We start from the raw sequence: 144,179 nt of genomic DNA, 5'->3' as shown, positions 1-144,179 counted from the left end.
GAAGAAGAGACAGACAACAGGCCCGCAGAGCCGGGCAAACGCAGCAGAGCTGTGATTATGTCCCACTGTGTCATAACTATTCTTCATATCATCAGCTGACGCAAATCAACATCACTTCATTGCTGTAAACGCAGCCGCATTCCTTTTAATGCCGATGGAGTCTCCTGCGTTTTATAACCAACTCTACTGTTAAGAAACAGGAGGTTCATTAGTCCAGTCCTTAATGAGATCGTCTGGAGAAAGTGTTGTGTGCGAACACTAAAAAATAAATGAGAGGTGGAGGAAACAATGAGAAATCAGACATGTCTAGAAAAGAGGGTGGCAGGAGAAATAATACGGTGGGAGACAAATTGAGAAAAATGAGAATAAAAGAGCTCCCACTTACTAATGTGTCTCTTGTGTTTAGTTTCTTCTAATGAACAAGCAATGACTGAGGAATTAAAACACCGAGGGGAGGCAGGCTGACGACAGAACTCTTTTGTCTTCCTGCTATTCAACCTGTCCTAGATAAACTTGGTGGCCCCAAATGATGATTCCTATACGTGCATAAACTGGTGATCTCAGTGCTCTTCTGGGGGATAGTCACAGTACTGACACAAGACAGGTCTCTCCATTTGGTGAGTTCAATCACCTCCTTCAATGGCGCCTCGGCAAGTCCAGAAAGAACCAACCAGCCTAGACATGATGGTTATATGCTACATCCAGGATTAGAGGCAGTATGCTTCAGTATACCAATTCCTGGGGAAAATGAGTGGGAAGGTGTTATTGCACTCATGTCCTACTTATGGATTTCCCACAGGCAGCTGGTGGGTCACTGTGGGAACTGAATGATGGGCTAGATGGATCCATGGTCCGATCCAGCATGGCTCTTATTTCCAAAACACAAAGTTCTTACTGGTCTTGTTAAGATGCACATTGGGGACAGGTGGTTAGGCTAACTGTGGTGCATGGTGGTTATTGCTAACCACTGCAAGGTCTACTGCCACATGTGTAGGTAACCATGTTCCACAACGTGGTTAGACTAACCATTCTCTAGCTACCTTCCCTCCCGTGGGAACCCACAGTTCTCTGGATGGGTGGCCATGCATCCCAGAGGACTTTGCACTGTTTGCCATTTTGGTACTTGGTGCTGCCTGCCATTTTGGTGCTCAGTGGCTACTACTTTTTTTTACCACTTCTTTGACAGCTGTATGGCAGCTGTTCTTCTTTGACCACAGAGGCTGTTCAGACATCACACTAAGCCATGGAAGAGCCCACTAACCATCTTGCAGCAAGTGGTTAGTGAATGTGGTTAGTCTGTGGTTAATAAACCACAATGTTTGGGACAGCCACATGTTCAGATATCACACTAAGCCAACATCGTTAGCTCAAAACTCCTAACCATCATGGCTTAGTGATATGCGAACACTCGCTATGCTAACTTAGCATAGCGAGTGTTAAGTTTGATATGAGCAAAGCTAAAATTAGTTTGTGGGTGAGGAGAGAACAGATTTTGCTCACAAGCAGGGTGAGGGAGTGACATGCAGCAGAAGGCTCACCATTCGAAGCAGGCCGGTGGGTCTTTTCTTCTTTTTTTCTGTACTCACCATTTTCTTCTCCCTAGATTGCACCAGATCCTGAATACAAAATTGTTCAGGGGAAAGCATGTACAGTGACAGTCTCCCCAAGGCTACCTGAAATGACATGGGGCTGCCACACCCTAAAATGGTAGTCCCATGTCAGCTTTTCAACCATTCTCCATAACTTTTAGGAATATTCATTTGAATTGTTTCTCCAACACCACCCCTAACCCATCAATGAAATGGAGCAGATGAGGAAATGCACAAGATGTGGATGACTCACCATGGAGAAGGGCACCTAAATGATATGGGAAGAAGGAGAACTTGACATAGAGCCGTCATTTTCAGTGGCAACCCTGTGTTGAGCTTAACATGTCACTTCACCCAGGAACGTCCTGTCCAATAGTAAGAGGACACTACATTTCCACACTGTATCACAAACTCAAGACCCTAGCAGAATCTCTCCTCAGTATTAAGCAGAATGATACAGATGGCCAGTTTACCAAGTGGTTTAGTGCACAGTGAGGCTTGCTCCTGGTGGTGGACCTATGGCCCGATTGGAGTCCACCAGGAGAAGAACCTTCAGTGTGGTGGCCCCCTTTCTTTGAATCTTTGGAACTCCCTACCCCTGGAGGTGAGGCAGGCACCAACACTGTGTTGTTTCCAGTGCCTCCTGAAAACAGCACTGTTCCAGGAGGCATTCCTTAATTGACCAGTCACGGTTTCTATTAGCATTCTGTTTTAATAGTGGTGTTTTAATCCTTTTATTCTTTTACTGTTTTATCTTTTGTGTTCATGGCTCCAAAATCTGTTTTGGATATGGAGTAGTATACACATATTGTAACTGACTGACTGACTGACGGACTGACTAACTAACTAAAACTAAATGTGGTCCCTTCAAGCTAGTTTTCACATGCAGCATCAAGGGGCCAGATAAGTATGTGAATGCAGTTTCAGGAGCCCTTGGGGGATCTACCTCTTCTTTAATCTCCCAGCTGTGCACCCTGATGCACTGTAAGCTAGCATGGCAGAGTGACCAAGAAAGATGGAGGACCGAGACAAACCTCCTCTCTCTCCTCTCTCTGTGTTCTAGCCACCTCTGTTCCAGTTGCCTCCACTTGAAAAGGGTAAGTGAAAGTTTTTTAAAAAGGGAGGTCAGTGGAAAGGGTAAGTGAAAGTTCCTCCAGGGAAAATTGGGGGGCATAAAGGGTAGATGGGGCATTTTTTCAAGCCCTTGGATTGGCTTTAAAAATATCAGATCCCCATCCCCACCTACACCCATCGCTGTTTGCCAAAGAGAAAAACTTAGGAGAATTCAGATTATTTCCGAGTTAATCCAAGGGAAGCTTCATGGAGTTCAACCATCTCTAAAGACCACCAGAAGCCCTAAATAAGCAGCACTGAAACTGTTACAAGAAAAAGGCTGGTTTAAGCATGATGGCACACAAATGAGAAACAGCATATTTGTCCATGCATGATTCATTTGTGGGGAGCAAATGGAAGGCAAGTGTCCCTCAGTACTGAAAGGATGGGGGAGTTGTGCTCATGCATGCCACAGAGTCTGTGCATCATCTCTTGCCAAATGTCGAGCCCATTGCTTCTGTGCAGCCTCTTGACTCCACCTCCAGCTAGAAGGGGAATCGTGGCCATGCACTACTCTGTTGCACCACAGATATTCTTTGACAGTGTGAGAGTCCCATGACCTTGTCACTTGGGGGGGGGGCGGGAGGAGGAGGTACAAGTCATCCAAAACCATATATATATATATATATATATATATATATATATATATATTGCAATCTCTACATGAGTAGAGACCTTTTTCTAGCCTTCCCCCTCCCCATTTAGGCTTGTCGACACATGAACAACTTACTTTGAAAAAATAGATTAAAAATATAGGCAAATGGATAATCTCTAGCCTAGAGTGGATGTGAGGTGTAGTGTTTCAGCACCAGCACAACAAGTAAGGGTTGAGTGTAGAAAGAGGAGTAGTTCCAGGATCACCAGCTTAGTTAGAAGTTGTGAATTGTGTTAATGATTGACGTGCATTATGGCTGAAGAACCTGGGTTTCATTCACAGCTAAATAAGTCCTAAAACGGTCAGGATGATGGGTAGTGGCTTATCAATAATGGAAAAGAAAAGGCTTTGAGATGTCCCATTATCTAAATAATTGATGTTGCACTTGGGCTTTGTAATTCCTTAATAAAACTGACTGATTGATTTGGCTAATTAATTCCTCCTTTGACAGGCTTATTGCTTCCTTTAGAGATGAGCATGGGGTGGGGAGGGGGAGTGACGAACATGGAGCTGGAAAGAGCAGGAGTGAAATGAAGATAATTCAAAACTGGGGGGAAAGATTCAAAATCTTCATAATGTTTAACCCACCAGAGACATTTTGAAACATATGCAACTGTTAAGTCTGAATTAGAGGCTCTGCCTTTCTGCCCTCTGGTTAATCATAAAAACAGTCTGACAACTGCAGATAAAAAAAAAAAAAATCCCTCAGAAAAACAACAACAACCCCGGTTCTTCTATTCTTAAAAAACAACAAAAAACAACCATCCACCACAATCTGTATCCCAAAGCACCTGATCAAACATTATGATAAACCATAAAGCATCCTCTCCAACCACACCAGTAGTAAACTCACTTGAGCCTTAAATATTTCTGCATAACTTGAGCCGAGTCAAATGTTTAAAGCCCCTCTTCAGCTAAGCAGCCATAATTACTTAGCAAGTTGCACACAAAGGAAACTCACACTTCATCAGAAAGGAAAGGCTTCCTCAAGCTCTAGCATTTACCAGAGGGGAAATAATTTGGGTGATGGATTGACATCAGTAACTTGTATCAACTTGTTTTCCATCATTGCTACTCAGTTTATTTCAGAGCAAGGGGGAAAGAAAGAGTGGGGGGGAGGGAGGTATCTAGGAAAATGGAAAGAGGTAAAGAGAGTTCCTCTTTGTAGAATGACAAAATGGAAGTAAAATAATAATTACCTACTCTGTTGCCCTACTCAAAGGCACCAATAGAGTTGCCACTCAAGTCAAAACTCAACTTTTGAAGTGAATTTGGTGGTTCCTCTTCATGGGAAGGCAAAAGAGTTTTGAGAAGGCCAGTAACATTCCCAGGCAGTGAGACAAAGTTCTAAGAATCAATATGTCATCACTAATATGTTTTAATCTGAAATTGGAAGCAAAATAGGAGAATGAAATCTCAGGAATTTATAGGGGAGCAAAGAGAGTCTTGAGAAGATGCACAGCATCCAAGATGTTTCTGCTGTCTTTAGATTGTCATCAGGTGTTGTGTAAAATGAAGCCAAACATGAATTTAGAGATTTCCACTCAAGCAGAACATTTGAAGAATCTCTAGAGATGCCAAAAAAAAGTTTCACCAAGACAAGTAAACATTATCAGAGAGCGCCCCCCCATGCCTAGAAGTTATGATCCATTCATCAAGTCCCACCATGTCAGCCTAAATCAACAAAGCCACACTGTGCTACAAGCAGACATTGGATGCACTGTAGAAGAACCTATGTGAATGAAAACTATGGATGTGCACAAACAAACCCCCTGAAAATATTGATCTTCTTCTCCAAGCTTATCTTGGCTTCCCTTGAAATTCCTGAAACTTTTCTGGTGGTGACTCTCCAAATAAGCCTTAGGCCAAATTCACACATACAGGCAGATTAATGGGAACAACTCTGGCTATTTCCCACCATACTCAAGTAATGCATGGAGGGAAGAGGAACCATGGATGGGGCAGGTCGGGGTGGGGTGCACCAAGCAATTGTCAAGGGCCATGTTAGTGTGCTTGCATGTGTAGCACTTCTGTGGTTCTTCCTACATGAATTTTCTCCTCTTCCATGTGATTCTATAAGAGGGAAGACAGAAGAAGTCACAGGGAACCATCTCCCCATGACACAGTATTCATGATCAACCACAGAGTTTCAGCAATGGTTCTAAAGGAGATATTAACCCTTCAAAGGTTTGGGAGGAAACTGAAAGATTATATCTGGGGTATACGTCTTTCAACCAATTGAAAGACGTACCCCAGATTATATCTGGGGTATACATCTTTCAAACGTCTTTCAACCAGAGGGCCAAATTCATTATCAAATAATGAGAATGGGAATCTTGGAGGACGCATTCTAGTGGTGGGTGGGGCTGAAAGCAAAATGATTGGTGGTGAGGGAAAAGTGAGTATGTCCACCTGGGGAATCACAGAGGGCTGGATTGAGACCGCAGGCAGGCCAGAATTGTCCCATGGTCCTGATACATGCTATCAGCTACCTCTCTTCCTGGTTCAGCAGTTGCAGCTGGGGGCTGGGCCTGCTTCCTCATGTTGCAGCTGAGTCTTTTCCCTCCATCTCTGTAGACCCCTCCTCCTGAGTAGACCCCAGGTGAATGGGTCTTCTTGCAACCAGGCAGGTGCTTTGATGAGGACTCTGAGTCTCCCACCTGATCCATGATGCCAGTGCTCTGGAGTGCTATGGGATGAAGGATGACATTCGGGAACTAGGGCAGATCTCAAAATGGCATTGAAGAAGTTCTTGGGGGCCCAAGTGAGACATCCCTGTGAAAGGACTCCTCAGGTTGCTCCATGTTGTCTGTAGGAGGAGGGTTGGTATGGATTCATTCATAGTTGATGGATTCATTTCAGTTGGGCTTCAGGCCTGGGCATGGGACAGAAACGGCCTTGGTGGATGATATGTGGAGGGCTCTGGATAGGGGTGAATGCTCCTTCCTTGTTGTCTGTGACCTCTCAGCAGCTTTTGATACTGTTGACCATGGTATCCTCCTGGACCGCCTCAAGGGGTTGGGCATTGGAGACACCATATTGCAGTGGTTCTGGTCCTTCCTCTCTGGCAGGTTCCAGAGGGTAGCACTGGGAGAGGAGGTTTCAGACCCTTGGCCGCTCACTTGTGGGGTGCCACAGGGTTCCATCCTCTCCCTGATGCTATTTAACATCTATGTGAAGCTGCTAGGGGCTATCATCAGGAGGTTTGGGGTGCAGTGTCATCAATATGCAGATGACACACAGATCTGCTTCTCGTTCAAATCCTCACCAAGGTTGGCCATAGAATCCCTGTCCAAATGTCTGGAGACAGTGAGTGGCTGGATGGGGAGGAAATAAGCTGAACCCTGACAAGACTGAGGTATTTTTGGTAGGAGACAAGAGGAGGTTGGGGGATGTTGACCTGGGGTACGGCTACCCTTGAAAGACCAAGTCTGCAGCCTGGGGGTCATTTTAGACTCCCAGCTGTCCATGGAGGTTCAGGTGTCAGCTGTGAGCCTGACAGCGCTGTACCAACTCTGTCTCATATGGCGGCAGCACCCCTACCTTCCCGACCATCTGCTCCCATCGGTAGTATATGCCCTGGTCTCCTCTTGTTTAGACTACTGTAATGTGCTCTACGTGGGGTTACCCTTGAAGACGGTTCAGAAGCTACAGCTGGTACAGAACACAGTGGTTTGCCTGATTAAAGGCAGCTGCTAGTGAGATCACATCACTCTGGTGCTAAAGGAGTTGCACTGGTTACCAGTTGTTTTCCAGGCCAAATTCAAGGTGTTGGTTTTGACCTTTAAAACCCTATACAGTTCCGGCCCAGCCTACCTCAAGGAGCACCTCCAGCAACACCAGATAGGCCACTCAACAAGATCAGCCTCGGATGGCCTTCTCTCTGTCCCATCAGCCAGGACAGCTAGGCTGGTGAGGACGAGGGAGAGGGCCTTCTTTGTGGTGGCCCCCACTCTGTGGAACTCCCTCCCTGGGGAACTCCGCCATGCCCCCTCTTTAATGAGCTTCCGTCGTGCATTAAAAACGTGGTTGTTCAGGCAGGCATTTGGGGTGGGTGAGGGTATTTTTAGAAATATGTTTTTAATGTAGTATTTTATTGTTTTAAACTGTTCTTTTGTTGTATATCACCCAGAGTGGCTGGGTGACCAGCCAGATGGGTGATTAATAACTTAAATAAATAAATACATACATACGTACATAAATAGTTATCCTCCTTTAAGAAGAGGTTTCCTCTGAGTTCAGGTCAGTCAGGGGCCTGAGCTGGTAACTGTGAACTGGGCTTCTGATATGCTTTCTACTGGATGAGACTGCTGGCCCATCTAGAAGAGAGCCTTCTCTTCTGTGGTGGTGGAATGCCCTCCCCTTGGAGGCCTGATTGGTGCAGACATTGGTTTCACTTCTGTGCCAAGTAAAAAACATGGCTTTTTTTTTTTTTTTTACCAAAGCCTTTGAAGGCTAAATTCATTCCCTAAAGTACCATGCCATTTTAACCGTTTTATTGTTTTAGATTTTAACTGGTATTAGTTTATTTATTTATTTAAACTATTTCTGGGCTGCCTTTCAGGGCAGAAGCCCTCCCAAGGCGGCTCACAGCAATAAAATACATAAAAACAGTTAAAAAATTAAAAGTGATAAAACCATAAGAATAAAAACAACAATGAAAGCCAGCAATAAAACCAGCGACAATGTTAACAGCAGTAACAGCAACAATAGCAGTCTTATCAAGAGAAGGCCAAGGCAGAATAATATGTTTCAAGTTTCAGCTCAAGGCCTTCTTAAAGTCTGCGATGATGGAGCATGGCAGACCTCTGATGGCAGCTTGTTCCAAAGGTGTGGGACCACTGCAGAGAAGGCCCTCTCATGTGTGGTCAGCCATCTGACTGCTTTCATGGGTGGGCAGATGAGAAAGGCCTCTTTTTCTGATCTTAAAGTATGGGCAGGCTGATATGGGTGAAGGCGGTCCTTCAAGTAACTGGGTCCCAAACCATTTAAGGCTTTAAACATCAAAACCAGCACTTTGAATTGGACTAAGAAACGCACTGGTAACCAGCACAGCTGGCGTACTATAGGCATTATGTGATCGAAATGCCTCGCCCCCTCCAGGCGTGGCTGCATTCTGCACAAGGTAGAGTTTCTGAACTCCACTTAAACCATTAAACTCAGCTTAATTGTGTTATTTATTTATTTATTTATTTCATTTCTATACCGCCCAATAGCCGAAGCTCTCTGTAGTATGTTTTAGCTGTTTAATTTATGTTAGTTTTATGGTGTTTAAATTGATTTTATCTGTACACTGCCCTTAGATCTTAATGATATCATGTGGGATACAAATGTTTTAAATAAACACACACACACACACACACACACACACAAAGTAATAGACCAGCAGTGCCCACCCTATTTGACACTGGCCCTTTGTTGTCTTGAAGTCTATCCTTGTATTGCGTTCTAGGACTCTGTAAGCAGAATCACCAAGGATTATACCTGGGAGTTTTGGCCTGATGATGAGAAGCTTCTGTTCTCCTGCTGCACTGTGACCACTCCTGATGAGCTGTACTGGATATCATGGCCAGAAGTCAGGGGGCAAAGACCTAGGATGGTGGTGCTATGTGAGTGCTATTAATCCAGTGCTGCTGGTCATTGCAGTCCCCCACCAGATCAGTGATTGCCTGCTTTGACCTCTTTCTTTAGTGACGCTTCTTCCTGGTCCACTTCACATCACCTTTAGCAACTACACCTGCACAGAATGTTTGCTTTTGGCTCAAAATATGGAGGGTTATTATGGGAATAGACATGATTAGGCCTTTCAATGAGTTATTGCACTCGAACATACAGAAAGGATGTGCATGTGTGTACGTGTGTGATAATGGAACAGAGGTAACTAAACAAAAGTGGGAAAGATAATTTAATATAACAATCTCAGAGGAGCAATGGAATTCTGTCTGTTCAAAAATGTGTAGGAATGTGCTAGATGTGACTTCTAGAGAAGACTTTAATAAAATAATATATTTGCAGTATTATACAACAGCCAGGATCTCTAGGATGTCCCAGCAGTAACAGATAGGTGTTTGAGGTGTAATGGTAAAGGAATGTTTGCTCATATATGGTGGCACTGTAATCCTGTTAAAGAATATGGGAAGAAGATAATAAACAGCACCACAGAAATTACAGGCTATGAGTTGCAGTCAGCCCCAACAACTATACTCCTAGGTGATATTAAAGATCAGATCCCTAGAGATTCATTGGTGACGGTGAGCTATATGTCAATACCTGCAAGGATTCACTTAGCAAATGCTTGGCAATCGACATACATGCCGTCTCTGGTATTGTGGAAAAAGAAGATTTGGACTGTGATACACCACCCCACTGACATCAGAGCCACTATCCTCCACTGAGCCAGAATCAATGCAGATTGTTCATCTTGCATGGAAAGCTCCACCCTGTTTTGAATACTTGAATAGGGCTTATGTGAAGACACTATGTGATGATATAGCATCATTCTGAAGGGATGTCTCTGAAGGAAATGGTGGCCATCAGCTGACAAGGGAAGTGTTGCTGTCACTAAAGTCAAGAAAACAGGAGGTGAGCATCCAAAGTAGATCACAAAGAAGAGAAACAGGTTCTCAGGATGCAAGATAGAATTTATTATAAGAAGCCCAACATGTTTTGGCCTCCCCCTCCATTTTGGGCCTTCTTCAGGGGGCTGTAACATAAATTACAATATGATTTACAAATAACACAACACATAGTTAAAACACTACTGCAATACAAAGTGCCACAGAGGCTAATACATGCATAACATTATTTTAAAGATCATGTAAAACCTACTTTATTCCTAAAAATAACATATAAATACATACTAACTAAAGAAAAAAGTCTGCAGAATTTTTCCAGCAAAATATTGTCTCCTGTGTCAATCTATTGGTGGCTGGGAAAAAAAAAATAAAAATCGTGACTCTTATCTTATACTCTTTTTGTTCATTTTTTTCTTCTTACTCTGTCAGGTGTTGCCCCATTGATGAAATCTGGCCAAGGTCTCAAAGCGGCACTGTGCTGTAATAGCTAGGGAGCATATGTAAATCATCCACAGGTCATAAGAGTGGTAAACATTCAAGATCTTCTTCCCATCCCAGAAAAATATTTCCCAGACATTGTTTCCAATCCATATCCAGCAGCGACATCTTCCCCCTCTGCCATTTTTACTCTAGAGTAGGTATAGAGGCCCTAATCTGGATTGAGACTCTAGAATGGGGGTTGCGGGGGCTTTCAAGATCGGGATCAGCCCCCACCGCGGATATAAGTACAAATTTTAAAAAAGAAAAGAAGACATCACTGCTATTTGCAGAGGAGAAGGGGACGGCAGAGGATGAGATGGCTAGATAGCATCACTGATGCAATGAATAAGGACTTGAGCACGCTCCGGGAGAGAGCGCAGAACAGGAAGGCCTGGCGTGCTATGGTCCATGGGGTCACGAAGAGTCGGACATGACTGAACGACTGAACAACAACTTCAACAAAAAGCTATTTGCAGATTTAGAATGATGGCAGTTTTGGCTCTGTGAATGAGCCAATGAAATGCGAGGGGGCACATTTTGTCTCAGACTTAGATAAGCCCTGTTCAGACATTCACTTGTGTGCATGTGGGCTTAAAGTGTGTACTGGCAGTGCATGGTAGTAGCACCCGCTATGCTTCCAGGCACCTGTCCCCACCCCTCTCACTTCAGACCTTGCTTTGTTAAAAGAGAGTTCTTGTCACATTCACTTGAACCCGAGTAGAACTCTCAGCACAATTGGAGCTCTGATAAAATAGGTCACACCCGGCGATATAGTGGACAGGGTCTGTGTGCATATGGCCCCATCCCAGGGTGCACTTTAAGTCCTCATGAGTTCAAGTGAATGCCTGAATTGGACTATTGTCTATCTAACTATCTCCCAGTCCCCAACATTCTACCCCATTCTCCCAGCATTCTGTCACACTCTAGCATGACCAAGACTCAGGACTCTGGATGCAGCTATGCAGATAAAGGGGTGGGGCTATGCAAATAGGAGGAGGCTTGACTGTCCATCATGGGAGTCACCAGGCGCAGGTCCTTGGGGGCACATCTTTGTTTTCTCCTACATAAATTAATGTCTGCTCTTTGTTCCGAACTTCTGATACAAAGGAATTTATTTTGGTATATGTCACAGTGGAGGCGAAATCTGTTTTCTAATTATTGGAGGCACAACTGTGCCTCCAACAGATAAGGCGATCAGTCAAAAAACGATTCCACCATGTTAAATGAAAATCAGGGTGGGGTTATTCTAACCTTAATCAAATTGAAAGGGTTTTACCAATCTTCCTGAAAACAGCACAAGCCAGACAGAAATGTCCATTGTACATGACCTGAAAATTTTAGGAAGATTGGTTAAAGACTGAGGGAGAAAGGGAAGTTAACAGAAAAAAAATAAATTAATACACTGTCATGCAGTTTTGGCACTGAAAACATGTGTTGGCAGCCATTTCTGTCCATCACTTGCCAAAAAGTTGGAGGTTGTATATGAAAACAATATGTTTTCCTATTCCCTTTCTATTGTAGTTGGTGTGATGGAATTTCTTTTTTTCTTTTTAAATTCTATTTACTTATGGGGGGTATAATGAATCCCTATGAGATTTCATAAGGCAGCCCTTGGAATTTTTTTTTTGGGGGGATAACTGTTGTGCAGAGAAAAAGCAGCAGCAGCAGCTAACTGAGTTTCTTGGTCCTCTGTGTGTGTGTACGCATGGGCACGTCCTGCCGATCGACTTTTTTTTTTTTTTTTTTAAGACATGGCGATCAGCAGGGAGGAGGTGAATGGATCTGGTGGGCAGGAGGGAACGTAAGTTGCCCCCAAGCCAGTTCCCCCTCCCCCGGAATCCTTGCGGAGTGGAGCCGCTCCGGAGGATTCTGGGGGGTAGAGAAATGGATCCCCCACACACAGATTCCCCAACAGAACAGACGATGGGGAATCCATACACCCCTATCATGGAGGGAGCTCAAGCGGAACACAATGGGGTAATTTGATAGCTCATTATCTGCGATCTATTTAAAAATGGAACAAAGGGCATTTAGTACAAGAGACGGCATAGAGGTTCATAGCGTCATGTAAAGAGCCCACAAACGTCCATGAGGGAGCTATCTCAATCGCCGTATAAAAGCTCCCTGTGAAGAAAGCGTGAATCTTGACAGTGCATGGCGTGGTAGTATCCAACAGCTCCAACATAAGAGTCCTGCAGGGCCTCCTTGAAGTGGATCATGCCCATCACATAATGGCAGGTATTGTGCTAGTGTAGGTACAGGAGTTTATAGGAACCTTTATTAAAGGTGTGTGTGTGTGTGTGTGTGTGTGTGTATGTATGTGTGTGTTTTAAAGGATTGTATTCGGCATAAGCTCAATGGCTTGCTTTTCAAAAGAGGTGAAAGGGCAGAATTTACAGTCTAAGCCCCAAATTTATAATCAAATTAACACTACTTGAACTTTGTTCATGTCACTTGCTTCATTTATTTTAAATTCTAAATTGAGCAGAAATAACAGTGCCTCTGCCTGTTCAGTCTCTTCCCCCCCCCCCCCGAGTTCAAGAAATATGGCTGGTTCAGAACAAACAAACAAACAAACCACATTTTCATCCCATTGTTTGTTTTGTAGTTATCATGCGTACTATTTCCTGATTTCCTGCTTTTCCTGATTTCCTTCAAAGGACACACCATGCCTGCAGCATGCAATTTATATTGTCACATACTCTGCCATCATGCTACATGAGTAGGAAATATGCTTAGAAAGTAGTTTAGCTATACATAGGGATGTCAGAGAATTCCGCGACGGATCTTGGTGAGGCCGAATGCCAGTGCATTCGGCCCCCCGAAATCCATCGTGGAATGGCCTGCCACCCCCCCCCGCCCCCTGCGGATCCCCCCCGGGATGAGACTTACCTGCGGCGGAAGTTCCGGACGGCGGCAGCGCCTTCGGCAGTGGTGGTGGCGGCTGGTCTTCCAACCGGCTGCCACCGCCGCCATTTGCAGTCTGGTCTTTTTCTCCCCCCCCCATAGACGTAATAGGCTACGTAAAGACTTACGTAACCTATCATGTCTGGGTTAAAAAAAAAAAACGCATACGCAAATGGCTACGGCCACCACCATTTGCGTTCCTTATTTTTCGCTGTCTTAGTCTACGTCAATATTTACGTAGACTAAGATGAAGAAAAGAAAGGGGAATGCAAATAGCGCCCACTACACTATTTGCATTCCCCTTTCTTTTCTTCATTTAGTCTGCGTAAATTTTGACGTAGACTAAGACGGCGAAAAATAAAGAACGCAAATGGTGGCAGCCATAGCCGCCGCCATTTGCGTACGCAGTTTTTTGTTTGTTTGTTACCCAGAGCCTTCCACGGCCGGAAATCCGGCTGCGGATGGCCCTGGCCTGGGCCTGGCCAGCTGCTCCGTGGAGCTGCCACGGAGCACAGCCGGCTGTCGAGGATTCCGGGGGGGAGGACCGGATTGCTTCCCCCCTGTCGAGGATTCCGGGGGGAGGGATGGAATGCCTCCCCCCCCCATGAACAGAATCTGCAAAAAGGTAAGTGACTTTCGTACATCCCTACCTATACAGCACACCACAGAGTACAATCTGATGATATGCAAGAGCTTCGCAATTGTGATCTACCACTGTTCTTTTTAACAGCTGAGCCAAAACTCAGTGTTTAACTCTACAACCTTGTTGTCTAGGGATGCTTGAGAAATCCATTTCAGTTCATTTTTGATCAGCATTTATCCAGTTCTCACCTTCCGGACTTGAATGCAATCTGTACTCAAAGTCCAAGTCCAAAGTCCAAGCATTTCCAAGCTTGCAATGTGACTTATAGATCAAGAAAATGTGTCTGACAACATGCATACATTAAAAAAAAAAGCTCATGAAAAATGCGTACTTTTGAAAAATGTGTTCAGATACACTTAAATAAATGGAAGACGAATGTGTACATTTCAAATATACACAAAACTGATGCATACATTGGGGGGGTGAAGCATGAAAATACACACAAATTTTCATGAGAAAACAAAATGAACAAACAAAGCTCACAATCTGATATGGACATGAGACAGAATGAGCTTCAAGGTGAAATTTGGAGAACTTCAATGAGCTCATGTTTTGATTGTCTTCACATCTGTATTCTCTAGCTGCAAACTCACAACCTCCATTTTGGTTCATTTTGGGAGGGGACATAATCCATTTTGTTGTCCCAGACCAGCTCTTCTTTATATTAAAGTTGGTTTCTCCACTGGGCTGTTCACAGCCATGATGAGCCCCTCTTTAAAAATAAAAATCCTAGCACTAGAAGGCAGGAAAGAGGAATGAAACATTTCAGGGAAATGGGTGGTGGGGAGTTTGTGGGAAATTTTACACCACACCAACTTCCAATTTCTCCAGTCCACCAAAAGATCCGCTCATAAGAACATAAGAGCCATGGTGGATCAGACCAAGGGTCGATCTAGTCCAGCATTCTGTTTACACTATGGGCAACTAGTTGCCTGTAGGAAATGCACAAGTAGAACATAAGTCCAACAGCACTCTCCTGGTCATGATCTCCAGCAACTCACGTACATAGGTATACTTCCTCTAATACTCGTTGTTATTCGCCATCAGGACTGGTAGTCATCAATAGACTTATCCTCCATTAATTTCTCCAATCCTAAAGCCATCCCAGTTGATGACCATCATTGCATCTTGTGGTAGTGAATTCCATAGTATCTATGGTCTATGTACTGTGTACCTTTGATCTGTCCAAATCTCCCACTAGTGATGTTGCGAGCATCTGGTTGGGGCTCAAAGCCCGGTGAGAAGCTACTGGCTTGGCCCCCCGGATGCCAGTTGGAGGACCTCAGCTCTTGTCCGACTCTTGGTGCACCGAGTCAGGCAAGAGCTCGGGTACCTGCTCCCTCAGCAAGGAGAGGGGAAGAAGGCAGTGCTTCTCCTTCTTCCCCCATCCTTGCTACAGCTGCAGTGGCACGGGAAAGGCTGGTCATTTTCTGCAAGTTTTCCTGGCCTTACGAAAAACAACCAGCTTGTCCCCAGCTGCCGCTGCTGTAGCAGGTGTGGACAGAGGGAAGAAGGAGGCATCTATCCTCTGCCCCACCCCTGCCACTGGAGGCCAGGGTGAGAGGCTGGGGATGGCTGTGCTGAGGCCCTCCTTCCCCTCACTGGCCTTTGACAGCAGGCGCACAGAAGAGGGGCAGCTCACAGGCAGGTGGGGCGAGCAGGGAAGCTCGGGGGCAAGCTGCGAGGGGGCAGTTCATCCAGCTCCCCGATCCCAGATGGAGATGGGCTTGTCCATTCTTATCTCCCACCATTGAGAGTCATTTAGTTTAGTCTTAGGGTTTTTTTTTGTTTTTAATGTTCAAAAAAAGTCTTGCACACACACACGCAAGTACCTGTATGTTTTCAGTACCTGTATGTTTTCATTCAGTACCAGTATGTTTTCTGCTAAGGTTCAAACAGCAGCTTTTAGCAAAAGAGGAATTTATATAAGGGAAAGTGTGGAGGGGGAAAGGCTTAAACACCACTGCCCATGTACTGTCGCAGCTGCTTTTAAGTTTTAAAAAATTAATAGCAAACTTGAACATTCATTTCCTGCATCAAGCCTAGAGTGATTCTGAGTATACAAGCACAAATGCCCTTCTTGTGTCAGGTAAGAGCATTCAAGTAAATCTGTGATTTAAATGCATGCTTTTAATTCAATGTGTTAAGATACTGCTATTTTACTGCTGGTGTTTTTACTCTATCCAATTTTTATTGTTTATCCAAATTTTTCCCTGCATTGCTGTAGTTCTTTTACATGGCTTAGTTTAGCATGTAGTTTATGCTTTTATATTTATAGTTTATTTGTAAAATGCATTGGTTTTGTTTATTTTTCTTTCTTTCTTTCTTTCCTTTTTTTTGGTGAAGCAGAGTAAAAATCCATTACATGAAATCAAATAACATAAATAAAACCCTTAATAGTAGTGGTGGAGCTGAGAGCAGTTGAAGAGGCACAGGAAATTCACTGTTTTGCTGAGAACACAACATGATGGGCATTGTTTTATCATCATCGTTATCATCATCTTCCCTATACTGCCCGATAGCCAAAACTCTCTGGGTGGTTCACAAAAATAGCAAACCACAGATACAAGACAATAAAACATACTTTGTTTTTAAATAACATTCAGCATTTAAAACAATTAAACAGCTAAAAGTATTGCCAGAACTAGGGCCATGAGTCACTTACCCTGAACTTGGAGGGTTAATATGTACCTGAGCAAGATGGGAGGGGATCTCTGGGAGTCATTATGACTTTCTGCTTATGTCCTCCCTCTACCTTTCACATTCTTCTTCCTGCCTCCTCCTCCCAGGGATGCTGACCATGGGGCTGACCTCAGCCAACTTACCTTGAGATGTAAGTTTGTTTGTTATATCTCCAGTAAAAGTCTGTTCTTAACCCACCACCTGAGTGTGTTTTGTCTACACCCATGGCTACTCAGCTGATTTGGACTTCCAAAACAAGTTCAATAAGATACCAGAACTGTTAAAGACAGCTGACATACAAGTCCCATCATATTCCATTAAACTGTAGTCCTTGCAGGGTTCCCTGAAACATGGAATGGGGAGACATGCCAGTCTCATCTAACCTTCTGAATGTTGTTTGTTGAGCCAAACATTCCTCAACCCCTAAAATCCCATATTTTGCCTCCAAATATTCCTGGACCTGCGCAGCCCCTAATCCTGGCCACTTCTCTCTTCTAACAATGATTCGCAATGTAAGGCTACAGATTATACCCACATCAACATACCCCTGGGGAATGGTGCAACAAACCAAAGAGATTAGGGAATTTCTAGTGTTTAAGCAGTAAACTGGTAGTAGCAGGAACACAAGAGCCCATCTAGCCCGGTATTGACAACATAGACTGGCAGTGACTCTCCAGGGTTTCAGGCAGAATGTTTTTATTTTGTTTTTCTTGCCCTACCTGGAGATGCTGGGGATCAAACCTGTGACCTTCTTCATGCAAAGCAGGTGCTCTGCCACCGAGCAAAGGCTAGGGCTATGGATGTCTGAACAGAAATCCAGACGCAGAGTGACTGTGCACTCTCGAATGAAGTCTCTGCTATCAACTCAAAGAGCAGAAATGGAGCATTTCTAAGTGATGGGGAACTGCAAGGCAGACATTACTGCTCTGTTGATCAAGCGGGGCCTTATGGCCAGGTTCCTGGTATTTATACCAGGCCTGGCCAATCCCCAGGCTTCATACTATCTGCCAATCACAAGATGGATGATGCAAATCCTTACTCCTTTCTTCTCCTGAATGGAGTTCTGAGGTCTAAGCACATACAGGCCTAGGTAGCTCACTAAGCTAGATCACAGTCCTCTGGGACCTGAGGTGTTTGGTTAAAGCCCCAGAGTCTTTTAGAAAATGTAATATGATAATGCCAAGTATGGATTTTGGTGCAGATTCTCTATTAAAGAAAACAGCCTGCATAATCATCTTTTAAGGAGCAAATCGACATGGCTTTCAGTGTATATTCACAATCAGTTATTCAAATCTTGTGCATGCGCCAAGTTTCTGAATCTCAAATGACACATTAAATTGGATGTGCCGGTTGAGGGAGGTAATTAGCATACGAAATGACTTTCCTGAGACTCGTGATGGGGTTGCTGAGCTTATCATGGAGGAGATTTTGACACAATCATGACAACCAGCTCTCAGCAGTTCTTCAGCTTTCCTGTCTACAACTACTAGTCTCTGCCATCTGAGGCATACAAATTGTAGCATCTTTTGCTGCAATATCGGTGGTACTGTTGTTGCTTATGGCTGGATACTGCATCTTAGATTCCTCTGGCTAGACTGGTGCGTGTGCGCATGCACGCGCACACACACACACAGACACACACGATTGCTTCTACAAGGTTTAAGCATGTTGCTTCTCCCTTTCCATTTCTAAAATGGTGGTCCTAAGTGAGAACTGAATGGATTCGGCTATTAGTGAATAGATAGGCCATATGACCCCTTCATGGATCACTGCCTTGTTGTGGTGAAGGGGCTTGCGTAACTCAGTGAAGCCATAAGCTATGCCGTGCAGGGCCACCCAAGACAGACAGGTCATGGCAGAGAGTTCTGACAAAATGTGGTCCACTGGAGAAGGAAATGGCAACCCACTCCAGGATTCTTGCCAAGAAAACCCCATGGAATGTATCACAAGGCTTAAACAGATGATGCCAGAAGATGAGCCCCTCAGGTCGGAAGGTATCCAATATACTACTGGGGAAGAGCAGAGGGTCTTTCCAAGTAGCGCCAGAAAGAGTGAAGCGGCTGGGCCAAAGCCGAAAGGACACTCAGCTGTGGATGTGTCTGGTGGTGAACAGAAAATCCGATGCTGTAAAGAACAATATTGTTTAGGAACCTGGAATGTCAGATCAATGAATCAAGGTAAGCTGGAGGTGGTCAAACAGGAGATGGCAAGATTGAACATCGACATTTTGGGAATCAGCGAACTCAAATGGACAGGCATGGGCGGATTTAATTCAGGTGACCATTATATCTACTACTGTGGGCAAGAATCCCTTAGAAGAAATGGAGTAGCACTCATAGTCAACAAAAGGGTGGGAAAAGCAGTACTGGGGTACAATCTTAAAAATGATAGAATGATCTCAGTACAAATCTGAGGCAAGGCAAACCATTCAACATCACAGTAATTCAAGTCTATGCCCCAACCACTGATGCCGAAGAAGCTGAGGTTGATCGGTTCTATGAAGACCTACAACACCTTCTAGAACTAACACCAAAAAAAGATGTCCTCTTCATCATAGGGGATTAGAATGCTAAAGTAGGAAGTCAAGAAATCACCATGATAACAGGCAGGCAGGGCCTTGGTGTACAAAATGAAGCAGGACAAAAGCTAATAGAGTTTTGCCAAGAGAACATGTTGATCATGGCAAACACTCTTTTCCACCAGCATAAGAGACGATTCTACACATGGACATCACCAGATGGTCAATATCGAAATCAGATTGATTATGTCCTTTGCAACCAAAGATGGAGAAGCTCCATACAGTCAGTAAAAACAAGACCTGGAGCTGACTGTGGCTCAGATCATGAGCTTCTTGTTGCAAAATTTTGGCTTAAATTGAAGAACGTAGGGAAAGCCACTAAACCATTCAGGTACAACCTAAATCATATCCCTTATGAATATACAGTGGAGGTGAGGAATAGATTTAAGAGCTTAGACCTGATAGACAGCGTGCCTGAGGAACTATGGACAGAGGTCCGTAACATTGTTCAGGAGGCAGCAACTCAATCCATCCCAAAGAAAAAGAAATGCAAGAAAGCCAAGTGGCTGTCTGAGTAGGGGTGGACGAAAGTCACTTACCTGTCCTCGAAGGACGTTCGCGGTGGAGGGGAGGCGCTTCGCTGCTCCCCCCGCGATGTTCACGGGTGACTTTAAAAGAAAAAAAAAAGCGCGTACGCGAATGGCGGCCACCATAGGAAGCCGGCATTCGCGTTCCTTATTTAGTCGCTGTAGTCTACGTAAATATTTACGTAGACTACGGCGAAAATAAGGGCAACACAAATAGCGTTGCCTAGGAGTGGACGAAAGTCACTTACCTTTTCTCGCAGCTTGTTCGCGGTGGGGGGGAGCGCTTCGCTGCTCCCCCCGCGATGTTCAGGCCGGGGGGGGAGGCTTCCCGCCTCGCCCGGCCGAAATTCAGGCCGGGGGGGAGGCGTAACGCCTCGCCCGGCCGAAATTCAGGCCGGGGGGGAGGCTTGCCGCCTCGCCCGGCCGCGAACGCGAAAGTTAAAAAAAAAAAAAAACTCCCCCTGATAGGCTACGTGACGATTCATGTAGCCTATCATGGCTAGATCTGCAAAGTCAGCCATGATAGGCTACGTGAATCGTCACATAGCCTATCACAGGTGACTAAAAAAAAAGCGCGTATGCGAATGGCGGCCCCCAAAGGGAGCCGCCATTCGCGTTCCTTATTTAGTTGCTGTAGTCTACGTAAATGTTTACGTAAACTACGGCGAAAATAAGGGCAACGCAAATAGCATTGCCCTTATTTTCGCCGTAGTCTACGTAAACATTTACGTAGACTACAGCGACCAAATAAGGAACGGGTATGGCAGCTCCCTATGGGGGCCGCCATTATCCGTACACACTTTTTTTTTTTTTTAAATCACCCGTGATAGGCTACGTGACGATTCACGTAGCCTATCACGGCTGACTTTGCAAATCTAGCCGTGATAGGCTACGTGAATCGTCACGTAGCCTATCAGTGGGCGTTTTTTTTTTTTCTTTCATTGCAATGGCGGCGGCGGCAGCCGGTCGAAAAACTGGCTGACGCTCCCGCCCCGCTCGAACACCCACCGAACCGCCGGCCGGACCAGCCACCAGGAGGGACATTCGGTGAAGGTAAGTCCCGTCCCGGGGGGGTGCGGGGTGTGTGTGGGGGGTTAGGAGGATTTCTCCCCGAAACTTGTTCGGGGGGCCGAACACGTTGGCGCTCGCCCCCCGAAGTTTCGGGGAGAAATTCTCCGCCAACCCTAGGATGAGGCTTTACAAGTAGCTGAGGAAAGAAGGGAAGTGAAAAGCAAGGGAGAAAGGGGAAGATATATCCAACTGAATGCAGAGTTCCAGAGAATAGCAAGGAGAAACAAGAAGGCCTTCTTAAATGAACAATGCAAAGAAATCGAGGAAAACAACAGAATGGGAAAGACTAGAGATCTCTTCAAGAAAATTGGAGATCTCAAGGGAATGTTTTGTGCAAAGACAGGCATGATAATGGACAAAGAAGGCAGGGACGTAACAGAAGCAGATGAGATTAAGAAGAGGTGGAAAGAATACACAGAAGAAATATACAGGAAAGATCTTACTGTCCCCGATAGCCATGATAGTGCGCTCACTGAACTTGAGCCGGACATCCTTGAGAGTGAAGTCAAGTGGGCCTTAGGAAGCATTAGTAACAACAAAGCTAGTGGAGATGACAGTATTCCAGCTGAGCTATTTAAAATCCTAAAAGATGATGCTGTTAAAGTGCTGCATTCAATATGCCAACACATTTGGAACACTCAACAGTGGCCGCAAGACTGGAAAAGGTCAGTTTACATTCCAATTCCAAAGAAGGGCAATGCCAAAGAGTGTTCAAACTACTGTACAATTGCGCTCATTTCTCATGCCAGCAAGGTGATGCTCAAAATCCTACAAGCTAGGCTTCAGCAGTATGCGAACCGAGAACTACCAGAAGTACAAGCTGGGTTTCAAAGAGGCAGAGGAACTAGAGATCAAATCACCAACATTCGCTGCATCATGGAGAAAGCAAGAGAATTCCAGAAAAACATCTATTTCTGCTTCATTGACTATGCTAAAGCCTTTGATTGTGTGGATCACAACAAACTGTGGCAAATTCTTAAAGTGATGGGAGTACCAGACCACCTTACCTGTCTCCTGAGAAAGCTGTACGAGGGTCAAGAAGCAACAGTCAGAACCAGACATGGAACAACCGAGTGGTTCAAAATTGGGAAAGGAGTACGACAAGGCTGCATATTGTCACCCTGCTTATTTAACTTATATGCAGAGTACATCATGAGAAATGCTGGGTTGGATGAATCAGAGGTCGGAATTAAGAATGCTGGGAGAATTATCAACAACCTCTGATATGCAGATGATACCACCCTAATGGCAGAAAGTGAAAAGGATCTAAAGAGCCTCTTGTTGAGGGTGAAAGAGGAGAGTGCAAAAGCTGGTTTGAAACTCACCATTAAAAAAACTAAGATTATGGCATCTGGCCCATCACTCCCTGGCATATAGAAGGGGAAGAAATGGAAACAGTGACAGATTTTACTTTCTTGGGCTTCAAGATCACCGCAGACAGTGACTGTAGCCATGAAATTAAAAGACGCTTGCTCCTTGGGAGGAAAGCTATGGCAAACCTAGACAGCATAGTAAGAAGCAGAGACATCACCTTGCTGACAAAGGTCCGTCTAATCAAAGCTATGGTTTTCCCAGTAGTAATGTGTGGCTGTGAGAGCTGGACTATAAGGAAGGCTGAGCGCCGAAGAATTGATGCTTTCGAACTGTGGTTCTGGAGAAGACTCTTATGAGTCCCCTGGACTGCAAGGAGGTCAAATCAGTCCATCCTAAAGGAAATCAACCCTGAGTGCTCATTGGAAGGACAGATACTGAAGCTGAAGCTCCAATATTTTGGCCACCTAATGCGAAGAGAAAACTCTCTGGAAAAGACCCTGATGCTGGGAAAGACTGAAGGCAAAAGGAGAAGGGGACGGCAGAGGATGAGATGGCTAGATAGCATCACCAATGCAATGAATATGAACTTGAGCATGCTCCGGGAGAGAGCGCAGGACAGGAAGGCCTGGCATGCTATGGTCCATGGGGTCACGAAGAGTCGGACACAACTGAACGACTGAACAACAACAAGGCCATATGAATCCCTTTCTCATTAGACATTTTGCTCTTACTTAAATCCTCTTTTCCTTCAGAGTTCCTACAGATATTTTGACCTTTCATGGCTTCGCTCAAAAGGTGTGGCATTTTCTATCCAAATGATACCTTCAGTCCAATGGAAAGTCCAATGACCTACAGTTTAAATAGAAGAAATTCCAATGACTCATAAATAGTGTGATCTTCGTTGCTCCCCCGTGGAAGCATATGAGTGAAAAAGACACACAATATTTCAACATGATCATTAAATTCAGGAATTTAGAAACATTTTTTGGAGAAAAAACAATAACGCTGTCTATGTCCATATTCGGGATTGCAAACTGGACATGTTCACATGATTTGCAAACAGAAACAAAATTATCATACATTTCTAATCTCGGCTGCTCTATGAACTAAACGGAGTGTGAGAAGGACTAGTTGATGCCAGTCAAATGATGTGAGCTTTATGTTGAACCATATACACTTTTGACACTTCACACACACACATCAGTGGTATAGGAACTGCTTCCCCGGGGAGTGAGCTCATACACATTGGTGTGTGTGTGTGTGTGTGTGTGTGTGTGAGAGAGAGAAAGAGAGAAAGAGAGAAAGAGAGAAAGAGAGAGAGAGAATAGCACAAATACATGGACTGGGCCCATCATTCAAGTCTTTCCCATGTCGGCACTACCAGTGTTGGCAAATGGCTTTGTTGTTTGTATTATTCTAACCCATAAGGAATGTAGAAGCAGTTAGAATGCATGGAATGGTTGCTGGGAGGAGACAACGAATGTTACCCATGTGCTTCACAACTGAAGTGTGCTAGTAGCTTTCCTTCAGTAGGCTGTATCAATATTTCATTGGCCTTCCTGGGAAATTACCCCTATATTTGTATTTTAACTGCCCATATAGGGCACTAAATGCAGTTCATGGAGGTTAAGGGATGGTATAGTGCCCAACTTAGGGTGAACAGACATTATCCAGTTGGATGCCAGAAGGTATAGGATCTAGTTCACTTTCTTCTGGAAAGCCCATTGTATCTAGATTTGTGGAGTCAGAACCTTGATCCACTTACCACTGGCATTAGAGGTAATTTCTCTTTAAACAAGATCTTATTTTATTGGCTGGGGCAGATTATTTTGTGACATAAATTTGTTACATTCGCTGTAGGGAAGAGGATTTTTTCTTTAATCTTGACAGATGATATTATAGGCTATTGAGCCATTTTAGGTAACTTATTTTTTTTTTATTAAAATATTAGCTGTTGATGGTTTGTTAAAATATTATTTTCCTGTTATCATATCTAGCCTGATTTTTTGTATGCTGACACTCTGTGTCTGTCTTGCTTTGTTTTTAGTCTGATGCATATGCAAAAGTCTGGTTGGCTATCAAGTAATAAACTGACGTGAATTCAACACAACTGAAATAATACAACATAGCCATCGAAAGGCTATCTATTTCTTGAATTAATTGGAGCAGCTTATTTCCGTTGTGGATGATGATGATGACGATGATGAGTTTTTAGTTGTGTTTTTAAAATTATTTTTGTGTTATATTTCAATTAATATTTTGGTTTTAACCCCAATTTTATTGTAAGCTGCCTTGAGTGCTATTTGGGGAGGGGGCAGGGGAGCAGAAAGGCAGGTTATAGATTAAATACATACATATAAACATGTGAAATATCCCCCGCCCCCGGGCCATAAGATCATTAAGTCCAGTACCTAAAATTACCGAACTGCATCACTGTCTCTGGAGGAAGTTCTCAAAACTCAGAAATGATTGATAGAAGGGAGGGATGGTAGCTCAGTGGAAGAGCACATTGTTTGAAAGTCAAAGGACCCAAGTGCAATCCCTGGCATCTCCAGTCAATGGGATCTCTGAGCAGGTGATTGGATAAACTTTCACCTGAAATCCTGGAGATCTATACCCAGTTAGTATTGGGCCAGGTGAACAAATATCCTGACCTGTTGTAAGTAAGGATGATTGAGAAATTCATTGTTTGTGAATTCCAGTATAGGGATGGCACAAGAGTCTGAGGAGGGGGTGGAGTCTGGTGAAATCCTCCCTGCCAGATAACCCAGACCCTGCTTGCCAGGCCGTGGGGGACTCGTTTGTCCCCTCGGTGACCGGCGGGGAAGTGCTGTGAGGTTGACCGTTGCCTTATCGAGCTGCCATTGTATGCAGACTTTGTGGCTCGGTTACTTCTAATGTTGGCTCTATGGCTGCCTTAAAGGGGTGATGATTCAACATTTCAGGGATAAGGCCAGGGTCCCTTTACTCCTGTAATGTTGAGCCATTGCCCCATTAAGGCAGCCATAGACATAACATTAGATATGCAGAAGTAACTGAGCTGCAATTTCTGCACACAATGGCAGCTTGGTAAGGCGATGGACAGACTCACGGTGCTTCCCGGGTGGACACCAAGCCATCCTGTAGCTCCCACATCTAGGGATTGACAGACTCATCTCTGTTCAGGGCACAGGGGAGCTCAACTACGCCCCCACTCCCGTGGCCTGGATCTACTCGGCAAGCCTCCCTGCTCGCCCCGCCCGTGCTGCCCCTCCTTTCCTTGCCAAAGACTGTGGCAGTCAAGGCCTTGTACTTTATGCTCACAGGGATTTCACTGACGAGCCCTCAGCACAGCTAGTGTCAGGAGCACCCTAGCTGCCTCTTGCAGTCCCCTCCAATAGCCAACTCAGGAAACAGACGACGAGGAATTATTTCCAAGACTTTATTCCTTTATTACTTTATGACTCTTTCAGAATATTAGTAGCTAGTGACTAAGCAAGGAACAGCACTGGGGAAAGATAGCTGAGTAGCCTAAGCTCCAGTTAAGGCAGTTGGTCCCCATTTGAAGGAGAACCACAGGAAGACCCTGAACTTATGGGCTAGGGGAGATCCTCCCTCTTTCCCTTGGGTCCCCGGGATGCGACTGTTGTTTGCATGCCAAACTGGCGCTATGCCTCCTTTCCCCGCCCTCCATCTGTCGTCGCTCCCTGCGTCTGCACCGAGTGTCCAGCAAGCCCCCCTCCAGCATTCTCTCACTGCCAGGGTCACTATCTATCCCAGGAATGCTGGCAGGAGGAATCTCTGCCAGCTGCTGTGCTTGCGAGAGATGAGCAAGCTCCTCTCCCACAGATTGCTGTTCCTCCTCAGAATCAGAACTGCTCTGGGGCTCTATGGGCTCAGTTTCCACCCTGACAGCTAGCCCCTAGTGCTCTTGCCCTGGAGAGAGCACTGGGCTGCCTCCCAAGGCCCTTCCTCCCCACGCTGGTTGTCAAGGGCTTCTTTGACAGCTGGTGGAGGCAGGACAGGTCCCAGTGCAGCCAGGCCCCAGCGGTCTCACCTTGGCCTCCTCTCGAGGAGGCCAGGGTGGGAGAACTGGGATGCTGTGGCACTCCCAGCCACTTGTTGAGCTGCAGGGTGGTCGGTCGGTGGTTGGGTCTATCAGTGCCCCAGGGGTCTGTGAGCAGGCCCTCTTTGTAGACCTCCATGCCATCCCTACCCACAGCTCAGGTCATGTGGGCAGGCAGAGATAGAGGCTCGTCGATCTCCCGAAGGGACAGGACAGAGGTGAATCCATCCATCCCAGTTCTGATATGAACTGATGTGGTACACACTTCCTGGACTCATGTGTGGGTGGATCAAATGTAGTTATCTTTCATGTTTCACACTGCTGCCCATTTTGTGAAACAGTTCCTGGCTCAAGAACATATCAAGATGTATTTAAAAATGGAGATAGATACATAGATAGACAGATAGATGATAGATAGATAGATAGATAGATAGATAGATAGATAGATAGATAGATAGATAGATAGTATCAGGAGCACCCTAGCTGCCTCTTGCAGTCCCTTCCAATAGTCAACTCAGGACACAGATGACGAGGATTCTTTTCAAGGCTTTATTCATTTATTACTTTATGACTCTTTCAGATACTAATCACTAGCGAGTAAGCAAGGAACGGCATTGGGGAAAGATAGAAGAGTAGCCTAAGCTCCAGGTAAAGCAGTTGGTCCCCGTTTGAAGGGGAACCACGGGAAGACCCCGAACTTATGGGCTAGGGAGAGATTCTCCTTCTTTCCCTTGTGTCCTCGGGATGCAACCATTGTCTGAGCGCCAAACAAGAGGAACGCCTCTTTTTCGCACCCTCTATCTGCCGTCGCTCCCTGTGTCTGCGCTGAGCATCCAGCAAGCCCCCCTCCAGTGCCTTCTCACTCCCAGGGTCACTCTCTGTCCCAGGAATGCTGGCAGGAGGAATCTCTGCCAGCTGCTGTGCTTGTGAGAGATGAGCGAGCTCCTCTCCCATGGATTGCTGTTCCTCCTCAGAATCAGAACTGCTCTGGGGCTCTATGGTCTCAGTTTCCACCCTGACAGATAGATGATAGATAGATAGATAGATAGATAGATAGATAGATAGATAGAGCTGGAACACATTTAGTAATATGTATTTTGAGAGAAAATACAGACAAAATCAATACTGATGGTCTTTAAATGTGACCATTTGTGTGAATTTTTTGTTTGTTTGTTTGTTTGTTTGTTTAAGTGCAGATTGATGTGGAAATGGGACAGAATGGGCATCTGAATGAACACCGGCATGACTGCAGCAGACCAGAAATAGAGTGATCCCTTCCTCCTTAGTCCCAAGGCAGCTAGCTATTAAAAATTAGGGCTGTGCATGGACCTCCTGACCTGACTTGGAAGCTCTGAGGTGGCCCTGATTCAGCTCAGGCTGATTTGGGGGGAGCCCACCCAACTCGGCCCCAAAACCAAAGCAGGATTTGGATAGCTGAATCCTGCTTCAGGTCCCCACGGACGGCCCTGTGCAAACCCCCAGCTCCTCACCTGGGCCTCCCCTTCCCCCTCCTCCACCACCACCATTTCTGCCACCACAGCCATGACTGCTATCCCCACCGCTGTCATTGCCGCCACCAGCTCCTGAGCCCCGGATATGTCAGGGTGGACACTGAGCCCATAGAACCTCAGAGCAGTTCTGATTCTGAGGAGGAACAGCCGTCCGTGGGAGAGGAGTGCGCTCTTCCCTCCCAGGCCCTGCAGCTGGCAGAGATTCCTCCTACCGGCATTCCAGACATAGATAGCAGTCCTGGGAGTGACAGAGCGTGGGAGGAGGACTGGCTGGATGCTCGACGCAGATGCAGAGAGCGACAAGCTATGCAGGGCACTGAAAAGAGGCATAGCGCCCGTTTGGCGTGCAAGCAACGGTCGCATCCAGAGGACCCAAGGGAAAAGGGGAGGGACTCTCCCTAGCCCATAAGTTCAGGGTCTGCAAGTGATTCTCGTTCAAACAGGGACCAACTGTTTCCAACCCGGGGTATAGATTACTCTGCTGTTCATAGCCTAGTCTATACCCCTCATACCTTTTCAGTTCTGAGCTGATCCTTTTACATCCCAACCCGAGGAGACCTTTTGTAGTGCAAACTGATGCCTCTGACTTTGCAGTGGGGGCAGTGCTTCTTCAACCAGATTGGGCGGGTGGCGGGTTGCAACCCTGCGCCTACCACTCCAGGAAGCTGAACATGTCTGAGAGGAATTATACCATCTAGGAGAAGGAACTGTCGGACATCAAGTCAGCTTTGGAGACCTGGCGTCATCTTCTAGAGGGGGCACAGCAGTGACAGCACCCAGTCGAAGTTAGAACTGACCATTGCAACCTCGAACATGTTCAGTCAGCCCGTGCCTTAAACCAGAGGCAGATTAGGTGGTCGCTTTTTTTTCCCTGGTTCCACCTTAAGATTTGCCATGTGAAGGCCTCTGACAACCTACAAGCAGATGCTCTTTCTCGTAAGCCGGACCTCCAGCCAGGGGGTGAGGGAAATCCCCCCCCTTCTCTGATTCTTCCCCTCCAGATCCTGGCGGCAGCTGCGGTGCCTCGGTCTTGGGAGGAGCTCCTTCACTCTTCACAGGCTCAGGATGATTTTGTTCGCACAGAAGTGGAGGAATTGGGGCTAGTCTCTGTCCCCACCCCACCCCTTTCTCTTTGCAAGGTGGCCTGCTTTACCATTCCAGCTGGGTTTATGTGCCTTCTAGACCCCTCTGCAAGAAGGTCCTCCATCAGTGCCACAACTCCCCCACAGCTGGGCATTGTGGCATCGCCAAGACCCTGCACGGAGTGACGCGGGATTTTTGTTGGCCTCGTGTGTGTCGGGACGTCAAGTCCTATGTCACCTCCTGCCCAACCTGCCAGCGGGCAAAGGCCCCCTCAGGAAGGCCCACAGGCTTGCTTTACCCCCTGCCTACCCCCTCAGGACCTTGGAAACTGCTCTCCCTTGACTTCATCACTGACTTGCCTCCCTGACACGGTAAGACCACCATTCTGGTGGTGGTGGATTTGTTTTCTAAGATGGCCCATTTAATCCCCTGCTCTGGGTTGCCCACAGCCAGGGAGACAGCAGAGCTGTTTTTGGCACATGTTTTCCGACTCCACGGTTGGCCTGAGGGTCTCATTTTGGATAGGGGGGCCCAATTCACTGCCCATTTCTGGAGGGAGCTACTTGGGCTTCTACATGTGATGCTCCGTCTTTCCTCCACCCACGGTCCACAGACAGACAGTCAGACCGAGCACACCAATGCGATTCTGGAGCAATATTTGCGCTGTTATGTCAATTACCAGCAAGATGACTGGTTTTCCTTGCTGCCTCTCATGGAATTTGCTTATAACAACACCTGCCATGCTTCCACCCGCCAAATTCAATTTTTTGCCAATTTTGGTTATCTCCCCAAGGCTTTCCTGTCCACCCTAGCTCCCTCCTCGGTGCCGGCTGTCTTTTTAGAGGAGTTGCGAGCGGTACACCATCTCTTACGGGACTCCCTCGAGCAAGCCAAGACAGCCTACAAGGCCTCTGCAGACTGACGGCGCCAGCCAGGTCCGTCTCTGCAACCAGGGGATTGGGTTTGGTTGTCCACTCACTACGTCCCCTCTCACTTGCCCGCAAGGAAGCTCACGCCTCACCGCACGAGGCCTTTCCAGATTACTGCCCAGATTAACCCTGTTGCTTTTGGCCTGGGTCTCCCTCCCTCCATGAAGATCCATCCTGTTTTTCATTGGTCCTTGCTGTCCCTCCTGGTTTCTGGCAACCCTCATCGCTTGACCAGCTCCCCCCCACCTGCCGCCAGTGCTGGTGGAGGGGGAGGAGGAGTTTGAGGTCATGGAGATTCTGGATTCCCGCCTTTCTAATGGATGCCTGCAATATCTGGTGGACTGGAAGGGGTACGGGCCAGATGAGCAATCCTGGGAACCCACGGAATATGTACATGCTCCGTTGATGCTGAGGCATTTCCACCAGCTGTACCCCCACAAGCCCGGGGGGGGGCTCATGGGAGCGGGGATGATGTCAGGGTGGACACTGAGCCCATAGAACCTCAGAGCAGTTCTGATTCTGAGGAGGAACAGCCGTCCGTGGGAGAGGAGAGCGCTGTTCCCTCCCAGGCCCTGCAGCTAGCAGAGATTCCTCCTACTGGCATTCCAGACAGAGATAGCAATCCTTGGAGTGAAAGAGCATGGGACGAGGACTAGCTGGATGCTCGACGCAGACGCAGAGGGCGACGAGCTATGGAGGGTGCAGAAAGGAGGCGTAGCGCCTGTTTGGTGCACAAGCAATGGTTGCGTCCAGAGGACCCAAGGGAAAAGGGGAAGGACTCTCCCTAGCCTATAAGTTCAGGGTCTGCTAGTGATTCTCGTTCAAACGGGGACCAACTGTTTCCAACCCGGGGCATAGATTACTCTGCTGTTCATAGCTTAGTCGCTGGCGATAGAGTTATTAAGTTGTAAAAGGAATAAAGCCTTGAAAAGAATCCTTTGTCTGTGTCTGGAGTTGGCTACTGGAGTACACTGAAAGAGGCCGGCTAGGGCCTCCTGACAGGATGCACGCCGGCTCCTGCTGCAGGGAGTCGCTGTGTTTAAAATGGCAGCTTCCACGACTGCCAGTGAGGAGAGGCAGAGGCGGCGGTGATGGTGATGGAGGTGGCGACAGAGGCAGTGGCAGTGATGGCAGCAGTGGTGGAGGGGGAGGCGGCAGCAATGGAGGCAGCAGCGATCACTGTGGCAGCTCAGATAAGGAGCAGGAGGTGCCAGAGCAGCTGGGCCGGGCTGCTGAAGCTCCTGAGTGCCCCGAAGTTCTCCATAGAGCCCCTGCCCTGCTCCTGGTTGCTTCATGCCCCCTCCACTTCACCTCGGAAGGAGCCCGAGGAGGCCCAAAGTGGCATGCTCTGGCTCAGGCTTTGGGTCTTGGGCCAAAGCAGCACTTGTTGTTGTTGTTCAGTCGTTCAGTCGTGTCCGACTCTTCGTGACCCCATGGACCATAGCACGCCAGGCCTTCCTGTCCTGCGCTCTCTCCCGGAGCGTGCTCAAGTCCATATTCATTGCATCGGTGATGCTATCTGGCCATCTCATCCTCCGCCGTCCCCTTCTCCTTTTGCCTTCAGTCTTTCCCAGCATCAGGGTCTTTCCAGGGAGTTTTCTCTTCGCACTAGGTGGCCAAAATATTTGAGCTTCAGCTTCGGTATCTGTCCTTCCAATGAGCACTCAGGGTTGATTTCCTTTAGGATGGACTGATCTGAACTCCTTGCAGTCCAGGGCACTCGTAAGAGTCTTCTCCGAAGCAGCACACAGTCCCATTAAAAATGGGTTTATGTGTCATTACTTCAAGATTAATAGAATGAGTAGTCAGACTCCAAGGGAGCAATCCCATCAGGATAGGCAGCCCCCTCTGAACAGAGGGGATCTTCTTCTCCGCACTCCAGACACCCTGCATTACCAGCTAGATGGCCAAATTTGACTGTCTAGCCAGAGTGGTTCGGGGGGTGGGGATGGCTGGACGATGCATAGGAAGCATCATAATGGTGCTTCTGCATTCCCCGCCCCACTTGGGAATGCCTCCTTTCCTCCCACTCCGCACTGCTCTTCTCTAAGCCCAGAATAGGGATGTACGAAAGTCACTTACCTTTTCGCAGCTTGGCTTCACGGTGGGGGGGAGGCGCTTCGCTTCCCCCCCCCGAAGTTCAGGTGAAGGGGGGGAGGCTTCCCGCCTCGCCCGGCCGAAATTCAGGCTGGGGGGGAGGCTTCCCGCCTCGCCCGGCCGAAATTCAGGCCGGGGAGAAGCGCCCCGTCTCCCCGGCCGCGAAACAAAAAGTTAAAAAAAAAAGACCCCATGATAGGCTACGTGACGATTTACGTAGCTTATCATGGCTAGATTTCCAAAGTTAGCCGTGATAGGCTACGGAAATCGTCACGTAGCCTATCATGGGTGACTTTGAAAGAAAACAAAAGTGCGTACGCAAATGGCGATGGCCCATGGGCGCCGCCATTTGCGTTCCTTATTTTGGCACATCTAGTCTACGTAAAGATTTACGTAGACTACAGCAAAAATAAGGGCAACGCAAATAGCGTGCCCTTATTTTCGCTGTAGTCTACGTAAATCTTTATGAAGACTAGACGTGCCAAAATAAGGAACGCAAATGGCGGCGCCCATGGGCCGCCGCCATTTGTGTACACTTTTTTTTTTTTCAAGGTCACCCATGATAGGCTACGTGATGATTTACGTAGCCTATCACGGCTGGCTTTGGAAATCTAGCCGTGATAGGCTACCTAAATCATCACGTAGCCTATCACGGGGTTGTTTTTATTTTTTACTTTAGTTTGGGTTTTCTTGCAATGGCAGCGGCAGCCGGTCAGGAGACCGGCTGCCGCCCCCGCCTGCGCCGAACCGCCGCCGAACCGCCGCTGGGACCCGCCGCCGGGAGGGACATTCGCCAAAGGTAAGTCCCGTCCCAGGGGGTGGCGGGGTGGTGGTGGAGAATTTCACCGCCAATTTCAGGGGGCCAAATGTGTTGGTGCTCGGCCCCCCAAAGATTCGGGGAGAAATTCTCCGCCATCCCTAGCCCAGAGCCCAGGATGATCCGCGCCTCCTACGAGACAGGGGAGGGGGCGGTAAGGCGGTTTTCTGGGAACCAAAAAATCCTATGGCTGTCTGGTCACTGTCTAACAGCCATAGGATTGCTCCCTAAGTTTAAGTTTAGATTGGGATCATGATGGGTAAAGAGGAAGTAATTTAGAAAACATGATTCATTTATTCACTCCTTCCACAATTTTCCCTGCAAGGGGTAAACAACTTTTAATACAAAGTTTTAGGGGAAATATAGAACTAAAACAGTTCATTCTCAGGAAGAACCAACACCTTTATGCTTTTCAGTTAAGGTAGGGAGAGAACTCTCCAATCTCATCAATAATGAATTGATGACAACCCCTCCCCCCCCCAATTATTGCTTCCTTGGGAAAATAATAATTCAGCAACACTTGAGATTTTTTTCTGGGTACCATGTACAGAACTAATGTTTGCCTAATTGTTTCTGGCATCTAAACACAAGATGAGGTTGACAAGATCAGACATACTACAAGGTGGAGAGGAAACTTCTTCTGGAAGAAGAGCAATACGTTTCTGGCATTCTTACAGAAGAAGAAAGCAGTTGGGGAAGCTAGAGCATGCAACTCTTCTATTAAAGTAATTTTCATTAGATTCCAACAACTTATTTTTCCTTCCTGTATACTGTCATCTAAGGGCCAAAACACACATTACTTTAAATGTGTGTCTAGCAGCTACATAGTTTTCATTTCACTTTTACTCTATAGTAGGAACACAGCCCCTGCTATGGATTGGGACACTAGCATGGGGGGGTGAGATTTGGGTTGGGGGCCCAGCTCCTACATTAGTGTAAAAATGAATGAAGAAGACATAGCTGCTACACTCACACATTTAAAATAATGTTTGGCCCTAACCATTGGAAGCCTTGCTTGACCAGGGAAAGGGAGTTTTTTGCTGGAGCAAACAAGGAGTTAAAGAGATCAACACAGCATTTGAGCAGGAAGGTGACAGGGAGAGGTCATAGTTGTGTGTACTTGAATGGATCTGGAAGGATTGTTCATTAGACCAGGGGCCCTGAGGACAGTTGATGAAGCTGAATATAGGAGCTTAATTTGCAGGGCACAGGTGAAACCAAGGTTGATATAGAGTTTCCAGTCCTTAAAGATGAAGGCCCTGTTGATAGGTGGCTCATGTGACCAGGGGATTGATGCCAGCTTTTTTTCTGATGGGGTTGCCCTCCCCATTAAAGACCTGACACACAGTCAGAGGATCAAGGAGCTTCTATGGTACAAAACACAATGCTAGCTCTCCCCCCACCCCCCGAAACACCCTTGTTGTTGATCGTGGGAAGGCTCAGCACTGTTGCCTACTGACGAGGTCACAAATGGATGCTGCATGTTCTGCATGCTGTAGAAATGGGATCTTCAGCCAATTGGGAGAAAGGGGGTGGAGTCAGAGGGTGAGACCAGGTTATTGAAATGGCCTGTGGAAGATGGAAAGGCAGTGAAGAAGAGGCAGCGAACAAGGGCAGAGAAGCAGTGGTGAAAGGAGGAGTAGAGAAAGAAGAAGTGGAAGCAACAGCTAGAAGAAAGGGAGAGGGTCAGATATGGGATAGAGAAGGAGCCAGAACAAGCTGGAGGGAAGATTTGAGAGACCTAGGGCGAGGAAGGGTCAGGGAGGTGGGTCCACAGCAAAATGGCATCAGCCTCAAAGAGGAGAGTAGTTGCAGGGAAAGAGTCATGAGACAGAGCAGCAGGACTAAGGAAGCTGTCCCACTACCACACAAGGGACCAGGAGGCTATAGGGAGAGCAGAAACTTTGAGGCTAATCTCCTGGGGAGAACTCCATTCTTAGATTTATTTTTTTTCAGTTCCTGCAAGTTGGAGCCACTACTTCAGAACTCCCAGGTGTGCCTCTGCCTTGCCAGCATTGGCCCACTGGGAGAGGGAGCACCGGAAGATCCCGTGAAGTCCCAGGAACACCCAGAGAAGCCTGACCAGGAACTAGGGATGTCAGAGAATTTCTCCATGAATCTTGGGGAGGCCGAATGTCCCCCCCACCCCACCCCAGGACAGGACTTACCTTGTGCGAATGTCCCAGGCGGCGGCGGCTCCGGCAGCAGTTCGGTGGCGGTTCGGCCGCGGCTGCAGCGGCTCGTCTTCCGACCGGCTGCCGCCGCCACCATTTCCAAGTTAAAAACAAACAAACAAACAAACGTGATAGGCTATGTAAAGATTTATGTAGCCTATCACGGCTAGATTTTTAAAAAACACTGTGATAGGCTACGTAAATGTTTACGTAGCCTATCAAGGCTGAGTGAAAAAAAAACCCAAAAAAATGCACATACGCAAATGGTGGCGCCCATGGCGCCGCCATTTGTGTTCCTTATTTTGGCACGTGTAGTCTACGTAAACATTTACGTAGACTACGGCGAAAATAAGGCTATTTGCATTCCCCTTATTTTCGCCGTAGTCTATGTAAAAGTTTACGTAGACTACACATGCCAAAATAAGGAACACAAATGGTGGCTCCCATGGGCGCTGCCATTTGCGTATGTGTGGTTTTTTGTTTTGTTTTTTCACTCAGCCGTGATAGGCTACATAAACATTTACGTAGCCTATCACGGCTGACTGCAGGGATGCAAACGGCGGCGGCTACGGCTGCCGCCATTTGCGTCCCGGAAGGACAGGAGTATTTGTGGCCGGAGGGATGGGGCGCCTCCCCCCCGGCCAGAATTTCAGGGGGGAGGGACGGAGCGCCTCCCCCCCACCGCGTATCAAGCTTCGGGTTCAGGTAAGGGACTTTCGTACATCCCTACCAGGAACCAGACAAAGAAGCTCCGTATATGACCACCTTGACTTCCAGAAGACTTACATATTCCCTTACTGAAGACCCCAGCAAAGTAACTAGAAATCCCATAAACTTTAATGAGCACTTCCCTGATTTGTTTTGCTTCCAAACATGACAAAGGAGGTTCGGCATGCCCCTCCCCATAGCAGTAGTATCAAGGGGTTCCACATCATTTTCATGTTCTGTAATGTCGGGCTTTTTATCTGAAAAAAAATCATCTTGGCCTTGGTCTGGCTCAGGTGTGGCAGGTTTTTTTTGTTTGTTTTGGAGTTAAGACCCTACTCCTGCCTCCTCCTTAGGTTCCTGGATGGGTTTGTTTTCTTTTAGTCCCATCAATTTGCCTTCTGGAGAATGACTGTTTTGTGCCTGGCAATGCCCACCATGGCCACCATTTTGTGAATGGGCAAGCCCTTGATGGCAGACATGTTGTGAGAGTGCCCATGATACTCTCTCAAAAACCCTAATGTGCCCACCAATCTAAAATATTTGGGGACTCCTGGTCTAAACCAAACAAATGTCCCATAAACTTCTAATAAATCCCAAATAATGGTAGTTTGGGTCAGCTCCAAGAAACTCTGTAAACCCATATCCATGCCTTGATTAATCTCTTACTTTAAAGACTGAGAGAACATGGCTTGAATCATGCTCCTTTGTTAGCTAAGTAGGCTCCGGGATTCCCAGCAGGTATTCTTGGGGGCCTAATATCTTTCTCCCATTATGGCTCTTTTATGTTATTGCATCTCTTTCTCTAATTATCCTCCTAAATCTGTTCTTGTTTTACTTCTTGGGAAGTCTTCTCCTGTTGCTGTGTATTAGTTTGTTGTTGTTGTTTTAAAGACCTTTCTTCATCCCCGGTCTCAGTTTTACTCCATCTAATGCTTTTTGCCTCTGACTTGGTGAACGCCTTAGCAGCAGATGAGCAAAGGAAGTGTCATGTTAAATGATGCTAGTGCAGCCTCTAAGGGGAGAGGGAAGCGAAACACAACCCTGTGACAGCCCATCTGAGAAACAGCCAAGATCCCCAGGGAAGGTCTACTGCTGAGGATTATGGAGTGTCCATGTATTGATCGTCCTCCGCAATGTTATTCAACGGCTGTCTTCAGTAAATCACAGAATGGGTATTAATGTTCAGGGACAAGACATGGGTTATGCTTTAAATTTCCTAAAATGCTGGAGGTAGCTCAAATCCTCACATAGTTCTTGCTGACTTTAAGCTTACAGAACAGCAACAATAACAGATGTCCCTATACAGATGTCATTTTAGGCTTTGGCTGCAATAGCCCATATTCATGTGTTTTGTGAGAAACAACTTAGTGTTGTTCAGTTGTTACTCAGGACACACGTACATATAAGCAGCAGCAGGATTGTGCCCACAGGCCCCAGCCTTTCTCTCTGTGTGTGTTCAGCATAATGTCTGAAAGGGCTTAAAATGGTACATAGAATCTGTTTCATGCCATCAGGGATAGGGATGGACGAAAGGGAGCTTTCATCCCGCAGCTTGCTTCGCGGTGGGGGGGGAGGCATTTCGCTTCTCCCCCTGAAGTTCAGGCGAGGGGGGGGAGGCGCCCCGTCTCACCCGACTGAAATTCAGGCCGGGGGGGAGGCACCCCATCCCTCGCCATCAAAATTCAGGCCGGGTAGGAGCATCCTGTCTACCCGGCCGCGAAAAAAAAGTAAACACACACACACACACACACACACACACACCCGTGATAGGCTACATAACGATTTACGTAGCCTATCACGGCTAGATTCCCAAAGTCAGCCGTGACAGGCTATGTAAATTGTCACGTAGCCTATCACGGGTGACTTTGAAAAAAAAAGCGCGTACGCAAATTGCGGCTCCCATGGGGACCGCCATTTGCGTTCCTTATTTTGGCACGTCTAGTCTACATAAAGATTTACGTAGACTACGGCGAAAATAAGGGCAACGCAAATAGCGTTCCCTTATTTTCACCGTAGTCTACGTAAATGCTTATGTAGACTACACGTGCCAAAATAAGGAACGCAAATGGCGGCGCCCCATGGGAGCCGCCATTTGCGTACGCACTTTTTTTTTCCTTCAAAGTCACCCGTGATAGGCTACGTGACGATTTACGTAGCCTATAACGGCTAACTTTGGAAATCTAGCCGTGATAGGCTACGTAAATCGTTACGTAGTCTATCACGGGTGTGTGTTTGTTTTTTACTTTACTTTTTTTTTTTGCAATGGCGGTGGCGGCAGCTGGTCAGGAGACCGGCCGCCACCCCCGCCCCTGCCGAAACGCCGCCGAAACGCCGCCGGGACCCGCTGCCGAGAGGGACTTTCGCCGAAGGTAAGTCCCATCCCGGCGGATAATTTCCCCAACACTTTCGGGGGGCCGAATGCGTTGGCACTCGGCCTCCCGAAGATTCATGGAGAAATTCTCTGCCAACCCTAATCAGGGAACCTGTCTATTCAAGAGTTAACTCATGACCATGTATACACAGTAGCCATGTGCAAATCAAGCTCACGTTAATTCAGATTTTCATTTTTTCCATTTCTAGGTTTGTTTTGTCCCAGTTCGGCATCAGATGATGAGCCTCCCGCACCCATTCCACAGAGAAATTCATTTGCATTGGTGTGTGTGTGTGTGTGTGTGTATGTGTGAAATGTGTGCATTTTTGTGTGCATTTTTTTCAAATGCATGCATTTTTGTTGGCACATATCCATTGACATATGGATATGACAAAGACATGCGACTTTGCATGCATTTTTGGAATGCATGCATTTCCCCCCCCAAAAAAAATGTTTTTGAATGCATTAAAAAAACAACAAAACCCAAATGGATCACAAGCTCAGAAATGTACAGATTCCCAACCATAAATTAGCATTTGTGTCCATGTTCAGTTCTGGGAGGTTCAAATCAGGTAACTGCATTAAAATGCATTTCTCATCCATTCCTAATACAAAGCATATGTGCATACACTGCACACCTATAAGTCCTTTCAAGCATGATGCTGAATGTGCACAGCATTGTGTGTGAGGCCAGCAGGTGCAAACAGACATGATCTAACTCTGCCTTCTACACACATTTGGAGCCATGTCTGAACATTCCTATAATGCTAATAGCTTGTAGAGCCCACATATAATATTCTATAACATATTCAATCTGATTCACACTTTAATATATTTATTTACGCATATATAGATACAATTTAAAGGCCATCCTGTATCCAGAGTTCTCTGGGTGGCTTATAGGAATAAACATGGAACATTAAAATTATAATGAAACAACAAAATATAGCCAGTACAGCATCAATACAAAATCAAGAAATCACTTTAAACCAGAGGGTAGAGGGAAAGAGACTTTGTAGCACTAATGTATCCTATACACGTCTACTCAAAAGTAAACCCAATTGAATTCACTGGGACACACTCTGACATAGGTTAGTTTAGGATGAGTTATTTATATCCTGCTCTTGCTCAGAAAAGCTCAAGGTGGCTAACAACAAAGATAAAACCATGAGTTAACAGTTTAAAACATCACGTATAATATAGCACTAAAACTTCAGCAAGAAATAATAGAATGCAACAGCAATAAAAATTATACAAAAATCCTAACCGTTAAAATCAGTTCAATAAAACAACCATTTACAACTCAAATGCCTTCCTAAAAAGGAATGTTTTCACTAAGTTACAAAAGGCTCACAGAGCTAAAACAGTAGAAAACCATAACATGGTTTAAAACGCTTGGGCTTTAAAGGTCAAAACCAGAATTTGGTATTGGGCTTGGAAGCAGATCAGGAGCCAGTGAAGATATCAGAGTACTGGCATAATATTCTCATAATGTCCAGTCCTAGTTAGTATTCATGAAGCTGTATTCTGCAACATCTGATTTCTGGACCATTTTCAAAGACAGCCCCACATGCAATGCATTGCAGTAATCCAACCGGGATGTTACCAGGGCCATGGCTAACTGAATCCAGGCTGTCTCTGTCCAGGTAGAGTAATTAGGAATGAAAGAGAATTTCATTCCTGTTAGCAAATCATGTGAACATGGGAATGTGAGCAGGAATGCAATCCTCTGGATTTTTTTCACAATTTCCCAAATATGAGTTTGAATTTGAAAATACGCACTTGTGCAAGTCTGCACTTGCACAATGTGCATCCCCCACCTCCCCAAATCTGTATTTTCATGTTTTAGCCTACAGTGTGAAATCCACATTTTCGATGCAAAAAAAAGTGATTTCTTCTTGGTGTGTGGGGGGGGAATGCTTATGTTCAGGAACACAAATGAGGTGAATCGAGCACTGAGGAGGAGTTTGGAGGACATTGACCAGCACGAATATCACATGTTCACCCACCCCTATTCTATCACACCAGCCTAAACTGATGGAAGGTGCTCTGCCACACTGATACACTTTTGCCTCTAATGTCAAAGATGGATCAATGAGCAGCAATACCAAATGATGAACTTAGGATGATATCCAATGTTGCTCATGTGGACGTCTGCTCATTCAACAGAACTTCACCTTCCTCTCCTTCCCCCATAAAGCCCTGAGGTTCCCCTAAATCTGCTACAGAGGATCACCATTCCCTCTGGAGCAGATTTGGGGGGAGTGCAGGGGACTGCACCGCTCTCTTGGGCATATGAACCACCTACTAGCAGCAATTCTAAACATTAGCATGTTTCAATTAGTGCCTAATGAACAAGACACTAACCTTACCTGGGCTATGGGCAACTGTACTCCAACCCTGGATGTCCCTTGTGGACTTTCCCTCTGGACTTCAGCAGGCAGAAGGAAATATTGTGTTGTCCAGGAAAAGACAGAAGGACAGTTTGGCTCCAACCAGTGCAAATACCAGGCTTGGCCAGTCCAGAAGCTTCATAATGTCTGCTGCCAATTGCAGGGGCTGTAGTTGCATTTGTGCATGGCTGAAGAGGGCTCTAGGGTCATTCCATGCTTAGTCTCACTTAGCTCACTGAATTAGCTCAGTCTCCATCCATGAGATTTCCCGATAGGAGCATCCCTGATGACAAAGCCTTGTTGAGATATTCTTCTATGTACAATGAAAACAAGCAAGCTCTTCCCCAACCAAGACACATTCATTAGAGCATCAGGCAGGTTCCTGATCACATGAAGAGAGCTCTCCGCAACTACAGCTATATGCACAGAGGCACCCTACAGGTATGATACATAAGAACATAACAACAGCTGTGCTGGATCAGACGAAAAGCCTACCTAGTCCACCATTCTGTTTCCACAGTGACATACCAGATCCCTATGGGAAACCCATGGACAGGACATGAGTGCAATACAGCACAGGCTTTGGGATTTCGAGGGCCCTTGGACAACAAACCCTCAATGGGGCCCCTCCCTCAGTAAGCCTGCCTTCTCACCACCACTGTCACTCGCTGTTATTGCGCCTCATCCTCTTTCTCATCATTGCTGCCACATGCTTGCCTGACAGGCAGAGAACCAATGAGCATGGAGACAGTATCATCAACTGACATCAACCTATGTCAGGGTTGCCACTGAGTGCAGTGATTGGCAGAGTAGCTCAGTAGGGATGTTAGAGAATTCCGCCACGGATCCCAGGGGGGCTGAATTCCAGTGAATTCGGCCCCCCAGAATCCATGGTGGAAAGGAGAAACCTGCCCCACCACCCTGCGAAAGCCCCCCAGGTGGTTGCTCCGGCTGCGGCTTCAGCTCCGGTGGTGGCTCCAGTGGTGGCAGCGGTGGCAGCTCCAGCTGCTGCCAAGCTGCTGTGGACACAAATGGCATCCTGAGTAGGGGACGCCATTTGCATCCCTATGGTAGCCCATGATAGGCTACATAAATATTTACGTAGACTATCACGGCTAAAGCAGGGACGCAAATGGCGTCCCCTACGCAATTTGCATTCCCGCTTTAGCCGTGATAGGCTACGTAAATATTTACGTAGCCTATCACTATTACGTAGCCTGGCCGCAGAGTGGAGCAGAGCTGGCTGGGCAGGATTCTGGGGGGAGGAACAGATCGCCTCCCCCTCATCGAGGATTTTGGGGGGAGATGGAGTGCCTCCCCCCCATCACGGATGTCCCTGGACGAAACCAGGTAAGTGTTTCCTACATCCCTATAGCTCAGTGTCTGAAGAGGAACCACAAAACGTGGGGGAGGAAGTTTCCCAGGCCTGGACAGAGATGGCTAGGCAAACTTCTCAGGCTCCATTGTGTGGGCCAGAGCAAGAGGCAGACCAACAAGCAGGTTGCAATGATGAAAAGGAGAAGCGGGTCCAGGGGGCTCTTGTCAGTGGGCCCCTGATGGGGTGTAGGCCCTAGGCAGGTGCCCAACCATGGTGACCCCTGACACCAGCCCTGGCACAGTAGCACTCCTGCTGTTGTTTCCCAGCAAGATGTCCTCCTTGTGTGCTTCCCACAAACATTTATTTTAGCCACTATGGGAGACGAGGCGATGGACTAGTTTAGCCTTTGGTAGGGATGGGGGAGAATTTCTCCCCGAAACTTCGGGGGGCCGAGTGCCAACGTGTTCGGCCCCCCGAAGTAGTTTCGGGGAGAAATTCTCCGCACCCCCCGCACCCCCCCGAGACGGGACTTACCTTTCCCGAATGTCCCTCCTGGTGGCGGGTCCCGGCAGCGGTTCGTCAGGTCTTCGACAAGGGTAGAGGCGACAGCCGGTCTTTCGACCGGCTGCCGCCGCCGCCATTCCAATAAAAGTAAAAAAAAACCCCGCCCCCGTGATAGGCTACGTGATGATCAACGTAGCCTATCACGGCTAGATTTGCAAAGTCAGCCATGATAGGCTATGTAAATCGTCACGTAGCCTATCACGGGTGACTTAAAAAAAAAAAAGTGCATATGGCTAATGGCGGCCCCCATAGGGAGCTGCCATTCGTGTTCCTTATTTGGTCACTGTAGTTTACGTAAAGATTTACATAGACTACAGCGACCAAATAAGGAACACGAATGGCGGATCCCTATGGGGGCCGCCATTTGTGTACGCGTTTTTTTTTTTTTAAAGTCACACGTGATAGGCTACGTGACGATTAACGTAGCCTATCACGGCTGACTTTGCAGATCTAGCCGTGATAGGCTACGTTGATCATCACGTAGCCTATCACAGGGGCGTTTTTTTTTAAAAAAACTTTTTATTTCGCGGCCGGGCGAGGCGAGGCGCCTCCTCCTCGGCCTGAATTTCGGCTGGGCGAGGCAGGAAGCCCCCCCCCCCGGCCTGAATTTCAGCCGGGCGAGGCGGGAAGCCTCCCCTCCGGCCTGAACTTCGGGGGGAGCAGCGAAGCGCCTCCCCCCCACCGCGAAGCAAGCTGCGAGACCAGGTAAGTGGCTTTCGTGCACCCCTAGCCTTTGGTCCGATTGAGCAAAAATCAACTTAAATTCCAAAGCTTTGTCTTAAAGAGAAATGAATAGATAACTTTTCCAAGAAAGCTATATACACTGAAAATCCAACATACACACCTTGAGATGTCTTGGTTGCTAGTGTAGCCCATTGCCTTTTGCAGCAAGTGTGGGGTAGGGATGGCGGAGAATTTCTCCCCGAATCTTTGGGAGGCCGAGCGCCGAGGCATTCGGCCCCCCGAAAGTGTTGGGGAAATTCTCCGCCGGCCCCCCGCCCCCCCCAGGATGGGACTTACCTTCAGCAAATGTCCCTCTCGGCGGCAGGTCCCGGCGGCGTTTCGGCGGGGGCGGGGGCAGCAGCTGGTCTCCCGACGGGCTGCCGCTGCCGCCATTACAAAATAAAAAGTAAGTAAAAAAACCCCCACACACCCGTGATAGGCTACGTGACGATTTACGTAGGCTATCACGGCTAGATTTCCAAAGTCAGCCATGATAGGCTACGTAAATCATCACATAGCCTATCACGGGTGACTTTGAGGGAAAAAAAAAAAAAGCACGTACGCAAATGGTGGTGGCCCATGGGCGCCGCCATTTGTGTTCCTTATTTTGGCACGTGTAGTCTACGTAAAGATTTACAGACTATGGCGAAAATAAGGGCACGCTATTTGCGTTGCCCTTATTTTTGCCGTAGTCTATGTAAATCTTTACGTAGACTAGATGTGCCAAAATAAGGAACACAAATGGCGGTGCCCATGGACTGCTGTCATTTGCGTACGCACTTTTTTTTCCCCCCAAAGTCACCCGTGATAGGCTACGTGATGATTAACGTAGCCTATCACGGCTGACTTTGGAAATCTAGCCGTGATAGGCTACGTTAATCGTTACGTAGCCTATCACGGTTTTGGTTTTTTTTTTTTCACTTTTTGTTTCGCGGCCGGGGAGATGGGGCGCTTCTCCCCAGCCTGAATTTCGGCCGGGCGAGGCGGGGCGCCTCCCCCCCGGCCTGAATTTCGGCCGGGCAAGGCAGGATGCCTCCCCCCCTCGCCTGAACTTCGGGGGGAGAAGCGAAGCGCCTCCCCCCCACAGCGAAGCCAAGCTGCGAAAAGGTAAGTGACTTTTGTACATCCCTAATGTGGGGATTACAGAAGAACTATCCTACTGGTTAAAGTTGTATAGCACTGGGGAATCAAGAGCGGGAAAGAAGGGACCAGGCAGCGGAGGTGAAGGAAGAGCTGGGCTGTGAGATGAAATCCCTGCCTTTGCAACCATTCACCAGTCAGTGCATGCAGTATTTCTGCATTGCTAGCTACACCGCTTTCGGTTCTGGGTGTTTCACTAAATACTAAATTTTTATTTGGTGTATATATTTCGATTCTATGTATTTTCTTTTTATTGTAGACAATAATCTCTTTTATTGTGAGGGATATCTGTATGAATAACCACACCACATAAAGTCATGTTTATTTTTCTCAAGCAAAAAACAACAGCAACAACCAAAAAAGTTCTATTAGCGCTCTCAAGTGGAAGATGCCAGTCTAGTGACTTCCATGTCCAACGGGCAACAAAGAAATGCAGCTAAAGCCCCTGTGGTTTTCTACTAAAAACATAAGGATCAGACACCAAACAGCTGTCTAGTCCATCATGGGGATATTTTCAGACGTCCATAAACAGAACATGAAGATGATGGCCTTTTCCCAATTGTCCTCAGCACCTTCCAGAGACACAATGCATCTGGACATTTTGCTATCATGGATCATGACCACTGATTAGGGATGCTGGAGAAATCCACTGCATTGAGCTAAAAAGAAGCAGATTTCCTAGCAACAGTCAGCCCTAGAAAATCATGTGGGGCGTCTACGTGGGTGGAGCAGGATCCCTGCCGCAGATGTTCACCCTCCAACTTGTAGAATGTGTTGGGGGCTGCAACAAAGATGGGGACAGAGCAGGCACTAGGGTGGCACCTCCTGCCTCGCCAAACAACAAGAATCACAAAAAAAAGAGGACAGTGGAGGGCACCAATTTGCATTATATTTACATGTGCTAATGGATGCATATTTAGAAAGAATTTGATGCATCTCACCATAGTGGGGAAAACTGTGGCTAGGTGATCCGTGTGCCTGCTCAGTCTGTGGTCCAGGTTAGGGATGGCGGAGAATTCCACCACAGACCCCAATAAGGCCAGATCCCAAAGATCTCTGGAATCCATGGCGGAACGGTGATCCTGGCTGAGTGAGGGCTAGCTAACTCCAGACACAAATCGCATAGTGGATGCCATTTGCAGCCGTAAAGCTGTTTGATTAACCTAAATGCAGCAGTAAATGGCGTCTGGAGTTAGCTAGCCTTCACTCAGCCAGCAGCGATACAGCACAGCAATGGCAGCTGGCTGCATCGCCAGCAATGCAGAGCTGGCGGCTGGCTCCACAGGATTGCCGCGGAGCAGAGCTGGCTCAGATGGATTCCAGGGGGAGGGACGGATCGCCTCCCCCAGTGGGCAGATCCCCACCCAGACCAGCAGGTAGGGAATCTGCCCATCCCTGGTTTCGTCCAGGGACATCCACGGTGGGGGGAGGCGCTCCATCCCTCCCCCCCAAATCCTTGACGGGGGGGAGGTGATCCATTCCTCCCCCCCCCGGAATCCTGCCCGGCCAACTCCGCTCCGCGGCCAGGCAGCAGAGCTGCCGGCCAGGCCAACCCGCAGCGGGGCCTCCAGCCGCTGCCGGGCTGCTGCGGACGCAAATGGGGAAACGGATCTCTGCGGACGGAGAAAATGGGAACGCAAATGGCGTAGGGGATGCCATTTGCGTCCCCACTTTAGCCATGATAGGCTACATAAATATTTACGCAGCCTATCATGGGCTACCATAGGGATGCAAATGGCGTCCCCTACTCAGGATGCCATTTGTGGTTGCAGCAGCCCGGCAGCGGCTTCAGCCACCGCCGCCGCTGCTGGAGCCACCGCTGGAGCCGAAGCCGCAGCCGGAGCTGCTGCCAGGTAGGGTGGGGAGGTGGGGTGGTGGGGAGGGTTGCTACTTTCCGCCATGGATTCCGGGGGGCTGAATTCACTGGAATTGGCCCCCCCTGAGATCCGTGGCGGAATTCTCTAACATCCCTAAGTCCAGGTGCTCACTGTGAATGGGCAACTTCAAAGACCCTGCCCGCCCTGTTTCTGGTTCTTTATCTTTAAACTGGATTTGGACTGACTGGCTCTTCCAGTAGGGGACTCCTTTGAACAGAGGTCTGTCCTCTGATAGCCCTTCAAAGAGAGGACTTTCCTCTCGAAAGTAGAAGACCTGTCCACCCAAGCTAGCATGCTAGTTGCCATCTCTCTCAGTGTAATCGTAATCGCATGGGGGATTACAATGCCCCAAAGGAGCTGTGGCTCTGGGAAATGCCCCAAGAAGTAATAAGTGTTTGTCCAGACAGCCTAGCTCATAAAGGCACATTCTCCAAGAGGAAAACATTGACTGTGTGAACTGTTAGTTCTGTGCTTTGGTTCATGCTTACTCTTTCTTTCTTTCTTTCTTTCTTTCTTTCTTTCTTTCTTTCTTTCTTCCTTCCTTCCTTCCTTCCTTCCTTCCTTCCTTCCTTCTTCCTTCATATCTCTCTCTCTCTCTTCCTTCCTTCCTTCCTTCCTTCCTTCCTTCCTTCCTTCCTTCCTTCCTCCTCCTCCCTCCCTCCCTCCCCCCCCTTCTCTATGCCAATGATGTCCAAATGGTGGCAACAGGCAATAAACCAGTTATACAGCAGGTAAAAATGTGGTGATAAATAAAAAAATTAAAAGCTGCAGATCCATGGCCTATAATGCATATTTTATGACAACCCCCCTCCCCTCCCCTTTACTGAGTTGTTAAAATCTCTATAACCCCTTGATGTATGTGTGTTTCCTTGAGGAAGGTGCTCCCTTGCTCGGAGGCAGGGTAAGTAGCATGTGATATGGCAGCTGTAGGGTAACAACCTGTTTTCCCATAAAAAGGCAGAATAAATGGGCACATAAATTCGGTATAAACTGTCAACGTGGCAGCTATGCTAACACCAGCTAAGCTCCTGCCCTCGAGCTCTGCTAACGTATGCACCTTCATTTTTCAAACAATATACTTGAATTCACACAGCTCTGGGTGTTGGCAATGCAAAAGTGCACCAGCGCTTCTGGACACTTCTGTCCCTTTTTATCAGGATGCAGCATTTAAGGGATCAAAGCAGGGCAATTGTTTGCAGTGGTGTGGTGCAGACCTAGACAATAAAACTGGGAGCAGAAGTCCTGAGAAGCGCACCCAGCAACATGCATCAATTTCTCACTGCAGAGGACCTGCTATGGTGTCATGTGGTTGGTGGTGTTGTGTACAGTAGTGCCTAAGGGTGTAAGCTGGGAAGATGATGCTTCAGATCTCACCCCTCAACCGCAAAGTCATGATGCAGTCTTCAGTAGGGATGGGAGAACCAGTGAGGCTTGGTCTCACTGAGGTTCTCCGATTTCCTCCTCAAAGTCTGTTTCAGCTCATTCCTGAATGTGAGCATCTTTTTTCTTTTCTTTTTTAAAATGGGAAAAAGTGTGCATTTTTCAAATGGGGAAAACATGCACAGTTTTTAAAAGCACACACCCAAATGTGCACTTCCCCCCATTGACTAAAGCGTGAAAATACATCATTTTTTGAAAATGTGCATTTTAAAGTGTGCATTTTGCAAACATGATAGCAAATTTGAGAATGTGCCCCCCCAAATGCAGTCACATTCACATTCAGCATTGTGAAGCAGGCTGCCTCCTCCCCCTCCTCCTCCTCTTCTTCTTCTTTTTCAACTCAAGCGAAATTTTCATACATCCCTAGTCCTAGGAGCAAACCAGAAGAGCTGTGATGGGATTGTCTGTCTCTTTCAATGTTTCCCAAAAAGCTGCCATGGGGAGATCTTGGATCTAGGGAGCTGGTGAGCACAGCAAGCATGGCAGGGGGTTGAGCACAGGTCTGGGGGGGCGTGCAAGCAGGGGCAGTAGCTGGGCGGCCACCCAAGAACCCAGATGGGGAGTGCCCATCCATCTCTACTTGGATCCAGACCACAGAAGGATGGTTTAACTCCTTCTTCATTCTGTTTTCCTGATGACCCCCTCCCCCTTACAACCTGGATGAATTTCCATTAATGGTCAAATTTAATTTGGGGGGTATGTTTGGGAGGGAACATTCCTCACCAAAGAAGCAAGGGTGGCGGGGCGGGGGAATTAAGGGTGGTTGCCCCTCCCTCCGTTTCCTTTGAAAAATATGAGACAAAAGATCTGATTGTGGCTCTGTAACTTTTCATCTAGTTTAATGCTTAGGTAAGCCCTTCTGTCTCCACTTCAGCCCAATTCCAAATCCTCTGCAATGTACTGATCTAATGTATAGGCCCATTTAGATGCAGTGGTAAAGCATGTGTTTTACGTGCAGCAGGCAGGTCCCAAATTCAATCCCCAGTTTCTCCAGGTAGGGCTGGAAAAAGTCCTGCCTGAAAGCTGAAACCCCGGAGAGTCACTGCTAGTCAATGTCAACAGTACTGGGCTAGATGGTCCCATGGTCTGACTCAGTATAAGGCAGATTCTGATGTTCCTCAGAAGCCATCAGCTAGGAGAACAAATGGAAGATGACTGGAATGTGAACAGGTAAAAGCTCCCCCCCATTTCATATTAAAACATAATCTTAGCTGTAAAATTAATAATTTTCTTTGGGGTGTGTGTGTGTGTGTGTGTGTGTGTGTGTATATATATATATACACACACACACACATATACATACACATGCACACTATATATATATATATATATATATGTACACACACACACACACACACTTGTGAGTCCAGGATATCCATCACAGCTTGCTTCTTGCCTCTAGCAGGAACTGCAAAGATGTACTGCCATGGAGTTTGGCAGGAACAACACACCTTTAAATAAAGACTACCGCAGACTCTTTGTGAAATTCAGGTAGGCTGAGAGGCAGGATTTGGATGGAGAGTTTCTCTGTTATTTGGGGTCAGGGTTTGTTTTTTAAAGTTCGTGCCTACAGCTAAATCTCCACCAGCTGTGATATGATCAGATCAGATTACCTGGGTCATCTCAAACTGATCCTGTCAGAGTTCATCAGCTAGGGAAGGCTTGAATGAAGAACTGCTTGGATTTGAAGCTTCCTAGCGACACCAGGGTACCGAGCCAGAGATGAAGTCCAGCATGCTGTGAGGTCTCAGTATGTGTACAGCTTTAAAGGAACAAAGTGTCATTAGAATATAAGGAGAACCCTGCTGAATTATCAAATGTCCGTCTCAACAAGAATGGATGCTGGACTAGATGAGCATTCTTGGTCTGATCCAGCAGGGTTCTTTCTGTGGTCCAAATTTCATGGAGAATGTTAAAAGTAAATCTCAAAGTTTCTAGTTGGAAGTGAGCTTTTGTGTTACACAGAATTGTTTTTGAGACTTGATGTAGGACACCAACTACACTGTAAAGTGTAAACCAAGAAGTCGCTGTTTCAATTTTCCCCAGCCCCAAACCATGATCTCATACAGTAGCCTTCAACAATTCACCACTGTGTCTCACCTGCAGCCCCACCTGCAATATGGAGATATAGCCCTGGCCTACCCCTCCTTGCCAGTCATTGTAGGAGGGAACAAGGATTCACTCACACAACGCGGTCTTGTCCCAACACGGGTCTAGTGCTGTTCATCCCATTTAGCTACTGGATAACAGCATCCTACATTCACACCCCTTTCCCACCTGTCCATCTGCTCTACACAAGATTGGATTTATTTATTTATTTATTTTCACCATGAATGCTTCACAACTTGAAATGTTATCCTGAAGAGCCAAGAGCTGATGTTTGTGTCAAGGTAAACACAGGTGGGAGGGAGCCAGGAGTGGTTGGGGGAGATGTTTACCTAGCGAGGAAAGCCCTTCGCAGATAAAGAGTGTCAACAGAAACGAGAGGGGATCTAATGCGTAAAGGTTAGCTTTTTAAGCTGTTGAAGTTTAGAAAGACTTCTCTTTGTGAAACTGCTCACAATGGGAGCCAAATGTCTTCGCCAGGAAAGCTGAGTGACCTTTTCAAAGTATTGGGTATTGTTTATTTTGATTTGGAGAACTCCGTGTGTATGTGAGGGGTGGGGGATTGAGACAGGAGAGGTTTTGTTAGCTCGATGAGGCTGTCTGTCATGGCTTTAGACTGGACCTCCTTGGGGCAGGCATTGGCTTCAGTTTCAATGTTCTGTCTTAGAGGGCAGGGGTGGTGCAATGTTCTGTGGTGGTTTTCTAGCTTTCTCAAGCCATTAAAAGAATGGGAGTGAGACTCAGGGACAGCATGCTGGCGAACTGTATATGAAAAGATTCCCTCTGTCCCAGTGGTAGCTGATGCCTCCAGTTCCAGAGGGGCTGTGATCCCATTCAGGGTTGTAGTTACCACCAGCCCAAACTCTAACAGTGCTATCCAAGGTGTTACTCCCATTTTGGGGATAGGGTTCAGCACTTGGATAGCACCATTACAGTTTTGGCTGGTGGTAGAGAAAAAACCTGAACAGAATCATAGCCCTTCCAGAACTGGAGTCACTGCTCTGTCCCGTTCTTTTGCTGTTCTTCTGCTTCACTCTCCTGTACTCCTGAATCCTCTCCTGCACCCCTGAACTCTAGTTTAACCAGAGACATTTCAAAAATGAATTCTAGACTTGGAGCATGAACAGTCTGCCAAAACCCTCAGTTCCTTCAGTTCAGAAATGTGTCCCTCCCCCATTCCCCAGCTTCTCTGTCACCAATGCCCTTGGATGCATTGATAAAACACTGCAAAAAAGCATTCTTGATGTGATCAAAGAGATAAATTGCACAATGGTTCTTTTTCTGTGTTATTTATTGTTGCTGGCATGTGCTCCTCCCACACTACTGCAGTACACCACTAAACACCATTCAGAGATATTCTCGATATAGCCCCCAGAGGCACCAACATGTCATGCTTGCTGTTTTGTAGTGTTTTACTATCAATGCTCATGTATGCATTGTTGTTCCAAAGGAAGGAAAAAGAAACAAGTGGACAGAAAGAGCTGAAAAGTGCAGCAATTATGCATTGTGCTCTGCACAAAATTTGAAAATAACAATGGGAAAGATGGAGAATCCCAAATGCACTAGTTCCACTTTGGAAGCAAGAGTAGCAGAACTAGAATCTTGGACAGGAATGCCTGGGCACCTGCTGAGACCCACAGCCCTGCAGAAGGACAGGAGGTGGGCCCATTAGGAAAGGAGGCCAACTGGGGGCAATTGCCCACAGATATTCCAAAACCTGGAGCCAGCACTGATGACCAGGAAATTCAGAAAGAAAGGGAAAGAGACAGAAAAAAATTTGGATGAGTATAATTTCAGAATTCTTGCAAGCTGGAACCATGTGGGAATCTGCTAGGGATGATGCAGGTGCCTGGTTGGGGCTCATAGCCCAGTGAGAAATTGCCAGCTTGGCCCCTGGATGCCAGTCTGCAGACACCAGCACTTGCCCGGAATGGTGCGCGCCAAGCTGGGCAATGTGTGTGGGGATCTGCTTCCTTGCTGAGTGCCATCTTCTACTCACATGGCTGCTCATTCTTTTCCATAACTATCCCATATACACAAATGGGGCCATGTCCACAACAATACAGGGTTTTATGCCTTTAATGCTGATGACATGGCCCCTTTAAGGTCCCCTTTAAGGCCTCCTTTAAGGTTCCCCATCCCACCATATCTAGGGATGTACGGACTGTGTAAAATCTGTCTGTGTTTCGCAGATTGTCAGGAGCCTCTTGTTCTGTCGTCTACCCACAGAGTGATGTGAATATTCTTTTCATCATGCGGAAAAATACAGAAATAATTACGGAAATATTTACATAAGTATTTGCATAATTTACCTCTTAGTACATAACATTTGGCATACTGTCCTCCATTCCATTCAATGTTTCCTCGGCAGAATCTTATGAATTTTCCTATGAATTTATTTGCGTAAATTTCGGGAAAGTAAAAAAAGTCATCTGGAAGTCCACGGACTCCACGTGGCCTGACAAGGTTGCTCCACAGTGGATTCTACAGGTCAGATTCTCAGAAATCCAAGCTCATTTTAATCCATCTTGAATTTCTCCACCATCCCTAGCCATCTCTCACTGAGCAATCGTGCCTTCCTCTGCCAGTGCCCAGCAGAGAGAGGCATGGTTGCTTGGCAGCTGTATGATGGGAACCAAGAGAAAATCACCATGGCACTTCCCTCTCAGCTCCCATCCTGCTGCTTCCACTGCAAACCCACAATGAGCCACAAACCGGGGTTGAGCCACCATTGTGCACACAATGGCAGGCAGCTTGTTGTGGAAGTGGGAGCTGGCTTGATGGATGCCTGCAGACCTCTGGTCTGACTGACGACCAGTGGTCAAACTGGCAGTGGGTGAGTTTGTCCTTCCCTAGAATCTGCCCAAAGCCCAACTGTACACACCTCCCAGCCCCAAATGCTGCTCTGCCCTACTACTAGGGATGTTCAAATGAGTGATGTTCAAGATCACCATGATTCTCCAAACGTCATCTTGACGCTCATCTCGTGCCCAATTCCCGTTCCTCTTTGCTATTGCTGCTCACTTTGCATGAACAGGAAACTTGCATAAACTGAGCAGTGATGGAACAGGAGATTTGTGGAGGTTTCCTCAAATTTGTACAACTTTCTTCCATAGACTGAAGCAGGGCTGATTCAATCTACGAAGGAACTTTGTGCAAATTGGGAAACTTATGCAAATCAAACTAGGAATTGGGAACAAGATGAACAGAAGCATGTGTTTGACAATTTATAAATATTTTTTGAGAACCCGTACTTGTGCTTACATTTGGAGCTTCAAACGGGGCATGCTCTCATATTGTCAGCAAAAATGACATTTTCATACTTCCTTATCAATTACTACCAGCCCTTCCATTCCATCTTATACAATGGAGCTGTATAATTCATTAGTTTTTTTGCCATGCCCAGAAAAAAAATCTCCTCCCTCCCCCTTTTGTTTGCTGAACAAGGAAGAAGTCTAGTGAACTCGAAAGCTGGCTTGCCTCTTCATGATATTTAGCTGGCCCTAATAAAGGTATAATTCTACTGATATTTCCCCCCTAATATATCAGCATGCCACCTGTACAGAAATTGTTTGAGCTTCCCTCAGGATTCCTCAGATGTTCCACCTAAGAAAAAAACCAAATTTAATTTGGATTGGATTTGATTTTCAGGGAAATATAATGGCTGCCTAGGGATTAGTGCCTCCGTTATTCCAAGTAATACTGTTACTTGAGATCTGCGAATCAGCAAGACTCAAGCTTGCTGAAGTTCTCCAAATTCCATCTCAAAGCTTGTCTGTAACAGATTGTGATGTTTGTTTGTTTTCTTTTCTTTTGCTATGAAAATCTGTGTGTATTTTTTCCAACTGTATGCATCAATTGCGTGCATCTTCTTCCATTGATTAAAACATATGTGCATTTTTCAAGAGTGCATTTTTTTCACGTACATTTTTCAAATGTACACATGCTATAAAGCACTTTCTGTTGGTTTGCAAATCACACTGCAAGATTGGGAATGTATGGACTTCGACCTCGGATTGTGTCCAAGTCTCTGTTTGGTTCAGAAGGTGCTAATTAGGTAAATCCCAATCAAAAACAAACTGAAACAATTTTTTTCATACATCCTTATAATGTTCAGATTTTCTGGCTGGGAGAGCTATTTCCATATCAAAAAGAATGTGTGAATCAAGCCTTGGGGGATCAGACATTGATGCCTGATGGCCAATTTCTTCATGTGTGGAGAGGGAGACTGAAGGAAAGGTGCAGAGGCTCCATGCCATGGTCTCAGGGATCAGCTCTTGCTTCCTATGGGGAAAGAACCTGTCAGGAAATGTAGCACTTTTAGGAGTGGATAGAAGTGAAGGAAGCAGAAGATGGGGCCCATATTTGGTCCCATGGCATGGCACCTGGGTGCTGTGTTATCCATCCACCTGTGTTCCTTCTGGAAGATATAGTGAAGCCTTCCCCAGTCTGGTGCCCATCACATGTGGCTGGCTGGTTGCAGTTCATAGACAAACACATCTAGGGCATCAGGTTGGGAACTCATTCAATCCTCTTGGGTTGACATGGTTGGCACATCAGCCTACTGCCTACGTGAGGACAGTTTTTACCTAATTGTTGGTGGGTTTTCCCAAGGCAGGTTGTGCCTGCAGTTTTGTCTGTTGCAATCTCAGGAAATGGTGGCAATTTTATATTGTTGTTTAAAAATTCCTTGTTAGTGCCTTGGTGGCCCCTTTGGGACCAAAATGGCAGGGTATGACAAATCATGAATAGGTGAATAAATAAACAATATTTAGAGCAGCTCAACCACTGGCAGCCAGATTTACCATTGCCATAAAATCCCTTTGTGTATTATAGTATCGGTAATCACTTTTTGCTGCTTGATATCCAGATTCGTTTACATTTCTCTAATTAGAAAGCCATTTAAAACCCACAGCGGTCATCCAATATAACTTGTGCTCCTGAATAGTGTGTGTGTGTGTTTTTCCTACCATGGCATCTGCAACTGCTGTGTAACTAAAAACTAATAACTTCATTTTTAATTAGTTGAATACATAGCCCTGTGCACTAACCCCTCCATTGTTTCCTCTCCAATCTATATCGTTATTAACTCCTGATTTCTCCTAGCGGGTCTTAAAATACCATTTCTCTCTCACACTCTTTCTCTCTAACACACTTCCCCAGAAAATTGCATCCGATAAAAAGGCAAAAGAAATGTCTAAAGGTGATTTGAAACTCAGTATGAGCAATACTAGCTTTATTCAGCCATTTATTTGGTAGAGTCATTATCAGGAAGTGTGTTGCGCTCTGTGTGTGTGTGTTTGAAACCCGGTGGTGGTGGTGGGAAAGTATATTTTAAAAGAAATGACTATATTTTCTGTCTGACTGCCCTAAAAAGAAAAAAAAAGAAAATCATTTAAGTATGCCTTTAAATATAGGCGACCACAACGATTGCCCATTGGTTTGCTTTGTGTCAAAACAAAAGTGATTATAAAGGGAACACAATCTATTTTGTGATCATGGTACTGTGTTCTCCTTAAAGACACAATGCACAGTAAAGGCAGATATAAAAGGACACTCTCAGAGCCAGTCTTCTCTGCATCACAGTGATCTAACCAGAAAATACAGGGACGGAGAGTATAACTCTTCATCACAAATATCAGAGAGGGAGCAACATCCAAAATGCATTTAAAGAAACGTTTAAACCATCAGAAAGCTGACCCACAGCCCATCATAAAAGAGCAGGTCATGTCATTTACCGAACTTGCTGCTTCATAAAGCAAGTAATAGCCTACAGCTATTCCATCTCAAATTGTGATCCTATCTCTTCTCATCAGCCTGGATTTGTACCTGAAAGAGAGATCACCTGGGACACCTGAAACACTGATCAGGGCTGATCTATATCACAGACATATATTGGTTTCATACCAGTTGAACTGTCATGGTTTCTCCCAAAGGATTCTGGGAACTGTAGTCCAGGGTTGGTGCTAAGAAATCATTATACCCCACCCTGACTCATGGAACTATGCTTCCCAATATTCGGGGGCTGGGGAGGGGGAAATAAGCTGCTAAAACAGTAATGCGTATCTAATGTGCTTTTTATCTGCTACTACTGCCTTTGAGGAGAGGTGAGATCTGAGTGAGAAAACCAGTTGGAAGCCTTAATCACCAGACCACTGTTTTTTATTATTTCACTGTCCTTCCTGGACCTCAGAGAAGTGTAGATATCCTCATTCACCCAAACCTGCAAGTGTATACATGTGCCCAAATGAACCCAGAAATAGAGGGATCTTTTGCAGAGTGTACACATGATAGATTTTATACTGAACTTGAACAATATGGGGAAATTGGCAGACAAAGATCAAGAGTGAACAACACAAGTTTTACTGGACCATAAATGGGGGGGGGGCAGCAGGGGTTCTAGGGTCATTCCCCAGAATCTGCAAGTGGGACTGGAAAACAATGCTGAGCTGGTCTGACTTGGTATAAGGTAGCTTCCTATGGGAAGGGTTGTAAGTAGGGATGTACGAAAGTGACTTACCTTTTTGCGGATTCTGTTCATGGTGGGGGGGAGGTGTTCCGTCCCTCCTTCTGGAATCCTCGATGGGGGGGGAGGTGATCCGGTCCTCCCCCTCAGAATCCTCTATGGCCAGCTGTGCTCCGCAGTGGCTCCACGGAGCAATTGGCCAGGCCCAGGCCAGGGCCATCTGCAGCCGGATTTCTGGCCGCGGAGGGCTCTGGGTAACAACAACAACAAAAAACGTGTACGCAAATGGTGGCAGCTACGGCCACCGCCATTTGCATTCCTTATTTTTCACCGTCTTAGTCTACGTCAATATTTATGTAGACTAAGAGAAAGAAAATAAAAGAAAAGAAAAGAAAAGAAAAGAAAGGGGAATGCAAATAGCGTAGTGGGCGTAGACTAAGATGGCCAAAAATAAGGAATGCAAATGGCGGCGGCCGTAGCCACCACCATTTGCATACGCGTGTTGTTGTTTTTTTAAACCCAGACATAAAAGGCTATGTAAGTCTTTACGTAGCCTATCACGTCTATGAGGGGGAAAAAAAAAGAAGACACAGACTGCAAATGGAGGTGGTGGCAGCCATTCGGAAGACCAGCCGCTGCCACCGTTGAAGCTGCCGGTGGAGCCGCCTCCATCTGGAACATCCACCCCAGGTAAGTCTCATCCCGGGGGGGATCTGCGGGGGGCGGGGGGTGGCAGGCCGTTCCGCGATGGATTTCAGGGGGCCGAATGCACTGGCATTCGGCCTCACCGAGATCCGTTGTGGAATTCTCTGACATCCCTAGTTTTAAGTCAGTGATAGAACATATACTTTGCATACAAACAGTCCCAGCATCTTCTGGCAGGACTAGAAAAGATTAAGATACCTGTTTGCAAGCCTGGGGATCTGCTGCCAGTCAGTGTAGACCAGGGTGGGTGGGTGATGAACCCTTTTTTCCCCGAGGTCCAAATTCCATTTTCGGAGAAGCTCTCATGGGTTGCATTCCAGTGGTGAGTGCAGCCAAGGCAAAAGGGTGTGTGCCCAAATTACCAAATGTATCAGCACAGTTTAGCTGAAAGCTCTTCCCTGATTCTTCCCCCCTCCTTTTCTGCTGTTCCTCTCTTTAATCCCTTGAACCTAAGAACCCTTAAAAAATATCCTTTTCCAATCTCCTTGTATAGATCGTTATAATTAGCAGTTATAAATAGACGCCCAGGCGAGTGTTACGAAGTTTGCATGTATCGACTCTTGGAGGAGCTTTTGAGTTCTTCCTGTAATTGGAATGTATTTACCAGAAGCTGTAGTCATTCACTGGCCCATTAAAAAAAAAAAAAAATGAAGGGATCCTGCTTCATAACTAACTGCTAACCAGCAGCCTTGGGTGCATTTAAATAAAACCAGCAATAATAAAAAACACAACAAAATATCATTTATGTCAGTTGGATGCCAAGGAAAAGGAAAGTTTTCAGGGTAGACAGAATCAATGTTTAATTTTTTTCCCCCTTCCAGTTTTTTTTTTTAATGTGACAAAATGACACTTCCTTCACTCAGTCACTCAAGCTGAAGAATGACTGAGGAACCCAGTGAAGGTCAAATGCACTTTCGCCCATTTGATGCTCAACAGAAACAGACTTAACCCTCATCTTTCAAACCTGTGCTGTACAGAAGTTCCCTCGATAGATTTAGTGCAGGGAAGATAAAACACTCAGGAAGGGCATGAAATCTCCACCCAGGGACAATTCTGAAGAAACGTGTTGGTGAGCGCATGCTGGGAATGCTTCAGTGACAGCATGTCTTTTCTTCAAAGTTTCCAGGACTTGGCTTTGGAATCAGTAGAGAGGTAACACTGCTTTTAAACATGGGTAGAGTGCATTTCCACATCCATACACACACACGTCCGGAAGCTGCATCCATGCACCCCTCACCTTTGGGAAAGGTGAGGGGCACATTGGTTCCCTTGGGAGCCATCATTTAGAGGCGATCCCAGTCATTTCCATGTGCCCCTCATCTTTCCCTATTGGAAATGTGAGGAAAATGTGGAGCCTCTGGGAACAACCACTTTGAGGTGCCTAGAGTATCAGCAATTTCCAAACCAGCAATCGAGTCTCCCGAAGATCTCAAAATCTACAGCAGCTCCAGGGATTGCTGAGTGCAACACAGAAGCAGTCCAATGGCACTGGCGACGTGTCTACAGAAAGGGAACATTCCCTAGAGCAAAGGTGGGCAACTTTGGGGTGTGGGGTCTAGGAGCCATTTTTGCCCACCCCTCAGATCCCCCCCAGACCACATTCCTGCCACCACTATGTTGTGATAGGTTGCTTTGACGAGCTGCTATCGAGGGGCAACAGCTCACCCCCATGGGGGAATCCCTCTTTCTCCAAGGGTTTCCCCATGGGGGTGAGCTTTGCCCCACATCAGTCATCTCCCAAGGAACAGCCTTTAAATGGCAGGCATAAACCTGGAAGGCTTCCACGGCTTGGTTTGTTTGGCTTCACCTCCCAGAAAGCCCAGTTCTGGGCTTGAGCCCTAGAAAGTTCACTGCCATCTCTATCATAGACTCAGACAGGGGTGGTTCTAGGTCTGAGGGGCTCCCTGGTGCCTTTTCCAATGACATAAGTTTGCCTGGCAATGGCAGCTCAGCCTGCAAAGTTGGCTGCCATGTTAAATTTCCCACAAGGCCCTGGAGCACCCACTGGTGCAATGCTATGTCAGGCACCGTAGGGCATTCTGGGAAATTGATCATGGTGGGTGGCTTTTCAGATCAGCAGCTGCCACCAGATAAGCCCACAGTCAGGGAACGGGCAGGCAGGAGGACCCAACGAGACTGGTGTCAGCATTGGTGGACTCTACTGGGGCTCTTTGGCTTTTATGTCTCATGCAGGGTGCTCCTGTCACTAGCCCTGCATAGAGATTTAAGAGTAGAGGCAAAGGGATCCCCAACTTCCCCTCCCCAAAAGGCAAATCAGAGACTGTAGTTTACCAGGGAGAGTTTCCAGAAAACAGGGACAGCCCTCAGTAAATCAAGGAAGTTGGAACTCAACGACCACACCTGCAGAATCTCTTTATCATCATCCTTGTCCTCAACCGCACCTGGTCATCATAGCTCTTGCATGCCTCCTATTCTTTTCAGTGGGACTTGGCCAGAAAAAGTCTCCAGTACAACTGTGGTAACAGATAATGCCAATTTATAAAAAGGCAGAGAATGAAGCAAGCACTTTTCTTTTCTCCCAACATCCTAAAGATGGAGCTGTTGCAAAAGAAGAAACATACCACTCTCTCTGCATGTATCTCTCTCACTCTTGCCCGTCTCACACACAAACAGCCTGCACTGAGACTTGGAGGCATCTGCATCTCCAAAAAATATAAGTGCCTTTCTTTCTGTGTGGAATAATAAAAATCCTTATTATGATGATAGCAGCTGGGTTGCTGCAAAAATCCACCCAAACATGCTGACTGATATTAAGCACCTCGCCCCTTCTTATTGTCTATTTCATGGGCTTTAGATTTCTGGATTGCTAGAAACAGCCATCTGAAGACAAAAGCTCAGATTCATTTTATTTTTATGGCCATTATTATTTCCGCCCAATAATAATAACTGTTTGCACTTATGCAGCTGCAGTCATCCAAGGATCCTGACAAGGAGGGGGAAAAAAGACAGAAAAAGTCATCAGAGAGCAAAAGAGGGGTGGGTTGTGTGGGCAGAAAGACTGCCTCATCTCCTGTTCAGAGAGGATCTGACTAACAACAACTCTCTGGAGGTCACCTCCTGGGGAGGGTCGTCTGACCTCTGCATTATTTATTTCTCAGGGTCCGGTAAGGTAACGAAAGCAAAAAACAGCAAAGCACAATGTAATTTAATCTGCTTCTGTGAAATGTCTCTACCCCATTCCCACCTACCTTGGAGCCCTAAAAGCAGCATGAGCACAAGGCATGTCAAAGAAATCAGCAATTAATCATTTCTATTAATCCAACCAACAGATTCTGCAGCGGACAGGTTTATCCTGATTCCGTGAACTTGTGGAAGTGTGTGTGTGTGTGTGTGTTTAATTTCTGGAATTGTAAGAACATAAAAACCTAAGAAGGGTCCTGCTGAATCAGACCAAGGGTCCATCTAGTCCAGCATTCCATTCACACAGCGGCCAACCAGCTGTCGACCAGGAACCCACAAGCAGGACATGAGTGCAACAGCACCTTCCCAACCATGTTCCCCAGCAACTGGTGTACAAAGGCTCACTGCCTCTGGTACTGGAGGTAGCACATATCCATCAGGTCTAGTAGCCATAGATAGCCTTTTCCTCCAGGAATCTGTCCAACCCCCCTTTCAAGCCATCCAAGTTGGTGGCCATCACTACGTCTTGTGATAGCGAATTCCATAGTTTAACTATGCGCTGTGTGAAGAAGTACTTCCTTTTTCTCTTTCATTGTACAGAAATTTAGTGATACAAACATACAAGAAACAAACACCAACCCAAAATGCACATTTTCCTCCAATAAGCAGAAGTGTGAAAATGTGGATTCGGGGCGGGGGGGGGGGGATGAAGTCCAATCTTGGGTTTTGTGAGGAAGGAGACTGAAAATAAAATTGCCCATCTCATCATGCCTTTGTACAAAGAAATGTTGTGGTCATGTTTGGAATATGCTGTACAGTTCTGGCCACCTCTCCTTAAAAACAGGCTGCCTATTTGCTACTGGGCCAGGTTTAAGGTTTTGCTACTAGTATACAGAACCCTAAACAGCTTGGGACCAGGATACTCAAGAGAGCACATTTTCCCCTCTCAACCTTCCTGGTCACTGAGGTCATTAGAGGGCATGCTCCTGTTGGTTCTGCATGGACCTGTGGCCTGACTGGAGTCCACTTGGAGAATAGTCTTCAGTGTGGTGGCTTCCTTTCTGTGGAACTCCCTCCCTCTGGAAGTCAGGCAGGCACCAACATTGTGTTGTCTTTGACGCCTGCTGAAAACATATCTATTTCAAGAGGCCTCCCTTGATTAACTAGCCACTGTATTTCTTAGTATTCTGTTTTGTTTTCTGGTTTTTAAAAGAGGGTGAGCTTTTATTCTTTTTTAAAAAATCTTTTTATCTTTTATTGTTCACCACTCCGTAATCTGTTTAGAAGTAGAGTGGTATATAAATGTTGCAAATAAATAAATAGGGGTATCAGGGAGCAGGAAAAATGCAGAAAAGGGAGCAATGAAACATGATCAAGAAGTTAGAGCATCTTCTATCAGATGAAAGGCTAAACCATTTGGGGCTTTTAAGTTTAGGGAGGAAATGAGATGACTATGGGTACAATCCTATATATGTTTAGACAGAAAAAAACAAACAAACTTGTACTTCCCAGCATTCCCCAGCCAGCATGGCTGGCTGGGGAATGCTGGAAGCTGTAGGACTTTTCTTCTGTCAACACATGGATAGGATTGCACCCTAAGGTGGGCATGATAAGACATTTACAAAAGTATGCACAGTATGGTGGAGGTGGGTCAATCTCACTCACTCAGAGTACGAGATCTCAGTGATCAATGGTCCATTCAAGACAGACAAAAGAAAGCCCTTCACATAGTGCACAGAATTTAGTTAAGGCACATCCACTGCAGGATGTGATGGTGCCCACTGGCAGGGTGGCTTTAAAGTGGGGTTACAGACATTTCTGGAGACTAAGTCTAATAGCTAGTATTCATGGTGGTTATACAGAAGCTCCAGAATCAGGGGAAGTCTGCCTCAGGAGAAGATTGGCCTAATATTCTGCTTGTGAGCCTCTTGAAAGCATCTAGTAGGCTGCTATGGGTAGCAGGTTGTAACGGGTAGCAGGAGGGGGCTTTGGGCTGATACAGCAAGCCTCTTCTAGCGTTCTTACATGGGCAGGCTCTTTGTCGTTCACCAGATGGGATCAAGGAATCCTTGCGTTGGAAGTGATCTCAATGTTTTCTAGACTGACCTCTGGCTGATGCAGAAAATCCACTACTATGGCACCCCTAGGGATGGCATGGCACAGAAGCCAGATTGGGTCTGGGAGTCCAGCAGACTCCTCCTGCCTGCGCCCCTGAGCCATGCCTGCTGAGCTCCTGCCCCTGCTCGACCCCCCCCCCCATGCTTGCTGAACTGCCGGTACTCACCCAGGACCCATCCTCCAGCATCACAATCCTAAATGGCCCATTTACGCCTGTAATCTTGCGTATATGGGTGATTCATGGAACCATTTCACATACAACTAAATGTGCACATATATGCAGTCACCAATTCCCCCCCCCCCCGCAAAATGCTGATTTTGGATGGGTCCTTGGTGAGTGCAGGCAGCTTGGCCAGAGGCAGGAAGCTCAAGCCCTGGTCCAGGGCCACAGGGGCAGGGGCTGGGCAGGTACCCAGAAAACCTGGGTGGGGGAGCCGCCTGTCCATCCTTAAGCACCCCTGACAGGTGGCCATTCACCCCCCCCGGAGGGGGGGTTTAAACCTCCAACAAAGAAGAGTCTACCACCTTTCAAGGCAGACTGCTCCACCATCACACTCTGTCTGTACCACTTTGTAACATATAGCTGAAATCTTCTTTCTTGCAATTTAAACCTGCTAGTTCAGGTCCTGCCCTGTGCAGCACCAGAGAACGAATTTGCTCTGCCATCTATGTGACAGCCCTTCAGATATTTGAAGGTGGCTTTTATAATCACCTCTTAATTGTCTCTTCTTCAGGATAAATATACCCAACTCCTTAACCCTTTCATCACAGGATTTGGTCTCCAGGTCCCTTGCATTGTTATGCTGAATGCGTGGAGGGGTGGAGGCAGGGCAAGAAGGAATGGTCTCACGCTGCACCTCCTGGATGCGTTCAGTCAAGGTCTGCCTGCTTTTATTCTGTGGCACAGTGTGGATATTAGAAATATAGCCAGGGTGGAGTTTCTCATCCTCTATTCCATGGCAACAAACTCTGTGTGAAGAGGCAACTTTTTGACTTGGCATTGAAAGGGGAGAGCAGCCAAGAAGGAGAGTCCCTTGTAGGGAAGGACAAGCCTGTCAATCCATCCCAAACTCTGAGGGTTTTTTTTTTTAAGTTTGCATGAAAATCTATACTCATTTTTGTGCACATTTCTCCTAATACATCCATTTTTGTACAAGTATGTCCTCCTATGGTGCCAGCATGTTTTTCACAATAGGGCAAATTGTAACTTCAGGAAAACATTATGAAGGAAAGAGTAAACTTCCCCCTCCCCCTTGCACTGTGGTCCTGATCGGACTATATGGGTTTCCCCTCTTGGAGAACCTAGCATGGGTCTCCCACTACCTGGCTTTGACTAAGATTCTTTCATGGTGGAATCAAGACTGCTTCTAGGGCCCTTAGAAAAGTGCCCTCTAGTGGGCCTTCAAGATGTAGAACAGCCTTCTCAACTTGATGTCCTTCGGATGTTTTGGACTTCATCTCTCATCAGACCCAGCCAGCATGGCCAATGGTCAGGAATCCATTGGACTTGACCAGGTTGAGTCCAATGGATTCCTTGAGTCCAACCCTCGAGTCCAGTTCAGAGGTTGGACTCGATGGTCTTATAGGCCCCTTCCAACCCTACTGCTCTACAGTTCTATGAATCCTGCAAATTGTAGTCCGAACCATCTGGAGGGTGCCAGTTTGGAGAAACCTGATCTGGAATATATTCTCGTCATATCTGTCATCATTGCAAATTGATTAGTTGTGAGGGACATGTCACCATGGGTCTCCCATCTCCATGAGGTAAGATACAGCAGAGAGACAGAGTCAGAAACAAACAAAACAAAACCCCACAATGTGCAGTGTTTATTTCAAAAAAGGGAGTCTGGGAAGCTCCTCCCATCAGGGGAACAGGGATGATGTCCCCCTGTGACCCAGCATGTGGTTTTGATTTTCCATGCTGCTATTATTCCTGTCTTTGCCTCCCCCACCTTTTTTTTTCCTTTGGTGGGGGAGCACTCATAGTGACCAGCAAGAAATAAAGAATGCCATGATGTTTTATGCCGCTGAGACAAAAAGCTATTGATCCTTTTCATCCCCTGGAAAAGGTTTCTAATAATTTCCAGATATATCGTAGTTTGTGGTGCTGCTACCTTTAATTAAAACATGACACAAGGATGGAAAGTAATTATTTGGGGTTGAGTTTGATCTTTTCTTCCTACTGCTGGTTTTATTTTGTTCTATAGCCTCAGTTTTGTCAACAAACATACACTTCCTTCAGCACATCTATTTTTGGTAGCAGTAATACTGACTGAGGCAGTACACAAACAACCAAGAGAAACACAGCTATGCACATCTCAAATCACTGGAGCAACTGGGAGACCCTTAGGCAGGCAAGACACCTCCCTGAGTGTGCTTACCTTCTCCTCGTCACCGTTGCCACTGCCCATAGCTCACACAAATCAGGAAAGCTGGCCTCTGGAATCAGCACAAGTAATAGAGACTCCCACAATATCCCCAAGAATGTGGAGCAAAGGAGGTAGTTGAAGAGAGATACATCACACCTCTGATCAAAAATGCCACCGGTGCACATGGGCACTGCAGGCTGAGAAAGGAGACGGTCACCCTGAAACCAGGCAGAGGGAGTGCCAGAGGTTGGGATGTACACACTGTGTCAAATCTGCTCCGTCTGTGTTTCATGGATTGTCAGGTGCCTTTTGTTCCGTTGTCTGCTCACAGACAGAGGCAAGAAAAAAAATTCCTGTCATGCAGAAAAATACGCAAATTATTCCGTAAGAGGTTTCATAACAATTTACATAATTTACCTTAGTACGTAACATGTAGCATATGGTCTACCATTCCATTCAACTTTTCCTCAGTGGAAACCTGCATATTTGCCTACAAATAAATGTGTGTAAATTTCACAAAAGTTAAAACAAAACAAACAAGCAAAAAACCATCACAAAGTCCACTGACTCCGCATGGCCTGAGGAGGCCGGTCCGCAGCGGATTCCACAGGACAGATTCTTAAATCCAAGCTCGTTTTAGTCCGTCTCAAATCTCTCTAGCATCCCTAGTCAGAAGAGAACTGCCCAAAGCATGGTGACCTCCGTGAGTCCATAACTGGAATTCTTTGGATGATCAAATAACTCAGATTAAGATTTTAAACGTTAACATCTATGGACTGCTGCAGCCAAAATTAACTCCCACATGCTAAAATGAACAGCAAAGAATAGGCCAGCCCACAAGGACGATACATGCAGTGCAAACCTGAGTTCAGCCATCTGGGCAACTGAATTAAGCACCACCATCACGCTTCCCCCCCTTCCTCCCTTCCAATCCCTTTTCTTGTGTCTCCTGTCTTTTTAGATTGTGAGCCTGAGGGCAGGGACTATCTCATTGTTGATTTTTCTAAGCCACTCTGGGAGTCTTTTGACTGAAGAGTGGGATATAAATGCTTTGAATAAATAAAATGAATAAATAAGAGAATGAAGCTATGTACAATATCCAGAAACCAGGCTAATGCTGAACCAGGATTCTTAAGGTTAGTGGTGTAGGATCAGGGTGCACAACCATTTCGGGCCCAAGGGCTGCATCTGGTGTCAGATTGGGGACAGGGAGAGCACGTGAACATATGCACACACGTATATGCCCACATGCACATACATGCTCCCCCCCCACACACACATACATCTCAGCGTACAGGACTAGTCCTTCATGAGCAACCAGTTGTTTGACTCAAACTAACTTCCTGGCCCTTGGGTTTAGCTGAGGTCTGCTCCACAGGTCAAGGTCTGAGCACAGCTACATAGACCTCAGGTGTCAGCTGTATCTTCCATCACCAAATGGCTCAAGACTCATTCAGAGGTGTGTGAAGGAGTGGCAGAATTCTTCCAGATATATTTCGAGGCTTATAGATTTAGAAAACTAAACTTCAGCAATATGTGAGCCCAGGCTCAGCTTTCTGGGTGGACCACAAATGCCCTTTATTATGAGTTTGAAACCTCCACACTGTTTCTTAAGGAGAGAAGTAGAAATATCCTTCACTGGTACCCGGCTTGAAGTCGCCCTTGGCAAAATGACACATGGTTCTGGTTGGAGTCCTCCTTACAGTGGCACCCACAAGGTTACCTGGCATCATGGAACTAGCTACATCCGGGACTGTGAGTAAAAAGGGAGACCTGGCCAAATAGAATGTCCCACTCCTGCTTTCCTATCCCTTCCAATGACCTTTCCTCTTTCACCAGGTGGAATTCTTTATTTTCCCCAGCTGCCACCACCAAACAGCCTCAAAACACCCTGAGCCTCCTGTAAATAACTGTAGATATTGTGGGGTTTGGCTTTTAGGCATGGGGTGGGTGGCTTAACAAGAAAAGAGACCACAGAGTTTAAACAATGATATTTTAGAAGTTTGTTGAAAGAGTATTTATAGTAGGAAAAAGGTTTTAACAACTGAAAAGTTATATAAAACACACACACAACCATAAGAGCAAAAAGGGACGAAAATAACCAGGGTAAACACATCCAGTTACTTCCTAACTAGACTATGTCCCTATTTTCTCTAAGTTCTTCCCAGCAATATCTTATTGTCATTCTCAGCTTTTCCCAGCATTCAGCTTCTTCCAAAGGAGCTCTGTGATTTTCTTTCTGTTTCTGATTCTTCTTTCTATCTATCTTTCCTCTCTCTTTCAGCATTCCTCTACCTTTTAAAAACCCTTTTTAGCCTAAAGCTTTTATAAGTTAAACCGAGCTGGTGCTCATATAACTTTTTTCCCCCGAAGTCTCTGCATTTTGAAGAATGGAAACCTAACTTGCAAAATTGCAGATTCTTTGGAGCTACAACGTAAACAAACCCTGTTCTACAGGCTCCTTATCTATGTGTCCTCTTGATGAAACTTCTGTTCTCTACCTTGCTTAGTGGTGCCAATTGTTTCTTTGCCTGCCTGAACTTTTGACCTTTTGGTTTTAGCAAATAATGAAATTTAGCCCCATAATATCCAAACCAAACTATACATGAAATTATGAGACATTTATGTTCCTTTGCACCTGTCAACAGCAGTGGATGGCTGGATGACTTTGACCATTTCAGGGCATTGTAGGACATTTTAGTGGAGGCTTCCCAAAGCCAGGTGCTTAGTCTGGGTGGCTGAGGATAGGCATCAGTGGAAGGTACTGGGGCTATGAGGGCTACCTGAGGAACACCAGCCCTGCAAATATCCCATGTTCAGATTTTTGTAGAGTTCTATCCCTATTCTATCTAGCCATCAGTGTAAGGGGGAGAGTAGGGACACCATTGCTGGCCCCACTGCTCTGCAACACCACATGTTATTGAAAGAAAGGATGTACAAGAATTTCATTCCTGTCCACAAATCTTACATAGAATTTTATTGTGTTAAAACTGTTGGTATTGCTGTACATTGCCCAGAGTGGCTGGGTGACTGGCCAGATGGGCGATTAAGAAATTTAATAGATAGATAGATAGATAGATAGATAGATAGATAGATAGATAGATAGACAGACAGACAGACAGACAGACAGACACATCCCATTCGTAACCATGAACACGAATGACAACAGGAGTGCAATTCTGTGGAAATTAAATTTTCACAATGTCTTGAACTTGTGTCCATGTTCAAAAGTGCACAAGTGTGCACTTCCAAACATTTGTACTTGTGCAGGTGTGCATCCCCCCAACCCCACTACATTTTTATGATTTTCACACATGCAGCTTCCCCCACCCCACCGCAAACTGAAAAGAAAAGATGCTCATGTTAGGCAATGCAAAAGAAGTGAAACAAGCTTTAAGTTGGAATTTGGAGAACCTCAGTGAATTCACACATTACATGTTCACCCAGCCCTGTTGGGAAGGTCTGAAGTAGGGAGTCTGCTATACATGCCTAGGTTTCCTTGTGTACATGGCTGATGGGGTGGGACCAGTGAGCAGGTCTTCATCTTCCTTTCATGTGTTTCTTATCACTTGCTTTAGAATATTCAAGAACAAGGGCCCCTTGTTCTTGTTCTATGCAGGCTTCATAGAGCCTCTGAAACTCACCCTGAGCCTTTGGGCTTAAAATCTAAATAGATCCATAAGGAAACATACAGATGTGGTATATTAAAGGCTCCCACCTACCTAAGAGTTCTCTGTGCCTTGGCATTCATGGCTTCTCTTTTCTTTTCCTTTCTGCACTTTACACATCTCATTTCAAATGTCTGCAATAGTAAAATTAAATAAAGCAAACCCAACAATTACATTTCACATCCCACTGCGATCTTTGAAGAAATGCTAATTTAATATGCCAAGGTGATAAGTCAAGTGATGAGAGAACCTCATTAGGTTTTCAGTTCAGATTCATTTTTGTTTGTTTGTATTTTGGGGGTAAACACACAAAATATGTTTATTTGGAATGTTACTGAGAGCTTTTGGAATCTGTTGGGCCTGCAAAAATTAGAATGGAAATACCTGCAGGATATGATCATCTCAGCAGACTGGGAGGTATAGATTCTGGCTCCCTTTTCAAATTTCAGAAATGCAGGACACTTAAACAAAACAAACAGAAGCATATAATGGAGGAGGAGGATCGGAAGGAAAAGAATGGAATTCTTTCCCCTTAGACTGAAAGAAATCCCTCTGTGTTTTAGAGGAGAGCTTGATTTGGGGAAGGTTTCCATTTTATGTGAGCATACCCAGCCGTCTGTATTCTGAAACCAAAGGAGGCACAAGCAAAGTCTAAGAAATCTCCCAAAGACTCAGAAGCAATACACTCAAATGAATAAATAAAACATGCATGCAACACAAATGATGGTTTCTGGGCAATAGGAAACACACAAACTACCCTAGTTGTTCAGAGATTTACGCATCCGTATTTCACAGATGCCCTATTGCTTTATTTATACTGTTAAGGGAGGCAGAGGCAGCCTCTAACCATCAACACCCATCATTAAATCATTACAGAAACTCTCTTGTTAAAGAGACAGAGAGCAGCACACAAAAGCACACCTTGGCAGAAAGATGAAGGTAACATCCAAATGTGCATCTATGTGATACACAGAGGCTCTCACACATGTGTGTATCCTGATGTACCCATTGATGGGTACATCAGGATCTTTAAATCTGGAATGTTGACCAGACTGTTGAGAGTCTTGTATCCAATCCATTGCCTGTCCTGAAACAGCAGAATTCTGTCTCACTTGTATTCTCAACATGAGAATGAAGATACCATCTCAATATGCATCTACATGATACACAGAAGCACCCATATGTGTGTGTTTCCTGATGTACCATGCATGGGTACATCAGGATCATCAAATGTAGAATGTTGACTAGACTGTTGAGAGTTTGGTACCCAATCCATTGCCTGTCTAGAAACAGCAGAATTCTACCCCAGCTGGATTCTCAGCATGGGGTTGTTAACATAGGGGTTGTCATTGAATATGACAAATCTGAGGCTGAATGTACACATGACACAGATTGAGATGGGACATGCAGCAAGAAGAGGATGGTTGCACCATTTAAAAGTACGGAGGGGGGATCACAGTTTCAAATGTTCCTCTATGTTAAAAACAAACTAATAACTCCTTGAAAGAACAACAGCAAACACCCCCCCCACACACACACACACATCTGAGAATCTCTATAATGTGCTAGTTTTCTATTTGAAGAAAGAGTTTTGTTTGTTTTAATATAGAAGAATCTTCAGAAATGTGAATCCTCCACTAATAGTCCGATGTGTGGTACAATCACTCTACTACTTGGGTCACTGTTTGCACTGGGGAGCCTTCTAAAATAAATCCTCTATTTCCAGCACAAATTTATACAATCTGCTCCACACACATAGACCAGGACTGAACCACAGCTTTCTAGAGCTTAGTCTTAGAACACCTTTTCTTCATCAGGACTGGACCCTTGAATGTATGAAGGAATAACAAAAGGTGAGTGCCTTGACCATGTGCAGAGTGCCTTTCCTTTACTGCTGAGTAACCAATAGGGATGTTCGTCATGGGGAAATCCAGCCATTTTTGGGCTCACCTAATCCCTGCTGCTCCAATGACTCAGCTTGCTTTTGCGAGCCAAGTGGCAGATCAGCTCCCCAAACCCAGGAACTTTGCTGGCTTAAAAAAAAAAAAAAGGCCAGTTGAGATTTGTGCAAAATCATGGGTGTAAATATTTACAGAAATCACAGTTTGTGCAAAATGGCAGGTGTAACTGGTCTAATTAGATTTCATGATTTTTGTAAATATTTAAACCTGAGATTTTGTGCAAATTGTGATTTGCACAAATAAAAAGAACTCCAAAATCATGTCATGGCCTGATTCATTGTGTGATGAGTTGGGCCAGCTCACAGATGAGTGAGACAGAGTCCAGGGGGCTGAGCTGATGAAAACACACTGAGTGCTACCCACCCCCCAGATAGATTCCTCTGACATTCCTAGTGACCAACCCACCCTAATATGTTTGGAATTAGAGTTAGACACAAGGAATGAATTCCAGGTACTTTTTAGGCCAGGATTTCTCATGATTGTTATTAATCTTTGAGTGCATTTTGAACTCTCCTGAGGAGGCAACCCAGCAATTGTGGCAGTCTTTCTATGGGGAGCTATTGTAGGATAGTGTTTAAGAGATTGTGATGTGAGCTACTAAGGCCCTGTAGCAGATCTTGCTTCTGCTATGGCCTTAGGGAAACTATGGGCCAGATCTACACCTTGTGTCATATCGATACAATCCCATCATGGCGATGCGATATCCCTCTTCTTCATTGATAATTCGTACCATTCATAGAATTCACTACCACAGGATGTAGTAATGGCCACCAATTTGAATGGCTTTAAAAGGGGGTTAGATAAATTCCTGGGGAAAAGGCTATCAGTGGCTGACTACTGGTCCTGATGGCTATGCGCTACCTCCTGTAACAGAGGCAGTGAGCCTATGTGCACCAGTTGCTGGGGAACATGGTTGGGAGGGTGTTCTTGTGCTCATGCCCTGCTTGTGGGTTTCCCATCGACAGCTGGTTGGCCACTGTGTGAACACAATGCTGGACTAGATGGACCTTGGTCTGATCCAACATGGCACTTCTTATGTTCTTAAGTTCTCATGTTCTTAGCATATACTCAGTGCTAAGTTGTGGTGTTTGGGATACTATGGAATGAAAAGTGGGAAAGAATGCTAGAAAAGCGGTATACGGAATGCTTAATTTGCCCCAAAGGTTATCAGTGCCCTATCAATGAAAAACACTACTGTAGATCTAGCCATGGTCACTCAACCTGAGGCCTCCATCTGCAATATTGCCATGGTAATGCTCACTGGGAAAATATGTGTTGAGTGAATCGAACTAGTGCTGTGACAACCCCCACCTGCCCTTTCACAACCTCTTCCTTTCCTTGCGAAAGAGGAAGTCCTTTTTTCCTTTTTCCTTTTTGCCTCTTCTGCAGGGATGTTGAGGAGTGTGTAGAAATTTCTCAGGGTGCAGGCCTTAGCCTAAGTAGGTGGTCGAGGGGTGGTGGTGGTGTGTGTGCTCTTTCTTTCACAATTTTTACCCCATTCTCTTCCTGCAGCCCCTCTGGCTGCTTGAGCTTTCTGAAAAGCTGAGTGACTGAAAGCTGAACGAGGCATTTTTGGTTCTGGCTGTTGTTGTTAAAAGTCATTTTAACAACAAGAAGAAAGATTGTGTCCTCCCATATAACCCTGCCCAGAACCTGTGATCATCCACAGCTGTCCTTCTGTGGGAGCCAAGTGATGCATGTGGCTACTAAGAACAGTGCCTTTTCTGCTGTGGCACCCCAGTTGTGGAATGAGCATCCTGTTCTCTTCCCACTGCCTGGTGAAGACCTCATTTTCCCCAGTAAATGTGTTACTGGGTTTTAAAACTTTGTATTCCTGCTAGGTTTTAATTTGGTTTTTACTTCTATTTTATACTGTAGTTTTAAACTTTTTTATTATTTTATCTTATGTTTTATGGTTTTCATTGTTGTGAACCACCCAGAGAGCTTTGTCTATTGGACGGTATAGAAATGAAAAGAAGAAGTCCTCATTCTGCTTACAGGCACGCAACACAGCTCCAAGGGAGGAAGTCCTGGTTAAGTCCCCTACGACGCTTTAAGAAGGCTTAAGCAGCAGGAGAGGCAGCAATGACAGAAGAGGATAAAAATGATAAAAGACAGGGTGCAACATCCGCCCCCAGCTACCTCCTCACAGCAAGGAAAGAACTGAAGCCCTGTACCCTGCAAAATTTTTCCAAACGAATCACCCCTTCCTACAATGTTTGGGTACAATTACTCTCTGCCCCTTTTCCTGTGAGAGGCTAGCATATCACGACAAAAATACAGCCGTAAATGGCATATTGTATGCCATTTGTGGCCATAAAGCACTAACTTTGACCTAAACACAGCCATGAACAGCTGCAATATAGGCCAAAGTCAGTGCTTTACAGCTGCAAATGGCATACAAAATCCCATTTACGACTGTATTTTTTTCCTGCATTAGGCTCATGGTGGCTGCCATGAGTGTATCACATCATACAGGGAGGCAGAGAGCCGCTCCGCCAACCCCAGTGCACATGGCTGGGCTCTGGAGGATCCGGCGGGGTCCCAAGTGGCCTGAATTGCCCCACTACGCCTCCCTCTTTGGCCTGGACAGTGGGGGGGTTCATATATCCCTAATCTGAACTCCTCTGAAGTGCCTCTGAATACCACTTACAAATGTAGCACAATTGTGGGAGACAGCTCTTGCCTTCTTGTACCGCGTGCAGCTTCTCAGAGGAATCACATTGGTCACTGTGAGAAACAGGGTGCCTTTGGTCTTATCCAGCTTTTCTTACATTCTTACTGAGTGTGGTTATTGCATCATCCTCACTCATTCACATGGTAGGTTTGGTGTATGAAATCAGCCAAACCCCAAGCATGCTTGCTTTCTATCTGTAGGGAATTTGACTCCTGGTATGTATTTATTCAAATATACAACTACCTCCTATTCTGGCTTGTAGACATGGAGAATCTCAGGGTCAACAGGGTCAGTACGAACCACCAAGAAAACCACTGTGGATACCCAACTGTATTATACTCGTACCTCCCCTTCCTAAATCCCGGGGGAGCCATGACGTCCCTTTCTCTTGCTTTGTTCACACTGATCTTGTTTCATATCATTGCATTGATTTCATTTCTATACCACCCAATAGCCAAAGCTCTCTGGACAGTTCACAAAAACTGCAAAAGAAAATATAATATAATATAATATAATATAATATAATAATATAATATAAAACCAAACCTTTAACATGCAAACTTTAAAAAAAAACAATGTTAAAAGCTACCCTCCCATTACAATAAGATACCAGGACCTGATAAAACAGCTGACATTTAAATCACATCATATGCTGTCAAATGCCTGGGAGGAGAGGCCCATCTTAACCTTGGCACCAGGTGGACCTCAGTGGGGAGTTCATTCCACAATCGGGAAGCGAACACCAAGAAGGCTCTCCCCCTTGTTGCCATCCTCTGAGCCTCCCTCAGAGCATGCACTCAGAGGAGGGCTGCAGACGATGAGTGCGGTAGATGGGTAGGTTTATTGTGAGCCACATACTTATATTTTTTCTCAGTGTGCAACTGAATATGTGGGTAGGATATGAGAACCAACCCCTGTCCAGGTTCTCTGGGCAACTGCCCAGCCCCTGCCCCCACTTGCCAGTCCCCAGATCATGCTTGAGCCCCTCCTGTGCTTGGTGAGCAGCCCACACTCCCCCTGGCAGCCCTGTTGAGCTCCACGGTTGCCATCTTCTGAAAAACAAAATGGTGATTGCAAAAATGTGCACATATGCATACTATAAAATGGCAACCACAAAATGTGCATATTTCATGTATGCGCGAAAATGCACATGTTAACACACGCAAATATGCGCAATTGCAAAATGTGCATTTTCACACATGCACAAATATGCACATTTCTGCGGTCACCATTTTACTTTTCAAAAAATGGTGACCACGGAGCTTGATGAGGCTGCCAGGGTGGGTGCGGGCTGCTCACTGAGCTCAGGCAGGAGGTGAGTGGGGGCAGAGGCTCAGTGAGCAGGGCTCAGGGGTGCAGGCAGCGGGGGTTCCACCAGATTCCCAGATGGAATCAGGTGCCTGCGCCATCCCTATGTGTGGGGTTGGAATCTTTTCTGCTAGCACTGCGCCTGTGTACAGGTAATGCTACCTGTCTGTTAAAAGTCCTCTTTGTTCAGACAATGACATGCATACACTCCAATGTGTGTGCGGAGGGCTAAATTATGGTACTCTTATAGGGTAAAAGTTACCATAGCTTACGGAGGCTTATGGCTTATGGAGGGTTATTTTATAGCTTATGGAGGCTTATAGTTTATGGAGGCTCCATAGCTTATGGAGGCTTATTTTATAGCTTATGGGGGCTTATGATACCTAGAGGCTTATGGTATCTTTTTCTTTATAAATGTATAATTTGTGCAGGCATAACTAGGGATGTCAGATAATCTGAAACAAATTCAAATGGCTTTGGATGTCTTTGAATTCGACCCACAGATTCGGCAGCAGACTTGCATCTTCTAAGTCACACAGACTTGTGGACCTTTTTAAAAAAACTTACCTGAATTGTATGTAAATTAATCATACAAAACTTAGTGGGGAATATGCTAAAATGACATTTTATATACCTCTGATCTAAGGAAATACACTAAATACTCAGGAAAATACACAAAATATTGTTGTGCACCAGAAAAAGTTACGTAAATTGCAGCAGACTCTTTTTGTGGACTTCTCGAGGGGGAGAGGGGGAGGAATCTGAATGTATTAACAAAATCCGTACATCCCTAGGCCTAATGAGGGCACAGAAACAAGCACACAGGAGGACAGTGTCAATTCCAAAACAGCATCACCACCCATGAATCCATAAACTACTCTCTCTCTCTCTCTCTCTCTCTCTCTCATACACACACACACACACACACACTCATAATATTCTAACAGCACAATTCTATGCATGTTTAGATAGGAAAAAAAAAAGTCCTACAACTCCCATGCTGGCCGGGGCATGCTGGGAGTTGCAGGACATTTTTCTGTGCAAACATGCAGAGGATTGCACCCTAAGTGACTTAAAGCATCTCTTGGTATTTATTTATTTATTGCATTTATACCCCACCTTTTTTCCTCTTGCAAGGAACCCAAGGCAGCTTACATTATCCTCCCCCTCTCCATGTTATCCTCACAACAACAACCCTGTGAGGTGGGTTGGGCTGAGAGTCTGTGGCTGGCCCAAAGTCACCCAGTGAGCTTCCATGGCCGAGTGGGGACTAGAACCCGGATCTCCCAGCTCCCAGTCCAACACTCTTGCCACTACACCACACTGGCTGCACATTTGGTACTAAATGCTGGGGATAAAGAACAGGAACAGATTGTTGTCACTGTTGTGCCATACTTATGAGCTTCTCAAAGACTGAAAAGGGGAAGCTGTGATAAGGGGAAGAAAGACTTGGAACTCATGACTTCCAGCTCCCAGTGCCTTTTCCCTATCCTTAGGCTGGGGGTGGGGCACAACCTTTTTAGCCCCAAGGACCTCAAGAGACACTCTCACACATATACTCACATATCCCAAGAATCCTGATATAGATTGTTCTTTCCTTGCTGCTAGCAGAAGCAGGGAAAGCGTGATCTATATCAGGATTGCTGGGGGTGGATGGAGAGAAAGATAACAGTGGCTGGTGGCAGAAGCGTCAGTCACCACTGCAACTGAAATGGTACAATTGGAGAGGAGTTAGCTGGGGGGGCGGTGGTGGTAGCTGTGGGATCAGGGCACCCTTGGGGCCACAGGTAAGGACTTGGGGCCCCTGGGGCATGGGTTGTGTACCCCTGCTCTAGGAAACAACATATACAACCCACCACACATGAAACAACTGCAAGGCAGCTTGTTGCCAGATAGATAGATAGATAGATAGATAGATAGATAGATAGATGTGTGTATGTATGTGTGTGTGTGTGTGTGTGTGTGTGTGTGTGTGTGTATATATATATATACACAGAGAGAGAGAGAGAGAGAGACTCAAGAGAAAGGAATGCATTTCTCATAAAAGAATTCATAACAGATCTCACCACTGGGAAAGTAATATATGGTTATAGAAGATAAAATGGAAGAGATCAGTAAGATTTAAAATCCTTTCCAAAGCCATATAGGAAAGCAACTTTAAGAATATTAGATGTCATGAATGAACCATTGCGTTTGGCATTCTCTCTATGCCCTGGTGAATGTTAAGCATTCTTATTTATAGACTCAAGTAGTGGCTGATGTCTACCACTGCATATTTGTGATAGTGGGATGACTTACCCACCTGAGGACTGCACCCCGAGAAAATCTTCACCAAACTGCAGCTTCTTGGATCTTCCCACAAACAGAATATGTTGAGCTACACAAAATGTTCATGCTGGTATCACATGTGGTATTCTAGAGATGAATGTGCATAGTCCATGCTCACCCCTCTGAAAATCCTGTACATCTCTAGTTGGGTTTACCATACAAGCCCCAACATATGACACTTCTGGCCCACCCTAATCAGCTTCCTGCCTTTCCTTGAACCTCCATTAAAGTGACTCTGTGATTGTACCTGCTGCATAGCAGACAGAAATTCCATGTGAATAGCTTCCCCATCTCTGCACCTTTATAGTAGGAATGTGAGAACACACCCCAGTTCAGGTTCTCCGGGCGCCCCTGAGCTCCCCCCTGCTCACTGGCCCTCCAGACTGCAGTCGAGTGCCCCCTTCATGCTTGATGAGCAGCCCACAATTTACCCAGGCCTGTTCGTCTCTGTGCTGATTGCCATGTTTTTTTTAAAAATATGGCGATCGCCAGTGCTTGCCCATAGAGTTATATGCAAAATAGCTTTGTAAACTAGAGTGTACGGGCAATTCACAGTGCTTTTTGCATAAAAGTCTATGTGGGCACATATAGACTTATACACAAAAAATGCTGTGAATCACCCATAGACCCTAGTTTACAGAGCTATTTTGCATATAACTCTATGGGCAAGTGCTGCCGATCACCATTTTTTTTTAACATGGCGATCGGCACAGAGATGAACAGGCCTGGGTAAGTTGCGGGCTCCTCATAGAGAACAGAGGGGGCACTCGACTGCAGTCTGGAGGGCCAGCGAGCAGGGGGGAGCTCGCAGGCACAGCTCCATCAAATTTGCAGACCAAAATGGGCACCCATGACATCCCTACTTTATAGTGGTACACCAGTTCTCAAAGAAACAAGGACCTCCATTTCAAATACAAAAGGCTCTGAGGTGCAAATCCCATGTGTTGGGGGGGGGATTAGGAGGCAAGAGAGGTGATGTGGAGAGCCTGCAATTTGTTTTAATGACTCAGGGACAATGTAGGTTGCAGTGACTCTATAGTGGTGAGTATTTATCTTCATGAAGTGTACCCTGCTGATGGCACAGTGAATCGATTTGGTAGGCTAAGGACTGCGCCAGGAGTGAACAACTTGTAGCCCACCAGATATTTTGGCCTACAACTCCTCTCAGCCCTAGCCAGTATAGCCAAAGGTGTGGGATGAGGAAGTTGTAGGCCAAAACACAAGGAGGGCCACAACTTGTCCACCTCTGGCCAATTGAGCACCCTTGATGGTAGTGGAACCTCCACCCCAATATGTAACTGTTTCTGTATGAAGAAGGAGAGGCTGGTCTCCTGGATCCCTGGGTTTTGCAGCCCTTTGGATTGTCGAGATATTTGAATTCTAGCTGAGCCCTTCCAGTAGCAGAGGACAGCAAAATGGGTAGAACCACAAAGGATGGGGCCCCTGAGCATATGCAGAGCACATTTCCTTCACAATCTTAGTCAGCCTGGCCCATATGCATCTGAGAAAAACAAATATTTATCACTTCAAAGCCCCAGAACTTCCACCTGATCCTAAACCCCACCAGTGAGATAACTCTAGGGGTTAGGATTATGCTGTCTGACAGGTCTTGGAGAGGTACAAATGTCCCCTCTCTTGGTTCTCCTAGTGAAGATCTGGACTGTAAATGCTTGGAGCAGAAATCTATCCTTTTTCCTGAAGTTGCATGTCTGTGTGCTGTAGAAATCATGGTCAAGGTTATATCCAGGGACTATGGAGGTTTACAGCAGGGGAGGGCAACCTAATCCAGGACACACTGGGGCCCAAACCAACCCACAGATGGTTAATCCCCCTTTGCAGGCCCTGCTCCTGGCCCTTCCAAAGCCCCTCCCACTCCCAAAGCCTCACCCTCTGAGGGCAAGTGGGCAGGGGCCAGGACAGCATCATAGGAGAGGACTTCGGGGTGTGGCCTCCCTCCTTGACATCTTCTTGCCCACCTGCCAGCTTCCCAGATGAAAAGTGGTTACCCTCCCCTGCTGGTTTAAAATAAAACCCTTTGTTTGCATGGAATTTTTGTTGTTGTTGTTGTTCAAAAATATCTATGCTGGGATGGTGATCATATCAACCACCCTGCAGTACTTGATTTGTTTTGACAGATCTATTTCTGTATTAAGAGAGGGACAATTGTATGATCAGAGAGGGAAAGGAAATGAGCAGGAGCAAGAGAGAGGGGGACAGCGAGATGCCGTTGGTGCTGCTGCTAGATATTTCTTTTTTTCCCAATAGTCAGTGCATCGCCAGCCTCCCAGACACAGAGCTTATGAGCTGCATTTCCTGATGTGTGCGAGAGAATGAATCTTTCATGTTGCCTGATGCATGCCAGCCAGGGCTCTGACATCCTTTGGAGGCTTCTTCCAAGAATCAGGATGTACCGCTGTGCATTGTTGTACAGTGCTGATAAAGATTGGCACCACTGAAAACAAACAAAAAAGATGCACAAGTCTTACAGAATGTAACACTTATAAATAATGACACTTTTCAAGTTTTCAAAGCACTTCACACACATTGTATCTGTACCCTTTACAACAATCCTGTATGGTAGACCCAGCTGGGGGACAGGGAACAGGGGGTGACCCTCACTTTCACGCCCTGTTTGGAAGTTCCCAGATTCATCTGTCTGGCCGTTATTGGAAACAAAGTACTGGGCGAGATAGACTTTGGGGGCTGCTTGGGTGAAAGAGTAGGAATGGGTTCCTCCCAAGCCACTCTCATATGTGGTGTGAACTTAAGGATTCATACTCAGAGGTGTGTCACACTGAGGTCAATGGAATACACTCCCTAGTAAGTACTCTGAACTAATTCATTCTTAGCAGGGTTGCAAAACAATTATATTTTGTGTTGATTAATAAATTTATCTTTGAATTTATTAAGAGCATAATCCTATGCATGTTTAGACAGGAAAAAAAGTCCTACAGTTCCCAGCATCCCTCAGCCAGCCATGCTGGTTGGGGAATGCTAGGAGTTGGGGGACTTTTTTCTGTCTAAACATGCGTAGGAATCCACCCTAAATTCAGTAGATGAATATATTCAGGTGCTCCTTTGGAAATGTTAAGGAAGTCTAAGGTAAACTACAATGGAATAATCTTAAAGTAACTACTCATATTTAGGAGGAGAAGGCATCTTTAAGTTTTTATTTTTCCTTCCCAATTATCGTAACACACCAGAGGCAAAGTTAGAGAGGGAATAAAAAGTCAGGCTCAAGTTAACCGAGTTGCTTGAAGTTCAACCTCACAGCTTGGTTCACTTCATTCCCATTCTTTGATTGTGAAGGGAGGGAGGTTTGGATGGAGAGGTGTGCATTTATTAGGTGCACATCTTTTAAAGCATGCACCCTAAGGCATACTTTCCCCCCATTGACTGAAACAGGAAAATGTGCACATTTTTGAAGTGCACATTTTCTGACAAAGGCATTTTCTAAATGTGATCCGACGCTCCGGACTATGCGAGCTTTGCCCAGAAAATGTGCTCACATTCATAGGTGTGAATGCAGCAAATTCTGATGTTTAACAAATTGGAATGTGATTCTCATACATTCCAGGGCACAATCACTTCAAAAAGGAAGCCAGGGGTGCCCTTAGCTCATAGCCAAACTGATTAATCACTGCCATCCACTGATCAATCAATTAAAGCTTGCAGCCCTAAAGTTTAGTGCCTGGCAGACAGCCTAATAATCACTTAGCCAAACCATTTGGCAACCCTATATGCAACTCTGTCTACTACCCTAAGATTGAATTCATTTCTTGCATGAGAAGCCCTAACAATCTAGCATGGATGCAAGCTGATAACATCTGGACACCCATTCATCGCAGGGGGAGGATGGTCTTATGGAGTCAACTTTTCCCGACCAACCGTGCTGTGTAATGGGAAAAGAGAAAATTACAGCCACCTAGTTCAGTATCTCTCAAGCAAAACAAGGAAAATGCCTATGGCTTATACCAGATGCACAAGTGTATCATGGGTGATGAATGTATTTTGGACATCAAACTGTCATCTCGGGTCTTATGTGTTTTATCTGCCTCAGCACTGTATACCTGTGCACTGTTGATAAAGCAGTTGCTTTGTGGCTCAAGCAAGTGTGAATCTCACTCCTGTTGCCCTTTTTTTCAGTTTACCCTAAACTTTCTTTCCCAAACATGCTGGTGGACATGTTTTAAGTCTGCCGGCAAAGCAAAGAAGGGGGCATGCATTGTTTGGAGGGTCCCCTTGCAAAAGACTGGTTGAAATTTGTTGAAGGTTACGAAGCAGGTAAAGAGGACAACAAACCACTAGAGTTCTTTATGCTACAGGGCTGAAAGGGAGGACATCTCTTGGGAGGTTGTGGGCCCAAATCCTTGACACAGAGATTCTGCCTTCCTCCACCGGATTTGATATCCCAACTGAGATCTTGTTCCAGCACTGAAGACAATTATCCCCAAACTTCCCTTATTTCCAATTTGTATCTATATTGATGATGATGATGATGATAATGATGATGATGATGATACATCATCATCATCATCAACAACAACAACAACAACAATGTAGTAATAACAGTAGTGGTGGTAGTGGTAGGTGTGATAGGCATTGCAGGCAGGGACTGTAATTTTAGAGCAAATGCTTTGCTTACAGAAGGGCCAAGATTTAATTATGGGTGTGCAATTCATTAATTCCAGTGAAAAGGACCAGGTAGAAAATGATGAGACAGTCCTCTGCCTGAGACCCTGAGAACTGCTGCTAGTTAGAGTAGACAATAATATTATTTATTTTATTTATTACATTTATATCCCACCTTTTTTTCCTCCTTAAGGAACCCAAGGCAGCATACATAGTTCTCCTCCTCCTCCTCCTCCATTTTACCCTTAGAACAACAACCCTGTGAGGTGGGTTGGGCTGAGAGTCTGTGGCTGGCCCAATGTCACCCAGTGAGCTTCCGTGGCCAAGTAGGGACTAGAACCTGGATCTCCTGACTCCCAGTGCAACACCCTAGCCATTACATCACACTGGCTCTCATTGTGGGCTAGATGGACAATAGTCTGATCTGGTTTAAGGCAGTTTCCTATGTCCCTCTGCACAAACACTTCTGGAAATCGGAAGGGCCATAGCTTAGTTATGGAAGACATATTTTACATGCAGAAGGTCCCATCTTTCATCCCTTGCATCTCCAGTTAGAAGGTGCTCTGGTAGCAGATGCTGGGAAAGAACTCTACCTAGAACCCTGGAGAGCCACTGTCAGTCAGAATGGAGCAGATAGACCATCCTGTCCTGAATGGACCAAGGCTGTGGTTCAGTATAAGGCAGCTTCCTATGTTCAAAAACAAAGACAGAATATCCATCTGAAGAGGGATAACTGTCAGCGCTGCATTCTCCTGAATGCAATACACTAGGGATGGATGGAACACTTACCTTCTGTTCCGTTCTGTTTCCGCTGGGCGGGGAGGTGCTCCATCCCTCCCCCTGGAATCCTTGACCAGGGGGGAGGTGATCCGTTCCTCCCCCCCCCCGGAATCCTGCCCGGCCAGCTCCTGCCCGGCCAGCTCCGCTCTGTGGCCAAGCTGTGGAGCCGCCGGCTGGCTCCAGCTGCCCGCAGCCGGACATCCGGCTGCTGGGCAGCCCTGGAGGGACGCAAATGGCGGCTGTTGTAGTTGCCGCCATTTGCGTCCTTGTATTTAGCCATGATAGGCTATGTAAATATTTACATAGCCTATCATGGCAGGGGGAAAAAACCCCAGCGTACGCAAATGGCGGTAGCCACCGCCATTTGCTTACGCTGGGGTTTTTTCCCCCTGCCGTGATAGGCTATGTAAATACTTACGTAGCCTATCACAGCCTCCGCAGGGACGCAAATGGTGTCCCTGCATTAGCCGTGATAGGCTATGTAAGTATTTACGTAGCCTATCACGGCTATGAAGAGGAAGTGAATGGCGGCCGCAGGACGGCCGCCATTTGCAAAGCAGTGTGGACGGGAGCAGGTAAGTGCTCCATTTCAAGCGCCTTTTGTGGGTTGGGGGTGGCAGGGACTTCGTCCTGCGCACCTTTCGTGGGTTGGGGGGACAGGGGCTTTGTTCCATGATGGATTTCAGGGGGCCGAAAGCACTGGCATTCGGCCTCACCAAGATCCATCGTGGAATTCTCTGACATCCCTACAATACACATGCTGATGCACATCTGAATGTGCATTCTCGTTGTTTCAAGTAGCACACACATTCTGATGTGTATTCAAAATGCATTCCCACTGACAACTAGTGCTACCCCATTGCTAACCCAACCCGCAGGGATGTATGAGAAATGCATTTCAGTTCATTTTTGATCAAGATTTACCCAGTTCAAACTGAACATGGACTCAGACATCATCTGCAGTCAAAGTCCATACATTTCTGAATCCTCAATGTCATTCATGGACCAAAAGAAAATGCATTTGACAGCATGTGTACATCTGAAAAATGCACATGAAAACCTCTGCTTTGCAAAAATGCACACAAATACACTTTAATCGATGGGAGAAGAATACTTACATTTCAAAGATGTGCAGAATTGATGTGTGCATTTGGAAAAATACACCCATAAGTGTGCCGATAATTCCATGTGAAACACACACACACACAAAGCTCACAATCTGATATGGTCTCAAGTCGGAATGAGCTTTGAGATGGAATTTGGAGAACTGTGGTGAGTTTGGGGTTTGCTGATTTGCACATTGCTAGATAGATAATCCAAGACTGAATGAACCAGGGCTCTGATTCAGAATAAGGCAGCTTCCTACATTCAAAAATAAGGGAGGAATATACGTCTGAGGATAGTTAACCATCAACACTGCTTTTCTGCAGTACACATTCTGATGCACATTTGAATGTACATTCCCGCTGTTTAAAGTTGGGTGCATATTCTGATTCCCATCAACAACTAGTGCTACCCCATTGCTGTATATCCATCAGTTTGCATGCAAACCAACCAACCAACAAAAACAAACCAAGAACCTTGGACAAGCCAGATGATCCAAAGCACTTCACAGAATAAGACAGAACAAAATGAAGTGGCGAGTCTCACACATTCTTACACCAGAAATTCACTGAAACATGAAGGTCACTGGGTGTTAGAGATGCTTCCTACCAACTCATGGGGGGGGGGCGCTTGGAAGGAGTAGAGGAGGCAGAGGGAAAGAAAACTAGGGCAGAGAAAGTGGGGCAAGGCAAAGGAGAGCAAGGACTGTCAGTGGTGAGCAAAAGCAAGTGCCTGTGAAGGAGGGCAAGTGAGGGAGATGCATGGTCTTTAAAAGATATTGGATCAGGTAAGCTGATCAGATGGAGAATTGGTGGATCTGCAGTGGCTGTCAGTCAATTTCTGGGCCCAATTCAAAGTTCTGGCATTAACATCTAGACTTCTAAATGGCTTGGGACCAGATTACCTGAAGGATCATCTCCTCCTCCCACCTGCCAAGACCTAAGATCATCTTCAGTGGTTCTTCTCCAGGTGACGCCGTCAAAGGAAATTAGGTGGGTGGCTACTAAGAAGAGGGCCTTTTCTGTTGTGGCACCCCACTTGTGGAATAAGCTTCCAAAAGAGGCTCACCTGGTGCCTGTGTTGCGCTCTTTCCAGCACCAGGTGAAGACCTTCTTTTCCCAGGCATTTTAGTCTTTCCATTTCTATTGTTTTAAATCTGTTAGGGAGCAATCCCATGGCCCCTAAACAGCATCTGAGGGACATAGGATATTTTGGATTCCTCAGTCTGAGTTTGGAGAGAGCACTCTGACCTTGGAAGGGGCAATTGAAACTCTGCCCACTCCCTCTCACAGCTGGCATGGAAAGAACCAGGCCAGCTGCTTTCCAAGGTTGGGAACTCGACCTCAGAGAAGGCGAGAAGGGGGCGTTCCAGTGGGAGGGGAGGGGATATGACATGTCCTCAGTCCTCTCCAGCCTCTTTCCCTCCCCCTCAGAAGTGCCCCAGCTAGATGGGCAAAAAAGCCCTTCAAACAAAAAATGCAGGGCGGGAAGTTGGGGAGGTGACAGTCGCCTCCACCACTCTTCCGCCCCTGCATAGGATGATCAGAAGCCTCCAAGTTTGGGGGCTTATGATCATCAAAGGCACAGCCCATAGGATTGCACTCTGAATGTATTTTAAGTCTTTGCACTGCTGCTAGTTGGTTGTTTGTTTTTAAATCATACTTTAGTTTTAAACTCTTATATTTTACCATGTTGTATTGTATGGCTCCATACATACATACATACATACATGGCTAATGATGATCTTGCTGTGTTTTCTGTAAAATCATTGTGTAGGCATAACCCAAAGTGGCGTCAGAAATGTCCCAACTTCGGTGGCCAACTGAAGGTTGCCCATAAGGCATCATTAGCTGCAGTTCCATCTATTTTAATTTTATCCTCTTTAAAACCCTTGTCTATCACACATGAAAGTCAGAGGGAACTTTTGATCGAAAGGATAGAGACCCCCAGTCCACTGGGTTAAAGAACTAATGGCCAAAATGTCTACTGGGTTGTCTGCACTAAAATAACAAGATTAGATATACAGCTATTTCCTGGAACCTTTCCCACTTGTCCTTTTTCTTCCATTTAATTGAAGAAATAAATGTTTGCTGTACATCTAAAACTTTCCATCGACTTTCACTTTTAAGCCCCATATATTTCTGTTGTTGTGGAGTGGATTTAAGACAAGAAAACTCTTCCTACTTTTGGGTAGACTATTTAAAAGAAAGGGTTGGGCTCAGAAAGCTGAAACTGCAATTGCCGTTAGAGTATTATTGATAGTTGATTGTTATTATTGATTATTTATATAGTGTCATCAATCTGCATGGTACTTTACAGAGTAACTTTCAACAAGACGGGTCCCTGCCCAAAGGACCTTACCATCTACAATTTGACAGGGAAGGGCACAGAGAGAAAGGAGGAATATATAGTGAAAAGTAACTAGGGAAGAATATGGATTCAGTTCAGTTTGTGCATTTAGGCCTAGTTTCAGGGGAGAATGAGGACTAAGGGGTTCCTATCAGTTTCTCTGTAAAAATCCTAAGAATTCTCACCCAGTTAGACAATTTTTCACTATGCTACAAAGCAGCAGTGATGATTTAGTGATTGGGTTGGAGGAAAAAGAGGTTGAACCTTGCATCAAACTCACCATCACTGCTGGGAGAGCTCTGAGGAGTCCAGCTATATGGAGACTATCATCCCAGTGTGATGTAGTGTGGTGTAGTGGCTAGAGTGTTGGACTGGGAGTTGGGAGACCCAGGTTCTAGTCCTCACTCAGCCACGGAAGCTCACTAGGTGACTTTGGGCCAGTCACAGACTCTCAGTCCAACCTACCTCACAGGGTTGTCGTTGTGAGGGTAAAATGGAGAGGAGGATTATGTATGTTGGCCTGGACTCCTAAGGAGGAAAAAAGGCAGGATATAAATGAAATGAAATGAAATGAATGAATAAATAAAATCACTCTACCCCAAGGAGGTTCTAGAATGAGGGAAGAAAACATTGGCCTCACTCTGATTGTCATGGTCACATGGTCTAGTCATGAAACCAATCAGAGTGAGTGCAGTGCTTATTGAACTCACTCCAGGGACTGATGGGAACACATTCTGCCCCTCCAGTACTCTGCCCTTCATAGAATCATAGAATAGTAGGGTTGGAAGGGGCCAATAAGACCATCGAGTCCAACTCCCTGCTCAGTGTAGGAATCCACTCTGCCCTTCCACATTCTGCCATTTCATTCTGCCTTTCCTGTCTGCCCTTCCACATTCTGCCATTCAGTTCTACCTTTCCACATTCTGCCCTTCCACATTCTGCCCTTCCACCTTCTGTCCTTCCCTGGCCCTAATTAATTTACAATTGGGGTCTCCAACATGGTGCCCATGGGTGCCGATGTGCTTATAGACCCCTCTCTTGGTGCCCATCAGGCTCCCTACCCCCTGATTTTTTTAACAAAAATTCTTCTTCTTTTCTTTTTTTAAACAACACATTTCATTTTCCACCCATTTTAACTGGGAGGCTGGCATACTGAGGATAGAAGTGCTGCCCTCCAGCACCATCTTCCTTTGGGTTCAACAGAGTGCTTTCATTTTTGGGAGCTCAGACACCACCACTGCCTTGTACTTAAGTTCTTGAGCAAGTTACCCTTCCTTTTAGTCTCACTAGTTCGCCTTCTGGGAAGTAAGCTTCCTATGACCAGCCATTCCTACCATGGCAGACAATGTATGAATGGGCAAAGTGACCCCATGGTTGCCATTTTGTGAGAGCCCCCATGATACTCTCCCCAAATTCCAGATGTGCCCACTGACCCCAAATCGCTGGGAATCCCTGAGCTACAACATGGTATATCAAATACCTCTGTAATAACTTCGTAACAACTGACAGTATCAGTAAAGTAATAATGTAATCAAAGATCATGGCCACTTTCTCTTGGTAGTTTGGCATGAGTTTGGGTTCCAAGCATTCATGGGAATGCTGTAGACATCATATACCTCGACTTCAGCAAAGGTTTCAACAAAGTGCCCCATGATCTCCTGATGAGCAAACTAGCTCAAAGTGGGCTAGATGAAACAACGATCCAGAATCGGACTCAAAGAGTGCTTATCAATGGGACCTTCTCAAACTGGGGAGAGGCAAAGAGTGGGGTACCGCAGGGCCCATTCCTAAGCCCAGTGCTCTTCAACATTTTTATGAATGACTTGGAGGAGGAGGTGCAGGGAATGCTGATCAAATTTGCAGATGACACAAAATTGGGCGGGATAGCTAATACCTTGGAAGACAGAAACAAAATCCAAAGTGATCTTGATAGACTGGAGTGCTGGGCAGAAAACAACAGAATGACATTTAACAGGGATAAATGCCAAGTTCTGCACCTAGGAAACAATTACAAGATGGGGGATACGTGGCTCAACAACACTACAAGCGAGAAGGATCTTGGAATTGTTGTTTATCACAAGCTGAATATGAGCCAACAATGTGATGTGGCTGCAAAAAAGGCAAATGCTCTTTTGGGCTGCATTTAATACAAGCATAGCTTCCAAATCCCAGGAAGTACTAGCTCCCCTTTACTCAGCACTGGTTAGGCCTCATCTGGAGTACTGTGTCCAGTTCTGGGCATCACACTTTAAGAAGGATGCAGACAAACTGGAGAGGGTTCAGAGGAGGGCAACAAAGATGATCAGGGGACTGGAAACAAAGCCCTATGAAGAGAGACTGAAAGAACTGGGCATGTTTAGCCTTGAGAAGAGAAGACTGAGGGGAGATAGGATAGTGCTCCTCAAGTACTTGAAAGGTTGTAACAGAGAGGAAGGCCAGGATCTCTTCTCGATCATCCCAGAAGCAGGACACGGAAGAATGGGCTCAAGTGAGAGGAAGCCAGATTCCAGCTGAACATCAGGAAAAACATCCTGACTGTCAGAGCAATACGACAATGGAACCAATGACCTAGGGAGGTGTTGGGCTCTCCCACACTGGAGGCGTTCAAGACGAGGCTGGACAGCCACCTGTCAGGGATGCTCTGACTTGGATTCCTTCATTGAGCAGGGGGTTGGACTCGATGGCCTTGTAGGCCCCTTCCAACCCTACTATTCTATGATTCTATGATTCTATGATTCTATGATTCTATGATTCTATGATTCTATGATTCTATGATTCGTCCTTGGGCACCTGCCAAATTTGGTTGACATCATCAGGCACCCGCTGAAGACCACCCTAGTGGGCCTACTCCCAACCCCCTGGAATACTTCCATTTCTGTTGCTGCTGCCTGTTCACTGGCCCTCTCAGACAGTGTGAGCAACAGCAAGACAAAGGAGAAGTGGGAGCCTCCTCCCCTTGCCTTGCCTGCACCCTCTGCATGGTGCTGATTGGGCACTAAGAAACAGATGATTTTGGTCATTGCAAGGAGGAGGCATGTACCACAGGTGTCCAGCAAGCCCCCCCTCCCTGCAGAATCCATGGCAGTCAGGACCAGAAGAGGTTGGTGGTGGTCCCCAGCGGGTGCAGGCTGCATGGCCAGCACACCCAGGGAAAACTCTGCCCAACCCAGAAGTTAGCAAGTCAGAGCACCCTCAGAGTGAGGCTGGGAAGGAGCAGCATTGAGACGAAGGAGCAAGGAGAAGTATGCAGGAGAAGGAGGAAGCCAGGCTGAAAGACCCTGCAAGCAAGAGGTGGAACGATGGAGCATTATTCTTATGATTATTTATTTATTTATTTATTTATTGTATCACATTTATGTCCCACCTTTTTTGTTCTATCTATCTATCTATCTATCTATCTATTTCATTTCATTTCATTTCATTTCTATACTGCCCAATAGCCGAAGCTCTCTGGGCGGTTCACAAAAATTAAAACCAAACAACACACAATAAAACAATTTAAAATATATAGAACATTAAAACCACAATATAACAATACAACCACCATAAAACCTAGCAGCAGTACAGGAATTTAAAATACAGATTTAAAACAGCAAAGATAAAAATTTAGAAAGCTAAAAAGCCTGGGAAAATAAAAAAGGTCTTCACCTGGCGCTGAAAGGAGTACAATGTAGGCGCCAGGCGAACCTCACTAGGGAGCTCATTCCAGAGCCGGGGTGCCACAACAGAAAAAGCCCTCCTCCTAGTAGCCACCCGCCTCACTTCTTTGGCAGGGGCTCACGGAGAAGGGCCGCTGATGCTGATCTTAAGGTCCAGGCAGACACATATGGGAGGAGGCGATCCTTCAGATAACCTGGCCCCAAGCCATTAAGGGCTTTGAATGTTAACACCAGCACTTTGAATCGGGCCCGGAAATGGACCGGCAGCCAGTGCAGCTGGAAAAGTACTGGCGCAATATGAGCTCGCAGTCCTTAAGGAACCCAAGGCAGTTTACATAATCCTCCTGCTCTCCATTTTATCTTCTCAACAACAACCCTGAGAGGTGGGTTGGGCTGAGAGTCTGTGACTGGCCCAAAGTCACCCAGTGAGCTTCCATGGCTGAGTGGGGGCTAGAACCCGGATCTCCCAAGTCCCAGTCCAACACTCTAACCCCTACACCACACTGAGTATGCAGGTGTGGACAAGGAAGACATTCATGGACAACGTAAGGAGAGTCCAGAGTGGTAGCACAGGAGGGGTGAAGCAGAGTGGAGCAAAGTGTTGGAGGAAACAAAGCAGAGCTGGCTAGGGGAACATGCAAGAAAGGCAGGGCCACCCTCTGGCTGGAAAGACCCATCTGCATACCCTGCTTCAAGCCAGATGCATGCAGTCTGCGTCCCCTTGTCTAATCAAGTTTTGCCCTGCCAGGATGCTCTCAGTTATTTGCAGACAGGGCAGGGAAGAGGAGATTCTATTCTAACCTGAAGGCAACAGGGTAAACAGGAATCCTTCCTCAGTACTGGCTTATGTGGCACCACTCACCTGAGATCCAACTATGGTCTCCAGAAAGCTTGACCTGTTGATTACCTACCTTCAGGGAGACCTAGACTTTCCTCCTTATCCTAATGAGGACTGACAAGAATGGAAAGAAGACAATGGAGTGAGAAATAACTACTTCTGTCTAACAATTAAGTGTATACCTTTCTTTTGAACATTTGTGCTTGTGTACTTTGTCATGGAAGTGATAGAAAGGGGTGAGGTGGTGAGGTGCTCTTTGCCCCAAGACTCTCCAGTGTGGGGCTCTCCCACACTGGAGGCATGCAAGATGAGCCCCTGGACAGCCACCTGTCAGGGATGCTCTGATTTGGATTCCTGCATTGAGCAGCCGGTTGGACTCGATGGTCTTATAGGCCCCTTCCAACCCTACTATTCTATGATTCTAGGACAGGTTCCCTGGAATGACTTAGGGAATGGGGTCCACTGATGGCATCATTCCTAAGGGACCCCCAGGACCTGGAGCCAGTTCTGGTTAAACATCTATTCTCAAGAAACATCCACGGGGCAGTTTCAATTACGGTGCTGCAAAATTCACCATCAGCCAGATGGAAATTTGGTTTTGGTCTCCAGTCTCATCTCAAAATTGAATTAGAAATTGGGTTCTCCTGAAGATTCCAGGACAACACATATCTTACCATTCTTGACTGTATTTTTCTTATTTTTGAGCTAACACATGGGGATGCATGTTTTTGTTTTTCTTAATTTTGGACTCAAATTTGCCCCATCCACCTCTCCAAACATGAACACAAACACAAGCAGTCCCCCTCTGCCACCCGGGAACTTGCATTTGCATTAAAGAACAAAAACAAAAGTGCACTTTTTAAAAAAGAAAAAGCACAATTAAAAAAACCATGACAAAAACACAACACATTTTCACACTTAAGTCTATGGAGGGAGGATTTGCATCTGGGTTTGCGCTTTCAAAAACTGTGTAGTGAAATGTCCACTTTTTCCTGTTTGAATGGGGAAAAGAAAGATTGCAAAAATGGGAGGAAGGTGATCCAAGCGTCATGGACGAGTTTGGAAAATCCTGGCAATACTGAATATCGCTGATTCTCCCATCCCTTCTAAAACAGCATTTTTTTCTGAAAGGCGTGCAAATACATTTTTAATATGTTTGCAACAAGAGAGGTACACACACAGGTTCTCTCTCTCTCTGTCTCTCTCTCTGTCTCTGTCTCTGTCTCTCTCTCTCTCTCTCTCTCTCTCTGTGTGTGTGTATTTTGTCTTTAGCCTGGATTCTCTCTCTACTATGAGACAGCTATAGTAGCTTCTCTTTTAATTTCTCAGATTCCTCACGAACTACATGAGTCCTAACTCCAGAAGGTGCGGATTAAGGCAGACAGAGAGATTTAGGAGCAGAATAAAGCCACACAATTAAAACCATCTCTCTGCAGAGAAACAAAGCTTTTTGACATGTTTGCTTCAGTAGAAACCACTCACCATGAGCTGTTGCAAAGGAGCAAAAGATGGCAGTATTGACACATAGATGGGAGGAAACAACTAATGGATTAGATCCTGTAAGGAATCTTAGGAGACAAGCGTCCTTCTTCTGGTTCCATGCGTTCATTTCCTGTTCATTTGTTTTATGAATGCAGGTCATTCTCCTGCAAAAGATTTAGTAAAATGAATAGGAGCTGCACAAGAGCATGACTAAGTCCTTGTGAACCTTCTTCTCATTTCAGTGGAGCTTGTGCAGGAGAACGTCTGACCGGTACTGTGTCCTATAAACTAGGGCTGAACTGAAATTTCTCAAACTACTTCTTTTCAGCAAAGATCTCTGAAACTACTTTTTAAAATTATTTTTGAGCTCCCCTTCCCTGCTTATTTTGTGGTCACCCCCACCCCACCCACCACACACACACACACACACACACTGTCCTGGAATCCTCTTGGCGCTCTTCATATTGTTTGTGGCAACAGCAAAAGAAAAGAAAAGGACACATGCAACAACTGATGCTCATCGTGAGCCCCTCCAAGACACTATGGGAAATCCCTCCAGAGGATATTTGGCAAAATAGCCTTTCCAATTTTGCGGCCCACAAATACCATGGAGACCTTGTCGGGAGGCATTGTGGCCCAGCTTTAGCTTTCATTCATGCATTCCTACCAGGAAGCAGGGTAGGAAGAGAAAATTGCATGCTTGCTTGCAACTTTCCAAGCCCAAACCAACAGACTGTGTGTGTAGCCCAGAAAACTAATGTAGAATCCAATTGATCGGTGATTACCCCAGACTCCTGTTTCCCCACAAAGATCTACACATACCGGATAATCAGGTGATAGGATTGCTGAGATGACAGAATGGACTGCATCATTTCCATCTGCATGTGTGTGTGTGTGTGTGTATGTATGGGGGGGTTTCCAGTTTTAAATGCTCCTCCACATTAAAAAAACAAAAAACAAGATCACCCTCCCCGCACGTAGAACATTTGCAAACCAAGCGGAAGTCTCTGTCTCAGCCCTTTCCAGATGTTCTGTTTTTCTCTTTGCAGAGAGGTTTTTGTTTCATTTTTTTTCTGAACATGTGTGGACATTCATTCATGCAAATATGTAGATGAAGGAAGGGACTTCTTTTACATAACTGCTTTTACCAAACTACACACATGTTCTATTGAATCACATTCCACAGCTCTTCCTATCCACACTTACTCAGATGTAATCCCCATTGTTTTCAAAGGACCTTTCTCCAAGGTCAGTGTACACAGGATTGCAGCTTCACATTCAGTCCTATGCATGGCTACTCAGAAGTAAGCCCAATTCATTTAAATGGGGCTTACACCTAGGTAAGTGGATATAGGATTGAAGCCTCAGTGTTCTTAAAAACAAAACAAAATGCCGGTTCTTCATCCCCTCTCCACACTTGTGTTCCATATTTTCTCCCAATATATTTGAACACACACACAGAGAAAGAGAATGTGAACAGGTGTCCACATGTCAGGATGGATATATTGTGTGTCAGGAGAAATACACCAAATAGAAAGAAACAGTAGAGAGAGGGGGAGAGAAGTTTTCCTTTCCTTTCCTTCCCTTCCCTTTTTTTTCTCTTTTAAACACACAGTGTGATACATTACTCATTACCGAATGGAATTGTTTCAATCAGAAGGTTTTTATATTAAAAGAAAGAAAGAAAGAAAGAAAGAAAGAAAGAAAGAAAGAAACTCTGAGGGGGAAAAATGAACTTGCTTCATTCTCTGGTTGAGCCTGTGCAAAAAGATCAAAGAGATTTATGACCTGTGTCTCTTTGAGTTTGATGCCAGAAAAGAACATGTTCTCATTAATAGTCATTTTCTCATCAAAGTAAGGCTTTTATGCAGACAATGCACCAAGCTTTTGTGGAGCTGATTGTTGACAAAATTTTCAATAAGTTTTGGAGCAATGGGATGCATTTAGGGAGGGAAACACAACTGAAATCCAGTATAAAGGAGACAGGGGAGGAGAGGGAGAGACAAATGTTCAGAAATCTGTCTAAAACATGATGGCTGGCCAAAACATACTAACCTAATCATGACAGGTGATCATTTCCCCTCCACTTTAACTTACAGACTCTGGGCCTAGATAATGGCGATGTTTGACATGAGGCTACTTCCCTGAATAGAAGCCCCAATATCCTCCTTCATTAGATAGCATAGGAACAAGGCATGCTTCTGGTGGTTCCAAACGAACCTTTTGGAGTGGATTGTGGAGTCCACCCAGAGAAGAGCCTTCAGTGTGGTGGCCCCCTTTCTGTGGAATAAGGATGTTGTGGGAATCCGAGAGGGTAAGCATGGTCTCACAAGAGCCCACAGCCCAGCAGGTAAAGAAGAAAGAAAGAAAGAAAGAAAGAAAGAAAGAAAGAAAGAGAAAATTGGGCTGTAATCTTATGCTCACAGGGCCAGCATCAAGGTTAACCATGGTCGGCACCTGACAAGAGTCCACAGCCCAACAGGGGTCCACTGACAAGAATGCCCTGCAGTTGTTTCTCATCTTCACCATTGCAAGCTGCTTGTTCACCTGCTTCTCGCTCTGGCTCAGGCCACAGTGGTGGTGAGAAGGAGGAGCAGTAAGTGCCTACTTGCTCACTGGTCCCGTGCCTGTCAAGGAAGCAAGTGGTAGCACGGATGAGAAGAAAGAAAAAGCAAAGCATGAGGAACAGCAGCTGGTGACAGTGGTGGTGAAAAGGCTCACTGAGGGGTGGGATCCTTTCTGGGGGTCTTGCCCAAGGGCCCTTGAAAAGCTGGAGTCGGCACTGTATGCCCACTTACACGTGATTAAACCCCACTGAATTCAGTTGGAGTTAATTGAGTAGATAGCATTGAGTAGATAGGCAGATTCACCCATGCATAGTACCGGTGGACCACCATTGTTGAGCCCCTTTTGGTTACTTCAAGGAAAGACACCTTTCACACACAAATTGTAATGGAATCATAGAGTGGAAATTAAAATGAGGCCGCAATTAGGAATCTACAGACTGTGTGAGATCCGCTCCGTCTGTGTTTCGCGGATTGTCGGATGCCTTTTGTTCTGTCGTCTGCTCACAGACGGATGTGATCTTTCTTCCCGTCATGTGGAAAAATACACAAATAATTATGTAAGAGGTTTTGTAACAATTTGTATGATTTACCTCAGTACGTAACATTTCGTGTATTGTCCCCCATTCCATTCCACTCTTCCTCAGCAGAAACGTGTGTATTTCCCTATGAATAAATATGCATAAATATTGGGAAAGTATATACATACATACATATATGAAAGTCCACAGACTTGGTGTGGCCTGAGGGGGGTGCTCCGCAGTGGATTCTGCATGTCAGATTCTTAAAAATCTGAGCTCATTTTAGTCCGTCTCAAATTTCTCCTGCATCCCTAGTAGGGATGGACGAAAGTCCCTTACCTGTCCTCGAAGCTTGCTTCGCGGTGGGGGGGAGGCGCTTCGCTTCTCCCCCCGAAGTTCATGCGGGGGGGGGAGGTGCCCCGCCTCGCCCGGCCGAAATTCAGGCCGGGTGGAAGGCGCCCCATCCCTCGCTGGCGAAATTCAGGCCGGGTAGAAGCGCCCGATCTACCCGGCCGCGAAAAGAAACAAAACAAAAACCACCCCCGTGATAGGCTACGTAACAATTAACGTAGCCTATCATGGCTAGATTTCCAAAGTCAGCCATGATAGGCTATGTAAATCATTACGTACCCTATTATGGGTGACTTTGGGGGGAAAAAAAAAGCACGTACGCAAACGGCGGCCCCCATAGAGAGCCGCCATTTGCGTTCCTTATTTGGTCCCTGTAGTCTACGTAAAGATTTACGTAGACTACGGTGAAAATAAGGGCAACGCAAATAGCGTTCCCTTATTTTAGCCATAGTCTACGTAAATCTTTACATAGACTACAGGGACCAAAGAAGGAACGCAAATGGCAGCTCCCTATGGGGGCCGCCATTTGCGTATGCGCTTTTTTTTTTCCTTCAAAGTCACCCGTGATAGGCTACGTGACGATTAACGTAGCCTATCACGGCTGACTTTGGAGATCTAGCCATGATAGGCTATGTTAATCGTTACGTAGCCTATCACAGGTTTGTTTGTTTTTTTTACTGCACTTGTAATGGCGGCGGCGGCGGCAGCCGGTCGAAAGACTGGCCACCACCCCCGCCCCTGACGAAGACCCGACGAACTGCCGCCAGTACCCGCCGCCGGGAGGGACATTCGTGAAAGGTAAGTCCCATCCCGGGGGTGTGGCGGGGGGGTGGCGGAGAATTTCACTGCCGATTTTGGGGGGCCGAATGCGTTGGGACTCGGCCCCCCGAAGTTTCGGGGAGAAATTCTCCCCCATCCCTAATCCCTAGCCACAATTATCAGCATGCCTATTTGACAGTTAACAACATCAAAATCAACAGAATTTACATTACAGTCCAGGCTGGCTGAAGAGGCTGGGATGTTTGGACATTGGTGAAACCCACACCACTGCACCCCCCCACACACTACTGATCCTCAAAGCTTCCTGGCCCTCCTCCTCCTCTGTGCTGTTGCTGCCTGTTCACCTGCCCTCTCTGTGTATGAGAGCGGCCGGTGACACATATGAGGAAATGGACCAGCATCTTCCACTTGTCTTCCATCTTCTCTCTAGATGGTTGTGCAAATTGGACCCAGAGGGAGAGGGCAGAAGTGAAAAGGCAGGGGTGATGGTGAGAATGAGGAGTTGGACCCTTTGGAGAAGTGGTCACCCGAGGTCATACAAACGTAAAAAGAACTGTGCTGGGTCAGTCTAGGCCTAGATAGGATAACATCATGTTTACTACAAGGCACTCACCCACAAGCAGGGCATGATGGTTATAGACCCGTCACACTGTTGTTCCCAGCAACTGGCTGACAGACGTATTGGACAGGCTATCAATGGCTACCGGGCATGATGGTTGTGTGCTGCCTCCAGGACCAGAGGCGGTGTGCCTATGTGACCAGTTGCTGGGGAACATGGGAAGGAGGGTGCTATTGCACTTGTGTCCTGCTTGTGGTTTCCTGGTCGACAGCTGGTTGGCCACTGTGTGAACAGAATGCTGAACTAGATGCACCCTTGGTCAGTTCCAGCAGGGCTCTTCATGTTCTTATGTTCTTATGTTCTATTATTTATTTAAAACATTTGTATCCCACCCTATATCATTAAGATCTCAGGGTGGTGTACAGACAAATTCAATTTAAGCCATATAAAACAATAAATAATTTAAACTGCTAAAAACATATTAAACCATTAAACAAGTTAATACCAATTAAAATCTAAAACAATAAACAGTGTGCTACTTTAGGGAATGCGTTTTAGCCCTCAAAAACTTTGGTAAAGAGCCATGTTTTTACTGGGCACCAAAATGAGACCAATGTCTGTCCCAATCAGGCCTCCAAGGGCATTCCACAATTGGGGTGCCACAGCAGAAAAAGCTCTCTCCCACATCCCACCATAGTGTATGTCCCATTCTGCCTCCCATTTGGAAGTAATATGAAGCCTACAGATGGGCAGATATGTCAGTTCCCCTTTCACCTGCATATGCACTATCATCATCATCATCTCAAGTTCTTCCACTCCAAAATATGAAGAATGTAACAAATTTTGATAAATTCTTATAGAAAACAAACTGAGCCAGAATTCATACCCATTTGCTCCAGCCACATGCAATAGGCACAGCTATTCCCAGAATGGGGAGGACCGTGGTGCATCTGCCTACCATATAGCTGATAAAGATGAGGTGTACATCAGAAAAAAGAGGTGGCAACCCTAATTCAACACTAGAATGGTTGATTATAAAGGAATTCAAACCCAGACTTTTAAGAGGAATGCACTCAAAGTCCAGGACCTGGATGGACAGATCTGTAACTCTCCCCCTCCCCCCGCCACCACCTTAGGTTGGTTTTGTCTCAAATATGGAGTAATTTGCAAAACTAGGTCATGCCTAGGGATGTACGAAAGTCACTTACCTGTTTGCAGCTTGGATTCATGGGGGGGGGGAAGGCACTCCATCCCTCCCCCTGGAATCCTCCCTGGGCCGGCTCTGCTCCACGGTGGCTCTGTGGAGCAACCGGCCAGGGCCATCCACAGCCGGAGTTCCAGCCATGGACGGCCTGCTCTGCTGTGGACGCAAATGGCAGCCACCATAGCGGCCACCATTTGCATCCTGCGAAGCTGCCGTGATAGGCTATGGAAGTATTTATGTAGCCTATCACGACAAGCCAAAAAAAACCCAAAAAACCAGCGTACGCAAGTGGCGGCGGCTACGGCGGCCGACATTTGCGTTCCCTATTTTTAGCCATTTTAGCCTACATAAATATTTACGTAGGCTATTACGGCGAAAAAAAAAGGGGAATGCAAATAATGTAGTGGGCGCCATCTGTGTTCCTCCCCCCCCCCCGTTTTAGCCTACGTAAATATTTACGTAGGCTATTACGGCAAAAAAAAAAAAAAACGGCTAAAAATAGGGAACGCAAATGGTGGTCGCTGTTGCTGCCGCCATTTGCGTACGCTGTTTTTTTTTTTTGGCTTGCTGTGATAGGCTGCATAAATAGTTATGTAGCCTATCATGGCCTCCGCAAGTACGCAAAAGGTTTCCCTGCGTTAGCCATGATAGGCTACGTAAGTATTTACGTAGCCTATCATGGGTATGATGAAGAAGCGAATGGCGGCCACAGGGCGGCCACCATTCACAAGTCAGCGCGGATGGCAGCAGGTAAGTGCTCCGTTTCGCACACCTTTTGTGGGTTGGGGAGGTGGGGGCTTTGTTCCGCCACAGATTTCGGGGGGCACTGGCATTCGGCCTCACCGAGATCTGTGGTGGAATTCTCTGACATCCCTAGTCATGAATTTATCAAAACTGAACTGAACTGAAATTCTCACCCATTGTAAGATAGCCATCATGACCAGTAGCCCTTGATAGTCTTACTCTCCATGAAATTGTCTAATCCCTGTCCATGTGAACCAGATGCAGGTGAATGATTCAAAATAAGCAGAGGTCACTTACCAAAACAGCGACTTCCCAACATTTCATAGATGAAATAGGATCATGCTTTTGACTAGGGATGGCATAGGTGCCCGATTCAGTCCGGGAATCTGGCAGAACCACCCCTGCCTGCACACCCAAGCCCTGCTCGCCAAGCCCCTGCCTCTGCTTTTCCCTTGCCCACACTTAGCGAATGGCCTGCACTCACCCCAGTGGCCTCGTCAAGCTTTGTGGTCAGCATTTTTTGAGAAATAAAATGGCAATCACAAAAATAAGCATATATGCGCACACATGAAGATGCACATTTTACGAATATGCATATTCTCATATGCATGAAAATGAGTGTTTTTTTTCCAAAAATGCACATTTTTGCACACACACAAATTGCACCTTCACAAAAATGTGCATTTCACACATGAGAATATGTGCATTCGCAAAGTGTGTGTTTTCGCACATACCAAGACATGCACATTTTTGCGATTGCCATTTTACTTTTAAAAAAAACTGGTGATGGTGGAGCTCGATGAGGCCACTGGGGTGAGTGAGGGCTGCTTGCCAAGCATGGGAGGAGCTTGGGTGTGGTCCAGGGACTGGAGAACAGGGGCAGGAGCTGGGCAGGCATCCAGAGAACCTGGACGGAGGTGAGCTCACACATCCCTACTTTTGACACGCCAATGCTCCTATTAAGGATTGCTGTTTGACCTCTCCCTAGGGATGGATGGGTGAACTCACCTCTGTCCATCACTGAGGGACACTTGGCAAACCACTGCCACTGCTCGCCCAGGCCTGCTTGCCATGCTGTGCAAGCCACTGAACATCCCAGCAACCACCTGCCCCCTCACTGAGCTGTCATTTTGTGAAAAAATGGTGGCTCGTGGTTTTCTGTAAAACTAAAAGAGATGTTGCATAAATGGTGGCTGTAAAGGGGACATTTACACAACATTACCAGGGATGGTTGGCTGCCAGGAGCTCATGGACCATGCAGTGCTCGGCAAATGGCCAGGGAAGCATGCGGCAGCTCAGTGAGCAAGGTCTGGGAGGCCGAGTGAGGGAGGGCAGCCCACCGGACTCCACCCCCCTCTCAGACTCCCACAACACCCCTACCTCTCCCCACAGTCTGATCAACATTAGACATCACTAATGACTCTTCTCTGCCTGCACGTTGAAGCTCACACTGTCATAGCATGCCCTCCACTAAGCCAAGAGGGTGTTGGTTCAATGGTTTAAAGAAAAATGGAATTGTCCTGAAATATGCAGTCAGCAGCCCAAAATATACATCAGTAGCTTTAGTATGTTCATCAGGAAGCTGCCCACTGCATGGCACCATGGTGTTCTTGCGTACTGATTTATATGCATGAGCACTAGAGACAAGAAAATCACACGCTACCCTTTGCTCACATATCTAAGAGGCCCTGAAAGGAAGTTGGACCCCGAAGACTGTCAACTCTGGCACTTCACACTCGATTCTGTCTTACTGAAATGCCCTGTTCGATAACCCAATGCCCAAGGAATCCTGGTATCAGGCTCCCAGCCAACCTGAGCCCAGGGGAGACCTCAGTGGAGGGGGAGAGTTGGGATTCCACAGCAAAACCCACTCCCACTGAAGACGCAGGACAGCCTGAAGAGTCTAGTTGCCAGGATGCCTCATCTGGGGTCCGGGGAACCTCTTTGACCCCATCTCGAGCCCTGTCTTGGTTCCAAATTCCTCTCCCCTGTCCTGCAACTATCCAGAGCTGGCATCAGGCCAGTTGGGAGACTGAGTCATCATCATAGTGCCTGGTTGGCTGCCAGAAGACCCTTTCACCCAGTGTGTACTCAGGAGCAAGGGTCTACTCATAAGGATGTAACACACCCCCACCACCACAAACAATGAGGAAGCAGACCCAACTGCAACTGCTGAACCAGAAAGAAGAGATATGTGAGAGTATGAATAAAAGCCCTTAGTATTCTCCCAGAGCTTTGCTGGGTTAACATCTCTATTCAAGCCATTATATCCAGCTCCATACTTATGGACACCTGGCCAGTCAGGAACACTTTAGTACAAAAATTCATCTTGTGGTTGGTTAGGCCTAATCTGGAGTACTGTGTCCAGTTCTGGGCACCACACTGTAAGAAGGATGCAGACAAACTAGAGAGGGTTCAGAGGAGGGCAACAAAGATGATCAGGGGACTGGAAACAAAGCCCTATGAAGAGAGACAGAAAGAACTGGGCATGTTTAGCCTTGAGAAGAGAAGACTGAGGGGAGACAGGATAGCGCTCTTCAAGGACTTGAAAGGTTGTCACAGAGAGGAAGGCCAGGATCTTTTTTTTTGATCATCCCAGAGTGCAGGATATGGAATAATGGGCTCAAGTGACAGGAAGCCAGATTCCGGCTGAACATCAGGAAAAACCTCCTGACTGTTAGAGCAATGCGACAATGGAACCAATGACCTAGGGAGGTGGTGGGCTCTCCCACACTGGAGGCATTCAAGACGAGGCTGGACAGCCACCTGTCAGGGATGCTCTGACTTGGATTCCTGCATTGAGCAGGGGGTTGGACTCGATGGCCTTGTAGGCCCCTTCCAACCCTACTATTCTATGATTCTATGTTATCCCCCTTCAGAAGTTATCTTGTGTATGCTCCAGAAATTCATCCTGGTCCCAGCCTCATTGTCCTTGTCCTTCTGGCTCCACCCCCAGATCTTCATAGCTCTACCCCCATGACCCTGGCAGAGAACTGGACCTTCCACTCTCAGTATTCACAGTCACATAGAAGAGCCCCTGGTGCACTGATAGCAGCTCTGAGCAGAAGCACTCAGAGCAGGGGCGAAGTCAAGAAAATAATCCTTCCTTCCTGATCTGTTTTTAGCGTAGCTGCCACTGTGTTGTACTGGGCTTTCCTGGGAGTAAACAAGGAATGTGTTTGGGGGATGAGGTGAGGTCCTTCTCTGTTTCGAATATTGATCCAAGGCAGAGAAGCGTTAGGGATTTGGGGGGGGGGTGTCCCCCCTACGATGGCCTTTTAAGAGCCTGGAGGAAATTCATATATGAGTTAGGCTTGGACAAAATATCAGGCACACCTAGTAAAAATTATGGTTCTCCATCCCACGTAATTTATCGGAATGCAGAGAAATACCTTGGACTACTTCTGGCTGTGTATTCACTCCCCCCCCAACACACACACACACACACACACTTTCTGTCAGGCTGTTTCCCCTTCCCTCAGTGACATGACGTGATATTCTGCAGCCTTCCAGAGCGTTGTTTACGAATGTCACGGGCGCCCAAGTGAAATTAGCAAGTGCTAAATCGAGGATGTTTCCCCACACTGGGGAAAGGGATGTTGAATGTTTGATTTATGATGATGAACCTGCTAGTTTTGTAACAACTTCTAAATCAGGAGCCTGTCTCGAGGCTGCGTCCGTTATTGCCCTTCAAGTCATTGTCAGCCAAGCGCCTGCAGTGGGGCTGAGCTCACACGGCAAACAAGCTTAACAACCTAGGGAGTCAGGATTTTGAGAAATACTTGTCAAGCCTCCTTGCAAATTCCATTGGCTTTCCAGATGCACCAATGCAATTACCTCAGGACTGCCCTGTGCCCTTATTGCAGATCAACGTGCTGACTGATCGAGACCTGGGGCGTTGCATTGGGTAAGAAATAGTCTCACTTGTGTGGCTTCTCTTCTTATTAATAAGATCAATAGCACTGTTCCTTGAAGGAGTTTAGGGTGGTATACCTTTGCCGCCTCCCCCCCCCATTGTATTTACACAACAAACCTAGGAGGTAGGTGATTCTGAGAGGTAGTGGTCCATCTGTCAAAGTTCCCCTGTTGCCTACTGAATCTTCCAATAGACAGAATCAATACTCAGACAAAAGGGCTGCTTTCCAAGGCTTTAATTCCATTTATCCTAATGAGGCACACAGATGCTAAGTGCTTGAGACTCAGAGGGACTACAAAGGAACAGCCATCTAGGGGTTTCTAAGGGTTAGGATGTCAGTTGATCTCAGTTTGGGAAAAACACGGTGACTCTCTGAACTTAAGGGGTGGGAGGGGAAGATCTCCCCCTCTCCCATGATGCTTCTGGGCGCAGCTGTTGACATTGAGCCAATCAGGCTAAGCGCTGAAACTTGGCCCCTGCGATCTCTTGCTTGTGCCTGCGTCTGCGCCTTGCATCTAAAAGTTCAGGTTGTCCCTCTCTTTCCATGCCTGGTTCACTGTTACTCCCAGGGATGTGAGCGGGGGGGGGGGCTCCCCCTCCAGCTGCGCCTCCGAAGTCTGAGACAGTTCCTCCCCCACAAAGTGTATCTCCTCCTCAGAATCAGAGCTGCCTTGGGACTCTGTGGGCTCAGATACAACCCTGACACTGCCCAAGACCACCCATAAGCTTCATTGATGAACTGGGATTTAAAACCAGCTCTCTCTAGTTTGAGTCCAACACTCTATAACAGTGCACTGGCACCACTGGGGCTCATGGAAACTGGAGTCCTGCAACATCTGGAAGGCCATGGGTTCCTAAGCCCTGATTTATATAGTGCAATTCACTCCATTGTTATGAGCCACAGAGACATGATTTTTTTTGTGAGAAGCTCATTTAACACGGAGTTCCACCCTCAGTAATCCTTATAGCAGCCCTGAATGATGGGTCAATATTTGCACACTCAGCTTTCCCACTTGATGTCACCATCCTACTATTGCATACTGAGGAAATCCATTTAATCTGTCATAGGCTGTCCCTGTCCTACACTGATTGGCAGTGGTGGTGGCTGGTGGGTCCTTCAGTCTATTGCAGAGGTGGGTAAGTCTAGGAGGTCCCCCCCCCCAGATTCTCCCTCCTTCAGTGCTGAAAAATATATAAAAAAACCTAAAATGGTACCTGGAGTTACACCACAGCCACAGGATCACAATTAGCTTGCTCTAAAAGGGTCAAAATTCCCTTGTTCTAAAAGGGGCAAAAAGGCTTCAAACCAGCTGCTCTGGATGCCTTAAAAACAACAACAACAACTACAATAATAATAATAATAAACAATTTTGGAGAGCAGCAGGAGAGGCTGCAGCGGGGGCAGTGGGGGCCATATGCAGACCACGGCCCAGCGTTGCCCACCCCTGGTCTATTGGTTAAAGACACACTTGACAAACAGTCATTTTATAACTAGGGATGTCAAACGATTCTGCCATGGATCTCAGTGAGGTCAAATGCCAGTGCATTCAGCCCCCCGAAGTCCATGGCGGAACGAAGCTCCCCGCCGCACCACCCTGTGAAAGGCACGCGAAACGGAGCACTTACCTGGTGCCGTTCGCGCTGCTTTGTGAATGGTGGCCATGTCTGCTGCCACCATTCGCTTCCCCATTTTTGCCATGATAGGCTACGTAAATACTTACGTAGCCTATCACGGCTAATGCAGGGACATCATTTGCATCCCTGCGGAGGCCGTGATAGGCTATGTAAATATTTATGTAGCCTATCACGGCAAAAAAAGGGAACACAAATGGTGGCCACCGTAGCCGCCGCCATTTGCGCCCCTGATTTTTTGCCATGATAGGCTACATAAATATTTACGTAGCCTATCATGGCAAAAGAACAGGGGTGCAAATGGCGGCCGCCGTAGCTGCCGCCATTTGTGTCCGCAAGCTCCGCATGCCTGCGAACGCACTCAGCTGGCGGCTCCGTGGAGTTGCCGCCGAGCGGAGCCGGCAGGGTTAGGATTTGGGGGGGAGGTGCAGAGCGCCTCCCCCCCACTGTGAATCACCCCTTCGAAAGGTTTCGAAAGACTTTCGCACATCCCTATTTATAACAGGGCATCACCAACCGCTCAAACTCAAACTTCCCATTCACCTGACATAGAATGACAGGCTGTGCACCATATGGGCCCATAGCATTACTGAAACTTGACTTACCTACATGCACACTGTAGTTCAGATCCATCTACTCCCACATGGAAATTTAACTCTTGGGGATCCAGGAAGTGGGGGGATGAAACTAGGGATGTGTGAGAAATTCACTCTGTCATTCTTTTACTGGATTTAACCAATTCACACCCCCTGGACCCAAACTCAGATTGAAATGTGATTTGTGGTGAGAAATGCATCCATGTCTGAGCTTGCAGCGTGTTGTGCAAAAAAGTATTTGCCAACATGCACACATATGACAAATATGGGGGGAAATGTGTACATTTCCAAAATGTGCCCAAACATGCTTTAGTAGATGGGTGCGTGCGTCCAAAAATGCCTATGTTTAAAAATGAGCACAAAATATGTACATTCATGTATATGATTGTTTTGTTGTTCTAAAGGATTATAAGCTTCCATGGAAATGGGGCAGAAAGAGCATGACCTCAAAAATCCAACACTCTCGATGAGACTGAGATTGACAGAACCATCCATCGCTAGATGAAACTTGATGGATGTGTCAGGGATGAATCTGAGCGTGTGGAGATGTCTTGCAGCTCAGATTCAGAATCAGAATGGGAACAACCAGAACAGAGGGAGGCACCCTCCCTAGTGAGCCCAGATATGGTGAGACTTTCTTCCCAAGAGTCTGATACACAGATGGCCGAGACTGAACTGCTCCCCCATTCCTCCATCATGAGAACTCAAGTTTCAGAGGAGGAGGAGGAGGAGGGTGATGGGCGTGACTTGAGGGACACTAGGGTCTGTTACAGAACGAAGCAGTAGAAGTTAGGGACAGAGCTCACACACTCCACCAGGTTGGCCACTCATGGGAGCCAACGTAGGAGGGAGCCCTAAGGGAGGGACATCCCTGCGAAGCAGCTCTGGCTGAGAGGTTCTTGCCCAGACTGCTGACAACTTCTCTAACTTCCACTTTGCCTCCTGTATTGATATTCGTAGATGAGTGGATTAGCTGGTTCTATGCAGTCTGAAGGTTTCCTAGAATCTGCATTTATAAAGAAGCTAGTTGTTTATGACTAAAGTAGTGTTGGCCAGTAGCCTCATTTCCTGGAGTGTGTTGATTGTGAAGGGAGAGGGCATAGGAATGTGACAGGATGGCTTTCTAGGAAGTCCCACACATACATTACCCCCTGCTCCCCTCACCCTGCACAGAGACAGTTATTTAAAAGGGAGAAGTACTAGATCAGGGGTCCAGAACCTTTTTCAGCCCAATGGCCAAATTCCATGTCAAACAAGTGTTCAGAGGCTGCGTTCCAGTGGTGGCTTGAGCTGAAGGCAAAAGGGGTGAGGCAAAAATACCAGCATATTTTAGCTAAAAGCGCTGACTGCCAGTAACTGAACTTTAGGAGAGGCATCTCAACCTTTTAGAACTGCACTAAAGCCAGGAAACCAAACCACCAAATGTGGTTTGGTGCATTTGACCCATTTAAGCCTCTGACCATTCCATCCAAAATCTAGACACTTCACCTGAACTCTGAAACTGGGCTTTAGAGGAAATGAACCACCTACTTCTGTCCCCAGTTCTGAACTGAGCTGGTACCATGTTTAGCCTTCCAGAACCTGTCAGAGATCCATCTAGCCCACCAATATGTTTGTATCAGCTGCTAATCAGGGCCAGTAAACAGGCACCTTTAGGGACAAACAGCAGCCAGAAAGGGGACAGTTTTCATAGGCAATCAGCACAGGTTCCCAATCAATATCAGGAGCATCATCTGGATCAGTGCCCCACTACTGTCTTCTCTTCAAAAGAAAAGTAGTTAAATAGAGACCACTGTAGCATATGTTGATGTATAATTTATCCTTCCTCAGGGCAGGAGTTTGGACTTGATCCACTGATTCCCTTCTAATCTACACTTATATGATTCTAAAACAGATTTATGGGCTTGGGCTGCTAAAAGAATTATAGGGGAATGCAATCCACCCCACAACTCTAAATCATACGCTTTCCTCTGGATTGCCCAACATTCATACGCCTAATTTTGGATATTGGCCGCCATCGCTTTGACATTTATTTAGCTTGTTGGAGACTTGTGCTCCCTCAGTCAAAGCTAATTAACACTTAATTGACTTCACGGGCATTCTGAGCTGCATTTCCACTTTGTGAACCATCTAGCTGTACTTTTGGAGAATGCGGTGACCGTTGGAGACTTGGCAGGTGTCAAGGGGGTGCAAGGGAGGATGGCGGGAAAAATAAGATCATGGACCCCTCTGTCTTCCCTTCCATCACCACTGGTGCTAGGGAAGCCGGGTAACGAAATGAGGCATCCCAACAACTGTCACTACTAATACATTTTATTTAGCTAAAAGTGCAGTTTACAGTAGCTGGAGCTTGACTGATCTGTTGATAAACACTAATGTTTTCCAGTTGACAATTTTTCCATGTTAATTTCCTCTTCCTTTGGCAGGCCTGCCCGAGAAAGCCCTATAAATAGTATCCGTGCCATCATCCTTTTTAAGTTATTAATGAGCCATCACGTTGAAAAGGTTGCGCTCTGGGGACAGGGTGTGCTTGACTGCGGTTTCTGACATTGATGGGTTAGCATTTAAAACCAGGTCATGATTAGATCAAGTCAGGAAGAAGAAAGAAACAGGAAAAAAAAGAGGGCATGGATAGGGATGGTACTCAAGCGCTAGTAGCCACAAATATGAGTATCGTGCTAAGTCAACACATCCCAGTAGTTCATGGTGTGGGTTGGTGTTTGCAGGATCGAAGGATGAACAGAGCTATTATGTTGCTCTGAACAGTTCTGGTGGAGTGAGGCATGAACCCATTCTCCTCTGTCAAAACCGGAGTGGGTTGTAACACTCAGTATGGAAGACACAATCCACAGAAAAGCCTCTCTGCATAGGTTCTGAGGCCTCCAGCATACTGGAAAACTTGGGGCAGATGTGAGGAAGCCTAGCACATTTCTGACTATTTTATTTTGTTTTGTTTGTTTGTGTGTGTGTGTGTGTGTGTGCGTGTATGGAATTCTAAAAAAAAACCTTGCTGAGGCAGTAGCAGTGTAAAAGGAGTTATGAAACAAACAACAGCCTATTTTCAATAGCTTGCTGTAGCTATTAAGCCCTTCACAAAGACTTTATGAATGTTCTAATGCACATACTTCTTAGATTTGCAGTGTAATGAAAATCTCATTCAAACACGATAAGGAGTGTCCTGCAATCTAAGGTCACTTCCATTTGTTCTCATTACAGCCCTGGAAGGGCAAAAGAAAAAAAAAATGTTTTCAAAATGTAGCACTTTATTTTGGCTATATGGGGGGAAAGAGTTAGACCTGGACATAATCGTTGACAATAGCTGTAAATGATGTATCATTGTCAATCAAACACAGCTGCTTTCAGATTGTGCAATAATGATCTTGTCAATAATAATAATAGTAAGTATTCATATAACACTTGTGTGTGTAAGTTCACGTACAGTCATAATAGTCCTAACAACATAACAATCCTATGAGGCAGGGCAATATATTATACCCCATATGTGTTGTGGGGTGGGGTCATCTGAGACTGACAGATAATGGCTTTCCTAAGGTGTCTTAAAGCAAACACAAGATTTGAATTGGGTATTTTGGGTTGCATGGCTCTGCCGCTAACAGCAGAATCCGCCACATGTTTACTCAAATGTAAGTCCCATTAAGGTCAATGAGTCTAATTCTGAAGTAAGTGAGGACTGAAGCCTGACTGAGCCACTATGCTACTTCAGTGTGAATCCTGAAACAATGGAGAATTCATGAGCATAGAGTAGAGAGTTTGTGAGCCTTGGCTTAGTGTCAGATGTAGTATGAGATGATATTACCGCATCAACAGCATTTGCTGAATTTTGCATCTGAATCCAGTGGGGGGTGGGTGGGTTTAGATACCGTGCTTGAAAAATGGGGGCAAAGTGGGCAACCCTTCAACCATTTCTCCTGGTCCACTCAGCTACATTTTTTTCCTTTTTTTGAAAGGTGGGGCTAACATTACTTGTGTGTGTGTGTGTGTGTGTGTAAGGTATATTGTCTGAAATTATCAGATGTCAGAGGTAGAGTTTCTGGATTTCATTAAGCAAATTTCTCATACATCCCTACTGGAGACAGAGTGCAAGAAGCAGTAAGCCAGACAGGCAAAGCCCAGACTTAGAAGCATTTCTACAGAGGACAGGGCAGAGAGCCAATAGGCTGTCTGAGGGTGGAACCTGAAGTGGATAATGTGGACCCCTTTCACCTCTGCTCATCAGTAGCTGTCAAGGCTGAGATATACACAGCTGTGAGAGGTAGGGATGGATGGATTTTGGTTTCTCTCCATTTGTCATTTTCAATAGCTTAAGTTCGGATTGCTCCGAACTTTGAGATGTATTTATTTTTTAAAGTTTTCATGAAAATTCATAGACTTTTTGGGTGTGTTTCTTCTAATGCATTTTTGTATGTGATTTTGCTTAATATACCCCTTTTTGAAACAGGTTTCCAAATACAATGAATTTTGAATGTTTTTTTTTTTTAACTAATATACACTTTTTTTGCATGCATTTTTTTAAATATATATATTGGAGAGTTGCCATGCGACCTTTGGCGAAGTGTGAATTTCACAGGGCAAGTGAGTTTTGGTTTGTGCATTGGTTCGAAAGTGTGAAATTAGATTAGTAAATTTCCCCCCAGTCCCCAGTGAGAGAGGGGCCAGCAGGTCAGAACTGAGGAACAAAGCCAGGAATCAGAACACAACAAAGCCAAGTATACTGCTGTTACTTGGGCAAAAAGACCTATTCAGATGCGTTCTCTCCCAACTCTAAACACACACACACACACACACACACACACACTTGGAATCACATGAGGAGAAGCATAGGGACAACCTTTTGGTCCTGCCTCCTCCATGCTCCTCATCACCTGCCCCAGGGCATGATGGATGAGCAGGGCTGGCACCACAGGGCGGCTCCTTATAATTGTGTGTGTGGAGGCAGATTTCTAGACAGGGCTTGAGTCTCAACTCAGACAGGAAGTCTTCCATAGTCTTCCCTGGCTAAGAGGGCCCAGTGACAGCCAGGGTGAGTGAGGACCCTGGGGACAGTCTAGAGTTTGAGAATATTTAACTGCCATGTAGGGATGTGTGGATTTTGTTCCAACTGTCCCATCTATGTTTCATGGATTGTCAGGTGTCTTTCATTCCATCATCTGCTCATTGATGGAATCAGATTTATTTAATTTTTAAGGAGGTAGAAGATTGTTCCTCTTTGCAAAGGCACACTTGTGCAAATGCACATTTGCACAGATCACTCCGCCCCAACAACAACAACAACAACTCTGGTCCGCAAGTCCACAGAATCCACATGACTCGGAAAAAGCCGGCCAGCTGTGGAATCTGCAGGTTGGAATGGATTCCTAGAAATCCAACATCACTGGAATCCATTGCAGATTTCTCTGACATCCCTACTGCCAGGAAGAGACTTCAAACTGCATTTATGGAGCTCACCACATGGAGTCACAAGACAGAGATGAGGGTCCCCAGTTCTATCCCTGGTGGTGACTCCTGACAGATGCCAAGAGTGGATCACCATAGAATCATAGAATAGTAGGTTGGAAGGGGCCTACAAGACCATCGAGTCCAACCCCTCCATGACAGGAAGCATCAGGATCAAGTTGATGCTGACCCCTGACACATTAAAATGATTGCCTTTGGCATTTTCCATTAGAGGAAAAGGATGAGATAAGAAATATTTTGCAAAACATATTTGTTTAGAAGTTTCAGTTTGATTATACATAGCTTCAAACACTACACATTCTGGCAAGATATTCTTCCTCATCTGACAACAGACCTTCCATAATGCAGTTTTGTTTGATTCTTGATTTCTGACATGCCATTTTCTTTCTTACTTTATTTGGGGGGAAGCAGGTCTGTGTCACTCATTCAGTGATTTGAGTGGACCAAAATTTGGTTCCCATATTTCCAGCTGTTTGAAAGATCAGCCAGAGATAATACTAGTCCCTAAAGGTAGTTCCTTTATTTGTGTGAAGGATTCACTGGATCTTATTTGGAGAAGCATCTGTCTAAGCCACTGCCTGAAACTTTCCAAAACATGTTGCATTATACATTACTGACTTCCACAGCATATTCGAAGCTGGAAGCTCAGAGATCCAAGGAATGTGAACATTTCTTCTTCTGTGCAGGAACTTGCATCAGGATTGCATGGCTTCTGGGCCATGTTCTAGACAACAGAACAAGCAGTATTCAGGAAATTTGAAAATATCAGATCTAGGGATGTCAGAGAAATCCGCTGTGGATGCCTGAGGCTGGATTCCAAAGAAGCCAGCCTCATTTGAATCCACAGCGGATCGGGACCACTTACCTCTGCTCCAGGAGGACTGGAGGCAGAACGGCACTCAGCTGCTTCTTCCAGCCAGAGCCGTTCGCCTCCTCCTTAGGGATGTACGGAAGTCACTTACCTTTTCGACGGGGTGGTTCACACTGCTCCGCACCTCCCCCCGAAATCCTAACCCGGCCAGGTCCGCTCCGTGGCAGCTCTGCAGCTGGGTGCATTTGCAGGTGCCTTGTGGAGCCTGCGGATGCAAATGGTGGTGGCTACAGCGGCCGCCATTTGTGTTCCTGTTTTTTGGCCGTGATAGGCTACATAAATATTTACGTAGCCTATCATGGCAAAAAAAAACACACCAGGGGCGCAAATGGCGTAGTGGCCGCCATTTGCGTTCCTGTTTTTTTTGCCATGATAGGCTACGTAAATATTTACATAGCCTATCATGGCAAAAAAACAGGGACACAAATGGCGGCGGCTACAGCGGCCACCATTTGCATTCCCTTTTTTTGCTGTGATAGGCTACTGGCCTGGCATAGGCACTGGCATTCGTCCTCACCGAGATCCGTGACGGAATTCTCTGACAACCCTACTCCTCCCTGTCCCTGCCGATGACCATGTCTTAAAAAAGAAAAAAAGTGATCAGGAGGATGTGCCCATAGACTTATATGCAAATAGAGTCATGAATCTTGCGTCTAAGTCTATGTGTCCATAGGCTTGTACACAAGATTCACAGCTCTATTTTGCATATAAATCTATGGGCACATCCTCCCGATCGCCATTTTTTTCTTTTAAGACATGGCAATTGGCAGGGATAGGGAGGAGGCAAATGCCTCTGGCTGGCAGGAGGGAAGGTAAGTGGCCCCCATGCCGGTTTCCTGCCCCCAGAATCCTCACAGAGCAGAGCCACTCTGGAGGATTCCGGGGGGGAGGAACGGATCACCTCCCCCTTGGCAGGGATTCCCCACCAGAACAGACAGTGGTGAATCCATACACCCCTAATCAGAGCTGGTTTTTTGTTGCTTCACTAAACAGGAAGGAAAATAAATTTTATATCAAGATGCCTGGACACACTGACTCCTTGAAATCTGTCTGTCTGTCTGTCTGTCTGTCTGTCTGTCTGTCTGTCTGGCTGGCTACTCGGCCACTCTAGGTGGCATACAACACAAATAACAACACAAAATACAACATAATCAACAGAACAACATTGCTCTAAAAATACACACACACACAAACCTAACTCACCCCAAATGCCCGCCGGAACAGCCAGGTTTTCAAAGCCCAGTGGAAGCTCATCAAAGAGGGGGCATGGGAGACATCACTAGGGAGGGAATTCCACAGAGTGGGGCCACCACAGAAAAGACCCTCTCCCTAGTCCTCACCAGCTGAGCTGTCCTGGTTGATGGGGCAGAGAGAAGGCCTTCCGAGGCCGTTCTCGTTGAGCGGCATCGTTGGTGTTGCTGGAGGTGCTCCTTAAGATAGACTTGGCCAGAACTGCATAGGGTTTTAAAGGTCAATGCCAACATGTTGAATTGGGCCTAGAAAACAACTGGTAACCAGTGCATCTCCTTCATCACTTGAGTGATGCAATCTCGCTGACAGATGCCTTTAATCAGGTGGGCCACTGTGTTCTGCACCAGCAGCAACTTCTGAACCATCTTCACGGGTAACCCCATGTAGAGCACATTGCAGTAGCTAGGCAAGAGGCGACTGGGGCATGAATTACTGAGAGGAGCAGATGGTTAGGGAGGTAGGGGTGCAGCTGCCATATCAGATGGAGTTGGTACAATACCACCCAACTCACGGCCAATACCTGAGCCTCCATGGACAGCTGGGAGTCTAAAATGACCCTGATACTGCTGACCTGGTCCTTCAGGGGCAGCCGCACTCAACTGAATACCAGGTCAACCTCCCCTAACCTCCCCTTGTCTTCCACCAAAAGTACTTCAGTTTTGTTGGGGTTCAGTTTCAGCTTAATCCTTTCCATCCAGCCACTCACCAGCTCCAGACACTTGACAGGGTTTCTACAGCCAACGTTGGTGAGGATTTAAATGAGAGGTAGAGTTGCATGTCATCCGAATATTGGTGACACTGCACCCCAAACCTCCTGATGATAGCCCCCAGTGGCTTCACATAAATGTTAAATAACACTGGGAAGAGAATAGAACCCTGTGGCACCCCGCAAGTGAGCAGCCAAGGGTCTGAAGTCTCCTCCCCCAGAGCTACCCTCTGGTTCCTGCCAGAGGGGGAGGAACAGAACCACCCCAATATGGTGTTCCCCTATGGCCAACCCCTCCAGGTGGTCCAGGAGGATACCATGGTGGATGGTATCAGAAGCCACTGAGAGGTCAAGGAGAACAAAGAAAGAGTATTTGCCCCTATCCAAAGCCCTCCTCATATCGTCTACCAAGGCAACCAAGGCCATTTCAGTCCCATGCCCAGGCCTGAAGCCCAACTGAAATGAGGTGGGGAGTGTCCTCCACCTGACAACCTATGTGAAAATGAAACTGAGTGATGAAAAGCCTCAGGATGTCCCAGGTGATTTTACAAATCATGAGCTCATTGTATTGGTGTAGTTCCCCTGAGATTTTGCCTAAAGTAGGGATGGGCGAACTCACTGTGGTCACACGCCGCTCACTGGATCCCCACTGGCCAGCTGCCCCAGCTTGCCGCACACTAAACATCACTCAGATCACATTACCAATGCATATTTGTTCGGTCATGCATCTGGCAACAGACACATTCAACAGCACTGAGCAAACAGAAGTCCTTTTGGAAGAGTTATGCACAAGAGCTGCTTTGCCATTGGTGCTTGAAGCTTTCTTGTCTTTTCTTTTTTTGAACATGGTTGAACCATTTGAACATGGTTAGAATCTCATTGTGCTGTTATGCTTGCAGCATCTTCTGCAGCTAAGATCCCCATAACAAGCTTTTAAAAGCATCAGCAACAACAGCAACAACAACCACCCCCACCCCCACTCCCTTGGCAATGCGAGAGAATTCCCCTTTGCATAGTATCTTCAAAATATGCCATTGCCTGTGGTGTGGCAATACTTTCTGCAGAAACTAATGGGACGTAGGGATGTACAAAAGGCACTTACCTTTCGCGGATTATGTTTATGGTTTGGGGGGGAGGCGTTCCGTCCCTCCCCCTGGAATCCTAGCCCGGGGGGGAGGCACTCCGTTCCTCCCCCGCTGTCAAGGGCTCCTTGGAGGTCTCTGTCAGTCTAATTCAGTAGCCAAGTCCAGACACAGACAAAGGGATTCCTTTCAAAGATTTATTCTTCTTTTACAACTTAACAACTCTACCGTTAGCAACTAGATCTGAGCAGCAGAGTACCTATGCCCTAAGTTGGAACAGTTGGTCCCCATTTGAAAGGGAATTACTGGCAGACCCCTGAACTTAAGGACTAGGGAGAGTCCCTCTCCTTTTCCCTTGGATCCTCTGGGTGCAGCCATTGATTGCGTGCCAACCGGGCACTACGCCTCCTTTCTGCGCCCTCCATTTGGTGCCGCTCTCTGCGTCAGCGTCACGCGTCCACCAAGTCTGCTTTCTGCGCTCTGTCACTCCCTGGACTGCTATCTAAGCTAGGAATGCTGGTGGGAGGAATCTCCATCAGCTATTGGCCCTGTGTAAAAGGAGCGCGCTCCTCTCCCAGGAGCGACTGCTCTTCCTCAGAATCGGAACTACTCTGGGATTCTATGGGCTCAGTGTCCACCCTGACACCCCCCAGAATCCTGGCCGGCTGGCTGTGCTCCGCAGGGATTCTGCGGAGCCGCCGGCCGGCTCCACCAGCTGCCGGACATACGGATGCTGGCTAGCAGGGACGCAAATGGCGGCAGCCGTAGCCGCCACTGTTTGTGTCCCTGCAGTCAGCCGTGATAGGCTACGTAAATATTTATGTAGCTTATCATGGCTGATTTAAAAAACAACGACAACAAAGCGCTAGGGATGTACGAAAGTCACTTACCTTTTACGAAATTTGATTCGCGGTGGGGGGGAGGTGCTCTGTCCCTCCCCCCCGAAATTCTGGCCAGGGAGGGAGGTGCCCCGTCCCTCCCCCCCGAAATTCTGGCTGGGGGGGAGGCGCCCCGTCCCTCCCACCGCGAATCCTGGCCGGCCGGGTCTGCAAATGGCGGAGGCCGTAGCTGCCGCTGTTTGCGTCCCTACAGTCAGCCATGATAGGCTACATAAATGTTTACTTAGCCTATCACGGCTGAGTAAAAAAACAAAACAAAACCAAGCATACGCAAATGGTGGCGCCCATGGGCACCGCCATTTGCGTTCCTTATTTTGGCACGTCTAGTCTACGTAAACATTTACGTAGACTACAGCGAAAATAAGGGGAACGCAAATAGCATAGCACTACGCTATTTGCGTTCCCCTTATTTTCGCTTTCTTTGTCTATGTAAATATTTATGTAGACTAAGACATGCCAAAATAAGGAACGCAAATGGCAGCGGCCATGGCCGCCGCCATTTGCGTACACATGTTGTTGTTGTTGTTTTAAAAAAAGTCAGACATGATAGGCTACGTAAAGATTTACGTAGCCTATCACTTTTTAAAAAAAACCTAGCCGTGATAGGCTACGTAAATCTTTATGTAGCCTATCATGTTTTTTTTTTTTACTGGAAATGGCAGCGGTGGCGGCAGCTGGTCAGAAGACTGGCCGCCATAGCCGCTGCTGCTGAACTGTCGCTGGAGCTGCCGCCGGAGCCACCGCCGCCAGGAAGATCCGCCCAAGGTAAGTCTCATCCTGGGGGGGTAGCGGGGGGGGGGTGGCAGGCCATTCCGCCACCGATTTCAGGGGGCCGAATGCGCTGGCATTCGGCCTCCCTGAGATCCGTGTCAGAATTTTCGTACATCCCTAATGGGACGTACATGCTGATACTGGTGCTTCAAACCGAGATTGAAAAACCATGCAGTGCCTAATGTGGGGGCTGCCAACACAGAAAATAACATCAAGCCATGACACTTGCAACATCACACAGGTAGTTGGAGGCTCTGTTCTAACAGCTGGTCTATTTTACTTGCATCTGTGAGATCTGGGGAGGGATGGTGGAATGATAAGATTTGCAAAGGGGGCATCATCTAGTTGCAGGGTCAGCAACGTGGTGCCCATGAGAACACCCAGTGCACTCACTTCAAGCCCCTCCTCTTACCTCCTCTCTCCTCTGTGGTGGCTATGGGTAATGGGGGGTATTTAGAGGAAGAGTGGGAGGAAGAGAAGGAGCAGGACAGCACTGTGGTGGCAGCAGGGAGAAAGGAGGAAGAGGACGAAGAGAGGGAGGAGGAGGGGAGAACTGTAGTGGAAGCAGTTGGGTAAATGGTTGTTGTGGCAGCAGGAAGGGCATATTTTGGGTGGGAAGGAGGAAGTGGAGGTGAGTGTGAAAGGAATTCTGGAGGAGGAGGAAGGGCAAGAAAAGAGAGGATGCAAGCAAGGGGACAAGAAAAGAGAGAATCCCCGCAATAAATACCCATTGGCCCAAATAACCACAGAACAAATGCAACCTCACCCCCACCACCACACATGTGCCCATAGGGCCAAAAGATCGCCTACCACTGATCTAGTCCAAATGGATTGTATCCCTAATTGCATGGGGCGGGGGGGCTTATGTGGTCATCTACTGCTGGGTTGTACTTTGAACCACTACGACAGTCTAAAGAATGTATAGGTTGTCCCTAGCCGTGTCACTAATAGGTTGAGGGTGAACCTAGGTCTTGTTCTTCCTAAAGTTTAGGATGAATCCTCTTTCTCTTAATGTGAATGCATTGGTTCAGGTCCTACATTCTGGAATAACAGGGAACAAATTTGCTCCATCGTCTATGTGACAGCCCTTCAAATATTTGAAGATGGTGATTATATTGCCTCTTAAGTGTCTTCTCCAGTTTAAACATAGAATCATAGAATAGTAGGGTTGGAAGGGGCCTACAAGGCCATCGAGTCCAACCCCCTGCTAATGCCCATGTCCAACTCCTTCAACCAGGGAGTGCATCAAGGGAGCCAAGGGATAACACCCCAGCAGAGCCCACTGACAAAAGCCCCTTGAGTTGCTGCTGATCCCCCACCCCACCCTTGCAACTTGCTTGCTCACTGCCTCTCACTCTGGCCCAGACAGGAGTGGTGATAAGAAGGAGTAGATGTCCCTGCCTCCTTCCTCCCTATCTCTCCCTATTTCAAGCAAACAAGTGGTAGAAATGATGATGATGAGGAGGAGGAGGAGGAGTAATAGCAGCTGGTGACAATGGCGGTGAGAAGGTAGACTCACTGTGGGAGGGGCCCCGTTAAGGGCGTCTTGCCCAAGGACCCTCCAAAAACTGAAGCCAGCACGGCCTTCAACCTTCCTCTTAGAAATTTGCCTCCAGGGACTTTACCATCTGGAGGCGATTTTGGTGTGTGTGCGTGTTATTTTAAAAGTTCGTGGGGAGGGGAGGGGGTGCCATTTGGCAGTGGAAGCGTCCATAGACTGGAGCAGGCCAAGGGAACATCACTAACTGACATCAACTGCCCCACAGGAAGAGACATTAGATGCTGGTGCTTTCACCAGTGGAGCTGGCTGTGCTGTTCACTGGATTTTCTTTCTTTCGTTCGTTCTTTTGTTCTTTTTTTTGTTTTGTTTTTTGGCATGCAGTTCTTGCTGTATGTGTTGTATTGTGTAAATATTGTAAGACACTTTAAGGGCTCTAGTTGAAAAGTGGGATATAAATACCCCCCTCCCAAATGTTACCGGATGGAGTCGCAGTGAGTCAGGGAGGGCATGAGCAGGCATGGGCGAGGACAGGCTCAGTGAGCGCAGCCCAGGGGTTGCGGGAGGGGGGGGGGTGATGGGTTCCCCGACCCATTCAGGCACCCACAACATCCCCAGCTGTAATTCCTAATCACTGAAATCACAAATAGGTGTGCTCAATCTTCCCGGAGGAAAAAGGATGTGAGGATCTGAGCTACACTAGCCGCTTGGAACTGGCTTTGTGAGGCCTGTTGGCTTGGAGCAGTAGAGGCTGAAAGAAGCCACAAGAGCTTTTCTGCTCCACCTGCCAGCTGGAGCCTATATTGCAAAGAACCCAATTTGTTGCTGTCCCCTGCTGGAGCAGGACATATTGCAGCTCTCAATGGCTGCATCTTTGTGGATTACACAAGGAACCCCACTGCTTGTTGAATTTGTGCATGAGGCCAAATCGCATAGACCTGCATTGAGACATCTAGACATTGGGATGGGATGGGACTTTGGGATAAATATTAGTGGTTTTGTGTAGGCTGCTAATCTCTTGTTGATGCACTTTTTGTTAATTCGAAGAAATGCCTTTGTTTGCATATATCTGGGGAGGGGAGACAAAGAGAGCAAGAGAGAGCGAGAGTGAGAGAGCGAGAGTGCTACCCAGACATCCATATTGGAGTCTCAGACTCTACTGGGTTGGAGCTCAAGCCATAACTTAATATGAAAGAATAGTTACCCCTGGACACTGAACTCAGCCCTACGTGCTGACCCAAGGGTTTCTCCAAAAATGCTGGAAAACAATGTTTATTGGTGGGGGGAGAGGACAACATAGCTGCTGTTACCAATTCCTGAGGAGGCCCACCCATGACTCTGTCTAATACTTTCCCCTCCTCCTGAAATTACCCCCAGACTTGTACCACCTGAACTTCACCCCACCCCAGTTTTGAGCTACATTGAGCTGAATGTTCTCCATGGAAAACTTTTGGCTCAGTCCAAAAGAAGAGCATACAGCAGATGGACTACAACCTTCAGAAACATGCAGTTGGGATGGGGTGGGCATTCTCAGGATGAGAATATGGACACTGAAAGCACAAGCCTCAGGTCTGCTGAAATGTAGTCACTAAAAGTTACTTTTTCATGCCCAATTATCTTGGAATTTGTCGCACCTTATATTACAGGAGCCAAGTCTCTTAAAACTTCCCTTAATTCAAAAGCTGATTTTTCAGATCACTGCCTCCCACTTCCACTGTGGCTGTTTTTAAAACTTCGTTTTCCATGGTAATTGTTCTTTCACTCCAATCAGGCTCTCTCTCCTCTTTTACACCAAGGTCTTCAACATGTTTTGGGCTGATTTTCCATCTGTGGGGTTGTATATCTTCAATAGACTTTCAAACTTTTCTTTTCCCTTAGTTCTATAATTTGCATTATATCATCATCATCATCGTCTCTGGTGGGGCTGGAGAAAAAGAGAGGAATATTCAAACATGCAACAAAGACAATGGCTATGGGGTTATATGTGAATTACATAGAAATATACTCTAATTTCCGCACTGTGGTGCTGGAGAAGACTCTTACGAGTCCCCTGGACTGCAAGGAGGTCAAACCATATTAAAGGAAATCCACCCTGAGTGCTCATTGGAAGGACAGATACTGAAGCTGAAGCTCATATATTTTGGCCACCTAATGCGAAGAGAAAACTCTCTGGAAAAAAGACCCTGATGCTGGGAAAGACTGAAGGCAAAAGGAGAAGGGGATGGCAGAGGATGAGATGGCTAGATAGCATCACTGATGCAATGAATATGGACTTGAGCACGCTCCGGGAGAGAGTGCAGGACAGGAAGGCCTGGCGTGCTATGGTACATGGGGTCACGAAGAGTTGGACACGACTGAACGACTGAACAACAACAATACTCTAATAATTTACAACGGCTGATAAATAAAATAATAAGATAATCACAAATTGCTTTGGGGTTTTTTTTGCAAGGAACCCTGAAAAGCCCACATCCCCTAAATTTTCCACCACCTGGACAGAGAAAGTAATGCAGCAATTTCTGTCTGTCATATTTATTTATCTGTTTGTTTATTTAAATATACAGGGCTATTTAGCTCAATCTTCATTAGTACCCTTACAATTTTTATTCCTCATGCTAATTGCACATGCAAGCTATATCACCCCTTTTTTATTATTTGATCCAAGCTGATAAAGATGTTATTTAATATAATGCCAATTTTTAGTTTAGTTTTGTTTTTTTAAGAAAGACAGACAGACAGACAGAAAGAAAGAAAGAAAGAAAGAGAGAAGGAAAGAAAGAGAAAAGGAAAGAAAGAAAGAAAGAAAGAAAGAAAGAAATAAGCATTAAGGTTTTTGCATATAATGGCACAATAGCCCATTGCGAAGGAAATTAGATTCTATAGGGGAAGAACACAGTTTCCTGGAATTGTTCCATTTTTAATAAGAGCTCTAAGCACGTTGCTTGTATTCTAACCCAAGTTCCCCACCAATGTTTAATTTCAATAGATAAAGAAAACGGCAGGGGGTTGGGGCAGAGAGAAAGGCAAAATCGACTCTGGTACTGTGTTTTCGGATATCGGGTGGATGTGAAAATAACATTGCAAATCCAGGCGATTTGTTTTCTTGCTTGTTTGTTTAATCCTCTCCCTGTTCCCCCTTGTCCCATCATGCCTCCCCTCCATATTTACATCCACATTTTAATTCCATCCACATGGCACCTGGCTGTTGAATGCACACACTGCACGCTTCCTCCTTTTCAACAGAGGCCTCACCTGGGGCATTTTACCGAAAGGAGTCTTTGGGATTATCTTTAAGGAAGGGGCACAGCCCAGCAATAGAGCACATGCTTTATGGAAGAGGTCCCAAGGTCAATCTTATCTGCCTCCACTTGAGACTGGGAAAAATGCCAGCCTGAGATGCCAGAGAGCTGCTGCCATTCAGTGTAGAGAAATAGGCCAATGGTCCAACCTAGGGCATCTCTACACCAGCCTAAAATCCTTCATTTAAAACCGGGCTTTCTGCTTCCGTTTTAAATGCAGGATCACAAGGACTCCCTTTTTCATATGCTTCCTTTTCCCCCTCCCCTTTCCCCCTCCTTCTCCCCGTGCCTGAGTCTTCCATTATCTTCCATTGATCTCGCTCCTCTTCTTGCCACTTTTCTTATTTTCAGAGGGAACTCAAGCGGAACACAATAGGGTAATTTGATAGCTCATTATCTGCAAGCTATTTAAAAATGGAACAAAGGGCATTTAGTGCAGGAGATGCCTTGATAGGGGTGCACAAAACACTTACCTGGTTCCGCTGGGGCCATCCGTGGTGGGGGGGAGGCGCTTCGTCTCCCCACCCCGGAATCTTCCCCAGCCGGCTCCACTTTGTGGTGATTCCACGGAGCTGCCGGCCGGGGCTGGCCACAGCCAGAATTCCGGCCACTGCCAGGCTGCTGTGGCTGCAAATGGCAGCTGCTATGGCGGCCGCCATTTGTGTGGCTGCCAGCCGTGATAGGCTACATAAGTAATTACGTAGCCTATCACGAAAAAGGCAGCCACGCAAATGGCGGCTGCTATGCCATTTGCGTGGCTGCCTTTTTCGTGATAGGCTATGCAAATACTTATGTAGCCTATCACGGCAAAGAGCAGGGACGCAAATGGCGTAGCGGCCACCATTTGTGCCCCTGCTTTTTGCTGTGATAGGCTACATAAGTATTTACATAGCCTATCATGCTAGAGCAGCCACGCAAATGGCAGCCACTATGACGGCTGTCATTTGCGGCTGCAGCAGCCTGGCAGGGGCTGGGAGACCAGCTGGAGGAGCTGCCGCCACTGCCGGAGCTGCATCCGCCGCCAGGTAAGCTCCATCCCGGGGGGATTCTGTGGGATGGCGGGGGGTGAGTCCGTTCCGCCACAGATTCTGGCTGGATTCTAAAGAATCCGGCCTCACTGGAGTCCATGGAGGAATTCTCTGAGATCCCTACACCTTGAATGATCACGGCATCATCTAAAGAGCCCACAAACATCCGTGAAGGAGCAATCTCAATTGCAGTATAAAAGTTAAGTGTGAAGGAGCCCCTGGTACAAGGCAGCTTCCAACATTTACTCCATGTATGTGTATGTATATATTTAATTAACATTATTTTTTAGACACACCTTAAAGGGTAGAACTTTCATGCACCTTTTTTTATTCTTAGCTCATTTTTTTCCCTCCAAAAACAAATCAAGGAGGTGGCAGGAAGAAAAAAATTTATGTATGCGGGGGAGAGATTTTTTTTTTTTTAAGAAAAATTACCTGCAGCCCAGAGATTTACTGTGACAAACGATTCTGCTGAGAGCGTTTTTATTGTTATTACTGTTATCACTATTGTCATCATTGGGGAGCAACCAGTGATGTGCTCCCACTGGCACAATTGATGTTGCGCTACCATAAACCAATGTTTGTGCAATGTGCCTAGTACAATGGGGGAAAGGGACAATTTGCCACCAAAAATCAACAGCAAATCACCACTTTTTTCCCCATTGCAGTAGTTGTGTTGCACAAGCATTGGTTGGAGCACAACGTCATTATAACTAGCACTGGGAAACTGCTGGAGTGGATTCCAGCCATCGTTGTTGTTCTCCTTTTTTCAAAAACTCAGCTTGGCCAAGTTGGCCCCCACTGTAAACAGCCACAGTCCTACAATTTGCCATGTTTCCATACGGTGCCTCATTCGGAACAACACTGAATTGTTCCAGAGACATGGCTTGGAAAAAGTCGGTGAGGGCAGCCATCTCCCCCACCCCAACCCAGTGCCCCTGGATGTCATTCCTAAGTAGGTATTGTTGTGGAATGGGTGGTGGTGGCTGTAGGGCCGCACTGGCATGCTTTAAATGGGGGGGGGGCTCCACTGTTCTGATAAATATATGTCTCTTAAGGGCACAATCCCATGGCAGCTAGACAGTGCCTAGATCTAGATGGCCATAGGATTTTTTGGTTCCCAGAAATCTGACTCCTCTCCACCACCACCACTGCCTCATAGGAGGCATGGTTTGTCCTTGGCCCTGTGCTCAGAAGAGCACGGTAGGGGAAGTTCCTGGGGGCAGGGAGGGGAGGAGACCACAGAAGTGCCAGTACAATACTTCCTATGCGCTGTCTGGCTTCCCTCCATCTGGTTAGGAGGGATCCTGGTTAGACAGCCGAAATCAGCCATCTAGCCACAAATGCAGGCCAGCCACAGAGAAGATCCCCTCCACCTATCTTGCATTGGTTAGTCATCTGCCTCCAAGTTCAGAGGCAGCAGAGTATCCCCATAGGATTGCACCCGAAATGTAAGGTCCTGCAAATTAAAATGAGTTTCTTCTCCTAAATTTTGCAGGCTGCAGAGGTGGGGTGGCCCTATTACCTCACCCCTGCCTCGCCTCTGAGAAGTATTATGGTGGAAAGACATTACTTGAGATATTTGGACTTTGGCCTTATCCAGCAAGACAGTTCTGTGTTCTTAAGGCTTTCTACAACACTCTGGAAAATCTACAGCCACAATTAAAAAAACAAAACAAAAAAACAGGGGAGAAAAACTTGAGAAATTTCTATTAATAACATATACCCCCCCTCCACCTTTTAAGGCTTTCCCTGCTCAGTACTTAGGAGCTTAAGCAATCTCAGGAATTATTTAGATTGTCTTTTGCATTTCTAAACCAATTGAGATTACTGAGTGTTAATTAGGTCCTTTTCTCTTCTGCTCCCCAGAAACCTAGCTGGTAAAGTACTATATGGCTATATACATGAATGCATAACTGCATAAGGGCCTCTGTTAAATATTCATGGACTGTTATATGAGAAATACTTTCCTTTCCAGATTTGGGTAAGTATCTCCATTAATAAAATCCATTTATGTAATAGCTGATCAAGTCTTTTTTCTTCTTTTTTCCTTTTTTTTGTTTTGGTCGGTCACTTGGAGTTCAAACCAAAAGGGGGAGAAAAAGAATGCAGGTTATAGACAGTGATGAAGGAAGGGGACCAAGTGAAAGGGGCTTTGCCTAGAACAGGATTTCAATTATCTTCCAGTTTTACTTGAGCCATTTCTATAACCCATGGAAATGATAACTAAATTAGCATACAATTCTGGGGGAAAAAATTAAAAAAATGGTACACAAGTCTGTGTAATCTGTGCAACTCAGGAAAAGCCAGCAAGACAGTTCTGTGTTCTTAAGACTTTCTACAACACTCTGGAAAATCTACATCCACAATTAAAAATTGTAATCTACAGCCACCCTGGAATCCACAGGTTGGATTTATAGAAATCTGAATTCATTTGAATCCACTGAGGATTTCTCCAACATCCTTATCATAAATCACTCTAATACTTTTCAAAAGTCACCTAAGCTAGTAGTCTTCATTGTGGAGTGGTCAGAAACTTCTGTTCTTTCATAGTTCCTATTAGGTTAGCTGCAGGGCCAAATGAATAAAGGAAGAATTTCCAGGTCAGAGGTGACTCCGTACATCCTTCTCCGTTATCCTATGGTATAAGATTATGGTGGTGTTGGTGTGTGTCACCCCTTTAACACCACAGTCGCCATACCATGTAGCCAAGGTAACCATACCATAGCTACAAGGTAACCATACCATAGCTACAAGGTAGCCATACCTACCTTGTAGCAATTCTAAACCATTTATTCCATACTTCCTCTTCCTTTATTGTACTAATGCATAAGAGGACCTGCTTTAAAACAACAACAACCACTTTATAACTGCTGAAGGACTTTATGGTCTTCCAAAGGATTTGCATCACAATTCTGATCATCACTCACCATTGGCTATGCTGGCTGGGGGACTGATTTCTTTGACACCCTCAAATTTAAAAAGCTGGAGAGGCAAGACATCTCTTTGTAGGAACCATGCTGACTCTTTCTCTGCATGGCTCAACATGCCAGCCTTAAATAGCACGTTCATCAAATTTAGATTTCTGTACATTTCCAGGGTCCACCCTTCCCCACATATTCCCACCACCACTAGATACTAAAAAAGAAAACAAAAAGAAAAAAACAAACCCTGATCCCCAGTTCTCTAAGCCGGAGGGGTTAGTGATTTCAATAAGCTAACTATTTTAGCTAGGAGATCAACAATTACACATTTTAGTTCACACTTTTTTGAGTCCGTCCCCCCCCCCCCTTACATGGTAAATCCAGCGCTGGAAGAAAACTAGGGATTAGACCCAGATTTCACATGGCAGAACTGGATTTCCCTGCCTCATCCTTCCCATGGCAGCCCCTCCAGCCCCCTGAAAATACTACACAGAGAGATCTGTGATATTCCCAGTCTCGTACTCCAGCATTATGCCTCTTCTTGGCTCTATGGTATGATGGTTAACCCAGCTCAGCCTGGGAAGAATTTGTCAGGACGGATCTGGACGCTGGCTGTTTGAGTTTTGCTAATGTCTGCCTGTTCTTTTTACTTGTTTGTTTGTTAGTCCCCCCGCCCCTTTTTGAATCAATTTGGCCTCTCCTCCTCTAAGGGATAGTGATTTCCCTTATTTGCACACAACACAATGGAAGAGCCACGTAAGCTGGAAATTGCTATTGACAATCTGCCTTTATAATTACTGCAACTCTGAAAGAACAACTCGTTTTCTGTTCCTCACTTCCCCATTTCCTCCCCTGCCCCCATGATGCATATGCTCAGGAGTTTCCTTTTGTTGTTGTTGCTGTTGTTCTTCTTTCTTTTCTTTTCTCCCCTCCTTTCTCACACCACCACCACCACCACCCTCTCATCAGCCAGACCACGTTCTTTACTCCAGCTGTTTTTTCTTAGTTGCCAATCCCTGGAGGACTTGAAAATAAAACTGTTTGACAGAAGCTCACCTTTAAGTTCCATTCCTCAGGTCTTTTCTGGATGGAGAACAGCCTGGGGCTGGATGTCTGTGAAATAGGCTCATCTGTGTGCTGTGGCCCAGGGCAGAAGTACAATAACAACAAAGTTGGTAAAGATTCTTCTTGTTTGGGTGACTATTTTGGCTTGCTAATGGCACTGAAGAGGGTGGATTTTCAAGATAGATAGATAGATAGATAGATAGATAGAATCATAAGAGATGGAAGGGACATCAGATATCAAGTCATCTAGTGTAGAATTCACTTTCAGCCCCAGGGACAAATGCCTTTTTGGAGAAGTTCTTGGGGACCTCATTCCTGTGATGGGTGGGTCCAAATGCAAAAGGGGCAAGGCCAACAGAAAATGGGGAGCCCCAAATGGAAAAAAATGGAAAATGGAAAACCCCAGAGGACCAGAGTCCCTGGCTGAGTCTGAGTTTCTGCACCCCTGATCTAGTCCCTGCTGATGCAGGAAATATGCCACTATAGCATCCTTGAGTGGTTGCCATCCAGCCTCTGTTTAGAAATCTAGTCTGTTCCACAGTCAAACAGCTCATAGCATCAATAAGTTCTTCATAATGTTTGTCAAAATCTGGACTGGGAGCCAGGAGATCCTGGTTCTAGACCCCACTCGGCCATGGAAGCTCACAGGGTGACTTTGGGCCAGTCACAGACTCTCAGCCCAACCTACCTCACAGGGTTGTTGTTGTGAGGATAAAATGGAGGAGGAGAAGGATTATGTATGATGCCTTGGATTCCTTAAGGAGGAAAAAAAGGTGGGATATAAATGTAATAATAATAATAAAAAAATTGAACCCACTGGTTCAGTTCTTACCCTGTGGAAAAACTAAGGATGGGGGAATCTGTCAGGTTTCACTTCGACCCCCATGAAAATGTTTTAACTCTTCTTCTTTTGGTCCTGGATATGGGGAAATATGTAAATTCTGGTACATTCTCAGCAAAATTGAACTCCAATGAAATTCTCACCCATTCCTAAGAGCAACAGAGAACAAGTTTGCTGCATCCTTCAGGTGACAGCCCTTCAGTTATTTGAAGGTTGCTACGAGAATTGCCTCTTCATTGCCTGCTCTCCATGCTAAACATATTCAGATACTTCAACCTTTTCTCATAGGACTTGGTCTCCTGGTCACCACCTTTGTTGTCACCATCATCTGGATACATTCCAATTGGCCAATATATTTTTGTAAAGTGCAGTGCCCAGAACTGGACACTGGTAAAGTTTTTTCTTGAAGAATTTACACAGTTGTAGGCCTACAGTGTAGTCTTTCTAGGACACTGCCATCCTCCTAGCAGTAAACAATGTCCTCACATTTCAGCCACTTATTGACTTATTGTCTTGTGGGGACTTATTGTGTTATGGAGGATTTCAGATTCTTTGGGATTTAGCTTGGGGTAGAAAAATGTCCAGATATCATTTATGTAGAGCTTTTTTATGGGTCAGGTTGAGGGAAGAATGACAATGCTAGCAGCATCTCATACTTAAAAGCTTTGAACAAGACATTTCCAAATGAGGCAAAAAGAGGAACAAAACAAGAAAGGGAACAGATAAAGCCCCCAGTGAACAGGGATAGTTAGAATCATATAAAGTAAGGAATCACAGAAGCAGCAATATTCCTCAGATAGTACAGACCAATATTTGACTGACTGGGACAAAGAGGAAGATAGAAGGACGGAAGGCAAAATCTAGGATTGACTACTGTAATGCATTGTACATAGGGCTGCCTTTGAAGTAGGGATGTCAGAAAATTCCGCCACGGATCTCAGTGAGGCCGAATGCCAGTGCATTCAGCCCCCCAAGATCCATGGTGGAACGAAGCCCTCCGTCCACCCCCACGAAAGGTGTGCGAAACGGAGCACTTACCTGCTGCCGTCTCCACTGACTTGCGAATGGCGGCCACCATTTGCATTCCTTTTTTTTTGCCGTTTTAGCCTACATAAAAATTTACACAGGCTATTATGGCAAAAAAAAAAAGGGGGGGGAACGCAAATGGTGGCCACTACGTCATTTGTGTTCCTTTTTTTTTTTTTTTGCCGTAATAGCCTACATAAATATTTACGTAAGCTAAAATGGCAAAAAAAAAAAGGGAACGCAAATGGCAGCCACCGTAGCCACCATTTGCGTTCGCTGTTTTTTTGTGGGTTTTTTGCCGTGATAGGCTACGTAAATACTTATGAAGCCTATCATGGCAAAATACAGGGACACAAATGGCGGCCTGATGTCCGGCTGCGGGTGGCCCCGGCTGGCGGCTGCACGGAATCTCTGCAGAGTGGAGCTGGCCGGAGAGAATTTCAGGGGGAGGGACAAAGTGCCTCCCCCCTACCACGAATGTCACCCTTCGAAAATGTAAGTGACTTTCGTACATCCCTACTTTGAAGACTGTGATTCAGAACGTGATTCAAAATACACTTCCTGGACTATTCACTGAGACTGCTCAGTGGAAACATATCTCACCAGTACTGGAAGAGCTTTACTGTCTTCCAGTCCATTTCATAGAATCATAGAATCATAGAATCATAGAATAGTAGGGTTGGCGGAGAATTTCTCCCCGAAACTTCGGGGGGTCGAGCGCCAACGTGTTTGGCCCCCTGAACAAGTTTCAGGGAGAAATTCTCCGCCCCCCCGCCCCCCCCCAGGACGGGACTTACCTTTGCCGAATGTCCCTCCCGGCGGCGGGTCCGGCCGGCGGTTCGGCGGGTCTTCGTCCGGGGCGGGAGCGGCAGCCGGTCTTTCGACCGACTGCCGCTGCCACCATTCCAATAAAAGAAAAAAAAAAACAACGCCCCCATGACAGGCTACGTACGTGACAATTAACGTAGCCTATCATGGCTAGATTTGCAAAGTCAGCCATGATAGGCTACGTAAATCGTCACGTAGCCTATCACGGGTGACTTAAAAAAAAAAGAAGCGCATACAGATAATGGCGGCCCCCATAGGGAGCCGCCATTCGCGTTCCTTATTTGGTCGCTGTAGTCTACGTAAATCTTTACGTAGACTACGGCGAAAATAAGGGCAACGCTATTGGACCAAGCGAAGACATTAAAACAGCACCAAGTGAAGACATTAAAACAGTAACAACAACCAGGTTGTTAATATATTAATGCTTTTAATATGTTGTTTTTGTTTTACTTGCATTGCACCTTGTTCTAGTAAACTACCCCGGAATGTCTGCTGGTGAGTGGTCTAGAAATATTTTAATTAATTAATTAATTTCTGTAATTGATTGATGGATTGATTAATTACAGAGCTATCCCACAGTTGTAAAGAGGATGCACACCCATTGTTCTGGCAGGTGAATAAGAGAGCAAGAGAGAGAGAGAGAGAGAGTCTTTTTGAGTATAGAATTAAATGTGCCTCCAATTTTAATCCAGGGGCGGGGGAGACAACACCTCTGCCTGAGGAATCCACTGTTGGGGAATCTTTGCTACCACTGGTGAGCTGAAGGTACTTTCTTAATGAGCACTGTGGGTTAGTTGATGTTCCCACAGCCTGGAATGCAAGTCGCATGTACCTACTAGGCTGAAGTCTGAGATCAGTGTTATGCCTATATGTGTCATTCATTTATTTAGACAGTTTTTGCCATGCTTGCTCAGCCTGAAAAACCTCTAGCAGTGGCTTATAAAATGTATTTAGGGCACAGTCCCATGCAAGTTTAAGGTCCTACAATTCCCAGCATTCCCCAGCCAGCATGGCTGGCTGGGGAATGTTGGGAATTGCAGGACCTTTTTTCAGTCTAAACCTGCTTAGGATTGCACCCTTATTTATTAGAAAAGTTGTTGCCATGCATTTCCTGTTATCTTCTTTTTAGTACAATGCACTGTACTGTATTTATGCCTGGGCTAGTGATGTACACTGTGTAGCTTGCAAATAGCTCTTATGAGAACCTGCAGTGTGAATTTAATTATTTTAGTGGCTTCATCATTTTGGTTGCTGTGTTGTGTTCAGCATTTCTTCTTATTTTGTTTCTTTCCTCCCCCCACCCCACCGCTTTTTGCAGTCTTTACATATGGGTAAGGTGAGGAGAGAGGGTAGAATGGGGCGATTAAATGAATGCCTGAGGGTATGCATGCAGGAGAACCATACCTGAATGGAATGAGCAAACCTTTGCAGATAATCCCACAGTCCTTTCGAAAGTTTTCTGGTTACTTGCACTCTGGTTGGGCTTCTGCGAAATCTGATGAGAGAGGTGCCAGAGAGAGCAATGAGAAATAATGCAAGTGTGTGCATTTTGTGAACCTCCATTGCGGGGAGAAAACTTTTAATGGGTAAAAGCTGTTGTCCGTCTCCAGGAAACCTCTGTTTATGAGCCTTGTCACCCCCTCACCCCACCCCAGACATCTTTGTTAGTGATGCCTAAAAACTTGTGGGACTTTTCACTGGTGCAGAGCAATGGGGGGTGGGGGGAGGAAGCAATTGGTAGCAGAGAAGGAGAGAGGGAAGGGGTGCTTAACCCTTCTCCATCCACTGCTTTTCCACTTCCAAGATGCTTTTATCCCCATGCATTTTCATTAAGAAACTTAAAGGAGCCCTGCTTGATCAGACCAATTGTTGTGCCCTACCTGGAGGAGGATTCGTCTGAGGAAGAAGAGGAATGGGAATTCAGGAACTGCTCGAGAGGGGCCAGGTTGCTCCTGTAATGGTTCCAGGGGAGGACAGTCAGCTGAGGCATCCTGTTCCTCATCTAACTCTGGCTGGGGCCTATTCTGCTGGCTCTCCACCTCCTCTTCTTCCACAGATGAATCCTCCTCCAGGTAGGGTGTGACAGCAATGGCCTCTCTAGTCCAGAATTCGGTTCCCACAGTGCCCAACCAGATTTATTTCATTATTTATTTGTTCACGGGATTTATTTACTGTTCTACATCTAATAAGGTCCCTGAGGAATGAACAATAAAAAGAAAAAAGAATCAAAATGCAGAATTAAAATATTTAAAATCAACTTATGCCCAAACCATAGGTAGTCAGTCAGGGAAGGCTTGTTCATGGGAAGCCCACAAGCAGGATGTGAGTGCAACTGCCCTCTCCCTTTTGTGTTCCCAGCCATTGGTAAGGAGAGATATGCTGCCTTTGATATGCAAGCTGGGGCAAATCATTCCAACTTCTTGTGTGTACTGATGGGATCTGAGCTAGTGGTGACTGACCCAGCAAGAGATCTTGGGGTTGTGGTGGACAGCTTGATGAAAATGTCAACCCACTGTGCAGCTGCAGTGAAAAAGACAAATGCCATCTTAGGCATAAGTAGGAAAGGAATTTAAAATAAAACTGCCAATATCACACTGCCCTTATTCAAATCCATGGTGCAACCACACTTGGAACATTGTGTATAGTACTGGTCACCCCACCCAAAAAAGGATATGTAGAGCTGAAAAAAAGTGCAGAAAAGGGAAAGTAAAATATTAAGGGGCTGGAGCAACTGCCCTAAGAGGAACATCTGGAAGAGTTTAGCAAGTGAGGGGAGACATGATAGAGGTGTACAAAATTATGCATGGTGTGGAGAAAGTGGATAGGCGGACATGTTTCTCCTTCTCCCATAATACTGGAACCAGGGGTCATCCCATGAAACTGACTGGTGGGAAATTCAGTGTAGATAAAAGGAAGTCCTCCTTCATACAGCACATAGTTAGTTAATCAATGGAATTCATTTCCACAAGATGCAGTGATGGCTTGAAAAGGGGATTGGACACAGTCCTGGAGGAGAAGGCTATCAATGGCTACTAGACCTGAATGGCTATGTGCTACCTCCAGTATCAGAGACAGTATGCCTATGTTCACCAGTTGCTGGGGAACATGGGCTGGAGGGTGCTGCGGCACACATGTCCTACTTTTGGGTTTCCCATGGGCAGCTGGTTGGCCACTGTGTGAACTAGGGATGTACGAAAGTCACTTACCTTTTTGCAGATGTGATTCGTGGTGGGGGGGAGGTGCTCCATCCCTCCCCCCGGAATCCTCGACGGGTGGGGAGGCGATCCAGTCCTTTCCCCCGGAATCCTGCCCGGCCGGCTCCACTCTGCGGTGGCTCCGCAGAGCAGCCAGCCAGGGCTGTCTGCAGCCAGAGTTCTGGCCATGGACTGGCTGCTGTGGACGCAAATGGCGGCTGCCATAGCGGCCACCATTTGTGTCCAGCCAGGCTACCGTGATAGGCTACATAAGTATTTACGTAGCCTATCACAGCAGGCAAAAAAACCACCAGCATACGCAAATGGCGGCGGCTACAGCGGCTGCCATTTGCGTTCCCTATTTTTCGCCGTTTTAGCCTAGGTAAATATTTACGTAGGCTATTACGGCAAAAAAAAAAGGGGGAACACAAATAGCATAGTGGGTGCTATTTGCGTTCCTTTTTTTTTTTGCTGTTTTTTTCAGCCTCACTGAAATTCATGTCGGAATTCTCTGCCATCCCTAGTGCTGGACTAGATGGACCTTGGTTTGATCTAGCATGACTCTTGTTATGTTCTTATGATATTACAGGTAATGTATTGTAAAGCCATCATGACTAGCAGCCAGTAGCAATATTACCTGTAAATTTGTCCACCCCATCTGTTTTGAATCCTTCAGAGGTTTTAATTACATTGTGTGCAACTGACACCTCTCTTGTTTTCTTACTCTAGGGTACGTGTGCACTGCTCTGATGTGTATCAGGACCACCATGCACTGGAAGGAGAAGATTAAACCTCCCCCAGCTGTTTCCTTACTGAAATCACCACACAGATATGCCCCCTCCCACTTCCCCAGCCCCATGTAGGGTTTTAAAAAGGGAAAGCCTTTATTGATGCCAACAGGGGCATGTTCATTTGTTAAACCTCACACAAGGGGCTCAAATTTCAGAAAGCAAATGGCTGGGAAAGAAAGGTTAATCATCCCCTCCTGGTGCACCATGGCCCACCTCTGAGATCATTTCTACATGAAGCTCAAATCCTGCACCCTGGGTTTCTGCTTCCAGATTCCATGTGGGATTAAAATCATCATCTTTCTTTCTTTCTTTCTTTCTTTCTTTCTTTCTTTCTTTCTTTCTTTCTGGGCAAGTTCAATATATTGCATTATACAGCCATTGGATGGCACTGTGATACAGTGTGACTCAGGGAATTCACTGGAAATGTATCCAGATTTGACTCTTATCACATTTTCCCCATACAGAATTAAGCCACTATAATGGCCAAAAAGTATGGGAGGGGCCCTGAAGGTTGGTGATGTTGTGTAAAGGAACACAAAAAACCTTGAGTTCAAGAATAAAAGCCTTGTGTGGCAATGCTCTGAGTCAGGGCTGTGTGCACTTACTCTAGAGTAAGAAAATAAGAAAGGACTCAGCAGAATGCTATGAGCTGGATCCATGATCCGCCTTCCATGAGAGGAAGGGGAAATTTGTGAAGTGGGGCTCCACTCACTTAAGTCCCTCTGTCCAATTTGTGGGGATCCCCCCCTCTCCCACACCACAGCTTACCCCATTAATCAGGGTCTCCTGACTCTGTGTGGCACTTTTACGGGGGCTAGAGGGGCTGCAATGGGAAGGAGGGGCAGTTCCCCCAGTTCTCCCAGTTCCCCCAGTTCAATTGGTGGAACTTCCCACTTCCACCAGTTCAATTGATTCAGCTTAAATCTGGATCCAACCCTATGTTCTTGACATAACTTGCAGTTTGACCATAAGATTAAAAAAAAGGGGGGGAATTGTGCATTTGAAAATGGCACCCCACTCACAGTCTAAAGTAATACAGTCCAGCCTATCGCCTCAGGATTTTACCACCCCATTCTGCTTCATATTTAGACCAGGCCTTAACTGGCCCTCTTGGAAGGAAAGGACTTCCATTTGCACCTGTAAGTCTTCTTTAAGAATAATCTCATTTAAAAGAGAGAGAGAGAGAGAGAGAGAGATGAAGATGGCATAGTTGCTTTCCATGCAATGTTAATTTCATGCTAAATTAATGTACCTCTTTTTTGTTTTGAAATGTGGAGCATTCTTTATTTATGCATTTATTTATTAAATATCTTAATCGCCCATCTGGCCAGTCACCCAGCCACTCTGGGCGATGTACAATACTACAACAGTTTAAAACAATAAAATTCCACATTAAAACATTGTATTTCTAAAAATACCCTAACCCACCCCAAATGTCTGCCTGAACAATCACATTTTTAAAGCATGGTGGAAGCTCATTAAAGAGGGGGCATGACGGAGTTCCCTAGGGAGGGAGTTCCACAGTATGGGGGCCACCACAGGAAAGGCCTTCTCCCTTGTCCCCACCAGTCTAGCTGTCCTGGCTGATGGGACAGAGAGAAGGCCATCGGAGGCTGATCTTGTTGAGTGGCCTGTCTAGTGTTGCTGGAGGTGCTCCTTGAGATAGGCTGGGCCGGAACCATGTAGGGTTTTAAAGGTCAAAACCAACACCTTGAATCTGGCCAGGAAAACAACTGGTAACCAGTGCAACTCCTACAGCACTGGAGTGATGTGATCATGCCAACAGCTGCCTTTAATCAGGTAAGCCGCTAGGTTCTACCCCAGCTGTAGCTTCCAAACCATCTTCAAGGGTAACTCCACGTAGAGTGCATTACAGTTAGGGGTGGACGAAAGTCACTTACCTGTCCTCAAAGGACGTTCGCGGTGGGGGGGAGGCACTTTGCTGGTCTCCCCGCAAAGTTCCGGCCAGGGGGGAGGCTTCCCGCCTCGCCCCGGCCGAAATTCAGGCCGGGGAGGAGGCTTCCCACCTCGCCCGGCTGCGAACGCGAAAGTTAAAAAAAAAAAGCCCCCTGATAGGCTACGTGACGATTCACGTAGCCTATCATGGCTAGATCTGCAAAGTCAGCCATGATAGGCTACAACAATCGTCACGTAGCCTATCACGGGTGACTTAAAAAAAAAAAAAGCGCGTACGCAAATGGCAGCCCCCATAGGGAGCCGCCATTCGCGTTCCTTATTTAGTCGCTGTAGTCTACTTAAATGTTTACGTAGACTACAGCGAAAATAAGGGCAACGCAAATAGCGTTGCCCTTATTTTCGCCGTAGTCTACGTAAATCTTTACGTACACTACAGCGACCAAATAAGGAATGGGAATGGCGGCTCCCTATGGGGGCCGCCATTATCTGTACACACTTTTTTTTATTTTTTTAAAGTCACCCGTGATAGGCTACGTGACGATTGACGTAGCCTATCACGGCTGACTTTGCAAATCTAGCCGTGATAGGCTACGTGAATCGTCACATAGCCTATCAGGGGGCGTTGTTTTTTTTTTCTTTCATTGCAATGGCGGCGGCGGCAGCCGGTCGAAAGACCGGCTGCCGCTCCCGCCCCGCTCGAACACCCGCCGAACCGCCGGCCAGACCCGCCGCCGGGAGGGACATTCGGCGAAGGTAAGTCCCGTCCCGGGGGGGGTGCGGGGTGCGGGGGGGTGCGGAGGATTTCTCCCCGAAACTTGTTCGGGGGGCCTCCGGGCCCCGCCGCCATGAGGGACATTCGCACGAGGTAAGTCCCATCCCGGGGGGGCGGGGGGGTGTCAGAGAATTTCCCCACCAATTTCGGGGGGCCGAATGCTTTGGCATTCAGCCTCCCGGAGATTCGTGGAGAAATTCTCCGATGTCCCTACCTGGGGCGGATGTTCCGGATGGCGGCGGCTCCAGCGGTGGCTTCGGCAGCAGCAGCAACTGGTCTTCCGACCGGCTGCTGCCGCTGCCATTTGCAGTCCCGATTTTTTTTTTTTTTACATAAATATGATAGGCTACGTAAAGATGTACATAGGCTATCACGTCTGGGTTAAAAACAAAACGTACGCAAATGGCGGTGGCTACAGCGGCCGCCATTTGCGTTCCTTATTTTTCGCCGTCTTAGTCTACGTAAATATTTACGTAGACTAAGACGGCGATTCAAAAAGGAACAGAAATAGTGCCTGGTACGCTATTTGCGTTACCTTTTATTTTCGCTGTAATAGTCTACGTAAATATTTATGGAGACTAAGACGGCGAAAAATAAGAAACGCAAATGGCGGCTGCCATATCCGCCAGTTGCGTATGCATTTTTTTTTTTAACCCAGACGTGATAGGCTACATAAGTCTTTATGTAGCGTATCACGGTTGAATACAGGGACACAAACGGCAGCGGCTATGGCAGCCGCCATTTGCATCCCTGCTACCCAGCGGCCGGATGTCTGGCTGCTGGCAGAGCCGGCCAGCAGCTCGGAGGAATCCCAGCAGAGCGGAGCCGGCCGGGCAGGACTCCAGAGTGAGGAATGGAGCACCTCCCCCCCATCGAGGATTCTGGGGGGAGGGATGGAGCACCTTCCCCCCCCCCACTGTGAAGCAGATCTGCGAAACGGTAAGTAACTTTTGTACATCCCTACCTGGTGGTGGCCGGTCCAGGTCCGTTGTATTCAATCCAAAGCCATCCGCTGCCGGGCTGTGGACGCAAATGGCGTCTGGCGTAGAGGATGCGATTTGCGTCCCTGTTAGGGGTGGCGGAGAATTTCTTCACGAATCTCGGGGAGGCCGAATGCCAACACATTCGGCCCCCCGAAATTGGTGGTGAAATTCTCCACCCCCCCCCCCGGTATGGGACTTACCTCATTCGAATGTCCCTCTTGGCGGTGGGTCCCGGCGGCGTTTCGGCGGCGTTTTGGCGGGGGTGGGGGTGGCGGCCAGTCTTCCGACCGGCTGCCACCACCGCCATTACAAAGTAAATGTAAAAAAAAAAAAAGGTGGTCATGGAGCTCATGAGGCCGCCATGGTGAGTGCAGGCCACTCGCTGAGAATGGGAGGGGCTTGATTGCAGTCCAGGGACTGGTGAGCAGGGGCAGGGGCTGGTCGGGCACCCAGGAAACTGGATGGGGGTGGGTTCACACATTCCTAGTTTTACATAAGGATGGACGAAAGTCCCTTACCTGGTCCCGCAGCTGTTTTCGGTGGGGGGGGATGAGCTCCAGTTCTCCCCCCGAAATTCTTGGCGGGGGGGAGGCGCCCCGCCCCTCCCAGCCGAAATTCAGGCTGGGGGGGAGGTGCCGCATCCCTCCCCGCCAAAATTCTGGTGGGGGGGAGCGCCCCGTCTCCCCAGCCGCGAAATAAAAAAGTAAATTGTAAAAAAAAAAAAAAATGTGATAGGCTACGTAACGATTTACATAGCCTATCACGGCTAGATTTTCAAAGTCAGCCATGATAGGCTACATAAATCTTTACGTAGCCTATCACGGCTGACTTTGGAAAAAAAAAAGCGTGTAAGCCCATGGGCGCTGCCATTTCCGTTCCTTATTTGGGCCCGGGTACTCTAAATAATGATTTACATAGACTACGGTGAAAATAAGGGAAACGCTTAAATAGCCGCCGCCATTTTCATTCACTGTTGTTGTGGGTTTTTTTGCCGTGATTGGCTATGTAAATATTTACGTAGACGATCACGGCAAAATACAGGGACACAAATGCGTCCCTGCAGGCTTCCCAGCATTCAGATGTCCGGCTGTGGGCAGCCCCGGCTGGCGGCTCTGCGGAATCTCCGTAGAGCAGAGCCGGCCAGAGAGAATTTCGGGGGGAGGGACAGAGTGTCTCCCCCCCACCGCGAATGTCACCCTTTGAAAAGGTAAGTGTCTTTCGTACATCCCTAGAAGTGACGCAAATGGCATCCGCTACCCTGGACGGCATTGGCGTGGCAGTGGCTGGAAGTCCGGCTGCGGACGGGCCCGGCAAGCAGCTCCGCAGACTCTGCGGAGCGGAGCCAGCCGGGGAGGATTCCGGGGGGAGGGACGGACCTCCTCCCCCCCCCCACAGACCACTTCAGTGGACGGGTAAGTAGGTTTCGTACACCCCTGGACACCTGACAGGGTTTTTACAGCCAACCTTGGTGAAGATTTGAACGAGAGGTAGAGCTGTGTGTCATCCGCATATTGATGACACCACACCCCAAACCTCCTGATGATAGCCCCCAGTGGCTTCACATAGATGTTAAATAGCATCGGGCAGAGGATGGAACCCTATTGTTGTTGATCATTCAGTCGTGTCCGACTCTTCGTGACCCCATGGAACATAGCACGCCAGGCCTTCCTGTCCTCCGCTCTCTCCCAGAGTATGCTCAGGTTCATATTCATTGCATCGGTGATGCTATCTAGCCATCTCATCCCCTGCTGTCCCCGTCTCCTTTCGCCTTCAGTCTTTCCCAGCATCAGGGTCTTTTCCAGAGAATTTTCTCTTCGCATTAGGTGGCCAAAATATTTGATCTTCAGCTTCAGTATCTGTTCTTCCAATGAGCAGTCAGGGTTGATTTCCTTTAGGATTGACTGATTTGACCTCCTTGCAGCCCAGGGGACTCGTAAGAGTCTTCTCCAGCACCACAGTTCAAAAGCATCAATTCTTCGGCGCTCAGCCTTCCTTATAGTCTAGCTCTCACAGCCATACGTTGCTACTGGGAAAACCATAGCTTTGATTATACGAACCTTTGTAGGCAAGGTGATGTCTTTGCTTCCTACGCTGTCTAGGTTGGCCATAGCTTTTCTCCCAAGGAGCAAGCGTATTTTAATTTCATGGCTACAGTCACCATCTGCGTTGATCTTGGAGCCCAAGAAAATAAAATCTGTCACTGCTTCCATTTCTTCCCCTTCGATATGCCAGGAAGTGATGGGGCCAGATGCCATGATCTTCGTTTTTTTAACGATGAGTTTCAAACCAGCTTTTGCACTCTCCTCTTTCACCCTCAACAAGAGGCTCTTTAGATCCTCTTCGCTTTCTCCCATTAGGGTGGTATCATCTGCGTATCTGAGGTTGTTGATAATTCTCCCGGCAATCTAAATTCTGACCTGTGATTCATCCAACCTGGCGTTTCTCATGATGTACTCTGCATATAAATTAAATGAGCAGGGCAACAATATACAGCCTTGTTGAACTCCTTTCCCAATTTTGAACCAATCGATTGTTCCATGTCCGGTTCTTATTGTTGCTTCTTGACCCTCATACGAAACCCTGCTTACCTGGCTCTGCCGGATTCCGCCGGGGGGGGGGGGAGGCACTCCGTCCCTCCCCCCAGAATCCTCGCCATGGGGGGAGGCACTCTGCGCCTCCCCCTGGAATCCTGGCCGGCCGGCTCCACTCCGCGGGGATTCGCCAGCAGCCCGACATCCAGCCACTAGCTAGCAGGGATGCAAATGGTGGCAGCCGTAGCCGCCGCCGTTTGCGTCCCTGAATTCAGCTGTGATAGGCTACATAAAGAATTACGTAGCCTATCACCTCTGGGTTTAAAAAAAAAAAGACTACGCAAATGGCAGCGGCTACTGCCGCCGGATTTGCATTCCTTATTTTTGGCTGTCTTAGTCTACGTAAATATTTACGTAGACTCAGATGAAGACAAGAAAGGGGAACGCAAATAGCATAGCGGACGCTATTTGCGTTCCGCTTTATTTTCACTGTTACTCTACGTAAATATTTATGTAGACTAAGATGGCCAAAAATAAGGAATGCAAATGCTGGCGGCCGTAGCTGCTGCCATTTGCGTACATTTTTTTTTTTTAACCTAGACATGATAGGCTACGTAAGTCTTTACGTAGCCTATCACGAATGGGGTGTGGAAGAGGCTGCAAATGGCGGCGGCAGCCGGTTGGAAGACCAGCTGCCGCCACCGCTGAAGCCGCCGCTGGAGCCGCCGCCATCCGGAACATCCGCCCCAGGTAAGTCTCGTCCCGGGGGGATCTGTGGGGGGGCAGGGGGGCAGGCCGTTCCGCCACAAATTTTGGGGGACTGAATGTACTGGCATTTGGCCTCACCGAGATCCGTGGCGGAATTCTCTGACATACCTACCCTCATACAGTTTTCTCAGGAGACAGGTAAGGTGGTATGGTACTCTCATCTCTTTAAGAATTTTCCACAGTTTGTTGTGATCCATACAGTCAAAGGCTTTAGCATAGTCAATGAAGCAGAAATAGACATTTTTCTGGAATTCTCTTGCTTTCTCCATGATCCAGCGAATGTTGGCGATTTGATCTCTAGTTCCTCTGCCTCTTTGAAACCCTGCTTGTACTTCTGGTAGTTCTTGGTTCACATGCTGCTGAAGCCTAGCTTGTAGGATTTTGAGCATCACCTTGCTGGCATATGAAATGAGCGTGATTGTACGGTAGTTTGAACACTCATTGGCATTGCCCTTCTTTGGAATTGGAATGTAAACTGAGAACTGACCTTTTCCAGTCTTGTGGCCACTGTTGAGTGTTCCAAATTTGTTGGCACATTGAGTGCAGCACTTTACCAGCATCATCTTTTAGGATTTTAAATAGCTCAGCTGGAATACTCCACTAGCTTTGTTGTTAGTAATGCTTCCTAAGGCCCACTTGACTTCACTCTCTAGGATGTCCAGCTCAAGTTCAGTGACCGCACTATCATGGCTGTCAGGGACATTAAGATCTTTCCTGTGCAGTTCTTCTGTGTATTCTTTCCACTTCTTCTTAACCTCATCTGCTTCTGTTTGGTCCCTGCCTTCTTTGTCCTTTATCATGCCCGTCTTTGCACAAAAGGTTCCCTTGAGATCTCCGATTTTCTTGAAAAGATCTCTAGTCTTTCCCATTCTATTGTTTTCCTCCATGTCTTTGCATTGTTCATTTAAGAAGGCCTTCTTGTCTCTCCTGGCTATTCTCTGGAACTCTGCATTCAGTTGGATATATCTTCCCCTTTCTCCCTTGCTTTTCACTTCCCTTCTTTTCTCAGCTACTTGTAAAGCCTCATCAGACAGCCACTTGGCTTTCTTGCATTTCTTTGGGATGGATTGAGTTGCTGCCTCCTGAACAATGTTATGGACCTCCGTCCATAGTTCCTCAGGCACTCTGTCTATCAGGTCTAATCCCTTAAATGTATTCCCTACCTCCTCTGTATATTCATAAGCGATATGATTTAGGTCATACCTGAATGGTTTAGTGGTTTTCCCTACATTCTTCAACTGAAGCCGAAATTTTGCAAGAAGCAGCTCATTATCTGAGCCACAGTCAGCTCTAGGTCTTGTTTTTACTGACTGTATAGAGCTTCTCCATCTTTGTCTGTAAAGGACATAATCAATCTGATTTTGATATTGACCATCTGGTGATGTCCATGTGTATAGTCGTCTCTTGTGCTGTTGGAAAAGAGTGTTTGCTATGATCTTGGCAAAACTCGATTAGCCTTTGTCCTGCTTCATTTTGTACACCAAGGCCATGCCTGCCTGTTATCCCGGTGATTTCTTGATTTCCTACTTTAGCATTCCAATCCCCTATGATGAAGAGGACATCTTTTTTTGGTATTAGTTCTAGAAGGTGTTGTAGGTCTTCATAGAACCGATCAACCTCAGCTTCTTCGGCCTCAGTGGTTGGGGCATAGTCTTGAATTACTGTGATGTTGAATGGTTTGCCTTGGATTCGTACTGAGATCATTCTATCGTTTTTGAGATTGTACCCCAGTACTGCTTTTCCCACCCTTTTGTTGACTATGAGTGCTACTCCATTTCTTCTAAGGGATTCTTGCCCACAATAGTAGATATAATGGTCACCTGAATTAAATTCACCCATGCTTGTCCATTTGAGTTCGCTGATTCCCAAGATGTCGATGTTCAATCTTGCCATCTCATGTTTGACCACCTCCAGCTTACCTTGATTCATTGATCTTACTTTCCAGGTTCCTAATCAATATTGTTCTTTACAGCATTGGACTTTCTTTTCACCACCAGACTCATCTGTCCTTTCGGCTTTAGCCCAGCCACTTCACTCTTTTTGGTGCTACTTGGAAATTCCCTCTGCTCTTCCCCAGTAGTATATTGGACACCTTCCGACCCGAGGGGCTCATCTTCCGGCGTCATATCTTTTAGCCTTGTGATACGTTCCATGGGGTTTTCTTGGCAGGAATACTGGAGTGGGTTGCCATTTCCTTCTCCAGTGGACCACATTTTGTCAGAACTCTCCACCATGACCTGCCTGTCTTGGGTGGCCCTGCACGGCATAGCTTATGGCTTCACTCAGTTATGCAAGCCCCTTCGCCACAACAAGGCAGTGATCCATGAAGGGGATGGAACCCTGTGGCACCCCACAAATGAACGGCCACAGGTCCGAAACCTCCTCTCCCTGTACTACCCTCTGGTACCGGAAGGACCAGAACCACCATAATATGATGTCTCCAGTGCCCAACCCCTCCGATCCCCAACCAGACCCCCAGGTGCTGAGCCAGCACATCTGGTTCAGTACCTGGGGTCTGGTACTGCAGGGAATGTTGGTCTGCCAGGCCGAAGTCCACAGAGAAAGCGGTGGTGGTGGCCTTCCCTTCTATGAGAGGTAAGCCTGATAATTTGCAAACTCCTATCCCTAACCCCTGGAAATGGTGCAAAATTAATTGGGTTCATCTTCATGTTTTACCAGTGCCTTAAATTATGGCCCAGTTGGTCCTTCCCATATCTTTTATTTCTCATTTTCTCTCTTAAAATGAATCAAATAAACTTTTGATTTACTGCCATTTTCATATTTGAAAAGTTATGTTCTCTCTCCCTGTTCTCCCCCTGACCCCACCCCACCCCATTTCCAAACCAACCTCCATTAATTCCTGACTGGATCATTTCATTCCTACCACCATTCTCTCTCTCTCTCTCTCTCTCTCTCTCTCTCTGTCTCTCTCACTAGAGCATGTGATTAGAATAGAAAATGTGTGCAGGGAAAGCAAAACCTCTGCAGTATTTTCATAAACAAAATTAGCAAGTTTCTACAATTTAAAGGTTCTATTTGTAGTTGTAACACTCTTTTCCCCATTCCCTTTGCTTTTCTGTGGGCATGAATCTAAGGGAGAGATTGTTTGGTTTCCTTCTCTGCTAATGGATAAGAGATAACTAATACTACTGAATTGACAAAATACTTGCCAGTTGTGTATTCTGTGCCTAAGCACCTTATTAATATCATCTCCGCATCTTAACATATTTATTTAAGAGGTTTTCAACCCACTTTTCAGGGTGTCCTGCCTTCACAAGGTGGCTTATGATTATATAAGCATTGACAGACGATTCCATTTGAACATACACATGAAGCAGCAGCAGCAGCTCATAATTCCTGCATTGAGCAGGGGGTTGGACTCGATGGCTTTGTAAGCCCCTTCGAACCCTACTATTCTATTCTATGATTCTATGATTTTATGATTTTAAGCACCAAATGCATACCACAATAAATGTGTTTGTAAGGCGTTTGTTTTTAAAGCCAGCAGTGATGGGTTCATATGCATCTCCCTGGGGAGGAGTTCCAAATGGGTGGGGCCACCACTGAGAAAGCCCTATATCTAGTGAGATAGCCACAACTTAATAGCTGAGCACATGCATTGCATGCTGAAGGTTCCAGGTTTGATCCCCAGCACATCCAGGTAGGGCTGGAAATGAAAACCTCTTGTCTGAAACCCTGGAAAGCCACTGCTTGTCAGTGTTGACAACCACTGGTCCATTTATCCTAGTATTATTGACACTGCTTGGTAGCGCTTTTCCAGGTTTTCAGGCTGGGGTGTTTCCTAGCTTTACTTGGAGATGCCAGGGTCTGAATCTGGGATTTGTTGAATACAAACCAGGTGCTCTACCACTGAACCCACTGCACTAACACTATGTTGTTTCTGGTGCCTCCTGAAAACAGCCCCTAATATTGCACAGGTTATGCTTCCCCAGCCCAAATGTGCACATATTTAAATCTGTGCATTTTTTTAGCTCCCTTTTTTCATTAAAACAAACAAACAAATCGGCAAAACGGCAAGCGCTTGCCGGACAGGACTCGGGGTGACTGAGCTCATGAGGCTCAAGCACAGGCCCGGGGGGCTCAAGCAGGGCAGGCAGGTGCTTCAGGTGCCCACGGATCCTGGACAGGGGTGGGTTCGCACAACCCTAATTTTAATATGGCAATTTTTATATTCTTTTACTATTTTATCTTTTATGTTCACCACTTTGAAATCTGTTTTACCTCAGGTACAGTCTGAAGCACAAGAAGGGGAGCATGGTGAACGTATTTGCCTTCTCTAAATTGACCCTGGCCCCAATAACAGCAACAACAACGATGACGATGCAGTGAAATTTGGAGGTCTGAATAACTTCAAAGGAATTAATTAGAAAGATCTTTCGAGAATACCAAGAAGGAAATCTGTATATTATATTTTGTATCACCTTACAGTGTTTGGCTGAAAGCAATACATATGTCTAGGGAAGTTGCAGGAGTCAAGAGGGTCTGATGGACTCCCCCCCCCATTTCCCAGACTCCTGTCTGCAGCCACTTACCCACCCTGTTTGGTTACCTGGGCAAGCTGCTGGGAGGTCTGCGGGTGCCTGAGAAGTGGACACATATTCCTGACTTCTGAACAAGACACTATTTTGCATAGCATTGGAAACTTGTTTTTCATTTTAAAAAGTCTTACGCAAATGGCAGCAATCAAATGGCCATGTATGCAAGATTACAGACAAGAATTGACCACCCCACACAGGGCGGGCATGGCGTGGTTTGCCTATCCCTAAATATGACAAACTTTCACAATTCCTTGCAATGGGTGGGTGAATTCAGGAATGCATATCCCTTGTCCTGATGTGTTTTTTCTCTACCTTGGACAAACAGAATGCCACTGTAGTGCTTCTGGTGACAACATGTTCCATTGGGGAAGTATAACAAGAGCCTTAGATTCCTGCCCACCCTACCAGGTCCTCTACTAAAGTTTATCCATGTTAATGTTGCATTCCAAACTCCAGAGTATCCTTCTGGGAAGGGAAAAAAAGAATGCTATATTGGAAATGGCCCCGTAGTTCTTCCCAAGGTCTGACATCTCATACAAAGGCATCACTTCTTCTGAAAATCCTATAGAATTGCCATGGCATCAGCCCATGAGATTAGCCTGTTATTTCCATTTCAACAAATAATAAAATCTGCCATCGTTATGCAGCCTGTGTCTCTCTCCATATGCTTCCTGTTATTTTATTAGTGCTTTATCTTTTCCTCCCTAATTTGATACACACAAAACAAGAAATCAAATTCCCATTGCAAATCTGACAAACAACAAAACTGATCTAGAGGGGAGGGTGGGTGAAAGAGGTGGCTAAGCATTTCAGGTTTGATCAAAGATTAGAATCTGCCCCTTCCTACATTTCTCTCTTGCAAATGCTATTGGTATCATTTATTTTATTTATTGGTTTTATTTATTTTATTTTATTTGCTTTAACGTCCATTGAAACACCTCAAACGTAGCACATTCTGATTGTATGTGCAGCGTTATGGGAACTGGAGTTCACACACTGAGCACCAAAGCAAGACAAAGGAAGAATGGAATCAGATAACCAGGGGGCACAAACATATCTGAATGGGGAGGCTATGTATACATGCTGAGTATAATATTAGGCCAAAGATTTTAACTCTTACCCAATTCCCCCACACTTCGAAGTGGCTGGAACACCTGGCTTACCCACCTCACCACATGGAAGGAATAAATAAATTGTTTGGGTTTTATAAATATTCCT

Source organism: Heloderma suspectum, chromosome 2 (assembly GCF_057233095.1).
Source record: "Heloderma suspectum isolate Gila_16-S chromosome 2, 16-S_ref, whole genome shotgun sequence".
NCBI lineage: Eukaryota > Metazoa > Chordata > Lepidosauria > Squamata > Helodermatidae > Heloderma > Heloderma suspectum.
The sequence above is the reverse complement of the archived record's forward strand: the minus strand, read 5'-3'. Positions refer to the sequence as shown.